Raw genomic sequence first — 125,700 nt, 5'->3', positions numbered from 1 at the left:
ATCTGATAATAATTTCTGCTTTTATGGTTTATTGCTATGATAAATGGTGCACTTTTGGTGATTTTTAAAAAAGAAAACATACCTTTTAAACCCACTGGCGGGTTCTGAGGTTCAAATGGTACATGAAATAATTCAAAACACAACTATTTAAAGTTAAATATGTCTCCCCTAAGCTAAAATAAAAACAAATATAAGCCCCTCCCCAATGCTTAAACTGCCTCCTCTGCTTTGCACCACTACCCTCCCCCCTTATAAATAACGAACAGTCCCTTACACAAAAGAAATGTACTGAGTAAATGAATGCATTAATATTTATGATTTAATATAAACTTACATGCATACTATTTGAGTATATGCAGACATCTTTTGGATGCCTTGCAAAGAGACTTTGCTTATTCAAATCAAACGCAGTGCTCCAGTAACCATAAAAACCCACCTATGAGTGAATACATATAACCTATTATCAGCAGAAAAAAAGTGTAGGAAAATTCCTCAGCTTCACCCAACTTGCTTAACCCAACAAGTGCTGCCTAGCCCTGGAGTGTGCCTCCTTAAATGAAATGTTTGCCTCCTTCATGAGAAAAGGAGGCAGTTGGGAGTTGTGTTTACTTTCATTTTGAGAGCATTAGAGGCTTATACGTAAGTGAACCCTGCAGTATAATGGAACAAACAATGGGGATGTCACCCAAATGGGTTCTCTCCCATACTTTTCCTCTCTAGAGAGGGATCCTGCACGTAAACACACATTATGGATGTGCAGCTAGCCTGCAGCCCCCGCGCTGCTGGCATTTGTTTTCACACATTGTTCTCCAGCGCTCAATGAAAAGATCTATCGTAGCTGATTGGGATTTGGATATGTATGGGTCCAAGGTTCAGACCACTGTATGGATTTCCCTCCTGTAGGATAGTATCCTCCTAATGACTATTTTCACTCCCTACTTGTCAGAGACACAGCGATCCCCTGCAGTATTAGCATACAATAACAGCTACTATTAGCTTGTGTGTAAAAACAAAAATGATCTCTGCTGATTTTTTAAAAGATGTGCTTCAACATCAACACACGACTTACAGTGGGCGACACAAAACGGTCTCATCAGCACAAAACCACAATCGACCTCAAACAGCTGGTAACGAGCGACTACTCTGCAGTTCTCAAGTGTTAACTTGCACATTTTTTGGTGACAAATGATGCAGAAATAGTGTGAAATGGCGATGTTTTCTCATTATAGCCACCATGAACAGCGGTAGATCTGCTTGCTCCTCATTTTCATGGATGATCATTAGCTGGTTAAGGGTGAACACATCTGTCTCCCCATGCCTTTGCCTAGCTTAGCATTAAGGATGTCAAACACATGAATTATTCAAACATCTTAATTAACATAAAGGATCCCTTAATGGTCAACATGCTGACTTATGAGTGTACATAAAACAGAAAATCCATATGACAAGTGTATGAAGATAAAACTTTGTTGGTGCACTGTAGGGAAACTGTCTTCTTGTTATTGATACTTGATTAATTGCAAATACTGTGCTGAAAGAAAGCTAACTAAGCTAAATACATCCCCACTGTAATGTTCGCTGTAATTCATAATATACAAACTGTTAAATTGAATGTGCTTGCAATAATCCCAGTGCTTTACATTAGTGTTTCAACAAGCTTCTCTCACAGCCTTTTTAGAGATAACAAATAATTAATTCTGTATCCCTCACAGCTATTATTGTACAAGGATTTGATCAGTGGGCTCAAGAAACTGCCAGAAACATTGCAAAAAGGCCTTGACTCGGCACCAATATGGATAAAGCATGTATTATATCTGGAATATTTCGGTTTTTTGTTTATTGTTTTCTCCCCAATCCTGTACCTTTTCAGAAACTGTGATTCTGAAATGAAAAGTATTCAGCAGAAAAAGGCTTCATGTAGCAATTCTGAAAGTGTTAGCTCTTTGACCCACACACAATCCTGCAACATTACTGTATGATAAATTGTTCCTATTTGCATGGCAGCAAGAAATATAGTCATTTTTTTCCTGCACTGTATAAAGTAAGGCAAGTGTGCATGCAAACACACACACTTCCTCTATGCCTCACACACACACACACACACACACACACACACACACACACACACAGAAGCAGAGCCCAGAACAACACATTGAAGCTTAAATGTGACCCTTAGCCACATATTCCCAATGTGCACGTGTTTTAAAGTCAGTTAACATTTCAATTTTAAAATTTTTCCCCTGGGCACCTATAGTCTGGTGAGCTGCCTGTAATACTGTTAAGTAGTGGTGATGTAACATCTCGTATTCCACTGCAACACTGATATTCCGCACATTCTCACACACCCTCACACCCCTAGGTCTTGAGTCAATAAATGAAGGCAGCTGACTTTGATTGCACTTATCAGTCAACATTTATTCCCAGTCCATGTCCGTTTAGAGCCCATCGCAACACTGTTATCTTGTTGGCAAGCAAATATAAGATAATCCTTTGCCAGTACAAGTGATATTTTGCATGAGGCGTTTGATGTTCCCAGTGTAGGCTCCACAATACAATCAGTCATTTAAAAAAAAAAAATGCATGCAGCATAAGCATTCTCCTCCGATGCAAGACACATTTTCTGTATCCTCTGAAGCATTCTGATTCGGAGAGAGCACTGCTAAACACAACATCATCTCCTTTCTTTCCACACCCCTTTCTTCCATTCTAGCGCTCTTTCATGAATCTGACACTTAAAGGTAAGGTTGGTCAGATCAGACGCTGCAAAGAACACCTGTGCTGTGCGTGGCAGGCAGATCTTAAAAAACTTTACTGAAAGGAATGCATGCAGAGAAAGATCCCTGACATCTTCAGGTCGATGCGCCCACATGCTGGCCCACAATACAAAGAAACTCAAAATTGGATAATTTCATACAGTGCGCGGTAGTTCAGCCTTGTACTATGGATAATCCTTGAAGGGCTGCTAATATTCACATTTTGAATTATATCCTTGCAACGGCAAAACAACTATCATTCAAAAGCAGACAGCAATGCAGAATTTCACTTCAAATGTTATATGGCTAAAGAAACCTCTTAAGGTGTGAATCCTATAGTCTGTGATTCTAGTTTTAATTTAATTTGTGTTTCAGCCAGATGTCTGTCATCTAGAGGATCAGTCAAAACTTGCACTCACTTTTAACATTTTTATTGCACCAATACTGATACTGATCATTTGATAAAGGTGCCTGTATCAGCCATTTACACATAGGCAACAAGAATTTTTAAAACACATACAAATGTTTTCTTAAAAGAACTGGCCTCAAATGTGTCCCTAACACTTAAAATTGAAAAGAAAAAATATTTTATTCAGTGTTTTGTCCATCCTCCCCTTTCTCTCCTTTGCAGTCAGATTTATTCACCTTCCTTAACAATTATCTGAATGTTGCCACCTCCAGGGCTGCAGATTTCTTCCATGTGCCTGAAGGTCAATGCCACAATTTGAGGAAGGTTCCAAATGAAGTACCATAATTTTTTTTCCTGTCAGGCTAAAATATTATGGAGAAAGAAACTAGAATTACTACCTCGTGGCTGTATGCCTCCGTGCACCAGTCAGGTTGCACAGTACAATTCCTAAGTTATGACATTAAGTAATGAATAGCAAAGTGTTTTTGCAGAACATTATAATGGCACAGTGAAGCTGACCTTTGACCTTTTGGATATAAAATGTCCTCACTTCATCATTATTCTGTCAGACATTTGTGTGAAATTTTGTCCTAATTACATATAAATTCTTGAGTTATGTCAAAGACATGTTTTGCGGGGTCACAGTGACCTTGACCTTTGACCACCAAATTCTAAGCATTCATTCTTGAGTCCAGTCGGATGTTTGTGTCAAATCTGAGGAAACTCCCTCAAGGACCTATATGAGGTATTGCGTTCATGAAAATGAGACAGATGCAAGGTCACAGTGACCTTTGATCTTCAACAACTAAAATCTAATCAGTTCATTGTTGAGTCCAAGTGAACGTTTGTGCCCGAGTTAAAGAAATTGAAGGTGTTCTTGAGATATCATGTTTACAATAATAAGACAGACGAGGTCACAGTGACCTTGACCTTTGACCTATGACCACCAAACTCGAATCAATTTATTGTTGAGTACAAGTGGACGTTTGTGCCAAATTTGAAGAAAAAATCTCTCAAGGTATTCTTAAAAAATCAGGTTTGAAAGAACTGGGACATATGGACGGATGGACAGATGGACAGATGGACAGACAACCCAGAAACATAATATCTCCGGCCACAACTATCGCCGGAGCGGAGACATTGAAAAGTTAATTGGGGGTCATTAAGGGTGTCACAAGTTTAATAAGATGGCATGTACAGTGAGGTCTTAGACCATTTAACAGAGGTGGGTCTATGTCATTGTTTTGCAAATCACAGGTAAGTCTCTGCACTCAAATCCCAAGTCAAGTTCCAAGTCAAGACAGAAGTCCTGAATTTTGAGTTTGGTCAATATTAGCCTTGACTTATAAGTAACTGATGAAACACCTGGAAGTTTTGTGGCTCTGGAAGGTATCAAGTATTTTCAAGTAAAAAAAAAAAAAGGCTCAAGCTTAGAGAAGTCATGAGTCATTGATGTGAAAGTCCAAGTTGAGTTGCAAATCTTTTGTGATTTTGTCAAGTTGAGTTTAAAGTCAGATTTGTGATTCGAGTCCGACTCAAGTCCAAGTCATGTGACTAGAGTCACCACCTCTGCCAATAGGTCACCAGGGAGCCACCAGTCCTTTGAACCACCTGCAACACCATGTTGAAGACTTATGTCGGATGAGCTGTGAAATTTTTCTTACCTACAAGGTCAGTAGATTTGGTGATTTGATAATCTTTTGTTGGGGGTGAAAACACTACCTGGATGGCTGAAAGAACTAAAAAGACAGCAGTATTGAAACATCAGGGAAATGGGCTCAGAAGCTCCCTCCAGTGTTTGACTCCAATAAATAAAATATATGCACAACAGACTCAGCAGCAGAAACACCAGCAGAGGATTTCTTGCTTAATCAGTTGAAAAATCCACACAGGTCTTTTTCATTCAACCAAGAACAACAACAACGAGCAGTGGGAGAAGCAGTAGTGCTGCAGCTGGTAGACATTATTATTCATGCTCAGATGCACTGAAAAAAGAAGCACTGTACATCTACTGCATGAGACTGAGACTGTGATATAGATGTTAATAGTGCACATCAAATCTGGACATAAATCATAACCTTTATGTAGATTTACCAGTGAACTCACATTGCCCAGCATCTCTAAAATCAGATGACATCAACATGTGATGCTTGAACGTGTCTAGGGTTTACTAAAATTGCAATGGAAGCTTGTTAAATTATTTCAAACTTGCTGGAGTAAGACTGTGAAAATACTTCTCCTGGATTGTGTGTATACTTCCCTGGTGTGCAAGGCCATCAGAGATGTCACTAGGGGGCATCGTTATACCACAGGAGGAGAGACCTGCCACCAAAAAAAATTATACATACATTACTATGGCAACTAGATTGTCTCCTTCCTCTGTCAAACATATTTTACATGTTTTTCTGTGTAGCTCAAAAAATACAGGGCAGAGGTCAATGTGAACTACCTTTGGGACTGTATATATTGATAAAAAAAAAAAATTTCTATGACATGCCAGGCTTAACACTTGAATAAAGAGTTTTCAGTTTTGGCAAAACACTATTTTTCTGTAGAGTTACTTCTTTTTATACGTACTGCGACTTGAACGTGTAGGGGAATCTATAGATTTCACTTATAGGCAGTGAAGTGCTTTGAGCTGGAGAGAAACACAACTTTGAGGTCAAGATTACAGGTCAGCGCAGCACAATGGCCTTATAATGGGTGAAAATGTGTGATCTTCAAGCTGTTCTCTGGTGTCTCTCTCTATAGAGGGTAATGTCAAGGTTCAGGACACAGTGTTCGCTGCCAGTTCGAGTGGTAATTGGAATGTAAGCTTCTTCTCTATAGCCTTACAATTAAGTTTGGACCTTGTGGGAGTGGAGCATGGCATGGAGAACTTCAGAGTGAAAAGCTTCATCTATGGTCTAAATGTGTTGTGATGGGAGTAAACTTGTCCGTGTTTGATTGCATCAAGGTTTTTATAAGATTGAATTGCAAACATTTCTTTGGATTAACTGATCTAAAATTGAAGCACTTGTTTTGTGGCAGTTATGCTGTACAAAAAGTACCAGTAGATTGAAGAGCCTCGCCTCAAGAGCGTTTTTAAAAGCCTAACATTAACCTTGAATGCTGATCTATGCCTGGAAATTGCTATCTCAAATTTATAGTCCAACTAAGAGCACTTGTCAACAAAAGTCTATTTTTACACTTTGGTTTACAGGAGAGGCAGCGCATCCTTGACTGTGTGATTTACATCCTTTGATTACAAAGTCAGTGTCAACTAAAACATACTGTGCATGGAATGAAGTGCTCGATCTGTGTTGTCAGGATGTCCATGAGAAAATAAGGTAAATGTACTGTGTGTGATGAATAAAGTGAAGCTGAATAATCAGGGGCACACCATGGATAAATGTCATTGAATTACTTTGCTTTTTAATAGATATACTTTACTGCAGGAGTGCAGGAGTAAATGTAGACTTAAATTTGCTTATATATGATGCCATTGCTAACAGCATTCCTAAGATCTTTACATATTTTACTGTATGGCGAGAAGAAAATAATGATAGTAAAGTAGAGAAAATAAATACATAATAGTAACAATATATAGAAATAAAAATGCAGTAGACTGGTCTGACACAAACACAAATACATATACAGCATTTATACACATACACACATGCATATACAGTACAGACATACATATCTCTATATATCTACGCGCGCGCGCGCACACACACACACACACACACACACACACACACACACACACACACACACACAAAAAGACTATATCTCACCATTTAAAAAAAAACTGTTCTTGATTTCGGATTCTACAGGTCATCCTTTACATTTCTGAAACTTTTTTTACATTTGATTTCCAGTTATCAGTTTAGTTAGTTAGGTCTTGAATTTGTCTCACCACAGAACTGTGTACTCAGTCTGCTTTATAATGCCACCCTTTTCCAAAAGGTTTTATGCAGCATCAGTCAGGTTTAGGGGGATTTAGTGGCACCTACTGGTGAAGAATGCAGATTGCAACCAGCTGAAACTTCTCCCGGTTAGAATTCCTTCAGTGTTCATTGTTCATTGGAAGGTTTTTTGCCAGGAGCTGAATTATCCACAGAGATCTCCTCCTCTCCTAAACAAACTGACACAGTGACTTAAACTGGTAAAAACACTGAATAAAGCAGTATCATGTTAAAAAAAAAAATGGTTTTCCATGCTGCTCACTGAGGGGCTGCTAACTACGGTGGCTGGCGTTAAAATGCAAAAGGCCCTGTCTAGAGCCAGTGTTTGGTTTGTCTGTTCTGGGCTACTGTAGAAATACGATGGTGAAACAAAGCAGACCTCGTGTAGATATAGACAGCTCATTCTAAGGTAAAGGAAAACACAATTATTATTTTCAGGTGATTAAACAGTAAAAAAAAAAAAAAAGAACATACTTATATAATATTCATTTTCTGTCAGTATATCCTCCTAAATCCTACACACTGGAGCTTTAACTTGTGTTAATAAGATTAGAAATTCTCATTTTAGTGCTCTCTGGGTGTCAAAACTTCCTAATCTTCCTATAGAGTGTGCCAGGGCTGACGTCAAACCCCGGAAGTTTAGCATCGCGCTGGTTCCCAGAAGAGAAAGTGAATGAGATTTTTGCATTGCGTTTTGGATTATGTCAGAAAATAAGCTCTGTGGCTAACACAAGTTTATGATACTTACAGGTTTTGTTCAGCGAGATAATCTTCACATATGAACACCTTTCATACCGCATTTGAAGCTTAAATGCGAACGCCAGAAGTAAAAAGCTAACTTTAGGCTTTAACAGACTACATGACTACTCCACGTCGCATGACTCTTGACATCACCGCCACTAAGCTTTCAACTGATTTCAGCCGCTTTATTTTAAAAACATTGTATAATGGGGAAATTGGACTGTTTGAGCTAAATAAGAAGCTGTAATGGCGGACTGCCAGAACTCTCGCCTGTTCGGGGTTGATGATGTTTAATGTCCCCGACAGGGTTTGTTTGTATTGAGCAACTTGTTAGCAACCGCCTTTTTTACGACACGTAAAAGCTTCAGCATTCACAAGTAGGGTATTTATTGATGTGTTTTATGTTGTAGAACAAAACCTGAAACTGGCTTAAGCTTTTGTTAACCACAGACCTTATTTGAGGCATTTTACCAAAATCCCATTCAAAAAACGTATTGACTTTTAGATGAGAGAACTGGAAGTGCTAAAAGCGCTAACGGAGTTCGGGTTTACTGGAACACTCTATTATATTCAATAAATGTCAGAGATAGGCGTGCAATAAATAACTACTTTCATTAGCGATTGATCGGACAATAATTTTTAAATGAATCAATTAATTATCTACAAAATGTCAAAAAATAGTGGGGGAAACAGCAATTTTCTAAAGCCCAAATACATTTCAGCTGCTTGTGCTGTCTAACAAAAACTCCTAAAGTTATTCAGTTTACTATCATAGAAGAGAAAATTCAGTGAATTCTCATATTTGAGGTGGCAGTAGCTCAGTCCATAGGGACTTGGGTTGGGAACCAAAGGGTAACCGATTCAAGTCCCCGTCTGAGCCAAGAATGGAGTGTGGACTGGTAGCTGGAGAGGTGGCAATTCACTTCCTGGACTCTGCTGAGGTTCCCTTAAGCAAGGCACTGAAGCCCCAATTGCTCAGGGTGCATGGGCAGCCCCCTGCTCTGACACCTCTCCATACAATGCATGTATATGTCCTGTTTGTGCATGTGTATGTTTTCAGTATATCTTCTTCTTCTATTTCTTCTTCTTACCTTTACAAAAAAGAATGAAATGATTTATCAATTCTTATTATTAATTCACTGTTTGTTTCATCACTACTCTTATACTGAAATCCCCTCGTCATCTGGAGGCTGGTCTCAGCTTACCCTGCTGATGTGCTCAGTTGGATCATTAATTTAAAATTTTCTTGACTTAATAGCCAAGAGCATCTGAACACGGTGCCTTATTATGTCAGCTACATGTGTAATTACTGTCAAGAATGCTCTCTCTCCACATACCTGCACTTCACATGCCTTCAGACAGGTGAAGAAGCACTTCAGATGACAGAACATTTCAATTCTAGGACAGTAAAACACACAATACATTTCTCTTTCTTACAGTATAGTCTTAATTGTTTGTGTTGACTCACTGAGCTGCAGTGAACTCAGATGGGTGTGCCAGTCTGTACAAACACTGGCAGAGTTTCAGGTATTTTCTCTTACTCTTTAAGTGCCCATGTGAGTTATCCTATTGTACAGTATTACTTGTGCATTAAATTATACTTAGCTGTAACACCTTTACATGTGGGCAGGCAAATTACAGTGGAAGATGGGAGAGGGAAAGCCCACTCAGCAGACATCCATCCTCCTTTGTAATCACGTGCATGAATGAGCAGTGAGTGACCTTTGAAATCACGAATAGCAGATGTAGCAGACATTAATAAGGAGGCTCAACTGTGCTTCTTTTATATGAGCAGCAGCACTGTGCGCAGTTATTGTGAACAGAGGGGGAAAGTGATGACGCCGCTCTCGCGCCTTCCCCTTGATTGACACTCCGCACGCGCGCGCACGTACACGCGCAGTGAAATATTTCCCCGTGTTTTGTGTACGCACATATTTGACTCAAAGCCTATGGGTGCCGGCCGGTTATAGTGCATGACAGCAGCCATTCCAGGCGCACCGTCTTCAGAGTCACTGCTTGTCCTTTGACCTCTGTCGCTTCCAAAATAGAGAGACGACCTTGTGGAGACTTGAGTCATAGTTGCAGTTGTTGACTGCGCACTTTTGGCCGTCAGTCAAAGAGTCTCTCACGTTGGGCGACTGAGGGTTAAAAACTACCTCATTAACTTGTTGCAGAGTGTTCCTCCTGCAGGAGTTGTGAGGACTGAAAGTTACCATCACTTTATTTTGGACACGACGAGCGTCTCCTGAGGGGACTGAAGAGGAAACCTCCATAGGTGGAAAAGGACTCTTGTCATCACCCCAGCTGCTCGTCTTATGGGTAAGCTGCACAACTAAATGAACTTCTAGACAATGTTGCTTTATTCAGGTTTGAGACAGAAAAGCTATTCAGCACAGACACAGAGGTAGATGGTGAGCAATTGGGATGCCAGCATACAGTCAGAACTTGTAAAGCCAGTACACTCCATCAAACCATCACTGCAAGCTGAAAGTTTATCAGTTGAAATCAGGAGCAGGTAAAGCCTTTGCTGTGGGCTGTGTGATCCCTGTGGAGCTCAGAGACAAAACAACCAGCACTCAACCTGTGCCCATGCAGGTTATTGGACAATTGTACAGTGGATTAAATATAAAAAAAGAGTGAAGCAGAAAGTCTGAACAAGTGCTGACTTTGTCTCGTCTGTGCTGGAAATGCAGTACTTCTTCACTACTCTATAAGCTTCTCCCTCCCTCTGGATATCAGGCATGTTTATGTGCAAAGTTATTCAAAGGGTTTTTTCACCCTGACTGTACCTGCAACTGTGCCAGAAACATTCTCCCATTACATTAATAATGAAGATGTTATCAATAATATAGCAAAACATATATACAGCAATATACAGATTTTGATACATGAAGTTGCGCATCTGCAGCTGTATGCTACCCTGTGTGGATGCGAAAGGATTGCTGTCATACTTGTAAAGCATAGTCAGGTGAAACCGTTAATAATACATGAACAAATAGATACAGAGAATGAACGCCACAGTATTTTCTTATATGATCTAATCTGACGTTTTGCTTATGGCTAACATTACATTATTTATTGGACAGGGTGTCTACAGGTCCATAAAAAGTCTTAAATAAAGTTTTTTTTTTAAACATAAGGCCTTAAAAAGTCTTAAATTGTCTTAAATTCATGACTGTTTACATCATTAGACAGACCGAAGAATTGCAATAATAAATAGCATTTATGACAGCGATGAGATTTTGTTTTCTTTTTACATTAAGCACATTAAACCTAAACTCACCCAATCATTTTTCCTTACTGTTCATTTTGAAATGACATCAGTGTGTTCACTGGGAAAGACTATTTACACACAGATATATGTCATGTGTATTCCATTGTAGGTTTGGTCTTATGTTTCATATAGGGAGGTATTAAAAATGTCTTAAAAAGTCCTAAATTTAACTTGGTTATATCTGTAGACACCCTGTTGGAAATCAATTCTTCTTCACTGCTCTAAAACCGTAGATGCCAGTTGATACACAGCACAATTTGCTGTGTAGGGTACTGTTTTAGAGCAGTGAAGAAGAACAGATTTTTGAGAAAATTGCCATTTTATCCTGATTTGAAACTACTTTAATATTCATTAGCAAATATTGCAGCACTGTCTTATAATAATTTGTGATCTCTTTAGTGTGCTTTATGTTTACCTTTATTCCTGTAACCACCATAATGTAGCTATTCCTGCTGCTCCCTAACCAAAATGAACTTCAAAGTTAATTCACGTTTTCACTTTTTCATTATTGGATTTTGTGGCACATGGTTTGTCAAGGGAAATGAAAGTGAGGAACATACAGAGTTTGTATCACACTCTTGCAGGCCATGCTGATTGCAATTGAGATGTTCTGTCTTTTCCCTATCCCTCCTGCTGGGCAACATTTATCACTACATTTCCTACAGCAGATTTAATTAAAGTGTTAATTAGAGTTGGGGATTTTCATTGGCAGTGTTTCGGAGTTTTGTGATTGTTAGAGATTTACATTAATGTGGGTGATATCGCTTTACAGTCATGTTAAACCCACTCGCTTGCTTGCTTTCTACCTCTTTTAAAAGTCAGACTGCCTAACATGAATGCAAATGGCTCACAGTGAGATCAGCTCTCTCTGAGTCTGTCCCTCTGTCTGGCCACTCAGAAAGTGAAGAGGAGAGGTGACGGGTGAGTTGCCCAGAGCTTTGGCGACGCTCATCCCTGTGAAGCTGGCCCATTCACTCCTGTGCAGCTTTGTCATAGCGAAATGGGTCGAGTCTCTCTCTCTTTGTGTGACCCAACTTGACTGAAATGCGGTAATTGGGGACTCCTGGGATCCTCGCTCCCTGTGGTGATGCTCGGGCCAAGCTTTCAATAAATCTGTTGTACAGTACAACATGGTGTTACATGAGAAACAGGTCAGCTTTTAATTTAAAGTTTGAAAAACTTCCAGTTGTTCGTTCAGCCGTGGTGTCATCTCGCTCAGATTCTACCCCCTTCACATGTACAGGGTCATGTGGTCTTAAATGACCCTGGCTCAGTCAGCTGTCCGTTGGCCATGCGGTAACACAAACAAGACATTTCCACAGGTCTAAGACGTCATGAGAGAATGCCTTTAAAACCTATCGCAGAATTCCCATAAGCCTCAGCTGCACTTTGAGATAAATGCTAAACTGTACATATGATAACAGTCTATGGCATCAATTGTTGATTAATTGATTGACAGGAAAGTAATAGGCAACAACTTTAATTGATAAGTTATCATTTCAGTTCAATCTTCTTAAATGTGAATCATAGTAAAAGGAATATCTTTGTATTCTGGGCGTGCTGGTTGAATAAAACAGGATATTTTAAGTATCTTTCCTGCAGTTAATCAGTTGATTAGTTAATCATGATAATAATCAATCAAGCAATCACAATTTTTGTCCGTAAAAGGTCAGAAAACTTTGGTGGCCGACAAGGAACACATGACACTGGCCCAAAACATTTTTATTCAGAGAAATGTGCTGCAGCTTTAGAAATGATATCAACACAAAAACACATATGAAAATCCAAAAGAAATACAACAATGGAAACGTGCTGCAAAAAGCCAATTGTCAACACAACACACCTTCAGGGGGAATCCTGGGATCCTTGCTCCCCCAGGCCTCTAGGGGGAGCGCTAAGCGGAAGGGCCTGATTTCTTACCTATCAAACCATGTAGTATATCTGACATGTGGGTTTTGCCACTGCCCCGCCACCTTAGAGGACTAGCAGCAGCCCTGAGTCCATTCATCCCAATGCGAAAAGTAAACATAAGTACAGATTATGGCCGTTACCTTTACCCCATAGTGACTGATGTAAATATCGTACCCATTTTTCACAAGCCCCAACCCTTCCAAACATTCTGACACTAAAATATCTTCTTTTTTTTTTTAGACAGAAAATCAGGACAAAACTAATTGTGTTCGAGATGCGTCTCTGTTGTCTGGTATCAGACATTAAGATAGCAGATAAAAAGCTGTAAAATAAAGAGCAAATATCAAACTTGTATTGTATGTAGTGTTGTATTGTTTTGGATTTGATGTCATCTATCCACACGAAGTTTACTTCACTTCCAAACAAGGTGAGGGGATGCCAAGGAGAGATGACCACACCCACTTAGGTGTCTGGAAGTCTATACCATTGCATACCACTGGCGCAGTTTGTAATGTGTTATCTTTTTCTTATAGAGTATCTTTGGTGCATTTTTTGCAGTTTTTGAAGCAGGAAGAAAAGTTGAGTTAAGAGGCGACATAAGAAGGCAGGTATTCTCGTTTTACATTTGGCATTAGTGTTTTACAGTATTATAAAGGAGAAACAGATGTGTATAGACATCGCTAGCTAAGTAAACTCCATTTTTCTTCCTGCCTCAAAAACCTAAACTGTCTCGTCTGGTCTCCCTCTCTTGGGTTGATAAATCAAGCTGTCCCACTTAGTGCTCCCCCTAAAGGCCTGGAGGACTTATGTTGATCAACTGGATATGCAGTGTTCCTTTATTTGCATGTTTGCTGTAAAAGTGTTGATCATTGCAGCTCTGCTTGGACCCATCTGTTCACTTAAACACACTGACACGTCTGGCTCTGCTTTCTTCAGTTTAAAGATTTAAATATTCTTCTTCTCTCTCTAAGAAATACTGTATTGTGCAGGTTGTTTTTACTAAAGCGTTCTATACAAATACGAATTGAACCTTCCAAATCCATGGCTCACCGACATTTTCTGGTTTATTAGAGGCAGAGAAAGGATGATAAATTCTAAATGTCAGATGGTGAGTGTTTTTTTCTGAGTGCACTTCTTAGGAAGCAAGCAATTGAATGCAAACTGACAAGGGATTCACGCTGAAAATGTCATAATGCTTTGACACCGTGAAATAGAAATCAAAACTTTCCAAGGCAAATGGCTCCCCGGTGGCAACAATGAGAGAACATAAATGTAAAAGTGTTTTTCAGTAAATCACTTCTTGCTGTTTTTTCAGAGGTTGTACACACCGTCACCCTGGGACAGGTATGTCCAGCATGTGTTGCCACATGCCAGGCATGCTGTCTCCACCTCCCTACTTTGGCTCTCAGAGAAAAAGAGAGATAATAGCCTCTCAGCAACCCCTGTAATTGCATAATTGGAGCCTGTCGGAGGAGTTTTACTGTATTGACTATATTGCAGTTCTAGGGAAAACACTGGCTTTACAGAAGTCATAAACAAACACTCCCAGAACTTGAATCTTTGTGAAATAAATATTATACTATTAATATGTGATTATGAAATGTTGTATGTAGCATATGTATGCAGCATTTTGTTGCTGCATAAGGCATTGAATGAATTTGAAATGCAGCCAAATGTGTCGTGACAGAATAGAGTATATTTAGCTGCTGTCAGCATCTGAGCAGCTCATTGTTATCCATCAGGAGCAGCTAGTGCAGTATAAGAGCATTACCAGGCAGTGGGTGAGTTTCTCAGCCACTTAATCAGGGACGCTCTGGGAAGAGTAAAACTCCATGCCAGTCACTTATGTAGTCGACAACAATGTGCTGTCAACATGCAGCCACTGCATGAAGGAATATAACCTAATAATCTAATTTAGTTGTCAGATAAGACCGTCTCGATTGCATATGACTTCCAGAGGGAATTCAGATGGTTAAATGTGTGCATTTGCGGTTATCAAATTCTGAGAGCTTCTTGGATCTCTGCGTTGGAACTTTATCGACGAGGCAGACACAGTAGGGGATTCCCTCAATTAGAAAGTATAGGAAGGGAGACGAAAACACAACACAATCATTTAGTATAAAGCAATAAAGGTTTCTCATCCCTGCAAAAGCTACAAGTTGTTAAAAAGCCATAAGATGCTAAATTATTCCACGTGTGCAAAGCACTCTAATTGCAGTAGAAACAACAACTAAGTGTAATTGAACATATTCTGACTGAGACGCTACAATTTCACCATCAAATCATTCATATATTACTGTCATCAGTTCAACAAAATTATATGTGGGGAAACAAAATGCAAAGAGTGCTTTAGATGGCAAAGTCTGCAAAATATATCTCTTATTCCCGAAGCATGAAAAAATGTGATTGTGTTTGCTTTTCTAGAGAAGCACAATAATCACATATTTTACATATCAAAAGCCTCGGAGAAAGCATTCATGTGGATTAACTGTTTAAGTACTGTTTAAGAAGATAATCTCAGAATACTGCATACATGAATAAATTCAGCAGCCTGTGTACTTGAGAAGATAGCAGCTGTCAGAAACATAGTATCATGATTAAACTTCGCATGTTGAAATGATGAAACGAAAATTGGCTTAGCTGCACCATGCGTTCCATCATCAACCAGCACTCCGATACGAAACTAATGGATAAAAAGAATCTAAAGGAGAATCTTTATGTCTGACAAAGAATGGCAGGTGGCTCTGCTGTGTCGTTCTCAAGGTCTTTTCTGCTGTGAGTATTAGTTTGTGCATCGACTCCCTACTTCTGTGCCATAAAAGGACACGCAGGAATCCCTTCCCCACTCCTTGCGCAATAATTTAATGGTGCTTGCTTTGCTTTGATCAGAAGATGACCATGAAAGAGAAACTTTAAGGGTTGTGCACCGATGTGTGTATTTGGCGCGGAAATTTATTGCTCTCCACCGAGGACGGCCAATCCACAGTTGGAATGCTTGTGAAATATTTACAGGAGTCACTGACACAGGAACTCGCCGCCATCAACGCTGCGGTTTAAAATAGAGGGGTCACTGTCAGAAACTGATTGTGTCATCAGCCTGTCTGACTTTTCACATTTGTTGACAGATTTGTTTGCATCAAAACTTTCACCCGTCAAGGGATTACACTTGTATGAAATGTCTTTAAAATTCCCAGTAAATCTTTCCGGCGTAGATAGCAGCAGTCTTGTTACCATGGTGTCTGGCTTTCTGCCTCTCAGCTCTGGCAGCTCCTAACAACCCAGAGCAAAGGTCATGACCGCTCCAGCCGACAACTGTTTGGTGAAATCAACGCCTCACACAGGGGGCACAAATAACTTTGCACCCTGTCTGAATTGGAGTAACTGAAGTTTCTCCAGCGAGCACAAGAGAAGAGGGATGATCTGGCTCCGGGGGCGGTCACGTACGCTGTCCTCAGCCTCCCTCTACCCCCTGTGCTGCACTTGCAGGAGCCTTTGTACAAGTTCAATTGACAATAGGCTGCATTCCTCCGAGCAAGTGAGGAACATGGTTTGCTGGCACTTGAAATGCTCTTCACGGCATTCATATGGAGTCCTGCTTTTGAACAGTGCCCTCACTGTTTAGACCCCTCTTTTGAGACAAACGCTCACTTTGAGATAGAAATACAGAAATAAGCTGTGACATATACAGCACATAGCCTTGTTGACAGTGACAGCATGTCCCAGTTGCCAGACTAGGAAGTAAACATCCTCCTCTGCGTGTGGTCACCACCTGCAGATTCCTGAGTGGATCATTGCAAACTTTGTTTTGTTTTGGTCCTGGAACCTGTAGAGAACCTGAACTTTAGATAGGCTTGTTCAAAATCAAGACATGTCTCTTGATCAACAAGAGACATGTCTGAAGCTGACTGTACAGCAGGCTCATGTGTGGGACCATAATAATAAGAGGTTGTCTGAGTTTGACAGGAGTGAAGAATTCGGCTATGACACATGGTTTCCATGTCCATACATGTTGCCCTGCTTTATGCCTGGGATGATCTACTTGAGCTACAACAGGTCCCTGCCACCGATGAGAGACAAATAGTAGGCTCCAAGAATGTCTCTTTTAGTTTTCTTCCGCTGTAGCATTTCCAGTGTTCCTTGATTCTCAGTAACATAACAAAAAGCCCTTTCATCTTCAAATGTCTTATTTTGTTGGACCAACAGTCAGAAAAAAAGATAGTTTTACTATAGCCCCTTTCTTACTGCACAAAAAACCCATCTGGCTTATGAAAGCAATGGGCAAGGTTACAGTCGGCATTCACACCCAGATCAAAAGACTCTGCAGTAGTCACTAGGGCTGTACCCAACTCAGACAGTCGAATCAGATTTGGCTGTTTAATTTAAATATTTGACAATTCTTTTTCATATAACATTGTAAAATTTGAGTGGGCTCAGCAGGACGGTCAGTGTGACAGTGGCATTCACTTAGTTAACAAGCTAATGATGGTTTGGAAATGTGCAACACATTTTTTTCCAATACAGGTATCAAACAAAAGCCAGAGACTGTGTCTCTCTTAAGCTACTGTGAGTTGTAAAAGCAATACTTGAAGCAAATTTAGTCAACTGAGGGCTCTCCGACTGACAGTTCGAATCTCCAACTTTCAGGTGTGGCCCTGGTAGTCACAGATATTTATTGGCTATTGGCTCTGTTAGGCAATGATAGAAATACAACAAACAGATGAGCTGGCTAATTTTAGCCAAGATGCAATGACATGCCACCACAAAACAGCGTCTGTCTCAGCCCAAGCAGTGCTTCAACATCATTGCAAATTAGTTTGCACTGATTTTGAAAGAGAGACTGAATGAGAAAGAGATATTACAACTAGAAATTACCACTGTAACATTTTCACAGGCCTCCATGCTGCTTTCTACTGTTTAATAACCTGTTTTCCAACCTGTCGTGAAGTTAAACATGATGCACCAGAAAAAAACAAACAAAACAAAACAGAAAGACATGCTACACACACTAATTTTGGTGGGAAAATTTTGGGTGCAATCAGGTGCTGTTCACTCATATGAAAGTACATGCACCCAAAACACACTAAGGCTGGACTGTGATTCACTCGGCCAGACCAGTAGAAGTCAGGGACTGATTGTGACCACATTGACCACAAGTGTGTATTCAGTCCACGTACAACAACCATGTGGTTAATACATAACAGCTCATGATTGCTCCAAACCAGCAGGGTAGTAGTGGCTCTTCTTTACCTGATGCTGTAGCTGCATTGCACATGGTTGTCTCTCTCTCATCTGATGCTAACACTACTGGGTTGTGTCCCTCATCTGCAATGTATTCTTCCTGGTGATCACTTTTTTCATGTTTTAAATATTTGTTTTATTTTCATGCCAGTTTTGTCTCTGAAAATGCAGGCAATATCCTGATTGTCACTATATATATATATGGGCAATCTGGATACAAGTCACATTTAAATCAAGGTGTTAACGTAGTCAAAGAAAATGATAAACTCATTTTAGAGGCTAGAAGTAGACATTTCTGACATATACAATGATTGCATTATCAAACTGATGAAAAAAGACAGTAGCCATGCATTAAATTAAAACATATGTTGAAAATATTAGAGGTTTTTGTTTAAATAACCACTAGAAGCAGCAGCCTTTTCAATGCTCGGTTTCCCCCCAGTGGTGAGCACGTTGCAAAGTGTTGTACACACACGTGTTTTAATTCTAAAAGTGTGTCATGGTATGTTGTTTTATCTTTATCATATTTTCCCCAGGCCTCTGAAATCCTTAGCTCTGCTTTTGTAGCACACCATGGAAGGATTAACTTTGACCCTTGCACTCAGCCCAATGATTTTGCTCATCCACTGCTGGTATTCCTAACAATGAGCTCTGAACTGAATGTCTGTCTTTTCCTGCTGCTGGAATTTGATTCATATGCTAATGAGATGAATTCCCATGGATTTCTCTCTCCTGTGCCGTAGATATAACCCCCAAAACTCTCTTCTCCCCCCTCTTGCTTTGTGTCTGTTATTGTCTCTCTTGCGCTCCCTAACTTTAATGTGTTCGTGGGGTCACAACCTTACTCACAGTACACAAGACTCTTGTATGCAGTTCTACCTTTACAGCAGGTGTTCACATACATTTGCATTGTCATCAGGCCATGTAGAGGTTCAGGCAAAACAGCATGCATTTCTCTGCTTTTCTGAAACACTCTTTGAATAGACAAAGGTGAGGCAGCTTGAAACACCTGCTTTAAGGGGATTTGAGTTTCTGACTTTCTTCTGGAATAAATCTGCACATTAAAGTGCAACAACATAGTTTATTTCTGTCACATTGAAAATGAAGGACTGGTAACTATAATAATAATCTTACCCCTAACGAGGCTTACAAAAATACAGAAATGCTTTCTGATTGGCTCATAGGGATCTGTTTAAATTCTACATGAGTACTGTGTGAACATAAGTCTAGTAAAACAGTTAAACCAGTTTAAGTTATAACTAACTTAAGAACTAGCAGCAACTGTTGCATTGCCTCACATGTCATAAGTCTCGGCAAAAATGTTGCACCTGAATACACCTCAAAGATCCTAACTGATGGCCAACTAACACATATGTTTGGCACCTGCATGAGAGGAAATAACTCCACACCAGCAGATGGTAGTAGTCTGAAGTTGTCATTCAAAAAGGGAAGCCGGTAGACTGTCTTGACGATTGTTAGCCAGTTAGGACATTAATAACACAATCTAATGTTGAAAAAAAAAAACAAATTATATTTACTGTGCACTATTAAACAACAACACAAACAATTTCTAACCATTTCTGTTAAAGAGCTCAGTGGCTAAAAAGATAATCTTACCTTATGTTACACATTTGTTTACACTCTGTTTTGATTTAAGTTTTTTGTTTACTTTCCTCACTTTCATTTCTATTCTCGTGTGGGCAATCCACAGCAGCCAGGAGCAAGTCAGAGGGACCTTGGGGTGATAAGCTAGCTAATTCTTGTCTCATTTGTGGTCTGATGAATAGAGAGACAGAAAGTGGGGCAAGAAGAGACGGAGTGAATATGCTGTGCGCAACTCTACAATAACAAAAGATTAAATTAATCAATGTATGGAAAACACTGAGTTACTTCAGGAGAGAACTTCAGAGATTAGGTTGGAAGTATACTCAAGCACACGCACTATTAGAGGCAGCAAACGTATTGAAAAGTCTTTCAACAAAGTTTGTTACGTCTCGTCTGTGTGCTCCTCTGTACTTCTGACCTAATCTCTGAAGTCGCTCCTGGTATAAGGTTGCCATACTCTGAGAGCGCCACACATGTATGCTTCACATTTAAGGGCGCTAAATTTCTTCCTTCTTCTAAACACTGGGTTACTGTATGAAGCGTGTGCATGTGCCTGTGGTCATCTGTCAGGAGGGGCTTAGCACAGGGGGAGGAGAACTGCAAGAGAAGGGGGAAATTTCAAATTCTGCCTTTAAATTAAGGCTGAAGGTCATTGTTGCTGATCTGGAAAAGGGAAAGCTTGTATCCAAGTGTACACACACCTAAGACACAGTCTCTATATGAGCTTGTTTTTGAAATGTATTTTTTTCTCTGTATTGTCAGTATTGACTCTTTAACCAACAGCTGCATGTTGGATTTTCATTAAAACAGAACACATTCAGTCTAATGTATTCCCTGCTACTAGCAGTACCCTTGTGTGTGAAAGTGCGGTATTTGGTAATTGTTAGCCAGCAGAGTTGCCAGGGGGGATGTTGCAATCTCTGACTTACAGTAAACGGGCTTCAGTTGATACTTGGATCTGAATGTGGGACCAGCCACTGTGGGTGTAATCACAACCTGCCAACAAGTTCTGTGTCTGTGTTGAAACATTTATTAACCTGATTGATGTTGTCACTTTATGTGGCCCACCTGTTCACACGCAGAAAGACGTCAAGCAGTGTATCATCTGCATACAGATTGATCCGGGCCACCATGTCCTTCAGAACATTTTTTTTCCTTTGTTCTGGCACTTTCCTCTGTACACCAGCTCCCAAACTTCCGACCCAACACAGTGGAACCCCTAAAACACTCTTTAATGGACCCTTTCAATAGGGCGCGCAGACCAGAACAAACACTTTCATTCATGGCGTTCCAGAAATGGTAATGAAGCAAGGCCCTGACACTTTCACAGGGGTACCCCTGTCATGGGCCTGTGTTAGACGGCAGTGAGGCTATCATTCACGCAGGGTGATGCAAGGTACAGCTCCTATGTTTCCTGTCCCAAGAGTAATTTAGACCTACTGAGCTGATGAGACTCCTCAAGCGCCATTGGCTCTGAGCCACAGCATTGACTCAACAGATTCAGGGTTAACTGGGTTAAAACAGGCTGAAATTGGAGTCAGTTTCCAGAACAGCATATGAAATGCCTCCTTTAGTGCTGTAATAGTTTTATCCAACATCAGTCACTCTTATATTAGAATGACCCTGATTGTGTTTTAGTTGACTTTTCTCACTGATTGAAATCATATGACTCATAAATGAAGTATCAGTGGTCTATTTTCTTCATTACATTTCAATTTAAAAAAGAGGGTTGTACTTATCGGATTGATAATGTGTTGTGAGCCCTTGTCAGAGCTTGCTTTGCATGTAATGATATTTAAGAAATGGCTTTAAGGGTACACTTGGGTGAAGTGACTCAGAGTCTCTTGACATGTTGCAGCAGATGCTTCATAACTCAATGATTGCCAGCTCATCATGAGTAAGCTGATAAGTAATTTACTTCAGATGAGTTTCTCACAAATGTGATGAGGTTGTAAATGCGGTAGATACCACGCCAGATAAATTGCCTTTGCTGATTTTTTTTCTCCCACATGTGGTTAATGTAGAGAATTTCAGCAATTAACAGCCGATGCTTCAGAAATATTTCACTTTTACTTATCTTGGTAGAATGTCATTATGCATTGACTGTGTATCATTATTGCCCCATATGCCAGGAATCATATTTTATTTTAAATCTGCACAGATTATGCATAATACTTCCTAATGTCACACACACTTATGGGATTGGAGTCTTGGCTCAGACTCTTCATCCAGACAAACAGATGTTAAGGTAAAAATATTACTCCTCATCCCTTTCTATCTTGTTTGTGAAGAAACTAAGCTACAGGTGGAGGCTGTTTGAAGAAAGATCCAAATGCGTTTTTTTCAAAGTGACAGGAAAATCGCTCCTTTCTTTTTTCCTTGTCTTTTAGTCCTACCTAAAGCTTGAGTAATGACATTCACAAACTGTGTTTTTGGTGTTGAAAAGGAAGGGTGGGAGAGGACACGTGGGAGAGTGAGAGTGCTCACAATGGGGTGTGCTTTGCTGCAAGACCAGGCAGGTCTCACCCTGAGGTGAGGCTTCAGTACTTTCTGCGTCTGAGCCCTCTGGAGATGAAGGCTAATCCTCAGGATCGAACAACAGCTGTTATTTTTAAGCATCATGAAATGGCATTTATCACAACTTGTCACTATGCGCATGGAAGTCTCTGAAGCTTCATGGGTGGCTGTTGTTAGTTCTTTCTTTTCCTCCCACCAATGAGAAGAATAGTGAGATGTGAGGAGTTAAGTGTGTCAACAGGTGTGTTCACTGTCTCAACTAGAAACAGAAAATTACGTATGGGCATAAGAATTTGTTCTGGGTGGACATGTATTGTTGATTGTATGGTTGGGCGATGTCCAGCAAATTGGCATATTACGATGTTGAAACATGTGATTGATGATGGGGCGGGGTGTGGGGGTGTTTAGAGAGTGAGTGACAGAGAGGAAGGTGAAGCCCCTCACTTCATCACTTCAGTGTGTAGATCAGGGTTATGCTCAATGTGGGTGGAGTCAACAGTGAGCGCCTCCCTGCATTAGCATTTGTGAAACGGTAGCTGCTGTTTAGCTAGCTGCTACTCACTCTTAGCCTATGAGACTACTTCTGCCATGAAGAAAACAGCTGGCACATCTGGACAGGTGGAGACGGACTTGTTGTAGCAACACTAAATCAGCCATAGCTTATCAGGTAACCCAGCGTTGGGGGTCACAGCAGGCTGGTTGCCAGCGCGAGTGTTGGGTCTGACATTTGTAATGACAGAAACAGAAGCTTGCAGATCCAGCGGGCAGTTGGCATTTGCATCGGCTGAATTTGAGTTGCTACAACCGCTAACTGAAGGTCCGTCTTCAAAGCTGCTGTTTGCTTTCTTCCCAGCTAAGTAGTCTCATATGCGGGAGTGAGGTGGAAGGACCACGGGGTGCAGTAAGGTCGGTGTCGGTGAAATATAACCACAGTAGCTTGGAAAATAGCATTAGGGAGCACTGACTTTGATGAATTTAAGCATTATTATGGATCCCGCTACTTTTCTTGTCAGGTCCCGACCTACGAATTCTCTGAAAAAATGGAGAAGAGTCCACAACTCATCATCCAGGGGTAATATTGTGTGGACACTGGCGAAGAGCCGGCATAGGGCCGTGGGCACGAACTCTACTGCCCTCCCACTCTCGCTCTGGTTCTCTGGCAGAAGACCCAAGCACAGCCTGGGTCAGAGGGGCTTGCTGAAAGTGAGAGGAGAGCCAGGGCCTGCAGAGCATGTTGGATAGCAGGAGTCAACACGCCCCTGGATGTGGAGCCTCCAACATGCTCTGCAGGCCTTGGCTCTCCTCCGACCTGCTATGACTGCCTCTCGGGCCCTGGCTTGACTCTCAGCCACCTGGCTCTATCTCACAGCCCAAATGCAGCCTCCAGCTGACACATGCTGCGCTCTGCTCTTCCGACAGAGAACCAAGAGGTCAATTTGCAATTGTATCCTTATTTCTTGACACGCAGCCAATGATTTATTACAGATTATTTTACAAATATACCAGTGTAATATGGCTGCAGTATGGCTGCAGTGTTCATGATTTTGTACTTCATCGGGGCGTCGGTGGCTTGGTGGTAGAGCAGGCGCCACATGTACAAGGCTGTTGCCGCAGCGGCCCGGGTTCAACTCCGGCTTGTGGCCCTTTGCTGCATGTCACTCACTCTCTCTCTCTCTCCCCCTTTCACACTTGTCTGTCCTATCGATTAAAGGCAAAAATGCCCCCAAAAAATATCTTTAAGATTTTGTACTTCATTAAGTATTGACGTCCACCTTCAGGTGGTGCCATTGAGTAAGTCAAATTTGCTAAACGTGGGCGGAGTTAAACATTTGACTCTACCCACATTAAGCACCGCCCCGAATTGCACATTGCAGTGAGGGGTAGCTAACAGAGAGAGGAAAGGACAGCCGAATTATTGCATGCAATGTTTCTGTAAATTATTGATAACTTACTCCATGCTGCTTTCTCACTTTATGACACGTCTGCTGTGACCTGTGATATTTATAGATCAGTGAATTAAAAAAAAACAAAAAAAAAAAAACGCAGTTAGCGCAGCGGATGTGAGTGGATCAGATATTGATCAGTCATGGTGATTGTGGCAGATATACAAAATGGTGCCAAAAACTTGGTCGCTAAAAAAGGTACCATTTTGCGTAGTTAGCAGACTTCAGTTTATCTGTCAGATAAATCACAGTTGGTACTGTTTAGGCTCACAACTAGTGCTATCACCACCACCACAGACCCACGCCCTAGTGATAGTGTGGATGGATGGATGGATGGAGGGGGCTTTTAGGTTACGACCCAACCTTAGTTGAAAGTGATATATGGTTGTATATATTTTCTTCTGATAGCCTACTAAAACACAAGCAGAGCTACATAAGAACAGTAGCCCCATCACAACTCACTTAATCCATTACATAAAAAATTTAAAGAATAAAGAGAAATGGCTAGAGACCACTTCAGCTGTGATACAGTGATCTGCAACCTAAAACGAATGTGGACCAGGGGCATACAGAGGAAGGGAACTCCTTGCTTGGACTTCAACCGTACTTTGAACCTGGCATTCATTTTGATCTTAACTACACACTTGTAAAATTTTGTGCTTGCATCTTCATTGGCTGTGACGCAGTGATAAAATCTGTCTACAACAGGCAGACATCTGGCAAAATCCTCAGATTCCCTTCTGTTGTAGTTCCTGTTACAATGGTTTCCGCAGAACCACATCTTGCCATGACCACACACACACACACACACACTCACACACTCACAAGGTGAAAACAATACCAGCTGTCATGACGTTGTCTCGGCTGGTAATAATCATGTACACAAGTTCCACCACATTTCAGGTCCTCTTGAAAGACTGCATTGTGTTTGAAAACCGAATTGTCTCTTCTAGTGTCTCGTGTCATTGGAGCTAATCCTGCACATAAACAGACACACACACGGTGACAGTGCTGTATTAATAGGTCCTCGGCCCTGAGCAACTAAGTACAGAAATGATTGTTAACAGAAATTAAAGACATAGGCTAGTTCTTCTTGTGTGGCCTATATCTGAAACAAATTGTTTTGTCACCACCAAAATTCAAATTATGGGACACCAAAAATTGATTTTTGATACATGGCCACTATAGAATAAAATTACAGTGTAATCCCATAAAAGGTTTATGTTTTAAGTCAAACTTTTGCAAATTTGTCTTTGTTCAAACTTCTGTAGGACTTGACCTACTGTAAATAAACAGCCATTTTGACACAGAATTCCTTCTGTTTTTTGGACTTCTTAAAAAAAGACTTCACCAACCCAACTAAATACCACTTTAGGCCTTCAAGATTATCCCATAAACTAATTACCAGCTTAGTTCAGGCCATAGAGCACAGCACTGCTCCCTTATCTACTGCTCTGCAACAGAGATGAACAATGTGCCAGGGTGAGGGAAGGTGTGAAGAGGTCTTCTCGTGGCCTCTGTGTTTGAAGGGAGGAAGCAGAGTGTGACTGTTTGTCTCCACACTGTCTCTCCCTGTGCTGCTTGCTGTGGCAAACTGATTAAGCTCCTGAATGCCACCCTTTGTCACTCTTCACTTCTGTGAGGGTTGTGTTTCCATAGTGATTCATGTTGTTTTCTAGCTTGTGTCACTCAACAGACTTTGACTTTTTTTTAATGGAAATTCAGTTTATGCAATAATTTGTTATCATATCCCCACGTTTTCTGTGAGGGGGAAATATTCTTTAAGAGAAGCCAAAGGAGCAGAGGAGGAGAGAATCTTTGTTTGTTTAGGAAATGCCCAACCTCATAGTCTGTGTTTAAGTATCAGGTCATTAAGGCTGTAACAGCATGCCGACTGCTTGCGTGCAAGGATGGCTCCTGTTTGGCGACACTTCACATGTCATTCGACAATTGACTGTGTGCCAGCCCAGGAACCACTTAAAGTGATAGTTAGGCTTTATTGTGGGTACGGCGGTATGAGGTACTTATCCATTGTCAGTGTATCACTTATAGTAGATGTCAGTTGGTATGTCTCCAGTTTGGAGAAGCAGACAGGAGCATCCTCCGATACACCGAACATCGCCACCAAAGCTAAGCTATGTAGTGTGTGCTGTGTACAGTGGCAGCAGCAAAACAGATTCAGCCACCTAAAAATGGCCATCTAAAAAAATCACTATGAGCTTAAGTGCACTATAGTTAGAATATTTTCACTGCTTTATCTTGCTGTCAGACAGCCGTTTCTATCTCTTCAAAGCCACCACAAGAACTCCTGGTGTACCGCTGCCTCAGTTGGCGAGTTTCGGTTATTGTGTGACTTTGGTGACACAATAACACAGACAAACTAACCGATTATGGCAAGGGTAGAACAGCAACTCCTGTGTTCTGCGAAATAAAATTACTCTTTCTGTTGAGGGAGTTTGGTGACTTTGAGGAGAGCATAGATAATTGCTTCAGTTTCCTGTCCTAAAGGGCCGTCTGACCCCAAGGTTATGTGGTGAAAATATTCTGAGTAAAGCCTATACCTAAACTGCTATTGATTTTTTAGGTGGCTAAAATACATTTTGCTTCTTCCTCTGTCCACGGCAGAACATTGCTGAGCTTCAGTGGTGGTACTTCTGCCTGTTTCTCCACACTTGGGGGCATGTTGACCTCTATCTACTGTAGGTAATACAGTGACTATGGGTAAGTACCTCATACACCTCCTCTTCAAAAGCTTTAGACTATCCCTGTAAAGCTTGGTGGCACTATATGAGCAGCAGACGTCCACAAACTTCCACACAGCACATGTGCTCTATAAAAGTAACATTTGCATTTAAAGAATGACGGGATTCTGATGTTCGTGGTGAGAGTAAAATGAGCTTGTTTAATGACCTCAAAACCTATGTGGTATTTAAATGTTCAAACCAAATCTGCTGTAGGGATTAAACACAGGCAAAGAGTATTAAACCAGTGTGGGTTCAGGTTAAAAAAGATATATACATGCCAGTAGAGGATGAAATTTCAAGTCAGAGCAGGGCAATTGTGGCGTGCTTTGTTTTTGTTTTTGAGCGTCTGAAGGTTTTGAAATATGAGCCGCTACACGCTTTAGCCTTAAACCTGTTTCGCTTGTATACAATGTAAAAGTGTAGAGCTTTACATAATACTGGAAGCACAGGTTTGATGTGGATGTGTTTGATGTGTGTCATAGAGCTGTTTGTGAGAATTCCAGGCTTACATGATTACTAGCTTGTTGAAGTGCTCGGGGGACTCAAACAGACACGGTACACGTTGCTGCTGCATTAAGTAATGACGGAGACGCGTTGACCTTCCAGGTAAGAGAAGTTGCTGTTATTTATGACCTTAACTAGCTTAAAACCTTAATGTGTTTAGAGGGAAACATGGCTGTGGGTTGTTAGGCGCACATGGTATGTCAGTCGGGCGTATATTGCATGCTTTAAGATGGTTTGAGAATTCTTTCAACTATCAAATAATCACTGGGAATGTCGTATGTTTTCCGTCCTCACTGGTCCAGACAAAAACTAAGAATTGATAACTGTCCTGAGTGAGACTGCTATTGCATCTGTGCAGATATGATTACAGTAAGTGAGACTTCTGTCATCTACAGATAAGCAGGGCAATCACAGAGTATTTTTAAAGGAGCCCAGATAATAAGCACAGATGAAGAGATTTGCCTCACAAAGCGTCATCAGTCACCATCTACAGAGATCTAACAATTTGTGTCACTCATGTAACAACATCTCGTCAAGATGGTGACCATATCAGATGTACACACGAGCCACACATTCAGAAACACGTTCCTCAAAGCCAAGTCTTTTGCTTGTGCTTTTGGGATTTTGCTCCTCTGTAGATCAACATAATAGTTTTCACTGCATATCTCAGCCGCATGCATGAGGGTTTTCCTGAGGCAGACAGGAAATTTGCTTAATTACACATTCTTTACTATCACATTTGTGGATTTTAAGACCTTAAGTCGCCTGATCCACATAGTTTAAAACTCTAGCCAACTTTGCTAAAAACAAACAGGAGGACTTTTTTTTTCTTTTTGAAAAGCACTCTAGTATTTGTTCATGACTCAAGGTTGTCTGAGGGCTGGCTTTCTCTCTGTCAGTCCCCGCAGATCTTTATGGACGTCTGAAACCTCCTCAATCATTGCTGTCATTGTCTGCGCTGACAGCAAAGCTTGTCATGATGTGTATCTTTTGTCGCATGTCTGCATGTGTGAAGTGTCTACACATGGTTTTGTGTCACTTAACACTCACTGAAATCTCTTCTATTGTGACTTCAGACGGTGTTTGAGAATGTAATAGAACTATGAATGGGCCACAACCACTGCTGCCGTTGTAAGAGATTTACAATACATATTTACAGTAGGTGCGTCCTGTTGACCTTCCGTACGTTCTTTGATTATACTAATGACATGCACACACATGTTTACAGATATTACAACCCAGTCGTCGTAGGGTGCAGTGTGTCAAGCTTTTCGTAAGTTCTTTGAAAGGTATTGTGTAATTGCTATGCATTTGTGAGCTGTGCATACAGACAAAAGCAAAAGACTTGTAATTATCAGAAAGCACCAGAGGCAAGGACTGTTAGGGAGGAAATGCACCATGACAAAGGCACGGGGCAGGGCAACCCTTTTCTGTTAGTCACCGCAGGGGGTTGAGATGTTGGTGAAGACGTGAAGTCGAAAATTCACAAATAACGTTGTCTCTCGTTTGTTTTAGTTTTCACGCTAATTTAACAAGCACAATGAAAGGGGTCATGAGTAGGGACCCTGAAAACACTCGGCAAAGTCCTGTTCATTCTCCTTTGTTGAGGCACTTGCGTGAGCGTTTGAGGCAGTCAGCTGTGAGTCATAATTAGATCGTTGATACTTTGAACCTGAAATAGGTGAATACATATATGCGTGTAGTTTTACAAACACGTGGTCCTGTCTGATGTAGTATGACCATGGCAGTATGTCGATGTCTGACAGTTGGGGATCAAGGAAGTCTGCTCCTGTTCAGAGTGCCCTGTACAGGCAGAATTGTTTGTAATGGTTCCCGTTACAATAAGATGAAACACCTAACACAAATTGAGTTGTCTTATTTGACCTACACAGAGAAAGGAGAAATTGTATTCATCAGTCTGATACGGTTATAGCTGCAGCGATTATTTTCACGCTGAATGGATTTGTTGTTTGGTTGAGGTGTGACGGATCAATGGCCTGGATCGATATATTACTTAAATGATGGATGATGTATTATTATTTCTGCAAAGTGAAAACATTGATACATATCCTCATTTGTAAGATATGCCTTTATTTGGAAATTCCCATGGCACATCTGTGTCACTATTTCTGTCCAAGAGCACCTATGCCCTGAACATTCAAAGAGTGCTAGTGGCCTAGCGCCAAGCAGTCAATGGTAGCCAGTCAAGAAAAACACAATAAGGATATTTACTAATTTTGCCTCAGGCAGGCCGTTAATTTGAATCTAATCAGAATTGTTTTGCGGCAAACTTTGTGATACCAGCAAATATCATATCGCTGTCCCAAGAATTGATATACAGTAACACAGACTATTTTGGTCTATAAAGTGAAAGGACATAGCAAAAAATGTCTGTCACAGTTATTCAGAGTACAAGATGACATGTTCCGATGTCTTGTTTTGTCCAAGCAACAGTCTAAAACCACCAAATATTGAACAAATTCTCACTCCGACCTCGTCACATATTAACATTTGGTCATGGACCTCACATGTTCACATGCAACGTGCAAGGTACCCTGGGGGCGTTGATTGTTGACGTTCTGGGACGCCATTTCAAGTTCTGCCTGTTACATGCATTGTCTCATTTGTAGATACACTTTTCACAGGAAATTAAACGTTTACATAGTCTCTTTCAAAATATATGCACTACGTCAGTCCAACACTGCAAATTGATGTTTTGTGTCCTTCATCAACAAACACATGGTTAGGTTCAAACACGTGGTTGGATTTAGGAAAAAGAACAGGGCTTGGCTTTTGAATCTTACAGGACGCGAGCACCGCTCTCTTAGGTGAAAGTTGATGTTTGCTGGACCCATCCGCCACCCCTCCCACACACCCCAGTCAGACATTCGCTGCCTTAAAGGAAATGACCACTTTAGAATGAAAATACAGATAGTACTTACTCACCCTCATGCCGACAAGAAGTCCAGTGTAGTATTTTAATCCACAAAACTCGTTCGGGGTATCGGAAGATTACAGCTAGCCGGATTTTTCCATACACTTGAAATGCATAGAACCCACGTCCAAAATCATTTTGAAAATGTAGCATGATTTCTCAACGTGGTCAGTTAGCCTGCAGGCGTGCTGTGTTTACATGGCAGCTCGCGAGACTCAAGAACAAGAACGTCTCTGAGCGTTCTCAAGTCTCGTGCGAGTTGCCATGTAAACACAGCACGCCTGCAGGCTAACTGACCACGGTGAGAAATTATGCTATAAAAGTGGAGTAAATTATGTCTTTTAAAGTTTTATTACATTTTCAAAATGATTTTGGACGTGGGTTACATGCACTTCGAGTGTATGTAAAAATCCGGCTAGCTGTTATCCTTCGATACCCCGAACGAGTTTTGTGGATTAAAAAACTACACGGGACTTCTTGTCGGCATGAGGGTGAATAAGTACTGTCTGTATTTTCATTCTAAAGTGGTCATTTCCTTTAACTTTTGGCCTTGTCTCGCCACATTTGCCTAGACACCGATGTCGCTGTTAAACTACAACGATAACGGACACGTATCATGCAGTCATTTAACTTTTTTGTTGGTTTCTGATGCTGCAAGTCACTGCCCAAGAGGTGGATTTCGACGAATTTAATGTGAGAACGATATAAAACAGAGAAAAGCATATAATTCTTAAACAGGAGAGGCTGGTACCAGTAAATGTGCAGTAGTTATGCTTTAGAATAGATTAATCAATTATCAAAAGAGCTGCAGATTAGTTTTCTAATTGAATAATCGACACACACTGTATGTTATTGTAAATTATATATTACTTTCAGTTTCAGTATGCAAAAAAAGATAGTTGAGTGTTGAGTCTCATTCCCATGTTGTCAAATAGCGATGACTTTGTGTTGGTAGCGTCAGTATTTGATGACCTGGGAATAAGACTCAACAACAAACTATCATTCTTTCGTGTATTGAACCTTTTAGCATTGATCTTCTGTGCCGTATTTTCAGTCTCCTTTTCTTTTGACGCTGACATGTTCTCACAACATACATACAGCCAGGTGACTCTGTGTATATATTTACTTAGACCAGATGATGTTTGACCATACTGCAGCTATTGTCTTTTGATTTACATTAATCCTTTGTGCACATAGCATGCCAAGCCTTGAGTGAACATGAAAGTCCGTTAGGCTTTGCCTCTAAGGTTTGTGTCTCAGTGTTTACAGAGGCCATGCTCTCTGAAATATGGGAAAGGTCCATTTGAAGTGATGACAACTATCTGAAATGGACTGCGAAATAATGTCCAGCCCTTCTGCACTGATGATGACCTCAGTCAGTGGTTTAAAAATTAAAAGAAGTAAGAAAGTATGAATAGAATTACTTCCTAGTTAATGTCAATATTTTAATCCGCACATAAAAAAACAACAAAAGCCAGATCAATTTGAAGATTTCGGAAGACATTTCTTATGTCTTTATTCGGTAAAGCAAACGCAGTTAAGATTGTTTTACCTGCAGAACTTCTTGACAAAGCTTTCTTTAGAACGTGCTTCACTTCAGAATGGTTCATCTCAGGGTAAGGAGCTTGCACTACCTAATTACGGGCTTTAATACGCTGGGCTGTGAATGTCAACTCTCTTTTCCTGCTGGTTGGATGACCCTGCAGGGCAGTGTGCACATTGCTCACTATATTGGTCCAGTCATTATGTCTCCATTAGGCTTTGAAAATGATGTTGTAGATAAAAATTTCCATTTTTCCTAGATACAATGCAGATCTGGGAACACTTTAAACTCAGAAAGGTGTCTATTGAGCCACCTGTATGGCAAATCCCTGCGTTACTCCTTGGAATATAAATGGGGCCTAGTGAGAGAATTCAGACAGATAACATCCAGAGACCTCTGCATAAAAAGGATATTTAAGTTGTTCGAATGACTGTAGGGAAAATGCAGATTCAATGGAATTGTGTCTTTACATATCTCCAGATAAGAAACCGTGCTTGCGTGATAAAAATCTATACAAGAAAGAGAATGGAAAGGAAAAGCCAAATCACAAAGATCCTCGTGGCCTGCTATCAACATCATTTCTATTTCAGGCATGTTCTGCCATGCCTCCATCTATCAATAACCCGGAGCACTGCATGGAAATGAAAATACACAAAAGCTCTTTTCCTCTGAGAGAGGATGACTCTCTTCTCCTTTCAATGGAGCTAAGACACATTGCATTAGAGTCATTGAGACCGAGCCGGGTGTAAATGGGCGTGCATAGTGTGTGGAAGGCAGGATGGAAGGATCCAGGGAAAAAGGGAGAGAGTGAGTGAGAGAAAGAGAGGGAGAGATATGCCTGTACTTCCTCTCCGCCCATTCTTTAATGCTCACTGAGTAGCCCCGCAGTGCAGGCTTTGTCCCAGTCATTGTCACAAGCTTAGAGAGCCTCTTTGCCAAGTGAGAGGCTTTGGCGACATATGTCACTTCAGTGAGTCTGCTGTCGCTCCTTTAGCCGCTTGAGTGGAGGGGCGGGCAGGGAGGCGTGCCCGCCCCTGCAGGGGAGGTACAACGTGAGGTTGAGGAGGAAGGACATGTCAGAGATGTTGGTTCAGAGAGAGTTGTTGGAATGATCCCTTGATGGTCCTGTCCCGTACTTTTTTTATGGACTTGTAGTGCAGCTGCCTTGGGCCTCAGCTAGAGGTGGACTTAAGATGTAGCATGACTCAAAAATCAGTAAGTATTGGTTACTTCATGAACAGTGTGCTATCATTAGTCCCTTTCTGTACTTGCTGTGCCATGTATTTGAGTAGAATAACGTGTGCACAGATATCTGCATTACTTTGCAGTGTTTACTTTGTAGCTGGACATTGATAGTCTATAGGGAAGCTGGTTTGTCTAAGGGAGAAGTTTGAGTTTAAAGAAAGGGAGGGGGTCAGTGTATACAGAGTTGGCAAGGATTAGTCTTGTAGTAGTCACACTCTTAGTGCCCTGGCCAACTATTGGCTTAGGAAACACAATCCCTGCGGATTTGCGGCTATGATCTGCCATGTGTTCAGGTAATAGATCCCTCGGCTCCCAAAACAAATGCTTTGTTATCTGTTTACATAGGGACTCCACCCCATTTTACACTCCAGAGATTTTGCCTTTTGAATGGACCTGTCAGCTTTGTTTGAGTTGTCATTAAAGTGGCAGGTTTACAGTTCTCCACGTGCAAATAAAATTCTGTAATCTGCCTAACCCACAAGTTCCTTGGGTGTGCATCAGGCAGTGGATTTGCTGCACATGAATGAGAGTTGCCAGTTTGGTTGTTGCCGTGTTGCCAGGATCAACACAAATCTGGATAAAAGGTCCTACCTCTCATGTCACTGGTGGGCTGTGGGCCTTCTACCTTGGCATGCTCTGCTGGGCTGATGGTTTGCTGTCTGTGATTTAAATCACAACACTGTCATTCAATCACTCAAGTTTTCACTTATGCCTGTACAGTAGTGCTGAAGGTAGGGCTGGGCAATGTATCGGCAAGATAGTGATAACTTGAAACTAGATACGGTCTTGGATTTTGAGTTTGGTTATACTGCAAGTGTTGTTATTTTGTTTGTTGCATTACAGTAAAGTTTTCATTTTCTGAACGTATTAAATATTTTTTGAAAGCACCAATATTCAACCTTACAATATGGCTGCAATTATATTAGGTATTTGGTAAATTTTTTTGTGACATATGATTTTCTCCATATCGCCCAGCCCTTGCAATAGTTGGTCTCAAATGCAAAGCTATATTTGTTGCACATGTGGGCACGTGTGTGTGCCTCTCTGTGTGAATCAAACGGTATTATACTGTACATTAGCTCCAGACTGAGAATAAGAGAGCCTCACAGCTTTATTACTACATGAAAATGTGTGTTTACTCCACTGGAACAAACATCTAGCCAGCTTTGTTTACCATTCAATCTGGTGGAAGATAATCACAAAAAGTCCTTATAGCAAATAACACTCCACCACAGTCTCTCAATTTGTTTAATTGATTCTAAATTCAAGCAGCTTAATCCTGCATCTAGTCTATAACAATTACCACATTAACCTTTCTCGCTAAGAAGGGACAACACATGCAGCTTTGCGTCCTTAGAAGAACCCTGAGTAGCACTCAGTCATTGTTAAGCAGCGTACTGTGTGACTGCCGGAGCTCCCCGCCTTCATTCTCTGATAGCAGGATTAGCTAGAGGGTGAACCCATTTGGCATCGCCAGTGCTGCCGCCACAGTCTCAGCACTGTGAGAACTAAGCCGTGAAATAGTGACGGGCTTAGACCAATTTATAGTCTGCCATCTTGGATCTAGTGATCGTAGCAGACAGCAGCTTTATGCCAGTTGGGTTTACTGTAAGCATGCCATGCGATGCCACCAGACAGGCTTTATAGTTCAAGGGGTAATCTCCAGACAAGTGCTGTGCTGTGTTGTGTTACGACACCACAACAATGAGGGACAACTAACGCTAAATAGCTTGCATCCTCAATGGGACATTTTGCATACATACACATGATTAGAATTGATGAAAGTAAAAATCAAGAAGTTTAAATATTTAATTTGAAATGATTTAGTCCATTGCTTTCTATTACTCCTTTGTGACTGCTCAGCCTTTTAGTGCTAAGACTTCAAATCCATTCAATAAATGCCCTTTAGGTAATCCACATTTACTTGCAAAACATCATGAAGAACCTTATTCTTATCCCGAGGCTCAGCATATTTGAGAGAAAATTATAAAAAACAGAACAGAGGGAATCATTAATATATTTTAATTGAGATTATCATAGGAAAAAAAACAATGCAAAGTGTATGGGTTTGACAGTGTATGGGTTTGACAGGTTTTTATGTTGTCAGAACTTTTTTTTTGTATTTGCCTTCTGGTTTTCATTACTTTCTCTTGGCAGTCAGCCATGTTATAAAGTGGGCTGTTTTCAACAATGCTACCTTAAGTCTGATTATTCACAGCCCATTTAGAGCAAAGCAACCCTCCTTCCCATTTAATGCTGCTTCTCTGTGATTAGGAGAGATGCCTGTGGCTCTTATTTTACCATTGTTAGTCAAACTGTTGTTTTTCCCCAAGTTGATATAGTCAATTTATGACCTTTATTTTTGAGGCGCTTCCGCACCGATGCTAGCCACGGTTAAAGGCATGATGTTTTCAAGTTTGTCTGTCCATCACATGCTCTTGAATGCGATATCTCATGAATGTCATCAGGGAAATTCTTCAAAATTTGGTACAAACGTCCACCTGGACTCAATGATGAACTCATTAGATTTTGGTGGTCAAAGATCAGAGGTCAAGGTCACTGTGACCTTGTCTGTCTTATTCTTGTGAAGGCCCTATCTCAAGAATACCCTGAGGGAATTTCCTTAAATTTGGTATGAACGTCCACTTTGACTCAACGAGTCTGATTAGGATAAGGTGGTGAAAGGTCAAGGTCACTGTGACCTCACAAAACAGGTTTTTGACTGTGACTCAAGAATTTATTCGTTTATTGAGACAACATTTCAAAGGAATGTCTAATTATGTGATGAAATTTTATATCGAAAAGGTCAAAGGTCAACTTCACTGTGACATCAAATGTTCTGGTCATCAGGTACAGAAGGGGAGACATTTGGTTAGGTACTGAATTGGTGACCCTTCTCTTTGGTGTCCACCTGAAACTGGGCTGAAGATATGTGTGAAGCATCCATGTTTTAGAATAGGCAGTCTCTTTGCAGGAACATCCATATTTGAAGCATTGTCTATGGTCATTGCTACATATGAATCTGGACAGACATGGGTGTAAACTGTAACTGCAACTTGACTGATTCGCAAAGTAGTAATTCTAGTTCAAGACAATCTTACTCTGACTCTTCCAGGTCCTCTGTGCCTTACAAATCCCAAGTGACACCCGCTGATCCGCATCAACACATTCTCCTGATCTCTACTGTCTCCATTAACCAGTGGAGGGTGATGAGGTTGGTGGGGAGCCTGCAGTTTGTCCTGCTTTTGGCCTTGACCTCCACAGCCACAGGCCTCAACATCCCTCTTGAAGGTAGGAGTCTTATGAGGCCAGTTAAGGTCATACTTATGTAATTAGTACTTAAACTCCAGTAAAGATAAAGTTGATGTACAAGGTTTGGTTGCTCAGTTTGTAATCTTTAATTTTCTCTGTCTGTTCTACATTTGTCAAAAATGTGTGTACATGTTTTGAGCTTTCAGTCCTGTTTGAGTATTAATGTCAGCTGCTTTTTAAAATTATGACTAACAACCAAGAATAAATTGTTTAAGTCACAAGTGTTTGTAGAAAAAGGTTTCGTGTCTCTCTCTTGTTTAGGGCTATGAATGCATTGCAGTCAGGTCCTGGTGTGATGTTTTAGTTCAGTGTCTATCTAAGGCACCTTATTTGTCCAGATTATAGTGTTGTTGGATGACAGCTTTGCCATGTTACTGACTTCTCAGCTTCATACAGGGCAGTAGGAAAGAACAGGAATAAAAACAGCTGTATTTTCTTTTTGCAGAGTGATCTTATAACAGAAATCTAATCACCAATGTCAACATTTAGCACTTTTGTGATCATTTTGTGTGTATGTGTCTTCATATTATAGTGGAGCAGCCTCCAACCATAATAAACCACACATCTGGTCCCATTATTGCTCTTCCTTTTGACAACACTGTTGCTATCAGGTGTGAAGCCAGGGGCAACCCACCACCAAAGTAAGTGACATCAACATGATCGCTGTCATAATAACTGACTGAAGATGAACAGTAACAAAATATCCTAGCTTTCATCTGTGCCACATAATACTCTGTATATCAGTGACTGACTGATGGAAACCTACTGTATATTTTGCTCCAACAGATACAGATGGTCAAAAGATGGCAAAGACTTTGTCCCTCCCTATGTCATGATAGATCGTACAGACGGCACTTTTGTGCTTCACAAGAAACACCTCGACCAGTTTCAGGGTAAATTCAGATGCTACGCCTCTAACAAGCTGGGAACTGCCATGACAGAGGAGATTGAACTAAGAGTCCCTAGTGAGTAGCCTTTACATAAGAAGCTCATCCATCACGTGACATTGCTGACTAATGCTTTTCAAAGTCACCATATAAGTGAATTTCCTTCCTTCCTAATGTCTGTTTTTTTTGACTAGGTATCCCAAAGTTCCCAAAGGAGAATAATTCCCCCCTTGTTGTTAAGGAGGGAGATCCAATCATCCTGGAGTGTAACCCTCCAGAAGGCGTGGCCCCACGTCAGATCTACTGGATGTCTCTTGGTAAGCCAAAAACAACTTTTTATGCTTTTGATTTTTATGGTGGGTATGTCTGTTGATTGATTGACCCCCCCCCCCCAACAAAAAACTGTCAGTGTCCTTTAAATATAAAGACTCTTCAAGCCTCTGTGTCACTTTCAGTTGTGCTTCACTTTTGTTGCGTTGATGGTGCAGGGGTTGAAGTGCCAAAACCAGGTCCCCAGGAAGTGCACCAGACTTTGACGCAAATTCGTAATAGTGGCCAAACCGTGTAACTATAAGTTCCACGTCCATCATGTGATGCCTTAAAGCCCCAAAAGACTTTCCCCATAGAGTTACAATGTGAAAGAGACATCCGTAAATCAGTGGATTAATTTTTTTTGAGTGTCACAACCCCCTTGAAATCGTTCATTTAACTATCAGGATTTGTTTCATTTAGTCTGATAACATTTTAGAAGTCTAGAAAAGACGCAAGACTAAATCATTTTATCCTCATTCAAGTTAGAGGAGGGCTAAACCTAAAGGTGCAAGCTCAGCTTTCTGGTTAGCTGGAGGTGGACCCAATGTGGTGAAGTTCCTGGTAATTCTACACCTGCAAAGTTGAACTTTTTTGGCTTAATTCGCCACTGAGCGACTTTTATAGGACTGAATGGGGCCCCACCTTAAAGGTAGGGTCTGGAGGATTTTCCAGTTGCTGTTTGTAAACACACATTCAAATTCGGCCCCTCCTATCAGACTCAACTCTCCCGGGTGTACGGAGCCCAGAGGTACGGAAGAAGGCTTGACAGAAGAGGTTCAGGCAAGGCTCGCGATGGTGCACGCTCGGACACGATTGGACATGCTCGGGCACGGCACCTGCGCTCTCTCATTGGCTGGGGAAATCTCCACCCAGAAGCGGGTCCCAGCTCACAAAAACATCAAAATACAGTTAAAGGGCAGGAGCTCTGCAAACAGAGTCACCACCACACATGATTAGAAGCCCACAGGTGATAATTAAGCAGGATTTCATTTGGGAACTGCCCACTGGTTCGACAGCCCATTGGTTCGACATCCCATTGTTCCGACCATATTAAACTCATTGTTCCTTAGTCCGTTCCGAAATCATCAAGATGCCCTGTGGTTAAGGTCTGGTTAGGTTTAGGCACAAAAACCACTTGGTTAGGGTCAGGAAAAGATCATGGTGTGGGTTAAAATGAAAAAGAAAGTGACAAACACATAAGCCGTGAGCCTGCTCCGCCTCAAGCCGGTCGCGGCGCACCATACGCCTGCCGCGAGCCGTTCAGCACCGCGGACAGTCGGACTAATGGGATGTCGAACCAATGGGCTGTCGAACCAATGACATGGACCCATTTCATTTGTATATGTCTATATTTTGTTTTGTTTGAAAATCCTCCAGATCCTACCTTTAAATTCTATATCCAGTTTTCTCTATGCATCCATGGGCTAAACACTCGTCCGCCATTGAAGTCTTTGCCAGTAATGGATCAGGCAGTGTTGTTGTCAAATCCATCTGAGCTCAGACCATATCATGACCAAGAATATAGACTACCAAGACAAGACCAAGACCAAGTCAGGACCAAGACCAGACCGGTGACAGTTCCACACTGCATGACAGACTTACGATGAAATATGGAACATGCATTGGCACTCCTCGAATTAATTTGAAAGATCCACATTTGCATAAAAACACACACAGAAAACAAATGAAGATTCCTCTTTATTCACCCCCTTTATTGCCATACTGTATGTATGTGTGTATGTTTCTCAAGTGACCTTGAGAAATGTGTTGATCAAAAGGTATAGCAGAGGTAAATGTTATGTGTGGGAATTTCCCTTTGCTTTCTGTGAGCAAACAAATACAAGCTCTATCAAGCTGAAAACAATGTAACCCTCTTATTCAACACTCTTTTTTTGCACAGGCAGTTTACTGATAATCCCTGTCTTGACTCAACTTGAATAAAAATCCAGAGTCCTCTTTGTCCTCTCCTGACACCCCTCCTAAGTCCAAGACCTGATCTTGAGTACTACAATACTGTGCCCATGTCATTGCCCTACCACTGTGCAGGGTTCTCAGGTGGGACAGTGTGAATAGAGTGAAGGTCTGTCAGAGTCACACCTTCCTGAAATTTCTCACAAAAGAAGTAGCTGTTGAAACCATGTGCTTTGGAAGAGGCACATGGCTGCCCTCACCCTCCGCTGGCCATCAGTAAAGTTAGCAGTGACAGTAAGAAGGACAGTCAAGGAAAAGTGCACTCTTGAGGCACACAACTTTCTTCCCACCACTGCCAAAGAAAGCGATTTACTGTGTAAGAAGTCACCTCAGTTCTGTCTGAAGTGCTTTGTCAATAGGGGCTGAGTTTTGTGTCCAACCCCTTGAGAGCTCCTCAGCCGCCTCCAACAGATCTGACTGATGTCAGAAAGAGAAACAGCTTTTTAGGTGCTGAGGTGGATGGGGCCTTGAGGCACGGAGCAGACTGAATGAAAACACTTGTGCACAGTTCTTGTTTAAAATTGTGTTTAAAATCTTTGTTTTTTATTTACTCTAAGTCACATATCTATATTTACAGGGATTGTCACATATATGTCACACTGATTTATCGCACATGACAAAAGACACTTTGATGTCTGAAAAATGCAACCACATCAAAGGAAACAGCGACGATCTCCACTCCCAGCAGAACATTGTGCTCACTGCATGCACTCCACGTGCATTAGCCGGAAAAATATCTTTCACTTTCTATTAGTGGCATGTAACACAAATCAGAACTGAACATGTTTTATAAGTTTGCCTTGAACATTGACTAAACAACCAGTGACTTAAGGCTATGCCTTAAATGAAGCTGTTAAGTACTGGGAATTGGGTGACACAGAGCGTCACTGACCCGTAACTTAAATAATGGCTCTATGTAAACCAAATACGCTGTCACAGTGCACTTATGAGTCCACCAGCTCTATAAAAGGAAACTCTTCAGGCTGTTTCCATTAAAGTGTAGTGTATATGAGGCTCCACTGTATTGGAATCTGCCAACATTTAACCTGAGCCAAAATTAATCTCAGAAACAGACACTGTCTACATTGACAGCATATCACTGATACCAATATGCTCTTTTCCAGGTCTCCAGCACATTGAGCAGGATGAGAGGGTTTCCATGGGCATTGATGGCAACCTGTACTTCTCTAATGCCTTACAGAAAGACAGTCGTCCAGACTACTGTTGCTTTGCTGCCTTCTCCAAAATACGCACCATCGTCCAGAAAACTGCCATGGCTGTCGTGGTTAAGAGCTGTAGGTTTACAAAACAGTCTGTGTGACTTTAACCAAAATATAGCCAGCTGTGCTACTGTAGCTAACTTGTCAAAGGAGCTGTATGCGACATTCAGAATGTAACTATGATTAAGAGTTTGTCTGCACACTATTAGCTTGGAGGTGGCTGAGCTGGTAATGGTGCTAACAACAGCAACAGTGCTGACAGAGCTAACAGTGTTAACCAGGGGAAACTGGAGGGTGCAGGCTACGCTGCTATGCCACTGCCACCCTAATATCAGTGGTAACCAATGTATGAGCGCAGTGCAGAGGTGCGGCATTTAGCTAGCCAGTGGGATACACACATCAGACTCACATGCACTAATATGCACTCATGGCCAAACCATTTACTGGAACAATAAACAGAGAAGCTGAGATTACAACACACACACAGAGGTGGCGAGGTGACTTCATTCTCTGCTCAGGTCTCCATCGCTACACTTTATCTTTTCATAGCAAATGATGGTGTGTTGCCACTAATGTTCTGAGTGTCGCATACAGATCCTTGTTTCATGACATCAAAGACAGATCTCTGAGAAGTGAGAAGAAAATGTCACGTATCCAGGTATTATTACTGTTAACAGCTGATACATTCCTCTTCTTCAGGGCTTGCCTTGTCATGTTTATGCTCCAGGAAACCTGCGACTCTGAATTGAGCAATACATATTAGTGAGGGCAAACCATCACTACCAGTATCATTCTCACTCTGTTTTGTTTTTTCTTCCAGTGAAAGCTGGCAATGACAGCAGCAATGCCAGTAAGTAATACTCACACATCAGAGCTTTCTTAGTGTAAATCAAAACACCTCTTCTCATGTGAACAGGCCACATAGCTGCAGATAACAGATTGATTGTCAACCTGTGTGTAGATTATTTGATGTTTGATTTAAATTGTGTATATGACTGAAGAAGACCATTCTCTATGTATTCAATGCAGCTGTAGCCCCCCCAGCGAGATTACCTGACCTGCTGCTGCCCTCTGGTGTTCAGACAGTGAAGGTGCTGTTGAAGGGGGAGAATCTGCACCTTGAGTGTCTACCACAGGGATAGTATGTATTCTTGCTGTAGCATCACATTATCACTACATTTATTATCATATTTATCTGCCGTTGCGAATCATAACATGCTGTTTCATGCCATAGTCCCACTCCGACCGTAACATGGATGAAAATGGGAGACAACCTGCCTCCACGGACAAAATATGCCAACTTTGGAAAGCTGTTGACCATATCCGCTGTGGACGGGAGGGATCAGGGGAGATACATGTGCACAGCCCAAAACTATGCTGGAAAGGCTGTCCACTACTTTGATGTGATAGTGGAAGGTAGGAGCTAATCATGCATGTATTTGTGGGTGAAAACCGTTGACACAGAGATGGCAGTGTCTTTTTTTTGACTCAGACCAACATGGGTCTTCTTAACATCTCCCAGAGCCGCCAAAGTGGCTGACAGAGCCTCCTCAGAGCCAGCTGACCGTGATTGGGTCTGATGTTCACATCAAGTGCTCGGTCAGTGGAAAACCACCTCCAGACATAACATGGAGGAGGAATGGAGAAATTTTCAGAGGTGAGTGGGAATAATGCCAGCTGTGGTTTTTATGCATCTTTTGCCAATGGGCAGGAGGACAGCGCAGCGAGCAGATACACCAAACTTCAACCACATGAGTTCAAGTTGACAAGCAGCTGTTCTGATAAGCGTTCTTGAAAGCTCGTTAGACGGGCTTGATTGCTTGACAGGGGGATAATTTGTACATTTACACAATTAAGAATACAGATTACACTAAATAAATGTGTAAAATTTGTACCTTTAAAAAGCAATAGTGGCTTTGTCTTCAATGATCATCAGTACATGTAAGAATAGTTCTGTAATGTCTTGTTGCAGAGGTGTATGGGTGAGAATTATGTGTTGTAATTAAATATCTCTGCAGGGAACAGTCATACAGGAGTGGTGTTGTAGCTTCATACTGTAAATGTTTTAAAGGATTTTACTGTATTCTTACAATTATTTTCTCAGTAGTGACTGTGTTTTTGTTTAAGTTATAATTTTAAAATAAGCAAATTTCCACTGAATTTTACTTTTCAATATTTACCATTATCTTATATTTACTGTCACACTGTCTTTATGTGAAGTGCGTGTGTAAAAAAAAAAGTTCATAACAATTTCCTGACACAGAAAAGAAGAAAATCTTTTTTTAAAACCAAAAAATGCTTAAAAAATGAGTCATACAATTGACTGATTATCCCAGTTGCTGCCAATTTCTTGTCTGACAGATCGATCATCACATTATTTCAGCTCTACTTTTATCTGATTTTTTAAACTTCTTAAGTATTAACAGCACTGTTAGCCTAGAAATTATTAGTTGTGCTTTTGTGCAGTCCCTGTGAAATATTTTTGACGTCATGTTTTCATGTCTTCACGTTGCTGTCAGACGACCCAAACAGCAACAGGCGAGTGTTTGACGACACCGTGGTCCTCCATAACGCCGTTGCAGAGGACAGCGCTGTCTATCAGTGTGAAGCCTCCAACAGTCATGGCAGCGTTCTGGCCAACATTAATATCTTGGTCATGAGTGAGTACCTTGCACAGCCAGCGCAGACATAGTTACTACCTAATAAACACTGTGGCCACTTTATCAGCTTTACACCTGGCTCTGGGAAATGATGTGTAGTGTGTGTTGGCTCTATACCATACCATTTCACAGTCCCTTCAGATTTGAGGTGGTTCATTCTCTACAAACATTATTTCATCTGATTTCAAACGTTCTCATGGCACATTATCATCCTGGAAGCATTTGTCTGAGGTTAGGTAATAAGCATGACAGACACTGCCTGTGCATTGTTCATCACCCAACTCTACTGTCCTCTATTTATTATAGTACTCTTTAGAAGTTATTTGGCTGCATTATAATTTGCTTGTTACTCACTCATTCACATTTCGCAATTTTGTCGTCCAGTATATGTGAGTCACTGTCTGGAGGAGTAGATGTTAAGTCAAATTGAAGTTTACCAGAAAAAAAAGGCTGCATACAGTACAGAGAGCGTCACCCCTCGCTGGCCTCTTTCATCTGAGACTGTGACTCACTCTCAACAATCTATCATTCAGCATTCTTTTCATCTCTTGTCTAAAAAACTGAGGGGCATTCTAACATTAATGAGTATCTACTAGTACTACAGTGCATGATGCATTTACGATCTGAACAAAGTTGATTTTTTAAACAAGATATTTTTATTGGCAATTCAATAAAGATATTCAGAGTATTAATAAACACACACAGAAGCAGAAAGGTCAGAAAGACTACCCCATCCACCCATCAACACAACAACAAACAGAGAAAGTCAGCAGTCAAAGGAAATCCAATACGGAGGAAGGAAAAAGAGAGAAAATGAAGATGACACATCAGTTAACTTGTGTGACATAAGTATGTGTTTCATTACAATTTTTCTGCTTCCATATTTACCACAAAAGGGTTGCAAGCCGGAGTCAAGCTCGCAACCGCTGCAGTGAAGCTTCACCTCTGTACATGGGATACCGGCACTATCCACTAAGCTACCGACGCCCCTAAATGAAATAGTTTATGAGAAATTTGTTTGCATACAAAAAAATCCGTACAACTCCCCGGAAAATTTGTCAACACTGCAGCGATGCTTCTGCCATCACGACACAGTTGTTTTTCATGATATCCACAAAGAATCTCCGTTCATCATTTTTCTAACATTTTAGCAGTAATCTCTACCATACAGTTCTGTCATCTCTGTCTTGCTGTTATTATTTATAGCCAATTAATGCAGTGGTTCCCAACTGGTCCAGCCACGGGGGCCAGATGTCTCCTCAGTCATTGGTTCAAGGTCCACACATTTTATTATTTTCAGCGTCATATATGCATTTGTCGCCAAGCAAATTTGCTGCCTCTATGAAGTAACTGTCACTTATTCACTCATTCTACAGCAAGAAACACTTCAAATTAAAAGCTCCGTGCTAGAAATCCACTGTACTTCAAAATAAAGTGTGTTTTTCACAAACTCGACACATTCCCTAGTCACTTGCGGCCCATTCAGAATGGACCCATGACCCACTTTTGGACCATGACCCACCAGTTGGGAACCACTGAATTAATGTATTGTTTAATTGTTATTTAGTTGTTTAAAAAAAAGCTCATCACAATTTCCCAGAGCCAACGTTTGCATATTAACATTGCTTGTATTGTCCAATCAGTGGTCCAAAGCTCAAAGATATTTACAGTCACAGAAGACTTAAAAAACAGCACTTATTCACATTTAAGTGGATTGAACTAGCCAATATTTGGCATTTTTGCGAACCAGAATTACTTCATACTGACAGACACATTTGGTCACTTGATTAATGCAAGTTAGTCTGCGAAAAACAGTAATATTAAATAAAAAATTATATATCTAGACATGAACTGAAGACACAACATACAGTTGAGCACCTTTATGTTCCTAGATTTTTAGCAATTTGCACTTTTACAAATGTCAATGGGATTTTGAAGGAGGTTTTCTTATTTTGGCACTTGAGCTCTATAAGAAATCTTACATTTCCTGAAGTGTTACAAGAGGTGTGATGCTTGTGCCTGCTTCTGAATTATATCTGTGTTTTCAGTCATCTGCTCTTCAGTTCCTATTTCTTGTGAAAAAATTCTCATGGGTAGCGACTTGACATTTGAGCAGCTATAATCTCTCCTCCCTCCCCCTCGCCCGTAGATATGGCTCCTCGGATACTGACAGGGGACTACGAAGAGTACGCTGTAGTGCTAGGAGGGAACATCACCATGAACTGCAGTGTTTTTGGCTCTCCACCACCCACCATCTTCTGGTAAGTGATTACCAGGAAGAACAGGTATATTAGTCTGGGTGACATGCGTCAGTGAGAAGTTTCACAACATTTTTACACATGATGTTAAAACAGAGGAACTTCACACCTCCATTCAGTGTGATGTTTTCCTCAGATAACAGTTCACTGAAAAATAAACCAGATCCCACAATCCCACACTGCTTCAGTTGTCTGCATGACTTAGATGTTGACATTTATGTCTGTTTAATGAGATCTTCCTCTTCCGTTCCTTGAGCTTGGGCTAATTAAACCTATTAGCTATCACTGCAGCTCTGTTACACTTCTACAGAGAGGAAATGGGATCTCAGACAGTTAATGACAAAACACTCTTAACTTTGCAAAGACACTCAGAATATTAAGATACTTCAATCTTCTTATTCTATTAGATGATGACACACTTTTTGTAAAGGAGTTAGCAAAAATTTAATTCCAATTAAATTCAAATTCAGAGGAAAAAAATAATTACAGCAAAATAATATCCTGAAGATGATTTACTATAAAATCCTTCCCTGAAATTGTGAAAATTAAACAGGCATCATTTACATGGCTCAAATTTGATACTACCATACTTGGTTGTTAAAAACTCAGACTGAAATTGTTGCACCTTAATTGGCAAGCTCAGTTTGTACTCCTGCTGTCGGATAACTTGTACACACGTGCTAAAGTAGGTGTGAAAACTTTCTCTCCCAGGGCCAGAGACGAGTCTCCAGAAACCATCGAGGGGGAGCGATTTTTTGCTCTGGGCGGATCTTTGCGAATCATCAGTGCAGAGAAAAACGACAGTGGGAAATACGTGTGTGTTGCCTCTAATGCGGAGGGCAAGTCGGCCGTCACTGCTGTGCTGGATGTGAAAGGTATCTCAGCAACACGATGAGTGCTTTCTTTAAGCAGCGGTAATACTTGTCCCTGCACACGATTATTCATTAATCATTATTCAAGGGCCAGCTTACCCAAACGACAAACAGTTTTAATATCTTTCTATCTGCTCGGCTAGACGAGGGCTGGAGGAAAAGTTGTTCTTGTTTAGTTGTTCAGTAGAAGGCTTTGGCTTCAGTTTAACAGCCGAAAGGCTGAATACTTCTATTTTTTTCAACACACTGCAGTGATTGATCACGTAGTTAAAAACCAGGTGGTCTGTCTCTGTTTGGTCCTTTGAAACATGCTCGTGCTGAACAGCCAATAAATATCTCAGCATCTAGACTTGAAATTCATCTCTCATTGATGTTGTGAAGAGATGCAGCATAAATAATAATGTGGGGGAACATATTTAGAAATCTTTTTTTCCATGGACATTTCATAAATGCAAATCACCGAGCAAATTTATTGAGCAATATCATTACATTTCCATTTTGATTACTCATTTCACAAATCAAAGAGGCAGTTACCACAAGAGAGGCTCATTTATACAGTAAATAATTTGGCTCAATTCAAATATTCACATCTTATTTGAGGCATGCAGGAATTATGAATAATTATTTTGTCTGGCCGCAGCCTAACAAGACAAATAACATCTTATCTGCTTAATGTATGTGCTTTTTTTTTTTAATCTTTAGACCCTACAAAAATAGTGTTTCCACCTCAGGACATGCAGATCGTCAGTGGGACCACAGCCCAGTTGATGTGCCAGGCAGAGTATGATAAAAGCCTGCGGGGTAGCTTTGAGGTGGTGTGGAGGAAGGATGGTGAGGAGATCCCACTTTCCTTTGAGGGAAATTCCAGGTAGGTGGCTGTGGTTTGATAGTGTTTTCCTTCCGTTTCAAGGTGTGTTTTTGTGTTAGATAGTTTTGCTCAGTGTCTTTATCTCTATGCAGTGATAAGGAAGAAATAATGCATGAAAAGTCCCAAAAGCTTTGTGCCTTATCCTGCTCAGTAGAGAGTCAAAGACAGGGGATTCTGCTGGGCTTCTGTCTGCTTAAAGGTTCTGTATGCAACATTAAAGGCGTCAATACAGTAGCAGTAACCACTGTTTGCTATGTAAAGATATAGTGGAGTAATGGCGTCCTGAACAGAGGATGAAGTCACGCTCCCTCTGTGTGTGTTGTAATCAGAGCTAATCTGTGGTTGGTTGTGGTAGCTGGTCTGGCAGCGCAGCGCATGAATGCGTCTGTCATTGATGTCATGATAAAAGGATCTGTATGCAACATTTTGAAAACTGGCAGCAGAAACTATTTGCTTTGTAAAGGCATAGTGTAGTGACAGTGTCCTGAGCAGAGAAGTCACGCAACCTCTGTGTGCGTTAGTGCATGTGAGTCTGGTTTGTGCATCCGACTGGCTAGCTCATATTCATATGGTGGTCACCGCTGATATCTACCCACCCTCTGGTTCCCACCACTTAATGCAGCTCTGTCAACACTGCTGCCATAGTTAAGTACTGTTAATGCAGGTGACACTGTTAGCTGCTGGCAGCCAGCTCAGCCACCTCCGTATTGAGAACTGTGTCCAAGCAACTCATACACTCTCAGTATCGCATAGAGCCCCTTTGATGAACTGACTGATTACTGCCAAGGATGCTATATTTTTATCTATCTCGTCATTAGTGTTTTTTTCCCATTATTAAAATCAATAACAATGGTTGCATGATGGTGCAGCTTTGGCGCACTGTATATGCTCATTTATGGTTGATTGAAATCATATTCCAGCTATGTACTAACTAATGTGCCCATGTGTTCAGATACGCTGTGGACGATGACATGCTGCAGATCATGAATGTGAACCTGAGCGATCAGGGAGTATACACATGCATTGCTAGAACCAGCCTAGATGAGGACAGCGCCACTGCACTTTTCACCGTGCTCGGTAAGATGTTATTTTTCTTTTCTTTTAAAAATATAGAACATAAATAATTATTGATTAAACATTCAGAGTGTTTAAACCCCACCAGGTGTTTTGGATATTAAATTGACAGCTGCTGTTGAGCATCTAATGTTGCAGTATGTATTTTTCTTGTTGTTGCAGATGTTCCCGATGCCCCCCAAAAAGTGAAGATATCTGACCTTGAGAGTCCGAGAAACATTAGCCTGACTTGGGTACCTGGAAGTGATCACAACAGCTCTGTAACAGGTAGACGTTAATGCAGAAAAAAATAGGACATCTGGGGCCAAGCTTAGGAGTGATTTAGGAAAGTTGTCAGAGCACCTCTGAGCAGGGAAGGGACAGAAACTTTTACCTTAGTGAGGAGGTGTGGTTGACCCTGTTTCAAGGTATGAGGCTTTGTTTTGACAGATGTGATTGGTTGTCACAGACACACCCTTTTGTGAGCCTGCAGGGTGTGGACACCCAGTGGAAATGAAATGAACTGCATCACAATATGAGACTGAAAGTGTTGTCTTTTTGTTAGTGTGATCAAGTCATTGCTGCTGCACTGTTGCATTAATTCCAGTTTTCCAAATATCTTAGTGTTGTCATTATTTTGTTTCTGGCGTTATGGCGTTATTTTGTTGGGTTGGAAATGTGTGTGTATCACTAATGAGATCAACCACAAACATTATTATTGCACCATCTAATCGGTTGCATTTCATTTACTCACAATTATCCAGTGTTTGGAGAATATTCCTCCGACTCAGTTGTGTTTTCACCATTTTCTTCTCTGCTTAAGAAACTCTTAAGCCTCTTAAAAGTTCCTCCTGCCCGCTCCTAACAGGAGGAGCTTAAGAGCTCTTTTTAGGGCTAACAGGGCTAACGTTGTGAATAACTTTTATCTTTACTAGGCTCTAATCTCAATTTTAAGGGGAAATTTTTAGAAAGCGTTACAATTTTAAGAATTTCCATCACTAGGAGCAACTCTTAGCATGAAGAAGCTTTGTGAATATGGCCCCTGAAGTCTGAAAGACATGATAGTAGTGCTAGATAACGTAACAAAGAAACATTTACTCAGAGATCATCAGCAGTTGCTTGTCTAACTGTGTACTGTTGTGACTGTTAGTTGTTGGTTGACTGTTACTTAAGTTTGCAGCCAACACAATGATGTAATTACTTTGTAATTATGATGTAGATTCAAAATAATTAGTGAGGACATTAGGCGTGTGGGCCCTTGCCAACTGTAGCCGTCCCTATGACACACCCAGGACCAAATACAATAGAATATAATAGGACAAATAGATTCCAACTTTATTGCTCAACCACAACAGGAAGTTCTTCTTCGCTTACCATGGAGACAGTAAATAACATTGTAGTATAAAAATAATAGCACATAAACAAAGTATTTACATGCACACTGCCCAGCGGCTTGGCACTTCCAGCTGATGTTGCTCAGTGACTGCTGTGTGGATAAAAGCTCTCACGCAGAAATAGGTTGAACTGTATCACTCTGCAACTGTAAAAACTTGATTCCAGTTGTTCTTTGATGCAAGTCCTAATTCAGATACTCTACAGTTGCCATGTCTCCTCTGAGAGTTAACAGAATCTGCTGCTGTGATCACTGTTGAGTGCTAACTAAAGTTCTTTAACAAGCAATGGCTGCAAATAGCTGTGAAGTGCTGAGGATCCTGGCAGGGAAGCTTGTGTCTCATTTATTCTTCAAAAAGGGACTCATTTATTTTTGGAACGTAGCGATGATAAGAATTCACATCAGTTGGTAAATGTGTCCTTGTAGTGTTTATTAGCTTTGATGTGTGTTGTCTCTGATCAGAAATTACAACAGACAGGCGCGAAGAATATCCTTTGTTAGGCTGAAATGTGCAGTCATTTTATTTGTTTAATTAAACATCCTGGAGCCACAGACATCAGTTGTGGGGCCAGCTCTCTTCTAAACGATATCTGTGGATCATTTTGGCTCAGCACCAGGTGGATGTGTGTGTGTGTGGAAATATTAATTTAATATTGTTAATTTGCCATGGAAATTGCCAAAAGCTATGGCTGTGCCTGAAACCATTCCCTTGTTTACACGTTTATTATTCCCACATGATAAACAGTCTTTTTTTTCATTTAGCAAGTAGTGAACTGAGATTTTAGACACTGAGGAATGATTGTAATTTTCATCACATTTACAGATGTAGTGAGGCATGACGAAATTACACATCTGTCATTTCAGGGACAATTGCATTACATGCTTTTGGGAATTTTTGGCAAAAATTAGAATAATGATTAATTTTTGGCCACTTGGGGGCAGCTGAAACAAGTTGTGAACATCACAGACATAGAACCTTTTACTCTGCAGTCATTTTCAGTTCAATTTTATTTACAAAGCCCAAATTCACAAATCACAGTTTGACTCAGAGGGCTTCACAGCACGCGACATTGCTCTGTAGTTGGACCCTCAGAGTAGATAGGGAAAAACTTCCCCAAAAAACACCTTTAACAGGGAAAAAAGGTAGAAACCTCAGGAAGAGCAACTGAGGAGGGATCCCTCTTCCAGGACGGAAAGACATGCAATAGATGTTGTGTGCACAGATCAGCATAATGAAATTACAGTAATCCGTATTACATGCGGTGTCGAAATAATCAGACAAATGAGTTTCCCACCAGGTAAACTAAACATCCCATCAAGTTGGAACAAGTTGGAACAACTCATTATGTAGGCGAAAATATTGGTACATGGCTTGCCAAGATCATGTCATGTTATGCAGAAACATGGTGTACAGAAGTAAATATTTGGTTGATGTTGAGAAACTTTTATTGCATTTGATTCTTTACTCACGTAATTTGTAATATGGTATTAGGTTGTAACTGTTAGTTATTGTCCTTGTAGAGTGACCCAGATTAATCAGAAAAAATATTCATTAGCATGAAATCTGATACCAAGTTGGGTAAAGCAATATTTTAGTGGTTTTAGGGATTGTAGTTACTGGTGCAGCAACAAGTCTGGGGCAAAAATACCACTGTAGCATAAAGCTTCTAACTGCTTCAGCGTACTTAGATAGCAACACAAATCTTCACTGGGATGTTAAACGCTCAGTTAAATACAACTCACCTTTTTAGTAGCATCCATGTTGCTTTCCGTTACTACTTAAAAAGCTCATGAATGCACAGAGTCAGAAAAAAATGACTTCCCAACATGTGAAATGGGACCATCCGAGGAGCGCCTGAATGCAGCATTAAGTTGAGATGGCAGATTTATTAGCCAACAGCTGCTTATTTACCCATCCAGTTACAGAGCTAAATTATCATTAATTTACAGTCGTGTTTCTGGCCACCTGTCCAATATTCAGTCTTTTAGCTCTGTTTTTGGTCTCTACCAACTCCAGAGGGAAATATCTGTATCTTTAGCTGCTAAATGCTCCGCTATGTTCACCCTCTAGTTGCTAACTGTGCTTGTCTGCTGTTTGTTGCTGAGCAGGTAGCACACTGAGTTTTTAGCTGCTTGCTGTGGCCAAAAGTGACACCATGAGAGTGGTGAGAGTGCATCAGAACATTAATATTATGGGCTGGACAGCTAAACTATGAGCTGAAACTTATTTTAAAGCTCTGTTAAACTGAGTGGAGCTGCAGATTCAGGTGATAATTGTCTGCAGAATAATGACCACGAGCCTTTCACAATGTTGTTTTCGGGAATTTTACATTTTTTCTAAACAGTTAGATGAGATCAATATCGCTCTCGTGTCTGTACATTCAGCACAAACCTGGAGACGGGAATTAGCTTTGCATGAAGATTGTAAGCAGGAGGAAACAGCCAGCCTTGTGTTCTCCAAGGTTAAAAAAATCTGCCCACCCCTTAAGGTGTATGCTAAGCTAACCTAAAAGCCCCTGACTATAGCTTTGTACTGCAAGCATGGATCTGAGAGTCCTCTCTTTACTGTTATCACAATACTGGAATTTCTAACTTTGATACAGTTCCTTGAAAAATACAATATTTGACATAATTTCTAATAGAAAAGAGAAATTAACATTGAGGGCATAGAATAAAAAATGTATTAAAAGATAAATATTGCTGGGCCATATTATGACAACAGTGACTTTTCTTTTCTTTGTTACTAGCAGAGAGCAGCAGCATGACTGCAGTAAATATTAACAACGGGAGAGAGTGAGAAAACACAGCTGTTACCGGGGTATTGACTCTGTGGAAAATGAGCATTGAAACTTTCAAATATTCAGGAACAATATGTTTCGATAAATAGATATTTTTTACAACACCACTCTCTTCTAACTCTCAGATAGAAATCATCATCAGTAGTATGCTGATGACTGAATATGTGCATCTCCTGTCTCCTCCATGAGCACAGAATTTATAGTGGAGTTCGAGGAGAGCCAGTGGGAGCCCGGCAGGTGGAAGGAACTCCAGAAAGTCCCCGGTAACCAGGCAACAGCCGAGCTGGCACTACATGGACACCTTAACTACCAGTTCAGAGTGTATGCTGTTAATGCTGTTGGACCTGGACCCCCCAGTGAGCCCACTGAGAGATACAAAACACCCCCTGCTGGTGAGGCTCGCTCCCTTTAATTAACATGTTCTGCTGTGGTTATCTGGTGACTGTGAGAGCACGCAAAGTTTTAGCATTTCTTTTGAAATGTGCACAGAGTTGCTGTGTGGAAAGAGGCCAGCCTTTGGCCACAGGACTTGGTAGCAGTAGGGGGTGTGGATATTTTTGGGTCTTAGACACCCTTAAAGTTGCCAAGTGTTCGCTTCAGCACATGTTGTTGCTTAATCTTGGCTCTCATTTGAATCTGCTTGTGCATGAAATGAGGATACTTGCAGTGCAATTGCCAAAGAGTCTGTTGTATCTGAACATATGCATTTGTATTGTATAGTATAGTATTTTATTCAGTCATCACAGAAACAGCCTTATTATTAACACGTATGACTCGTTTTCTTTGGTAGACTATTGAATTTGTAGTCATTTTTAAAGGTCGGCCCTCACAGTTCCACATAAGATATACACTGATAAGCCAAAACATTAAAATCACAGACAAGTGAAGTGATCAGCATTGATCATTTTGTTACAATGCCATGTTCTGTTGGGAAACCATTGGTCAGAGCCAAGTCCGGTCCACTGTGGGTACCTCTGGGGTACCAGCACGTCCCTCAAATGTTTGATCAGATTGGGATCTGGGGACTATGGAGGCCAGGTCAGCATCTTGAGCTCTTTGTCCCGTTCCTCGCGTCATTCCTGAGCAGTTTTCATGGTGTGGCAGCTGCAACGGTTTTCGGGTGGGTGAATGCAAGGACCCAAGGTTTCCCAATGAAATATTGCACTGTAACAAGATGATCAATGCTGTTCACTTCACCCACCAATGGTTTTAATGTTTTGGCTGATCAGGGTATGTGGAAGTATAAGTGAGCAATAAACTATATACAAGGCTTCATAGATTTGCATTTTAGAAAAAAATAGTAAGATGAATTTCTTCGTGATATTTTTTCATTAATAAATGCACGATTACACAACTTCTCTTTAAAGCTCCTGAAAGAAACCCGGAAAACATCAGAATTCAAGGCCATCTTCCTCATCAAATGGACATTAGCTGGGAGGTAAGAGAAAGAGCACATCAATCTACAAGATTGTGCGCTGGAGACCAATATAGAATGGAAGCATTCTTTTGGATTTCTTAGTCATCAGTACACTCTCCTGTTGTAGCCGCTGCTGCCTATTGAACAGAATGGCCCAGGCCTCGAGTACAAGGTGAGCTACAGGAAACTGGGGGTGGAGGATGTCTGGAGGGAGCATCTGGTCAAAAGGCACTCCTTTGTCGTGAGAAACACGTCCACGTTTGTCCCCTACGAGATCAAAATACAGAGCAAGAACAGTTACGGCTGGGGACCTGATCCTAAAGTGGTTACTGGTTACTCTGGAGAAGATGGTGAGTTACAGACGTAATACTTCTTCTACTGTATATTTGCATGTCATTAATTTATTAAATTAAAAATTATTTCAATTTTTATGCAACTCACTTCTCTGTTTCATTAAAATGTATCCTAAGGCTGAACTTGCACATGTCAGTGTTGCTTTGCCTGTGACTTACTGTGAACTTCTTGTGTTATCGTATCCCACCCTGTCTTCAGTCGTCTTTTGGCATTGTCTGCGGGAAAATGTGTCAGGTTAAGTTCTTTCCTTTTTTCCTTTTGCCCATGGTTTTTAACCCCGTGCAGGTGTGCAGTAGTGACTTTTCCTCCCCTCTGCAAAAGCTAAAAAAAAAAAGGAAAAAAAAAGAAACACCTTTGCTGAATCCAGCAGGTGGCAGATAACCTTTGTAGAGCAGAGGGATGTCAAATTTCCACTTCTGTCTCAGAAGCTGTGGGAGATTTGACAGATCACGACACACTTTTCGCTGTAGGCCTACTGAAGCACAATGACTGCTTCTCTCTCTAGTGTCTGCTGTGCTTCTATCCCTCCCTACTTCCAGTGCAGTCACATGTAGAGCAGAAAATATTGAGAGCCTTTTTATTTCATGTTTGGTGTTGTATTTGTCCTTGCTGAAAGAGGAAGAAAAAAAATTGATGCTGCATCATTTGGTGTCCAGCTGAGTGTGTATTTGTGCACATTTGTGCTGATCTACCAGCATAACTGTTTTTATTTACCACCATAACCAGCAACAGATTATTTTTCGCACAGCCTTAACCAAAAGAATGACCTGTTCTGCCTTTAACAAAACAGCTCAGACCTTCAAAGCAGGCCGTTTTTGCACAGCAGGGTCATTTTGATATTCCAATAACTGTCTCTGCAAACAGGTTTTCATTTTATTTTCTTTATACATGCTTTATGGAAGTGTCTCTGCAAAGGGAGCCTGTTGTTTGAAGCGTGTCTGTATTCCTGACCTTCCTCTATGTGTTGTTTAGTCCCAACTGCAGCACCACGGGACATAGCAGTGGAAGTAATCAACACCACTGTTCTGAGAGTAAGCTGGACCCTGGCTCCACCTGCCACAGTGCGAGGTCATCTCGGGGGCTACGATGTAAGTTTTCATGGTCCGGAAACCTGATTTCTTTCAGACTATGTTGTATAGCTGAAGACTTTTGAGGGCAGCAGGTACAAAGAGGTAATTAGAGTCCAATTAGATCGGTCTTTACCCCTTTTCACTCACCTGTCGTCAGTGTGTCATATCCAAAGACAGCTCCCCAGGAAACAGACACCACTCACTTTCACTTTTTGTCTTTTATAAGTGCTCTTTTCAACCAAATACTGTAAGTGCAATGTTTTAATGGGCAGGATAGAGCTGAGACGGAGATACAAAAAATATTCACTATGTGATTCCACAACTGTGAATATTCTCCATTTTTAGGTGCTATATATCCCAGAGGCAGCCCTGATAGAAATATCTTTAAAAGCAAAGCTTCCACAACAGCCTGACTATGTAATGCTGATTATATAGGTGAACAGGACATGCGGGTGACACACTGTCATTGCCTGTAAAGCATAAAATTCACAGTTTTCTAAAAATAAAGATATGTCTGCTCAGTATGACAAATGTATAGCTGGTAGTGATATAGTCATTTTAGTAATGAGCACACAGAGAAAGTTTATTCCCGGAAATTGTCGTACATTGTGAGGTCCACCTAAGCCGATGCGTTTCTGTATTTCAAAGTCCGTTAATGTCCCTTTTCTGAACAATACATCTTTTCTGGTGGAATGATTTTGTCATTAGTCTGCTAAGAAACAGCAGCGCACCACCTGATGAACTCAACGATGAGATCCGTGCATGTGCTCACAGCGGCATCTGAGAAAAGTAGTCGAAGGAATATGACAAGAGAGATGTTTCATTTCATTGATGTATAATTTTAGAAGCAATTTTCATGTACATAATTCAATTTAAAGGTGCACTTAAATGTGGTTATATGATATAATAGGTACCTTTAGAAATCATGGCACATTTTCCCTTAACTCCATTGTGTCACCTGTGTAGCTGTTATCATTAAATGTATGTAGGTGTGACAGTGGTTAACAGCCTGACACTGACAACGTGATCGTGCGTAGCAGCTCCTCTGAAACACGCCGTCACTTGAGGTGATTGATATACAAAGCTACACCTCAGATTCACAGTTCATATGTGATGTCTGATTTCAGATAGCTGCCTCATTAAAGGGGAGACCAGGCATTAATTGCTCCTCCTCAACATGATCTGTTTTCACTGTTCTGTCCTACTCTGTCTCTTTCTTCCCTCCATCCTCTCTGTGGTCTCTGTTCAGACTCGCTCCTCATCAGCATTTCCATTACTCCCCACTCCCAGGTTCAGTGGTTGAGGAAACGAAGTTTGCTGAATCCCAACAAGATTTTAGATGAGCGCCATTCCCTGTCTTTTCCTGGGAAGAGGACTCATGCCATCGTGCCGGGCCTGGAACCTTTCTCTGAGTACAGGCTCACTGTCAACGTTTTTAACAAGAAGGGCAACGGGCCCAACAGTGACCCGGTCACCTTCAACACGTCAGAGGGAGGTGAGGTGACACAAACATACAGCACACAACATATGGGTGCTCCTCATACATCTTTAAATACTCGTGCCAAGTAGAAAAAAAAATGCTTATGGTCTGGCATCTGGTCGCTACCTTGTCATTAAGTCCTGACCTCACCTGAGAGTTGTGTCCAGGAACGTTCTGAACAGCAAGATAAGAGAAAAAAAATTCAGGCAGAGGTCAGAGTCTCTGCAGATAAATACACCATCACACACTTCCAGTGTGCAGTAGTGTGGTGGTAGTTGATTGGCAGGGTTCCCACAGTCATGGAAAACCTGGAAAAGTTATGGAATTTGTCCTTGAAAAGTCATAGAAAAGTTTGGAAATTTTGTCAATGAAAATGTATGAGAACCCTGGATTAGGTGGGTACACTACTTAGTAGATGGGAAGGTTACCCAGGAGGATGTGTGTATGCTCTGCTCTATATTCAAATGGCTTTTTGGCTGATAGGTGGGTTCACTATAAACAGCCAGAAAAAGAGGTGGGTGTGCAGTGTAAACCTGCTGTACCCACCACTACACCACTGCTAGTGCGCCATCCCCAATGTTTTAGGAAAATGTGGCATGTTTTACCTTTAAAGTGATGCCCTCAGTGAAACAATGAATTCTAATAAAAACACATTTCATTTACAAAAATGTGTTTTGCTAATTGTTACTTCACCTGGAGGTTTGAGCATAATAAATGTGCAGAGTTTAAAACCAGAAGGATGTTTTGACTGTTTTCACATTCATCTGCTGAATGTGGAAAATGTTTCTGTGCTCACCTTAAATCTGAATTTAAAGGAAATGGCCACTTTAGAATGAAAATACAGACAGTACTTACTGACCCTCATGCCGGCAAGAAGTCCAGTGTAGTTTTTTATCGGAGGATAACAGCTATCTGGAATAACAGCTACTCTTGAAGTGCGTGGAACCCACATTTTGAAAATGGAATAAAACTCCACTAGCTGTTATCCTCCAATACCCCAAATGAGTTTTGTGGATTAAAAAAACTATACTGGACTTCTTGTCGACATGAGGCTGAGTAAGTACTGTCTGTATTTTCATTCTAAAGTGGCCATTTCCTTTAAGGTGTGTACCTACAAGCATGATTTGTGATGCCACATACTTTGGAAATCAAGTGTGGTCCAGCATGCAACTAACAGACGTGTGATGCGGACACTTGAAACCTCTGATGCACATATACTGAGAATGGACTTTTTTGTTGTGTTCAGTAGTCAAACTCTAGCAACCAGGCAATTGAACTTTATGTAGAAAAAAAAATATTGACACAAATTTTAACTAATTGATTATTAAATTAATTATTCTCTATGTGTTTTAAAGTATGTCCGAGAGTGAATTATTTGGTTTTTGGGGGAGACTGGTAGAAGATAAAGCAAGTAAACTCAGTTGAGTAATGTAAGACTATTTGCTCAGCCTGCATACTACAGGTGTATTTGTGTCACCATGGGTCTTGCATGTTAAGCAGATACTGGATGACTGGTTTGTCTCACCTCTGGTTCACACAAAAGTGCAGCAACATCAGCTGTCTGAAATAAAATGTTGAACAGAGGCTGAAGGATCAGGTCATGCAAACCATGCATGCAAACTGTACAGACAGGCTATATATAATTTTAGAAAATATAAAGGGCTGGTTAGAAACCAGAGGATCTGTAACCTCTGTAATGATAACTGCATATTTTGTTTGAATGTCAAGCTAAATAAATTACAGAGAAAGGTATTTACCAAAGAATTAAGCAGTTTAAATTGATTTTGTAATTGCAATCAGATAAACCCAAAAGTTCTTTTTAAATTAGGTGCTTTTTTTGAAGAATTTGAGACACATAAATGAATGAATGAAATAAAGTGACTGCAAGACAGCATTTAGTTTTAAGACCAGGAGACAGAGAAGAAGTTGTCAAAGATAGTTTCCAGTGAAAACACTTTTCAAAGGCTGCTCAGTGTTAAAGCTGTGAAATGACAAAGCTGCTTAAAAAAACCAAACTGTCATACACTACATCAGTGTGTGTTTTATCTCTTTAACAAATAAGATAAGAGAGCTTAAAGCAGAGATAAACATCAAACATAAAGACACTCAAAATGAGACATAGAAATCTTAACTTTGGCCAAAAACAGACTGGCACTGTGATGTAATATTTAACCACCTCATTATAAATAAATATGTCGACACAGTAGATGCATTAACATTATTGTCATTTTCATAGTTCCTGAGCAAGTGCCCATCCTGACCGCCTCCAACGCCCAGACAGACTCCATTTTGCTGGTATGGGGCCCACCGCTGCAGACAAACGGCATCCTCACTGGCTATGTCCTGCAGCACCACCTCAGTACGTACAGTGCACACACAACAGTGTTTGACTAATTACTCAGTGGCTCACACAGCGTAGACCTTTGGCCCTACGCAAGGTTTTTCATTAATAGATTTCTCTTTTGCTGCAGCTCTGCTTTGTCTGTAGTGTGAGGTGCTGTGGGCGAAGTGTAAGCAGGAGTGTAGCTGCAGTGCGAGTAGGTGAAGGAAGATCAAGTCGGAGGGGAGGAAGTGTGGAGTGGGTGGATGTGGGATACGACAGTTTATCTTTGAGTCTGAAGGTTTAATGCCCATTTAATAAACCTGAAAACATACAACATGCACATTCATCTACCCCCCATTTCCCCTCTCCTCTTTTGTGTTACCATACCAGACACTAGGTTGCACTGTTTAACATAGAACGCTCCACAATGGTCTGCAGCAGCACAACAGTACAGGCCACTTCAGATTGTAGTTTGACAGTTTCCTCAGTGTTTCTTATCTGGTATCCTCCTGGATTGCAGGCTCTCTTCCAAAAGGATCATTTCAGTCAGTGCTGTTTGTGCCTCTTATACAAATTTCTTTGGCATTTATCACCGAGAAGCATTTCGTCTTGCGAGAAATTAAAAAAAAGAACACCTTTATGCTCGAGAACAGTTAGGGTGAAAAAGTGAGTGAGGGGCTTTCATTACGCTCTCTGTGTTTTCAAAGCCTACACTCTCGTTGGCTGACATTTCTGAAATCTTTTGTGTAAAATGTGAAGGCAGAGACAGCCCTTTGCCGCCTCCACCAGCACCCACGGAGTCTGGCCGGCTCTTCAATACACTCTGTCCCCCTCTCCTCTCTGCTTTTTCCCATATCAGATGTCAGACTTTACACAGATATACCCACACAATGCAGTCCGTGGGTGTTGGAGGTTTTTTCTTTTCCCAGTTGAATTGATTCACCAAGTAACTCCAGCTTATTTCAAATTTTGTTTTCTGTTAATTCCGTGATTAAATTTTACATTCCATAATACAGTACATGCACATCCTGTTGAAATGAAACTGCTGTGTAATTAGTCAATGAATATTTCTGACGGTGTTCACAAACACATGAAATATCCTGTATGCCGCGCTGCAAACAAACATCAATTTTCCGAAGCGGCACCACAGGCTTGGCACACATTCAGTTCTCACCTGCATTTCAACATTGGCACAGTAATGACATCAATGTGGGGGGTTTCAGGAGAACTGTGTTGCTTTCTACAGTCTGCTCACATACTGTACTTTGATCTATAATGCAAGTTTGGTGATACATTATGCTGCTTGTGATTGCTACTCCTCTGATTTCCTTCTACTGCGTCTGCCTTATGTTTAATTTTTCTTTTGTTTCTGTGTCTTCACTCTGTTTTTTTCTCCCACCTGTTCTTGTGTTTTTTTCTTCCCTTTACATAAGGGTTTTTCAGCTTTTCCTTCATCACATCGCTGCAATTTCCTCCTTTCTCCTTCTCTCTCCCTATCCTCATCTTTTTATCCATTGCCACTTGTTTACACCCGCCCCCCAGCTCCTCTTGAGCTCTCTACCTCCCCCTTTCATCTCCTTTCCCCTTTCTTCATAATGTATTCCTCCTCAGCTCACCTGTCACGACACGTATCTGCTATATTCACTTTCTGCATGAGCTAGCATGACATCTCTTCATCTTCCCCCTCCCTCAACCATTGACCCTCTTTATAGTTGTGTCCCATTAACATACAACACGGGCCAACAGTGATGACTTTTTTCTCTGCGTTGGTCCGTCGGAGGCTCACTCATGCTCCGTGAACTGACCTGACATCTTTCTCCTTCCTCTATAGTTAATGAGACCACACTGGAGGTGGTTGATTCCCAGGAGATGAACATCACTGGGGCTGACACCACCCAGTGGCAGCTCCAGGGCTTAGAGGAAGACAGCCTCTACCGCTTCCACCTCAGCGCTTGCACTCGAGCAGGTTGTGGCCCTCCGATGGCCCAGGAGAGCCACACCGTTCGTCAAGAACGTGAGTAGATGGGATCTGTGTACCTGTCGTGCTCGTGCGGCCGGTACAATATCATCTGCTTTGGCTTGGATATGAAAGTAGCACCACTGTTTAAAACACAAATTAGCACACTGCAGACACGGTAGCTGCAATGCAATAATGATTTATAAAAGTGCAGATAGTTACACTAATGGTTGATAATAATACACTTTATATAGCATCTGTCATACAAGAAATGCAGCACAAAGTGCTTTACAATAAGAGCAGTATAAGCACTGGGTGCTTCACATGAAAATAGACATAATGGACATAAATCAGACAAGGCAATTTAATATAAAAGGACATTTAAAACAGTTTAAAACATGGATTCAGTGATTCATAAAATCATAGAATTGTAAAACTATAAAGTTGCAGCAGTGTGAAGCGTAAATAGACAGTAAAAGTTAAAAAGAGATAGTTTCTGCAAAGTCAGAGCTAGTTAAAGTCTACAGTGAACAGATAGTCTAGCTTTCTTATAAGAATATTTAGCGAGCTAGCTTCCCTGATATCCATAGGTAGCGTGCTCCATAGCTTTGGGGCATAATTGACAAAAGCTGCATCCCCGATCTTCTTCCAGCTGTTGCTGGGATCCTCTAATAAACCAGCAGCAGATGATCACAGTGTTCTTGGAGGCAAATAGTCAACAAGGGAGTTAGCAGTGTAGCTCAGTCCCAGCCCATGTAGGGCTTTGTGTACAAGGAGGAGCTTTAAATCAATTCTAGATGTAACAGGAAGTCAGTGCAGAGCAGCTCCGACTGGCCTGATGTGCTCTCTCCTCTTGGTTCTGGTTAATAGCTGAGCTGCAGAGTTTTGAATGAGAAGTCTCTCGTTGGTGTTTTTTCTGGAGGCCAGAAAAAAGTGCATTACAGTAGTTGAGGCAGCTTGCAATAAAGGCATATATCAATTTCTCTGCATCTTTTTCATTCAGAAATGGTCGTACCTTGGCGATATTTCTGAGGTGGAAAAATGATGTTTTCGTCACCTTGTTAATGTGGGACCTGAATCTTAGATCTGAATCAAGGATCACACCAAGACTTGTCACCTCAGATTTATTCCAGGGAGTTAAATTCCCCAGATTATTAAGCAGCATTTCTCTTTTTCTTTTTTCTTTAGGGCTGACAAGTAGAATAAATAAACAAAACAACATTATAAAGTTATGGGTCAGATTTTCACTACACTCTTATAGTGGCCAAAAGAATGTGTTTGCAAGGCATGGATGGTTAAATATAAGTCACTGTTAAGCTGCATTGTGGGAATTACAGTACAGTAGGATCCAGTGTTTTTGGAGCTCCACCTACATTAAATAAAATAGAGGATTTTTTTGTCACTTGATGCAAAAATTTTGGTCTTTGTTACATTTTAATGCCCCTGGATTTTCACTTGATAAAAATGTTCCTTTAAAATGATAATAAACTATTACAAATGCGCCCATCACACAAATAACGCTCCAAGTGCTTTACAATGAGGAGAGACAATGAGAACAGAAAAAAATGAAAAATGAAAAAATGATTAAGCCAAAACAAGCAGAAAGTTAAATCAGTAACAATGAAATCAGCAGCATAACATCAAGATTAGTTATGAGATTAAGATACTAATAGAGACGGGAGCATATCTTCATTATGTTTCAAGCTTTAAACGCTCAGTGAGATTGCTTCCCTACACTTGTAATGATGAATGCTTTCACGCAGTTTGCATATAAAAAGGTGCATTTCCGGTTTTCGCATGCCAATGGTTGTTTAACGTCCAACAAACCTGCAGCAGAGGATTCAAGTGAACCTGAAGTCACATAAAACAACAGGGAGTGTGCAGTTTAAGCCAGTCCTGAGCCATTTAGAGCTTTTAATAAAAGCTAAAGGACTTTCTCTCAGACATTTTCTAAAAGATACCGGGAGCCAGTGTAGCCCATCTAAAACTGGAGTGCTGTGTTTCCCCTTTATAGTTTTGTTTTGAAGTCTAGCAGCAGAATTGTGTATAATTTTTATCCCCTAAATACCCTTTCACAGAAGACCAGTGAAGAGTTACAATAGTCTGCCTGAGATGAAAGCATGAATTAGCTTTGTGGCATCTTGCTATCTTAGGAGTGCCTGTACATCTCTGCAGTGTTTCTCACATTGTCTGAGATGTCAGCTTATACATAAACTTGATTAGATGAAAGAATGCTATTTTGGCCGCTCTGCTGATGTGCGATTTCAAGCTTAGTTCGCATTCAAAGACACAGGCTTAAAGTATGACTTCTGAGTCGATCTGGGGAACCAGAGATAGAAAGATTCTTGGACAGTGCATCTCTTTACCCTCGGGGGCTATAGTAGGATTTTTTGTTTTTTTCTTTGAGCCTTAGAGAGATATATATTAATCTATTATTTGACAGGATGAGAGTGAGATTAAGGTATTTTGTTAACCTGGCTCTCTGAAATAATCATGTGTCATCTGCATAGCTGTGAAAATTAACATTACACACCCTGAAGACGTCGACGAACAGAGTCATGGAAAGTCAGAATATCGTGCTCGAGATCAAAGCAGCTTCTCAGTGCTGCAACAAAAGAAGTGTCAGTTTCTGGACAAAAAAAAACAAAACAAAACAAAAAAAAAGCTGTCAAGACATAAAATTTCCTGCCAGTGATGCACAAAACAAATCAGAAAAATATCTCTGATGGAAATGCAAGTGTTTTGACCAATTGTGTCAGGCATTGTGTCAGCATTTAGATCCATGTCGACTACTGTGTTTTGGTTTGTCCTGAAGTCTGACTGGAACTTCTCCAGTTTAGAAATCTGTTCAATATAACTTTCTAAGTTGCTTTTAAGAGAGAGGTTCAGGCCTGTAACTAATGAGAACCTTGTTGTTCATTTTTTTGGGACTAACAACAGCACCAAAACTCTCTCTGTTTCTCATGAAACATTTTTATGATTTTAAGGAAATAATCTTGTTGTAGCTGAATCAAGACAACACATGGACAATTTACTCTCAAACTTAAACAGCTTTGAGGCAGAAAATAGTCTCATAATATACAGAGATTGTCATATTTCACTGCAGTTCCAACTTTAATGGCAACTATATGTTTTTAACTACTTAGCAAATTTCTCTCTTACTGCAGCAAAGTCTGAAAAGTCTGAATGTCAGAGGTTAGGACAAGTTTTAACAGCCAATCTCTCTCAGAGAACAAAATACTGCTGGAGATGCCACTGTTTTCTCTGATTATCTCAGAAAAAATAGGCTCTCACTGCACGCAGCTTTATTATAAGTAGTTACGAGCTCTTAATAAATTAAACACAGACCTCCGACTTTTCAGCATTTCCTGTCAGTGGCTCGACATGATCTCTTTCGCATTCGAATAGAGCTGATAAATCATGGCCATGTTCTGTCACATAAGCCTTTAATGACCTAGAGTGTTCATCAAGTTGTTGTTCAGGGTGTCAGCCATTTCACCCACAGGGTTGGTCTCACTGAGTGGATTAATGAGCTTATAAGTTCGGGGAACAAAACCTCTGCTGTAGCATCTCTGATCCTTTCCTGAATGGTGAAAAGTTGCCAGTTTTGAGCCAATACATACAAATCCTTCTTTGTTAAAACATTAATTGATTAAATCTAATATGTGATTATAGCATTATTTCAATAATTCTTCTTTTATTTGTTCCGTTATTGCCAGAAAAAAAAAGACAATCCTGGTAAGACCTGGTGCAGTCTACTGTACCTGTTTCCTCCAACATATAAATTCCACCACTAGGGGGTGTCAAAGCCAAAAGTGTTCAAACTCCACACAGATGGTGGCTTTAATTTGTATCTTACATAAAGCAAAGCCATGCAGCTTCTGTCTATTTTAGTTTAGCTCACTGTTAACACTTAATTTAACACTTAATTCAGCCAATCTGGCTAGTATATTGACAACGTTACCTGCCACCATTCAGTGTAGCAGGATTTGGCAGGTGTTTAATTTCAGCCCTGATGGTACATGATAAAAAAGTGAGTGCTAGAATTTTCCCAACAGTTCAAAGTTTCTAGTAAACTCCTCCCTCCATTACTCGGTGTGAACGCATGAGAAAATATGTTTCCACTATCTCTGAATGTTTTAATAAATGTTATTCATTCCTCTCTGGCTTTTATATTTCCTCTGAGAGGCTCTGCATCTTGTAGGTGAATGTCCAGCCTGAGAGCCATTAGATGCATTGTTTGTAAATATGGTTGAGTAGAGGCTCGGCGGGGAGATAAAATGGTTCTGTTTTGGAGCGCTGTCCTCGGGGCATGTTAGTCACAATGCAGCAGAGCAGATTTATGGATGCCAATAGCACCGAGCAGGGGCACCATGGATTTAGAGTTGTTGATGGGGAGTGATGGAGTGACAGTGAAAAGAATTAATGCATGCGAGTTAGTGCGCCCAGGCTATGAAGTGCTCCTTTTAGATTTCACCTTTGTGACTGAATGAGCTTTTAATGCTTATCCCCATTTAGTCAGGATAAACAGTCGGCTAGCTTAAAAATCGCCTGGACAAACAGACTGACATATCAGAATAAAAAAACAGCCATAGAGGTATCAGCAGATGTGTGCCTTTGTTTGAAAAGGCTTGTAATGAAAAGAGAGTGGCTGAAGTGAGAGACGAAAAGGAAAAAAAAACAACACAGAGACGGATGGGGTGAAGCATCTGCGAGGAAGAGGAGCAGAGAAAACTGAGAGAGAACAGCTAATAGCCATAGAGTGTGGCAGAAAGAGGAAGAAAAAATATCTATTTTTCTCCATCAGGTCTCATGAGATAACAAAGCAGCAGAGATAAAGCGGACTGCAAACATGACAAAAAGCACAGAAGAGCATATACCTCTTAAGTCATACAAAAATAACCAGCTCCTCCAGAGATTAAATTATTTGCTCCCTAGCATTTGAACACCCAAGTTGTTATCGCCGACATATTTGCCAATGGCTTGAACTCAGCGTTTGAAAAAGTTTAGTTAGAAACATGATCATCAAGAGCTGGCTCCGTCTGAGCTGCAGTCAGTTCGGGATTCAGCAGTCGGAGCAGAACAGGCAGTGTCATTTTTAATATATATGTTCAGGTTCACACTCGACAATGTGAGAAATAATACAGGCAGCAACATGCAAATTTTATGATGTGTCGGTGAGTCACAGGTAATAAAATAATTATTCCTGTGATTGAAAATTCAGTCCATGTAAAATCAGTGTACCTCTCGAGAATGACCAACACGGTTCATCAACCTGACAACAGAGTGAAAACTAGAAATATCTAACTATGTGACAAATCTCCTATAAGCTAATCCAAAACTAAAATTAAAAATAGTAGTTAAATATTCAGTCTTTAAATTCAGGTTAATCTGATCCAAACAGTATTTACTTGGCGCCATGTGTTCAAGTACAAATACTTAAGTATGCTAAAAAATAATATCATGATATTTTTGTGTGGCAATACCATTATTATCACACAGACGCCAAATATTGTTTGTTTTTTATTATATAAATTAATAATATTACCTTTGGTAGCTTACTAGAATAATATAAAGAGTTGCTTTTCCAGTCCACTAGATACATTTTGCTGCAATAAAAATGGCTGAAATGAGATGAACAGACTGAAAACGTGATATTGTAAGATAAGACTGATGTTGACAAAGTTTTCCTTTGGGGACTCTTCTTGCAGTTGAAAAAGGGTAATAAATTGCACTATATCACAGTAGATTTTATTGCAATACTCACCATATTGCAACACCTTGAAAATCGCACTAATATTGTATCGTGACTTAAGTATCGTGATCATTTTGTACAGTTGGTAGCTACTAGCTGCTGTATGCAAATCATATTTTTATGCACATTGCTATAAACTACATGTTTGAACACATCTTAATGTACTATTTGGCATTCAGTATGCAAGAAATTAATTCAAAAATTATAGACATTATAGTTTAAAACAAAGGTCATTCAAGTAATACAGTTTAAATGTGTATTTTTTTTGCTTATTTTCATAATACAGTGCATTGCATCTCCACGGCTAGTGTGTCTGTTAACAGTACACCGGATTGAAGCGGATCTCACAGTCCAGCTGGCGCAGTCAGAGTCGACTCATGAAGTCAGCAGTCAGAAGATTAAAACGTTGAAACAATAAATTAAATTATTATTGTTCTCATTTTGTTTTAATGTATTTATCATTCACATTCATGATCTGACCCACAGGTTCTATTTTTTTCACCCTGAAATAAAGTTAAGACAAAATATCAGCTGCAAATCACCCTTTTGGCCGGCCACCCGCTGGGTACCCGACCTGATGCAGGTCTCTGGTCCAGTCCGCAACTTTCCTCATGCTCTCCAAGCACAACTTCCACCCAAAGCAGGCAGCTGTTTTCAATGGAAATGCTCTAAAAAAACTTACTGTACACTACCTGCTCAACACCAAATGAGAAACAGACACAGTAGCTGCCCCCAAGTGGTTAAAAAAAGAAATCAGTTGTTGCGGGTTTAGCAAATAACACGTGTGAGCCGGTTGATATCAGTTAAATGGTGATTTTGAAGCTCACAGTTACACATTTGGTAATTTGTTTAAAAAAAGATTTTTTCCTTCAATATATTCCTGGAATAATTAGTAGGAAGCTTCCCATTTTTTTTGTTTGCATTGTATTGTGGGATATTATTGTCCATCATCATGACAAACAAGCAACCAACATGTTAGATGTGCACTGAATTTGTCATTTAATACTCACTACATACTCAGTTTCTACTGAGTCAGCACACTAAGTGGAAGGACAGTATATGATCTTTCTCCTCCACAGTGCCCTCTGGTGGAGGAGCTGTCCACCAGTCACCAAATCCAAAACACCACTAACAAACAGATCACTGATGCAGGCATCTACCTGCGTGTGACTGTATTTGTGAAGATGCACCGACCGCATATTTGTGTGTGTATGGATATACATGTGTGTGTGCGTGTGTGTGTTTGTGCTGGCTCTATAAACCTTAAAGCTGGCTTTCCATATATCTGTAATCTTCTGCTGTATTTCATTTTCTTTTTATCCCTCTGAAGATTTGTCCCCGACTCCAGCTGTGGCTCTTGTTCAGAGCAGTATGTATCACTGCCTGCAGCCGCGGCACTTCGCTAACCTAGAAGTAGTGGTAGAGATAGACAAGGTTGTAGGTGTGTTGGCGTAGCGAGTAGCTGGCCGTAGCTTCAGTCAATGTTTGTCCTTTGTACAGATATAGCTCAGGTAATTGCTGACTGTCAGGCAGACGTCTCTTTGTCATAATGTGACAATTTCAGTTTGACATTGCCATTTGCTATTATGTAGGCCTCACTGCAGTTACACTGTGTTTACTATCACTTGTACTTGCGCAGATACTTCCATTAATCCAGTTTCCCCGGTTGCTCTAACAATCCTGCCTTCATGTAGTCTATAGAGCTCGCTTGTTGCACGATATAGAGTATTAGACCCGACAGCATTGCAGCAGAATTCTAACATCTGAGGCTTCTCTTTCATTTCAGGCCACAACTGCTCTCTCTCCTTTCCCAGCTCTATCCCAGGCAATTCTACTCATCCTCCTTTAGGTATATAGCTCACACTGACACATGTACAGCCAATGAGATCCCTGTGATCTCATCTTGATGTACCTTCAACTTTCAACTAACAATGGCATTGGAGACATAGTCGTTTCAATCTATTCTGATATTCGCTCATGGTGGGGGGGTGTCAGGAAATGCCAGCTTTGCTTTGCTAGACGGAGTGAAGACTAGATGTCACTCCCGCCCACGATCTCTATATCTACCCTTTATGAGCCAAAATCCAGCTCCACTCAATTAAGTCTGGGCCCCAGTGTTGCCTTTTGAACTGTCGTCTTGAAGGGTTTCTGCTAGCTGCACTGTTCTCAAGCTGCAGGGGGAAACCTATTTGCCTCTGCTAATCCTCTTTGCCTGCCTCCTTTCTCCTTTTCTCTGTGCCTGTCTGTGTTTTCCTTTCCTCCTTATTTTCCTCCCCCCTATTTCTTCTCTCTTTATCAGTTCCAGCCCTGTTGAACATAAGCTCTTATGTGAGTGACACCTTTGCCAAAATCAGCTGGACTGCCAGAGAGGAGCAGCAGGACTCGGAGCTTTATGTGGCTTATATGAATAACCGTAAGCTACTTTTCCTGTCCCCGCCTTGCTAAACATTGATAGGAATTTTTAGGTGGCATCGTGTGTAGGTGCAAGTGGGAATGTTTTATATAAACATCTAAAAATATATTATAAGCCTAGCGTCTGCATGGCTACTGTACTTCCATCATTTCCATGATTGCTTCAACTCGATGCATTTCAAGTTATATTTAGTACAACAAATATATTTAATAGTTCAAGAAATGTTAATTGCCTGGCAACAGCTCATCCTATATTTTTTGTTCTTTCGATTGCATGAATGCTAATACAGACTTGCTGCTTGTGCACTTCTTGTGCTTGGCTGTGTAGGTGATGGTAACTGGCGGATTTCAGAGGCTGTAAACGCTTCTCAAAGTTTCCACGTAATTGATGGGCTCAAACCTGGGACGGTGTACACTGTGCGCCTCATGGCCAAGAGGCTGCTCGATAACGCTAGCATTTTTGAAGACGTTATCCAGACAAGAGTCAAAGGTGAGAGGAGAGAAAGGTGTCGTAGTCAATAGAACGTAGTGATTTGAGCTCTAATCTGCCATAACAGTACAAGCATATCATTGACGAATAGATGTGGTCTGTGGTGAATGTGAGTTTATTTATTTTCCGTCCATCTTTCATTTGCTTTTTCCCTATCTAATATTCTTTCAGAGGAGATAGAGTGCTATAGCTGAAGGGAATGTGAGTCAAATACGACGTGAGAACATCCTCTCCAACTAGAATCCATCATGTTTTTCCGTTTTCAGTCAAAGATAAAGTTGTATGAGGAGTGCTTGAGGGGACTGTCATCCTCAAATAGACCACTGTGTTAAGCAGATTATTGAGCTCTTGCCCCCCCCTGCTGCTTTTGTTCCCAGGTGCGGTAGGTCAGCGGAGTGACTTTTCCACCCAGGGCTGGTTCATTGGGACCATGTGTGCTGTGGCGCTCCTCACACTTGTCGTGCTCATGGCCTGCTTTGTGAGGAGAAACAAAGGTGGCAAGTATGCAGGTACGCCACCGCCGACCCAGCGACGAGACATGTTCTCCATGGAAAAAGGTCAGTTAGTCTTTGACCGGGGTTGGGTCCCTTTGTCGTCTCGCTTCAGGAAGTGAACCAAAATTCAACTCGTGAAATGTACATGTAGGAGATATATGTAAGTCTGACTTTGTTATTAGTAGTTTAATTATCTTAAATAATCTTTAAACATCACCTGTTTAATAGGACGACACTTTGATTTGACTTTTGATATAATTTTGGTTGACCTCCCGAAAGAACGAAAATGTGCAACGGGCCTCAACCCCGACTCCCCCTCACCCCCTTTCGGAAATGAATTATGCATGCATGTTGGACAACTATGCATGCTAACTCTGCCAAGCCCAATATTATTAACCCCAAATGAACCTTCCACGAGATCTTTCCAGCAACCACAGGTTTACTGCATTGTGGAATAATTTGTGTGGCCCTGTTAGTTCTGCTCGGTACCTCTGATTACATACCTTGTCAGGCCAGACGAGCGGGCCAGTTGGCTTTGTTCCACAACTCCCAACCCCTCACCTGTGCAGACCTTCCTGCGCCTTTGTGCTGTCTTGTATCAGAGCCAAATTCAGTCTCACAGTAGCGCCTACCTGCAAAGTGTCTCCTCGCTCACACTTTCTTTCCTCTCAACCTGCTTTCTCGTCTTCTCTCCACCACTCCACCTCTTTGCCTGCAGTAGCTTTTGACATGAAGCACTGAATATTTCATCAGCTCCTTTGGATTCCCCCTTTGCCCATCTAGCTCTTTTCATGAAACCCCTCTTTTGTCTCTCTTGAAAGCAACTGGTATTTTTTAAAGCATATTTACACAAAGAGCTGCCGTGTAGCACTTTGGGCAGACAAACAGGAGAGAGGCTTTAAGTGTGCAGACTTGATAGAATGTTTACACAGTCATATTTAGTTTCTCTCAAAAGCCTTTCAGTTCAGATTTTGAAATTCAACTTTTATATACACTCAAGTGATGTAAAAGTTCAGATCACTTGTTCTTGTTCACCTGCTGAGCATGAATGTTTTGCTGTTGCTTTAGTTTCAAAGAACTATCTGACAGAAAATCACTGAGGCTGACTAAAATCAACAAAAGCTGGATCTGCTGTTTGAGTGGTGTCCCTTTTGAAAATGTTCAAGACAAATCTTTATTAATTTAAAACATTACAAATGATGTATGTAATATGTAATAACATGTATGGATGAAGGCGCTGCTTTTCATAGTGGTGCTGAAATGTCTGTTCTGCCCCCCTGCAGTGAAAGAGAAGGAGGACCTCCACCCTGATTTGGAGTCACAAGGAATGAATGATGACACTTTCTGTGAATACAGGTGAGCCTTGCTTCTGCTCTGCAGAAGAGAGCCGCAGTGCCAAAGTGTGCTGAGGAAATGACACTCTTTTTATCTCCTGGAAATGCATTGCGCTGTAGCAATATTAATCTAACAACCATATGTTAAATGTTTTCCAACTGAGAAACTCATTTGTCATGTGTCACAGTAATGTTTTTCTCTCCCATCCCAAAAGCAAACCATGCATTCATGAGCTTTACGAGGATCAGCCTAGAAGCCATTGTTCTCATCATTTATTGGGCTAGGTAATCACACGGTGTAGTTAAGAGTAGTGGGCAACAAAACCTGTGCTGTGCTCCCCTTTAGTTGCTTTTATGTTGTTGTCAGATTTTGATTTAAGTGTGTGAATCAGCTTGCTCCCATAGACATCAGTAGCTTATTTTGTGTGTTACTGTGTGCATCTGCATGTATATATGATATCAGATTTTAGTACTTGCGAGCTAACTTTTTCGGCATTAGGGTTTCGCTCTCATCTGTTATCTCCTCTGACTAAAATTAGGGAAATTAGGGTATTAGGGTTGGACCTCCTTTTGCCATCAGAACGGCCTTATTTTCTTAGTGGCATAGATTCAACAAGGTGCTGGAAACATTCCTCAGAGATTTTGGTCCATATTGACATGATAGCTGCACATCCATGATGTGAGTCTCCCGTTCCACCACATCCCAAAGGTGCTCTATTGGATTGAGATCTGGTGACTGTGGAGGCCATTGGAGTACAGTGAACTCATGTCAAGAAACCAGTTTGAGATGATTTGAGCTTTGTGACATGGTGTGTTATCCTGCTGGAAGTAGCCATCAGAAGATGGGCACACTGTGGCCATAAAGGGATGGACACAGTCAGCAGCAATACTCAGGCAGGCTGTGGTGTTTAAACCATGCTCAGTTGGTACAAAGGGGCCCAAAGCATGCCAAGAAAATATCTCCCACACCATTACACCACCACCAGCAGCCTGAACCGTTGATACAAGGCAGGATGGATCCATGCTTTCATGTTGTTTACACCAAATTCTGATCCTACCATCTGAATGTTGGAGCAGAAATTGAGACTCATCAGACCAGGCAACGTTTTTCCAATCTTCTATTGTCCAGTTTTGGTGAGCCTGTGTGAACTGTAGCCTCTGTAGGAGTGGCGCCGGGTGTGGATTAGCTTTTTGTGTTAAGGAACGGGTATAACAGGTTGAACACGTACAAATATATAAATTTATATATGTGTATATGTATCTATCTATCTATCTATCTATCTATATATATATATATATATGTATATATATGACACACAGGCATACAAGACATGACTTACATTACCTTCAGAGGCAAAAGGAAACACAAAAAAGCAAATCAATGCATGGTGCTGTATGCATGTGTCAAAAACATGATATCAGATAGAAATATAGCTAATTAAATACACAGCTCGCGTATGTTGATAAAAGTACAACATGAACTACTTCCATGAAAGCAGAATGTACAGATCTGTTTGGGCAGATACATAGACTACACACACACACACACACACACACACACACACACACACACACACACACACACACACACACACTCTCCTGTCAGGTTCTTGAAAGCAGTGAAAATGATTTTCTCTGGCTCTCAGCATTTTCAGATAATATCTGATAGTAGAATGTGTGATGTTTAGAATACATAATACGAGACAAAAAAATCATCCAATATGGTGATACTGTACAAAACAAAAACTGACCAAAGGTGAACTTTGACATGCAAGTTTAGATAGTTAGATAATTAGTTTGCAAGTAACACAAGTAAGTAAGTAAGCTACTAACTTAGTTGTCCACGTCATGTTTCCTGGAGTGCTGGAGCTCTCACCGAAACAGAAAACATGTAACTAAATTTAGCAGTTGCATTGGTTTTACTTGAAGTGAATGACAGGACAGAGCAAAAAAGATTGGTGGTAGCGTGACCACACTTTGCAAAACATTTCTCAGACAACAGCTGTAATGCTCTTAATTATTTAAGCACTTCTATCAGCTGCCTGCTGAACCTATTAAGGTTATGTTGAAGCACCTGTAATGTAGAAATGTGTTTAAGGAGCCTGGATGTTAGGGCAACATGAGATGCTGCTCTGTTGCTGAAGAGCCTCTGCGTACCTGGTGTTTTGACAGATGCAGATTTACCTTTACACCCTCCTGAGTCACCTCATGAATTAGAGGTTATGGTGTGTAATATCTTCAATACAGGCCACACTTTTAATTGCTATAGAAGCTTCCAGTGCAGACATGCAGGTTGACTCTAGATGTAGAGTAATTGCTGATGGTAAATATCTTGCACTCAGTCAAACAGGCATAGACTAAGCATGGCAAATGGGCGGAAAAACTGAGCCTTTAAGCCCGAAGCAGACAGCTGTTGTACTTTATAATAGCTGTTGAATTTCCATTGTTTGCATTGTTTAGCTGCTACGGTGACAGTTTAGGGAAATCAGCTGAATCCTATTTTGCTTGACAGCACTGCAGCAACTGTGTGACAATGGCGTGTTTGTTTGTGCACACGCAAAAGAAATCACCTAAAATAGCCTCTTCTGTCCGCTTTGATTCCGTTCGTCATCATATTATTCAGGACATGATTACTCACAACTGCGTGGTCGCTGCCAATTGCCTTCCTATGATTCTTGCCAAGACTATAATTCTGTTGAACAGGAAGGAATGCATTGTCCACATCCTTGTTTATAGATCTTACAGCTTAAAGATGTAATAAGTAAGTTTTTACTGTCCCATAGCTCCAATTGACTGTTTGTGTGGGTGAATAGCGTTGTTGATCGATACCAGTGACTCGATGATTGCTGGGCAGATGCTGAGGTGGCTTTTCAGACACACTTTAAGTACTGTTTTCTGTGAGGTAAAACAAAAATGGATATTCACACAGCGTATGAAAGAGGTGAAAAAATCCCCCGCCCAGTTAAAAACTGTCATCCATCAATGTTCAAGCTCATACATTTTAGTGTTTAAATACACTAGGTCGTTGGAGGCAGCAGTCACTGATTGTCCAAAAAGAAACAAAAGGAGATACTCCATGTGCAGGTGGGTTTACGTGTCGACCAGTGAACGTGACAGCTGTGCATCACTCACAGGTCTACCACACTGTCGCAGCATCACTGACACGTCAAATATAAACCAGTTACTGCTGCTGTTGATGAACACATCTGGTTGGTAATCGGCAGGAGGATGATCTGACATTCGCTCTGTCACGGGTCTTTAGTAACCTGTAGTTCATGTATCACTGAACTGTGTCGCTGTGAGCTGACTGGGTTATCATTATGTTGTTGGTCAAAATGCACACACGGAGTGCGTGTTGTTTGTTGCACAAGGTCCTTGCTATCCACTGTGCACCTGCTTGTTAAATTGTAGAACTGTAACTACTGAAATTGCAGAGAAATACTTACTGTTTCATGTGTCATGTGTGTGAGCATTTGGATACAAATAGCAGCAGTTTTTTTGGGAAGTTTTTGCTGTCATTTCTCTTAGATAGGGTGACATTTTGCTCACCAATGTAATTGCTGGCACTTAAATTTTGCAATACACAGACGCTGTCACAGCAAAGTCCAACAGGGCAAGAAACACAAGCACATTGTAAACAAGCCAACAGTTCAGCCTGCTTATCCAAACTACTTAATTTGGAGGTAAAACCGAAAGTGGGAGCACCAATAGTGTTGGTAATGATCCCTAATTGCACTGGAAATGTGTGTGTGTGTGTGTGTGTGTGTGTGTGTGTGTGTGCAATATAGTGACTATGTTCTGTTGAAATTGCAGGAATTCTGTCTGCAAACAGCAATGGATGTTTTTAATCGGTAGTTTGGGTAATTATTTTACTATTCGCTTATGTTTTCACTTCCAAATCAGTTTGGCTAAGATTGGGATTTGTTCAAATCATTTCACTGCTTATGTTGCTTGCCTTATTGGCTTTTTATGCCTCTGTGGCTGGAAGCATTATGTTTTCGGATTGTTTGTCTGTCTGTCTGTCTGTCTCATTCTCGAGAACATGATATCTTAACACCTTGAGGGAATTTCTTCAGATTTGGCACAAACGTTCACTTGGACTCAACAATATACTGATTAGAATTCGGTGGTCAAAGGTCACTGTGACCTTGCATCTGTCTCATTCTCGTGAACATGATATCTCAAGAATACCTTGAGGGAATTTATTCAAATTTGGCACAAACGTTCACTTGGACGCAAGAATGAACTGATTAGAATTTGGTGGTCAAAGGTCACTGTGACCTTACATCTGTCTCATTCTTGTGACCATGATATCTCAACAACACCTTAAGGAAATTTCTTCAAATTTGGCACAAACATTCACTTGGACGCAAGAATGAACTGATTAGAATTTGGTGGTCAAAGGTCACTATGACCTTACATCTGTCTCATTCTTGAGAACATGATATCTCAACACTTTGAGGGAATTTCTTCAAATTTGGCACAAACGTTCACTTGGACTCAAGTATAAACTGATTATAATTTAGTGGTCAAAGGTCAAGGTCACTGTGACTTCACAAAACACATTTTCTGGCCATAACTCAAGAATTCTCACATTAGTGATGACAAAATTTTACACAATTGTCTAACAGGATAAAATGATGAAGTGGTGACATTTTACATCCAAAAGCTCAAAGGTCAACTTCAATTTGACACCATAATGTTCTGTAAAAACACCTTTCTGCTCAATATTCAGCACCATATCTCAGAACTGAAGGGGAGACAATTGATCAGATACTGAGTTATTAACACTAATCTTAAGTCACCTTGAAACTCCGGTGTTGTATAGATCTTCTGTGCTGCTGGGTTGAAGATGTGTGTGAGGCATCTGTTTTATATGCAGCTTCTTTTCAGCAACATTTGAAGCATTAGCAACAGTCATGGGCACATATGAGTCGGGGCAGACATGGAGGTACACTGTACCTGCAAACTGACTTTAGCCTATTTCTTAGATCTCAACAATTATCTTGGTGAGCAAACTGTGTTTTACTTCATTTTTATTTTTGTATTGAGGTTCTGGCAATACTTACATATACTGGCAGTTAAGGTTGAAATTTTCAATTAGACACTGGGAAGGACCAACCCAACTATATATATATATATATATATATATATATATATATATATTGTTTGAAATAGGGGAACAAATTTGGAAAAAAAAAAAAAAACAACATAATTGGCGGGGGATTCTGGGTTTTTTTTCAGAAAAATGTCCTGTGTTTTGACATCTGAAGCACAAATTTAGATTTGTTAGATTTTGGGTGTAGAATCATGTGTAATCATTAGAATCGGGATTGGACTTCACCATTTGGCCCCCAGCTATGTTGTTACTATTCTATTTTATTCTCCTCTAAAATAACTTACAAAAGGCCCCCAAAGCTCCCTCAAAGGAAAGAAACTATATATTTGATTTGTACTTCAGAGGAAAACATTGTACCGCCACAATTACCTTTAATTACAGATAAATGTTACTGGTTATGTTAAAGTATCAGATTTCTCAAAAAATATAACAATTAAAATATGATGCATTATTATTTATTAAACTATCCAGCATTAAATAAGGATTAGAAGCTCCACCTTGAACAGACAATACCTCTCCTGACTGCAGGACTTTAACTTTTGCTGTGTGCTATTAATAGTGTTAATGAAGAAAAAAAACTACCAACATCCCCAGGTTTGGGAATGTTTCACCCAAGGATGAAAATAAAGCAAGGCACTTTGTCTGGGGCCCCAGACCCTCAGATCACTAAATCCGCCCCTGGTAATAATAGCGAAAGCTCAGCGCAGAGTCGCTGGATGAAAGAAGCGAGACGGAGAATTGTGTCTTTGTATTTATAAATAATTCCATTTAAAGTCTGACTATAACTGAAACTTAAACAAGGTAGTCTGTAGAAGTTTAAAGACACTTTGGTGCTGTGTGAAAAGCTCATAGTCAATCTGCTCTGGTTGATCAGCTGTGTGATCAGTGATCAGTGCAGCCCAAAAATGTTTTTTAATTTTTTTTTTTTTTTATTAAGCCTTCTTATTTTTGTCAGTTGCTGAAAACATTAAAATCTCTCAGGCTTAGTTTGGCTACTTGGGGTTAGACAGGACTGTGCAGCCTGAGTTGCACTCAAGTATCCAAATATGCATACACAGTCTGTATACAGGCATGTTTCTTAAAACAAAACAATAAGTATTTCTGTGCATTTTAAGTATTAACTCTTTAACCAGCAGCTGCATGTTGGATGATCAGTAAAACACAGGACACACAATGGTCAGGACTATGCACCACAGACAGCATACAGTGTGTGTGTGTGTGTGTGTGTGAGAGAGAGAATGCAGCCTCCACTCGATTGAGTGTAATTACACACATAAGCTTCAACCTGTATCGATGGATGACAATTATTTTATTTTTTATTGTTCCAACTGGATTTTGTTGGTTCCCCCCTAATGTCTGACTGAAGATTTCACCCCTGCTGCTGGAAGACCCTGGAAAGTACAAAATTACGTTGTCCTAATCAGTTCATATCATACCATCGATTTTAGCTCTGATACCTTGTTTACAGGCAGAAGAAGCTCTCCTAATATGAGTTTGTGAGTTGATGCAGATGTTTGGCTTCAACTACCTGATTAAAATGCCTCTCATGGTTGGTTTCATGAGGCTGTTCTGACTGTTGTCCCCCCAGAGTGCCCTTAGCCTTACTATGATGTTGTTTTCCTGGCTTTAGAGCTGGATTCAGGGCTCTCTTGTGCCCTTTGAATCTCTGACGGCAATAGACCACCCACTGGTATGCCACGTGTCTGGGGAGCTGACAAGTGGTAATTATGCTTCAGATGATTTCTCTTTGGAGACAGCCCTCTGCTGTCTTGCCCCTCTGTCCACCGCAAGAACAGCAGGTGTCATAGCCGGAGTCGACTTTCAGCTAACAGTGTGATGCGATATTTCCCACAGATACTTTATCTGCTATTGTGTTTTTATTTATTTTTTACCTGTGCTTCTTTTTTCTCACCTTAGCGCTCGTCTTCATTGTAATATGCAATTAAGGAGATGGCAGCAGATGCAGCAAAGGTTTCCTCCAGACACCTTTGAACTAAATAAATGCAGCTTCAGGTGTGTGAGTGGGGGGGGGGGGGGAATCCTGCTACCACCTGACGTTTCTGTGCTGCCCCCAAACCAAGTCAGCATGGGTCAATGGCAAGACAAATTTAATTACCTTCTGCGTGGTGATGTGCCTCCATCTCTCACCTGTTTGTGAGGCTGAAGGAAAGCCTTTTCACAGCAACAGCTGAGGCTGAGCTGGATCCCAACCAAGGTCCTGAATGAGAACTGGGGTTCAAAAGCCCTCAGCCCCATTTTATCACTGTATTCAAAGTCACTGTGGGCGGGCTGCGGCAGCTATGGCATTCCACTGCTCTTAGATAACAGCCACTTATCTTCAGCGCTCTAGAGTCATCAGAGAAAGAAGGTTTGATAAGAGTTGAAATGCGGACCTTGTGTGGCTTGCATGGTAAACGGCCTCATGAAATAGGATAGATAAGATTGGTTATTAAAAATCCCCGTGAAGGAGACCTGATTTGTAATCTTAGTTTGAACCATGTCTCTGCTCTAAAATGCTGCTCAAAATGCCGAGCTTGTATTTGACACAGGTGTCAACTACAGTACGCCTCAAATGGCACTATCATATACCAGCCACCTGAGCGTCGTCTCTGAACACAGACACTCTGTGTTATGAATACTAAACCAAAGGAGGGAGAGCGAGAGAGGTGTTACCAAACATGGACGGTTTAGCGAATTAGAAAGGAGGACAGGGAGGAAAAATATCCTCAGTGTTTTGAGGTGACCCTGCGTCTTGTAGTGAGACACCTGTGAGTTGGCCACTTGCCCAGCCTCAAATTGGCATCTAATCTCCTCGGTCCGCGTGTGGGCCTCTCGGGAATACCAGGAATGACAGGCTGTTTGTCTGGGATTGCATATGCCCCACCCCCCTTCTCCTTTTCTCAATCTCAGCCCCCTACCTTCCCCCAAACACACACACACACACACACACACACACACATATACACATACACACACCTCCCACTCGTCTTCTTTCTCACCGCACTCTGGCAATTTCCATCGCTGGTTCTAAAGAGATTTGAAATTGCCTTTGGTCCTGAAGCCTTGGCAATTAGCAATTAGTGAAGTGATTGTAGCAAGCCCTCCCCGCCTCCCTTGTGCTCCCTTTCCTGCTGTGCAGCCTCTGCATCCATTCCTGCCTACCACCCGTAGTGATGTATTGAAACCATAAGAACTCGCTTTGTGGCTAGGCATGTGTGTGTGTGTGTGTGTGTGTGTGTGTGTGTGATAGTTCATCCAAGCACTTACTGTAATAGTCTACATGAGCTGTGAAGGTTCTGTGTGCTGGTGTTTCTGTGTATGTGTGGTTTTATGTGATACTGAGCCTCATGCATCCACATTCTCTTAACTTTCTCCTATTTTATGTTAAGAGAAAAATAAGACAAGTCAACTCCAGATGCACCGAATGTTCTTCACCATCTAAATCTGCTTTTACTTAGATGTGCTGAATAATGAATCCCACTTGATCATAAATTGGAGGGGCGAAGCCGGTAACGCCCCCTAAATACTATATAGGGGCAAGTGTTGTGCCTTGTGCAAATTCTCTGTGGCACATGCCCAAGAATTGCAGAGATGCCACCAACACAAGGCTGTAAGAAAAGGAACATCGGCAGTAGTTTTCCTTAAATTTAAAACGTATGGTTCCTTTTATTGAGCTAACAATTTAGGGACTGTTTAAACAAGATGTCATTCTCTTTTCTTGATAAGGCCGGAGATGTGCTTGCTTGTAGTTACGTGTTGCTTGTGCATAATGGCTGCCTTGTGTAAACTGCTTCTGTTCCAAGTGTTGGTTGTACACATCCTCAGACATCAAGGCTGAGATGCAGTACGCAAGTGAGTGGCAGGGATAGTGTGAAAAACATACTCACCATTGTCACGGCAAGCTTGATTTAGGGGCCTTACATACTGTCTACAGTGGCGCCACTGTCTCTTTTTCTGCCGTCATTTCACAATTAAGAATAAAGTAACCTCCTTGGGTGTTGTCAGCGGTCACTAGTGTCGCCATATATATTGTTTACATCATGCGAACGCTTTCCCTGGATTGCCCTCCATGGAATCCTCCAGCAACATTTGTAGTACGTAAGCAATTCTGCTCATGACGCAGCCAGTTGTCTACACAAATGTGTGTTTAAACAGCAAGTATATCTTCGGCCTTAGAGAGCTCTCAACTAAAAAACCTAAGAGAAGCGCAAATAGAAAACATTGGTGAATCCCAGAAATCAAAGGATACTAACACAATAAGAACAAATAAAGGATACAAACAACAAAAATACAAGGAAATGTGTTTGCATAGGTTCCTGCATGAGGCCCGTTGTGTATGTGTGCTCGTGTGTCAGCCTCTTAGTGCCATCAGTGTTGCCTCTGAACATATGCAGTGCACCACTGACCCTGACTATCCCTCTCTGTTGTTGTTGATGGCAGTGACAGCGAAGAGAAGCCACTGAAGGGCAGTAGCTTGTGTTCCCTGACTGGTGATGGCACGCTGGGGGACAGCGTCAGCAGAGACAGCCTGGTTGACTACGCTGACGGCGGGGGAGAATTCAACGAGGACGGTTCGTTTATTGGAGAATATTCCGGACGCAAGCGTGAAGGCTCTGTTAGCGAGCCCAGTGGACCCAGACCAGTCACTGCATAAAGCCAGGCTCCAGTTGAAACGGTCTACTTCAAATCCTTTCAAGATACTTTTTAAATTCAGCTTCCCTGGCATTAAATATAGCTCCAATAGCCAAATATGGGGGAATAAAAATGACTCAGATGTGCAGAAGTGTTGCCCAGGGACTGAAAGGGAAGCATAAACCCACCATTCACATCAAATCCTGCGAGTCTTTGTACATACTGTAAGAGAATGACCTGTATCATTTGAGTTTTTCAAGATTTTAATATGATAATAAAATGTTTTTGTACCTATGAGCCAAAATCTTCAAGCTGTGTATATTGATTGTGTTCTTTCATAAAAGGCAGAAGATCAATAATTATTTCCCACAATATAAAAACACTGAAAATGTCACTGGGGCTTTTTTTGTTTACACAGTGGATGAGAACAACACATACAGTAGAAATACATATGCATCTACAGCCTGTGTTCATTCATTTATCATAAACTGGAATCAATATCTAGTCATAAATGCTTTACTGTCCACAGGGGCACCCCTAGAAATTTTCACAAGGGTGGCCAGATGGGGTCACTGAAAACCTTAGGGTGGCACACCAAAACCGTCGTAATTGAATTTCAGGAATTCGATAATTCTATTGAAGTATATAGGCTAGTGGAAAACATTGTCACTGTGAGAGTTATTTTACAGTTACTATTACTAATTATCTGCTGTGTGTAGACTAACTGTGCGTTCACACCAGAAGCTTCCAAAGAGGCAAAGTCTGTTGCGGACGCCCAAGAAGCGCGACTGCTCGCTCTTGTTGCTCATCACGTGAACCGTTGAACGTTCAATCGTGCTTGTCAATTTAAAGGAGCTGCAAAGCGGACTACTGGCTTGAAAGCAGCACAGTTGCTGCTTGCTGTTGTCCAGTCAAAAAGCTCATAGTTGGCCTACATAAAGTTATGTTTGGTCAATGAAAACAGAAAACGTATGTCATCCCATTCAAACCAAGCAAGGAAGACTTGCATGCTGAAATTCTCTCCTCTATTACTAACATTACACACTTTAAAACTCACCAGACCAACCAACTACCTCCACGACGCGGTCCCAAGCCTCATTTTTTTTATTTTGGTCTCTGTAACCGAACAGCGACACATTATGAAGGACTGAGTGGGCGTGAACGCAAGTAATAAACTTCTCGATATCCATTGTCAGAACAAGTGTGCTGTAGGATCCAAAGTTACATGGCTTGTTCTCTGGGGCCCGCTTCATCGAAGCACGTCAGCATTCCGCCGAACTGCGTCAGAGCTTATTACCACAAAGTTAAACAAGTTTTAACTCCCCTCCGGACCGCTCTGGTCGCTTTGATCGCCCAAGATGCGCAGCTGACAACCAGGTCCCCCAAGTCGCCCAAGTCGTTGGAACAAAACAATGACAGGGACCAAACCTTCTCAAGTTTAGCGGGGACTTGTGGGTAACCTAGAACCCATTTTCATTCAGTTATCTTGAGTTCTGGGGCCAAACTTTGGAGCGTTATGATAAGCCATACTTGCCAACATTGGGTTGTGAAAAATACAGAGATTTTTTTCATCGGTGTATAGGCCCAAGGAACAAGGTTCCTTCGCAGGGTGTGCATATAATTGTCGTCATTTCTTGCCTTGTATTTTAAACCTGATGAAGGAAACTTGTTCTGAAAATGTTGTTTCTTTGATATTCAATAAATGATTCTGTTTACCATTGTTGAAATGAGTACCAGAAGGCTAAATAATAAGGCAGTTACACTGCAATGCATTTAGTATGCAGTATTTATTGCACATCAAATTAGAAAGTGTGTGCCACTGACTGTGCCACCCTCGGAGGAGTGTCACGCCAAGGCCACACCGCCTGCGCTGCAAATAGCCTCGAAGTGCCGAGAAGCGAAGCCAGTTTCCTTTTGTCGCACGTGTTAACCGATTGTTGCGCTTTGCAGCACTTCCGCGGGCAGTGTGGCCCTGGCGTCAGGTGTCTCTCTTTCTCTATCCATCTTGGTCTGGGCGCTGAACTGAGCGGAAGACAGAAACCAGTGAGTTTCTTTTTCTTCTTCTTCTTCTGCTTCTGCCTCTGCTTCTGCTTGCAGTATCAACGCTACTTGGTGTATCACTGCCTCCAGCGAGTGACTGAGTCACGTCACCGACTTGCCTCATACGCACGGGCAGGCCAGGGTTGCCAGACAAATATCCCCCACAATGTTACTTGTTTCCTTCACTGTAAAATCGGGAGATTAGCGGGAGAAATTACTGACCTGGAGCATCGCGGGAGATAGGGTTAAAAATCGTGAGTCTCCCGCGTGAATCAGAAGAGTTGGCAACCTCGTCACATATTGCTGTTTGGTCATAGACTTTCTAAGTCCAGATACATGGGCAAGGTGCCACGGATGTGTTGGTTGTTGACGTTCTAGGACGATGTGTCGGTACAACACCGCAAATTTACTTATTTTTCCTTCAGCAGCAAACACACATGATTGGGTGTAGGCAACAAAAGCATGTGGTTAGGTTTAGGTTAAAAGATCAGGGTCTGGCTTTATAATCTTACGGGACACGAACACAGCTCTCGTGGGTGAAGGTCGGTGTTTGTTGTTAAACTATAACAGCAACCAGCTGCGTATCATGCTGACGTGAAAGGATGTCTTTTTTCATTGTTGTCTGATGCCACAAGTCACTGCCCAAGCGCTAGATTTCAACGACTTTGGAGTGAGACCAGGTTGGCTATGCCGATATATTACATATTATATAATATATAATATATTATATTGCCTGGTTTGTACTATCTTAAAAAAATAGTGCACCACAGCCTATTAAACAGTAATTAATGTCAGTCTTGAATTATTTCGGGGGCGCCACTGTCTGTCCATCACTGTATATGTTTCAGATTTATGTTAATATGAAAATGTGAAAGTTGATGAATTGTTTACAATCAAAATGCTGATGATATTTGCCCTTGATAACCGTTTATATCATCATATCAAACATATTTCTGAAGTTTTTTTCTTGCTGGTTACATTAAACAGGAGACGACAACTTAAACAAGATATCCATGAATCAAACTCCTCCAGCCATGGAATTACAGCAAGGATATATAAGTTGTTTAGCGAGAAGGTTAAAGTGATAAGTGTATTGCTGCATTTATCTCTTGAGTGGAATCATGATACATTTATTTAAGGAACTTGTCAAAACTCTAAATTGGGAGGCTTTCACCTTAGGGACCCAGTAATGAAGAGGAAGTTTTGAAACTAAAGCAATTTGTCATACTCCCACTTGTTTTGGACTTTTTTAATCACAAGCCTTTATTCTGCTGGATATCACGGAATGAATCACTCTACGTTCCTTTAAAATGATCAGGCAGCTGGGCTATTTATTATGTGGAAATTATTAATGTTGGGTACTTCCTCACAGTTTTTATTTAAACTTGGTGCAATGATTCATCAGTTTCTATTTGCTGCTCCTTTTCTGTAATTTGAAAAAGCACCCACTTATATGGTAAGTTCACACTTCCAAGTTAAGATGTCCCTCCACTGAACATAAAAATGTGAATATATTATATGTGGAGAAAAAAAAAATCCTGTCTCAGTGCTCAGCTATTTACAAAATTATACAGAAAAATTTGTTCACAAACTGAGCACAAAGTGAAATTGGCATGATACAAACATGGCTGAATTAAGCTTGATGTTCTCAAAGGTCAAACACATTTCAAATCCCAAAAATATTTTTCCCGTTATCTCCTCAATACATGCAGTGAATCCTCACATGCATTATGCATATTGCTAAAATATTCATCAAGGATATAACTCAAGTAAAGTTGAGATTTGTCCAATTCAACAATCTTACTTAAACAGATGTAATAACACAGCAGCGCCGGCTACAAAGTGCTAAATGTTTTATTGTCTAGAGGCTTAATTTTTTATGTTTAAGATCCAACTCCGAGACCTCTTTAAAAACAAAGATTCTTAACAATCAAATAGATCCGGAGAGATGTATAACTTTGGCAAATCAGCATACTGTACTTTTGTATTTAAGTCAGAGGACATTTGGTCTATAGAAATGCAAACCCAAGAAACTTATACAACTAAACTGCATGAGCTGCTTTGAAGACATTAAAGGCAAAAATCCTCCCACACAGTAAACAACATGAGAAAACAATAGTCGGCACTAAAGAGAGTTTTCGCTGCAAACCAAAAAGAACAAAAGTGGTCATGCGGAAGAAAAGTTCAGCTATGAAATATAGTCAACATTGTAGTCAATCTCTTTTCCATTACTTGGTTCAGATAATTGGAGCCAAGTCCCATGGCTCCAATTATCTGAAACAAAGCAGTGCTCGCTCTCCCCTTCAATTTCTGAGGGGAAAATATAGCACCTTTGATGAGGCAGAAATCCCAGCTAACAAAGATGGGAGATGATCGACTCATCCATCATTCGGTGGGAACCTCTAAAACAGCCCCTCTAATTCACTCCATTATTTTTGAGCCTTTCAATAAAAAAGCTCAGAGGTTCAGAGGGAAGAGTTTTTTCCTCTTATTTACCATATTTGTTTGTCCCAGAACTCCAAAACAAACTGAAAGTGAACGACTGTGACAGAAGCAAAACATTTAAATTGATCATGCGCTCCGTGGCAGGAAGATGCATATACGTACCCTCAGTCACAGTCTCAGCATTTCTTAAAGGACACACCATTATAGGACAACAATGCTTATTCTACTTTATTCAGCTTTGTTCAAATCCTCTCACTTCTGTCACTGGACTTCTCCCTTATCTCTAAAATACCTTGGAGGCCCTTATCATCCATTTTTAATACGTAGCCTCCTTGCAGCTGTAGTCTGTCTATAGCCGGGTGATTATAAATGGGAATTGTAGCTGTAATCAAACCAGACTTTGGATAGTGGAGTTGAAAAGCACTCCATGCCTCATGGCAAGATAAAGGTCATTTAAAGAGATAATCCCTGTATTGTCGGGGATTACGCCCTCATCCGTTTTAAAATTGCTTTCTCCGTGGAACGTTAAAACCTCTAAACAACAACAAAAGCTTTCTCTAGTCAACCCCCCCCCCCAAAGTGTCACACAAGCAGCTTTTTTTTTACTCCGCTAAATCTATTTTGAGGACATGCAGGTGACCCTTTCATAAAAGTCATAATAGCCCCGTTTTGGAGCGAGCAAAGGTCAGGACGCTTACATCACCTGAATCCATGTGAAATGGGACAGCTTTGTTTGCCGTCGCGTTTTGCTCGTGTTATCGCTACACAGCTCACACACAAACTCACAGATCCCGGCTCAAAGCGGATCACTCCCTTTCAGTCAATTTGATCGGAGCTGATATTTAGGCTAAGTACCCTGGAAATTACCAGGTGGGAGGAAATCGATAGCATGCTGACACATACTGTGAGTTCAGTCCAGTAACCAGGGGCTGTAACCACTCAGTGTTGCACCAACTTTAAAACCGAGTGCAAGGACAGGACAGTGTGCACAAACTGTAGCACGCAGGGAACATGAGCATTTTTTAAGGGTGCGAGATATAGAGTATACGCTGTAACCACCCAGTAAAGGAGAAGGTAACTCGTTGGCCATGAGGCTCTCATCAATAATGAACACTGTCGGGTTCACCGAGAGGGAAGCAGTGACAGGTGTTTCCGGAGATGCTCCTATGGAAGACCTTCTTCTCTTTGGTGGCTTTTGAAGGAAATGCAGCTGAAGCATTTGCAGAGGAATCCGCATCAAGAGTTAAACCAATGTCACGGCTCCCGCTTTCTTAAAGGGACAAACAGTCAGTCTGGCCTATTGAGAGCAAACACGCAAACGGTCTCAAGGACAGGCTTTGAGCACTTTAGCAGAGAAAGGGGTTAAGGGTGGGTGGAGAAAAGAGGGGTTGCATATTGAAGGTTATTTGACTGCAGGCTCTTTATTGAGACCTGCTTCAGCAACGCTGCAGATGAAGAAAAGCAGCTCAGAAAGACGGCTCATGACCTTGACTCGCGCGCAGAATGACAGTGTTTTATCTTGCATATTCCTCCAATGGCCTTCACTCTTTGTCTGCATATTTTGAAGTGGATGTGGGATGAATGCCCAGGCTTACCTTTTTACTGAAAGCCAAAGAAAGGAAAAAAGACAGCCGTCGAGCGACACATCAACATCTAGACGCGTATTCAAGAGGCTGCTATAAAAACAGTCTAAAATGCATTTTGTCTCTTTCACTAAATCTTCCTAACCTGTAACTTTTATCGATTCCACTTAAATGCATCGATATCTGACATTAAAGTTCTCCCAGCCAAAATAACACCGGAAGAGTTCCTATCTAATTTAGGTCTCAGGCATCTTCCTCCCCGTTTCTGCTCATTCTTTTGTCGTCTCAACATGGAGCTACACTCACCTTCTGCTAAAATTTAATTTGTCTCACTAGAATGCAAATGGAACGGGATGATTCTGCATACAGAGAATCCTTTTAGAGAGCTATTATTTCCCTGGTAAACTGCTTTAGATGCAAGCCCAGACACTCTCAAATGCCAGCCAGCAATTGAGTGGATGTGTGCGCATGTGTGTGTGTGAGTGTGTGCGTGTGTGAGTGAGGGTATGAGTAGAGCAGGATGAGGCGGGGACACTCAGCCATGGCAGAAACTAATGAGACATGCATCGGTAATATGATTACAAAGTCAGCCTGGCTGTGTCAGAGACCGGGGGGGCGCTTTGGAGACATCTGCACAGGACAAAGTGGACACTGGGATGTTTAGTTGTACTGTGTCTGCATTACATTACTGTAGGGTGGACCCCCCACTACACTAGGAGAAGCCACCCCGCTGTTACTCCCCTCCTCACTGATACATGGGGCCAAATTGAACTTCTTTTCTTGGATGGTAGTGGCCTTGCTTATCCTTTCATTGCATCAAAATCATTTACTGGTGAAAGGAAATTTAAAAACGTGGTTCTGAGGTCAGTTGAGGTGATATTTCAACAGTAAAAAATACACAAGCTTTTTCTTACTGTGAACATGAAAATCACATGGAGAATGAGCTAAAATATAACAACTATTTTTTTGTAACAGCCTATGCAGAAGTATAGAGTGGAATGAGTCCTGAAACCTGCAAACAAGTTAGCATTTTAGCACAAAATAAGTTTTTTGAATGGGTTTTTGTTTAAATGTTTGTAATAAGGTCTGGGGTTTCTGTAACACTGAGTAGGATTTTTGAGGGAAGAAGCCCTGACCCCTGAATCAATGATTTTGAATTGCCTAACCTTGCTAATGTTATATTTCCAAGACAGAATGCTACGTACACATAAGAGCTATATTGCAGGCAAGTGGACTTGCTGTCGGTGAAGATTCTCAGTCATCCAGGTCATGGTAATCATAAGTTGCCTACGATACAGCACCTGGATGACTGAGAATCTTCACCGACAAATGCTACGTACGCCATCTTCCCACAAAATAACATAACAACTAACCAACAGTAAGAAATGCATTAGCAGTCTAAAAGGCTAACTATCTGACTTTATGTTATGATATTGTGACGAGCGGCAGTTTGAAGTTAGTCAACACCGGATTTCTTAAAACTCAAAGCTCCCTTTTATTGGTCGTTCCTGAACATCAACTGAGCGTGGCATCCTGCAACTGACGTGAAGCCGTCTTAACACATACCCCGAGACTCGAGGGAACAAAACTCTTCTGCCTGAGACTCACACACAGGCAGATTGAACACTAAAAAAAAAAACATGCCTCTCAGAGCGCACGAAACAACAACAACAAACACTTCTCCTGAACACTGTGCATTCTGGGTAGAGCCCTTAATGGGACCATTCAACATTTTACAGTTCATTTATCACAGTCACATCCCCAGTCGCTACATTGCCCCCACCAGCATGTCGCCCGTCCCGGCGACTACAAGCTCACACGTAATCCTCAAAGCGACGGGGAGGCCGCCTCTGCCGCCATCGAGTCTCTCTCCGCGCAGACCCCTCCCCCCCGCTGTCCATCTCCCCTCCTGCAGTGCCGAGTGCGCTAGCGGACGGCGGTGGGAATATACCCTGTGAGCTGGGGGCATGGTCAACCTCTGCTGATTTTGCATGGGGCCGATAGGGTGCTAAACGGTCCCTGTGCAGCACCACTACCCGCCCCCGGACAGACATCCTCACCCGATACACCACGTCAGACAGCTGCTCCAGCACCTCACAGGGACCCAACCACTTGCTAGTCAGCTTAGGCGAAATGCCTTTCTTTCGGGTTGGATTGTAGACCCACACCTTCTCTCCAGGCGAGAAGGGGCGGCCCCGGCAGTGGACGTCATATGCCCGTTTCTGTTTCTCCCCAGCCTGATCCTGGCGCCGACGGGCAAAGTCATGCGCCTCCGTCAGCTGCTGCCGTAGGCTGAGCAGGTATTCCATGCCGGGTTTTCCAGGGAGATCAGGGCACGGGGGGCTGCCAAAGGCTAGGTCCACAGGAGTCCGCAACTCCCTCCCAAACATGAGAGCGGCGGGTGTGCACCCAGTACTCTCCTGCACTGCTGAGCGGTATGCCATCATTATCAGGGGCAGGTGACGATCTCAGTCACGTTGGTGTCGCTCGACCACGATGGCCAACTGTGTGGACAGCGTCTGATTGAACCTCTCCACCAGTCCATCACTCTGGGGGTGAAGGGGCGTCGTCCGGGTCTTCGTCACCCCCATGAGCTTACACACCTCGGCGAACACTTGTGCCTCAAAGTTCCGTCCCTGATCGCTGTGCAACTCCTCAGGTGCACCGAATCGGCAGAACATCTCACACACCAGTCTCTCAGCTACTGTTATGGCACTCTGGTCGGAACCGCGTACGCCTCCGGCCACTTAGTGAAATAATCCATGGCCACGAGGACGTAGCGGTTCCCACCATCAGTAAGGGGAAACGGCCCAAGGATGTCCACGCCCACACGCTCCATGGGAGCCCCCACCTGGTAACGCTGTAGCGGAGCATGGGAGCGTTGGGTGGGGCCCTTCTGGGCGGTGCAGGTGTCGCAGCAATGCACGAACAGTTCGGTGTCCTGCCTGCAGCCGGCCCAGTAGAACCTTTGGCGCAGTCTGTTTAGAGTCTTTGACACCCCAAAGTGCCCTGCCCCACTGAACCATGCACTGCCTGTAACACCTGCTGTCGCCGGTCCTTGGGCACCAACAACTGCCAAACCGCTCCTCGCCTGGCGCCTGCCAGACACGATAGAGCAGTCCATCCCATCGGGCCAGAGTGGCCCACTGAGAGTAGTAGGCCTTAGTTTCCAATGACAGTGCTGAGACAGCTGGCCAACAGGGGCGTGCTCCAGCATCGACCCACTGCCCCACCCTCGAAAGAGTAGGGTCGACTTCCTGCGCCGCCTGCCATTCCTGACGCTCGACCGCCGTCATCCCCTCCTCTGCTTCCTGGACCTGTGGCACCGCGGCCACTGGGATAGTCAGTTGATCTTGTTCTTCTTGCCGCAAACAGTGCCTGCACTCTGATGCCTCACAGGGCCGTCGGGAGAGGGCGTCGGCATTGCAGTGGAGTCGCCCTGCCTGATGTTGTACCTCAAAGTCGTAACTCTGCAGGGCCTCAATCCATCTCGCCAGTTGCCCTTCCGGTTCTCGGAAAGTGAGGAGCCACATCAGGGAAGCATGATCTGTCCGCAGGAGGAAAGACCGGCCGTAGAGGTAGGGCCGAAAGTGGTGAAGCGCCGTGATGACTGCCAGTAGCTCGTGTCGGGTGACGCAGTAGTTGCGCTCAGCTCGATGTAGGGCGCGGCTGTAGTAGGCCACCACTCTTTCTCCTTCCTCCCTCTCCTGTGACAGGACCGCCCCCAGCCCCATGTCACTGGCGTCTGTGTCGACGATGAAGCGGCACCCCGGGTCGGGGAGTGCCAGGATGGGAGCGGTGGTCAAGGCTTCGCGCAGCCGGGTGAAAGCAGCCTCGCAGCTCTCGTTCCACTCGAACTTCCGCCCCTTGTCAGTGAGGCGATGTAGCGGGCTGGCGGTGGATGCGAAGTCGCGCACAAAACGTCGGTAGTAGGAAGCAAGACCCAGAAAGCTGCGCACCTCGCCAACACTTCTGGGGACCCGCCAGTTCCGGACTGCCTCCACCTTCGATGGATTGGTGCCCACGCCGCTGGGCCCCACCACGTGTCCCAGAAACTTGGTCTCGCGTTGTAGGAGGTTGCACTTCTTGGGATGTAGGCACAAGCCCGCCCCCCGAATGGCGCTGAAAACCTGACGCAGATTTACCAGAGCCTGCTCGAAGTCAGTGGCGTGGACCAGCAGGTCATCGAGGTAGACCACACATTGGCTCCGGGGAATGTGGGCCAGCACTCTCTCCATCAGCCTCTCAAATGTGGCGGGAGCGTTGCAGAGGCCAAACGGCATCACCCTGAACTGCCAGAGTCCCTGTCCGAAGGTGAAAGCCGTTTTTGGGCGGTCCTCTGGCGCTAGCTCCACCTGCCAGTAGCCACTTCTCAAGTCTAAAGAACTGAACCATCGTGACCCTGCGATGTGGTCCAGGGCATCATCAATGCGGGGCAGGGGGTAGGAGTCTTTGCGGGTTATTGCATTCAGGCGCGGAAGTCCGCACAGGGCCTCCACGTGCCGCCTTCTTCCGCACTAGGATAGCAGGAGGCCCATGGGCTGGTGGAAGGCTCTATCACCCCTGCCGCGACATGGTCTGGACCAGCCGCTGGCGGCCTCCCGCTTAGCGGCGGGAGTCGATAGGCGTTGGCGAATGGGAGCGGCAGTTCCTGTGTTGATGGTGTGCTGCACCAGCCCCGTTCTGGTGCACTCATCGTCTCTGGCAGCAAAGATGTCCAGGAACTCTTTAAGCAGATCCCTCATTTGTGCGCTCTGCTGTGGGTCTAGCTGCTCACTGCTCCGCTGTGCGAGTTCTTGGACTGCCTGGACGGTCTCGGGGGAGGGGGGCGGCTGATCCTCTGCAGGGCACTCCGGCATGACGGAGGTCGAAACAGGGGTGGCATGATGGTGTTGCCCATGCTGTGGCTGCTGCTGCAGGGTGGCTTCAGTTGGGTTGCTGCTGCTGGGCTGCCGCTGTCGAACCACTGCTGTCGAACCACCGCTGATGTACCACTGCTGCTGGGTTGTTGCTGCCCCCGGCCGCCACTGCTGCACCGCCGCTGTCGGGCCATTGCCACCGGACTGCCGCTGTTGGCCTGCCGCTGCTGGACTGCTGCCTGTGGGCCACCACTGCTGGACTCCTGCTGGAGAGCCACTCCCGCTGCTGGACCACTGCCGCTGGATCGCTGCTGCGGACTGCTGCTGGTGGAGCCAGATCACCACTGCTGGGCTGCTGCTGCACTGCTCGCATGCGTCTCACCCTCCTCTTCTCTCGTCGGCGTTGGAGAGGTAGGGTCTCCGCTCCAATGTGGATGACTCTCGCTACATCCACCACGGCTCCCAACGCTCCAGCAGGTCGAGGCCGATAATGCAGGAGTCTATGATGTCAGCCAGCCAAAACTCTTGCTCCGCTTTCAGTTTTGCCGCCCGCACCCACAGGCTTTGCTTCCCGAGCATTTTTGAGAGTCCCCCTGTCACGGACCGGATCTTGCTGGAGGTCGGAGCCCACCCGAGCGACTGTCCATCGTCCGTCTCCGGCAGAACCCCTGGTCGCACCAGGGAGATAACTGCCCCCGAGTCTACCAGGGCTCTGCAGGCGTGTCCATTGAGGTGGCAGGACAGGTATAGGCCATGGACGTTGCCCAACCTGCCGATTTGGTTGATGTTCTCATTAGGGGATTCGGTTGGTTGACTGGGGGGCAAATTCCCCTCTGTGCCCCCCAGCTCTAGTTTCCCGAGCGGTCGGGGGTGTGGCGCCGGGGTGCAGGCGCGGGGCAGTCACGTGCCATGTGTCCCGGTTCTCCACAGCGGTAACAGACACCTGGGGTTTGACGTGCCCGCAACCTCCTCGGGGGCTGCCGTGGACCTGCTGGAGCTGGGGAGGGTTGGGCCTGGCAGACAGCCCCTCCCTCGTCATCATCGCTGATCTCTGCTTGTCGCACCTGGGGTCTTGCCTGATGGCGGGGTGTTAGGACAGTTTCAACCCGCTCTGCTTCCTCCAACGCGCCTGGAGAGTTGTGGGTGACCTGAGGCGGAGGTGTTCCCTAAGCTTCTCAGGGGTGAGCCCCCGGATGAAGGCACTCAGGGCTAGCTCGTCACGTGCAGATGGGTCGAAGGTTGGGTAGCCCTGCTCGGTATAGTAACGCACATCTGCGGCATACGCGCCCAAAGCTTCACCATCTGCTCGGCGCCTGTGAGCCAACTGGTCTCTCACCTGGTCAGTGGAGGTGCGTTTTCCAAAGCGCTGCTTTAGAGCCATGGTCAGGGATGAATAGTCACTTAGCTCCTCTGGTGCCACGTCCATTAACACCTGTAGTGCATTTCCTCCAAGGCCAGGACAATGTGGGCGGCCGTCTCAGCAGCATCCCATCGATTCATTAGCTCTGCCACCTTGACCTGAGTGAGGTAGGGTTCCAGTGGTGTGATACCTGCATATCGCGGGAGCTTGTAGACATTCCGCAGAGGTGGGTGTGACGGCGGTGTGAGGCGGCCCTCCCGTCCCAGAGGACGAGCCATGTATGGCCGATGAGCTCTCCATGCTGCGGCGGTGGACGGCGCCTCTCGTTGCGGCTGCCATGCTCGGCGCGACCGGCGAGCTCTCAGAGCGGTGGGCGGAGGCGGTGCTTCTTGTCGCGGGTGCGGGGAGACGCCGGGCACTGGAGCCTTCCTGGATGGGCGGGCGAGCTCTGCTGGGGTTGTGCTCTTTGAATTTACACTGCTCGTCGAGGCGCGTTATTAACTCCGTTATCCTTCCGTATTCTCGCTCTATTTCCTCCATGGTGGGTACGTTAGCTAGCTAGCGATCCCACTTCTGACACCAATGTGACGAGCGGCAGTTTGAAGTTAGTCAACACCGGATTTCTTAAAACTCAAAGCTCCCTTTTATTGGTCGTTCCTGAACATCAACTGAGCGTGGCATCCTGCAACTGACGTGAAGCCGTCTTAACACATACCCCGAGACTCGAGGGAACAAAACTCTTCTGCCTGAGACTCACACACAGGCAGATTGAACACTAAAAAAAAAACATGCCTCTCAGAGCGCACGAAACAACAACAACAAACACTTCTCCTGAACACTGTGCATTCTGGGTAGAGCCCTTAATGGGACCATTCAACATTTTACAGTTCATTTATCACAGTCACATCCCCAGTCGCTACAATATTAATGTTATAGCTAGCAACATTAGCTTGCTGTAGCACTTGTTAGCTTGAATCCTTCACTATAGTGTTGCTAAGTGGCTGAAAGGGACTCAAACATTCAGAATAGAAGATTTGTAAGTGACCTAGTTTGAAGTTCGAGGTATCCTGTCAACAGTTTTACAGAGATGTCTTTTACAGTCGTGGCCTGTGGGGAAAGTACTTTATGGGCTGCAGGGAATGTTTTTTTCACTAATACCACCATTGGCCACTGGGAAAACTTTGCTGGAAGGCTAACCCCCAGATTCCACCAGATGCGTGTGGGTTTTGTCTGTGCTCTGGAATGGAGCCAATATTTTTAAATTCTAGTCAATGAGTGTGTTTCCACCGGCTGCACCTGTGCTGCGTTCCGGCTCCATCACAGCTGCGGCACTCTGGAGCCCTCCGCAACAGATACACAGGACGTCTATTTTTGCCGGACGCTGGAGCACAACGCAGCAGTTCAGCTCGGAGCAGATCGTGTGGGGCAGGAAGTCGCAGAAACAAAATAAAACATCCAGTTAATTTTCAAAATAAAATACAGTGTTCACGGCGGATCATATTTTCCTGCACTACACCTTGAAAACGTCATAATGGGCGGAGGCAGGCCTGAAGTCAACAGGTCAGAGGTTTTCAGACGTCATTTCACCCTGTTGACACCATGGACGAGGAGGTGTTAAACATGGAGGTGCACCGAGATGTCTTCCTACTACTCCCCTGGTTTTGTGATTCTGTTTATAGAAACTACATCTTGTTACATCGCACGATTATGCGTGAATTTGCGAGATCTCGTGGGGCCCGTGACTCCGCACAGCAAACGCAGCCGATGGGTGCTCACGGATGGCGGAGCACGCAGCAGATAACCAGCGCAGCCGTTCCGCAACGGACATGCATCCAGTGGAATTCCGGCGTAAGGGGCCTGGGGGGGCCAATAGCTAGCAATATGAGCTCTGTGTAGCACTAGCCAGCTTAAATCCTGGAAGTCATATTTTTTTTAAAACAAACCTCTCCAATTGCGATTCGTCCTTAGTCCATCAGTTTGAAATTAATTGGCAATAATCACATTGTTCTAAAAACAATGAAAAATAATTTCTGTATGAGTTATGTAACCTTTATGCTGCAGTTAAAGTTCAAATGCCAAGTTTGTATAAATCTGAATAACTCATGAAGCAAGATGTCCCCTGGGGTTTTTATCCCCAGTAGGGGGGATATCTTCCGTGGGTCATAGGGTAAGATGCCCCTTTACAAGATTTCACATTTACTTGAGCATGCTTCTTGTGTACATATTATATTGATAGTTAGAGTATTCAGGCTATATTTTGTAAGAAAACAGATATTTTTCCTAAGGGGGGTGTCTTACCCTGGTTTACCCTACCCTCACCTGACAGTGAGTGGCAGCGAGTACAAATGTCAAAGATGATCCTCACACTGTTCTGCCATTATTCAGATAATGACAACATTTAAATCAACAAAATGGAGCCTGATGAATGATGACTTGAAACATCTCAGGTGTGGTATCATTAAGGAATGCAGTCTGGGCTCTTTTAGGTCAAACTCGTCCTGAGTTTGATCCAGCAAAGGATTTCATCGAGACTACTGCTGGAGGATTAGATAAGAGACTTGTAAGTGCTGTGTGGGTGGTGAGTAATTCTCACCTTCCTTTCTTAGCCCGGGGCTGTCAAAGCAACAACTTGGCACAAACCACAATCCACACACAATACGTAAGTCAGCTCGAAGTCTCTGCGACAGAGCCTTGTGAAAAATGGCATCCTTAACTTGCACACAGCTGAAGGAACATAATCAAAAATGACTTTCTTATTTGTTCATGTTTGAACACTCCACCTGCTCACCCGCAGTGATGCTTTTAATGTTATTTTTAGTGCATCAAAATCCTTGTTAATAACAATTCAATTGGTCTATTTTAAAAAATGTCAGAACACAAAGTGCAGCAGAGTGTGTTCCATTTTTTTCTTTTTCTTTGTAGGCAGTAATCAGGCTCTGGTGTTGTACAAACAACCCCCCCCAAAAACAGGACAAATTGAGTTTGAAACCTCGCCCTGATATTCAGTTTTAGTCTTATTAAAGTACAAAAGGCCGGTGGCAGCAAAAGAGAAGTGGACACGGAGAGAGTGCATCTCCTGTGTTTTACAAACTAATCAAATGGGTTATTTCAGTTTTGCGGACGTTTGTTAATAAGCAAGTGATGAGCCGGCCTGGATATCAAACAGAAGGGAGAGATACTTCAATGTCAATTTTTATTTCTCCAAAGCAATTCTTTTTTTCTATGAATTTGTTCCTGCGGTGTGTTTCTCGTGGAACACCACTCCTGAATAATTCATCGCGCCTTCATTAAAACACCTCCATTTGCATAACACACGGGGCCGCATAAGATGCATTAGGGCTTTTGATCCTGGTGTACATGTCAAATAATTTAACACAGAACTGGACCGCCAAATAGCCCAGCAACATGGAAGACTTTAAATGTCTGAAGCTAAACTAAGAAAGCTTAGTCGGCTTAAAGTTTGAAATGAAATATTATCATGCAGAGATGTAAGTGGGTCAGAGTGGACCCCTTTGGTGCAATAACCCACTTGAAGAAGTAAATAAAGTATGATAAAGTATCATACTGGAGGACATTAGCATTTCTCCTGAGAAGCTACGGAGTTGTGATTTATTACAATAATTATTTTGATGGAGGCAATGACAGTTGTTTGTCAAATGCGGTTTTTCAGATGTATCTGTAATGATGGAACAACTTTTGTTACATTTTCATTTCAGTCACACCAGTTTGCAATCCTACGCCAATCCAACCCCAGACACACTCATCTGAACATCCATCAAATTTTAAATGCTTCCTTGGTTGTTCCTCCCTGGTTGCAGCAGCAATCAGGCTAATGAGTACAGATTGAATGATAAAAGCTGCATTGGAAAGACAGGTGTAACCGCCCGCCTCTGTGTCCAAAGCATAGTTACAGCTGAACTTCATTAATACTGGTAGCTCCAACTGGGGACATGTCAAGTGTGAATTCAGTTGCCACCTGCTACACACACACACACACACACACACACACACACACACACACACACACACACAAACAGAAAGAGCCATGTTTATCTGTGTGTGTCTAACAGACTGTGTATAGTTTGTGTCACTGATTCCACTTGCCATGTATCCATTAGTTTATGTTTAGTGGTTCACGGGCGCTCTCTCAGCAGCTAAATGCGGCTGGTAGCTGTGAAACTTCATGCCTGCTTATGAGAGATATGCTGAGCACTCCGCACAAATGTAACAAGTCCATGTCAACATATGTGTAAACATGTTTTGAATTGTGATTCACTGAGATGCCACCGAAACAGAGTAACACGTTGATGCACTGCATTTTACAGTGCTAAGTCTGTCATACACAGTCATGGGCATCATGTCCGTTCGCTGAGCCCCGCCCCACACTGTAACTAACTGCACTCCCTGAAGAAATATTTTCATATTTTTTCCAGAGAGAAGCAGACCGAGGGGTCTACAGTCTGTGTTTGAAGGATATATCCAGGGTGTCAAACTGACTCAGCAGCAACAACAGGTTAAAAAGTCAAAGATAGTTAGAAGCTAAAGCCGGACTATAGAGTGCAGATCACAGTGCAAAAGTGAACCACCACATCACTGCTGATCGCCACAGAAGACAATGAATATAAAGGGAAACTTTGTGTATATTCAACCAGCTGTGTGTTACCACAGTGTGTGGAGATAAATGGTGTTTGGCTTTCCCTCATGCCGCTTCCAGCACCCAGACCTCCACCGCCAGACGGGCAGGAATCTCTAGAGGAAGCCAAACAACGTTAATCTGCACACATTGTGATGACACACAGCTGGTTGAATATGAGCAAACTTTCCCCGCTTTACTTCACTGGTTCATGTAGAGCAGGGTCTGTCTTTTTTCATTAAAAAACAAAAGCAGCATGTGTATACATTCAGTAGGCTATATCTTCAGTAGCTAGCTAGCTAACCCTAAATCTTTCAGGGTTTGATTTTGGTTTTGGAACAGGGAAGAAATCTTTTTCCAACCTCTCCAGGTAACGAGTATCATTAATACACGACGTGCCCCAGACACAACATTTAGCTCCAAATCCACAAAACCAGCCTGAAAATGAAGGAAATCTGCATCAGAGTCAATGGAGCACAGCTGTGTTGTTGTTGGACCCTGGTCTAAGCCCAATGCTATGTTATGATTAGCCGGTCTGCGTTCAGAGGTGGGACTTATTGAAGGGTCAATACCACAGCAAGTGAGTTCCATCATCTGGGTACCAATGATATCTGTACCAAATTTTATGGAAATCCATTTAATAGTGAGTATTGCAGTCTGGACCAAAATGACCAACCAACATTACCACCCAGCCAGTCCCTGGCTCGGCTAATACCCATTTCCCATCAAAATGATGCATATATGTGGGTTTTTTAATGTGATAGACTGCTTCCCCATTGCCAGTAGTCTAGAGCCATGCACACAGCTCTGCAGTAGATGAGCATACCTTTCTGTTTTTTATCTGTGTCACATTCTGCATCAAAGACACACTGGAAAACAGGGCCAACGCTAGAAAGCAGCATGGAGCCCAGTGAAAAAGGTTACACTGGGTACTTCTTTTTGACATCTGCTACTTGTTCAGTCTTTCCTTTAAACTTGGTGCCAAATAATTTGGAACAGAGTTCCAAAATTGTTTGGAACGAGAAAGGGTGAAAATTACTGCGCCCACCTGGGTGTCATAATTCCATCACTGCCAGTCAGAGCTGGAGCCGATAAATACCCGTGACTGCAGAGTCATTTGTCCTGGGAGTGAATGCCGATTGTAACCTTTCCCACTGAATACAAAAGCCAAATGTTAGTGGGTGTTAGTGGGTTTTTTGTCCATCGGTAAAGGGACTTGAGTTTATCACTTTCTGTCAAGCACTACAAGCAGTGGTGCTTGGGAACAATCCACCATCAGAAATACTGATTCATAACCGATGTCATAAGTTAACCCAAATACTTTAATACACCCTGAAGAAGTCAACTTGGTAAAACAAAAATGATAAGTTAATATTTTCCCATGAAAAAGTCATCAGGAGGAGCTTTAATTCTGATATCACAGCCACATTCTCTTGTGGCCCCAATTATCTCCTCTTTCAAACACACGCTGATAATGTGTTTTTGAGTTCTGCTTTGGTTAACATTATGAATAATTATGTGGTCCAACACCTCACTGTCCTTGTGCTGAACTCCCTCATGTTATATTGGAGTGACTGCATTGGCACAAATTTGCCGTTTTAGAAGCAGACATGAAAGTTGCCTGCAGTCATCACAGTCTGAGATCTGAATTATGAGAGTCTGAGTCGGACCACTCTCACCGGGGAGACCATATCTTAATGTTTCTTATCCGATACCTGTCACTGGATTTGTTTACTTATTCCTCCCCGAGCTGTCCATCTCTGGCTCTTTGCAAAACAGAAATCTTACAGTCATGGGTGCTTTTGTGAGATTTTGATGTTTTTCTCCAATTTTGTTGTCCTTTTTACATCACGATTTGTTGTGAAGAGGCGAAAGAGCGTAATGGATGAAAATGGCAAGTAGAACTGGTGCAAAAGGCATCATTTGGCCAGAGATAATCACACAATCGACTCTTAAATCCTGGTGGAACACTAACATGAAAGCCTGCATATTTGGTTCTTTCAATTCCACTCAACACAGACTGATTACTATAATGGCTTTGTCCTGCTCTACACCATGAAAATACTTGATCCTTCTGCATGCTGTGTACCATTACTGCTGAGCATTCAAACACGCACACACACACACATGCACACAATGGAGCAATAAGCACAGATGGGTATTATGTGTTTAGTGGGGTTTTCTGTCTCTCACTGTCTTTCTTTATTACTATCTTTATTATAATCATGTGACGTCCCCTGAAGGCACAGTTCACATACTTTTATCTGTTAAAAGCTCCGGCTGGTAGTGGTGGCAGTGAACAATGTTGTGTTGCAGTACCACAGCATGGATGTTGTTGTGTAGACAAACTTAATTTCACTGTGAAATGCTGCTGCACTGCTGCTACATGTGGGCAATAGTTTGCAATGTTTTGGAACAAACTGAACTAAGTGAACTCTCAGATAAATGGCAACAACTACCAAAAGTTGATTGGGAGTTAAAGCACAGACAGTGTCTGATGTCTCTGTTGATTCAGAGAGAATTTATTGCTCAGTAAAAGCACTCTGGGATCTGGGTGATGCAAGGCGGGTGTCAAAATCTGTTATAATTGTGGATTATGTATATAATTAAAATCAGCATGTTGTGCTAGTAAGTAACTGCCTGTAATTAACTAATTAGCAAAAACTTTTAATATTACACCGCAGACCAGTTGTGTCTTCTCTGCTCCCAGGATCCTCTGCTTCTCTCTGGAAGAGTTTTATATACAGTATGTTTCCAATCACTTGTTTTTATGGGCGTTTTACAGTGGCCCTGAGAGCTCAACATGCTGCAAATTAAGAGAACATCTTCACCAATTTGACAGCATACAGCTGCAGATAGAGAGAGCACAGCCAAATGCATGAACACACTGCCTATGAAAGGTGTAAGTTTTTTCTGGTGAATTTCTATGCACCAATTTGTCCCTTTTCTGTATCAATTTATAGTGGAAATATCACGATACTTTATGTCATGTCCCCTGCATCCCCCCCTAAATTTACACCTATGCAACAAATAGAGATAATACACACAAGTCGCTCCACATGACAGCGGAATCCGCTTACAGGGGGCACTGAAAAGTGACGCATGTGGCTTTGACACGCATGTTGTTGCTATGGATTTTGAGTTGTGAAGTTACTGAAGTTCACTATCCATCAGTGATTTTGGCATATGAATGAAAATACAATTATGTTTTTTCAGTTTACATTTAACATTAAAAAGTCATAAAAATAAACTGATAGAGAAGAACAGATGGCCCAAGAGAGAGAAACTTAGCAGATGCAGCAGAGAAAAAGCTGCAGGTGTGTCTGTGGCTGCAGGACGGCAGAGCTCCAAAGAGATGACACTCACCTGATGCCAGGACAGATGCGTGTAGATGGGCCTGTGGTCGCACCAAGACGGCATCATCTGCTTTAATTAATCGCAGATTTAATGCACCATCCAGCCAGAATGCTAAGTGACACAAATCAAACAGGTGCACTCTGTGTCTGCCTACCACCATAAATGCTAACATACTCATGATGGATCCTCCAGGAGAACTTATACCTTCAGTGAGGTGTGTGAGGCCTCTCTGTTGTTTGTGGCTGCAGTGCAGTGGGAGTGGTTATAATGGGGCAATGTGAGACTGGCTATTCTGGGACATGCTTTGAGAATGAAGAGCAGAGAAGTTGAAGATAAAAGATAATACAGTCATAGCCTGTTTATTGAATCATTAAAGCCATAGTTGGTAATGTTGGAGAGCTAGCAAGATTTGAAAGCGGCACCTCCTCTAAGCTTCACTCCCTGCTCCCCCTCCCGTCAGTGCTCCGTCCAAAGCCACGAGCCCAGACATGCCTGAACGCATATCCTGCAGTCAGCAGAGCAGAGGAGAGCCGAGTAAAATAACAAATCCCCCTAAAGCAAACAAATAATTACCTGTCCAACAGAAAGACAGCAACCTCTGCATCACTTTTCAGGCCCTTCAGCTCCCTCAGTTGTCTCCACCATTCGAAAGCTGGACTGCTGTTGATGTCTGGTTTGTCCTCTCGCTTTATCCAAAGCCTTTTTCGTTGCAGCCTTTTCTGCCTCTGACTTTCTCTTCTCAGCCTGTTTAGCGGGGCGAGCCGTTACAAGTAAAGCTAGAAGTGGTACTTTTGGCTGCATTTTCTCTGCCATTGTGCAGCAAACTCCTGCTAACTCAGTATTTCTGCTGAGGAGTGTGCTGAATATTTCCGGCAACGGTGACAAGTGATGAGTGCACGCAGGGAGGAGGGAGGGAGGGATGGAGGGGGGCTCAGGCAGGATGAGACATGAAGGCATCTGATCTTTCCATTCGCACCGAATGGCAGGGATTGGTCAGAGTTTTTACAGTCCTGCAGCTGCCACAGAGGTCGGATTTTTTTCATTCCTTTTTCTGAACACATAGAGTGCCAAAGTCACGCCCCATCCGGTACTTAGATTGGAAAAAATATGAATGGCAGTGAATGAGGAGAGTAATATTATCTTTTGTTCCCGTTTGAGTTGCGACATGAAATCTAAATATGTTGTTAATGAATTTAAAACATACATTTTAAGCTCAAGAAAGTCATACTTTGTGGTAAAACTATTGAGATATAAGCTTTTTAATTAGAAAGACTCAAGAGTACACAGGAGGAGGTCATGTATGTGACGTCATAGCTTTCTCTTGCTTCCTGCAGCTTGGCGTCTCCGCTGAAATTCCACTGTTTTATGATTAATCGATTTATGATTGAAGATGTCTGTGTGTTTTGTGCCAGGTTGCAGCCACTCCAAGCTGCAGGAAGCGAGCGAAAGCTATGACGTCACATACGCGACCTCATCCTGTGTAGTTTTTCTAATTATGTTTTTTTCAAAAGCTTATATCTGAACAGTTTTACCGCAAAGTATGACTTTCTTGAGCTTAAAATGTATGTTTTAAATTCATTAACGACATATTTGGATTTCATGTCACAACTCAAACGGGACCATCAGATAATATTTCTCTCCTCCGTTCATATTTTTTCCGATCTAAGGTCCCATGAGCTTCACCGGAAGGGGCGTGACTTCGGCACTCTATTATGTATTGACTACTCTCAGGGTGGAAGGACCATTTCACCCAGTATAACAAGAAGTGTTTCTGAACAGGATTACCAACTATGGCTTTAAGTTCATGATTTGTAATTTTAAAGTCTTAAATGAGGTTAAACACATAAAAATGATATAATTGGGCAAAACTGTTGAAATGGGTCACATGGTTAAAATGCTAAAATAAAATGTTACTTTGCTTACTTTATTTTTCATTGTTTAATCTAAGATGAAGAAAAAAAGAAAAAGATGATTCTGTCTCTCCTAGCACACCAGAGTGATGTTCTCACTGAGGAAATATTTCTTTCACTCTCGTGATCATTATTGCCTCTTTTTCAGGTATGTTGTCGTTGTTAAGCAGAGTTAACAGAGTAAAGTGTGACATTTGGAATAAATTAGAGTTAGATTTTGCCAAGTAAAGTCTGTGTGAGTGAAGTCCCTGCTTTGTAGCATAGGAGGAACCATAACTGTGAATTCATATGTACACTTATTATAGTATATTTTGCACTGTTATCTGTATATTAAGTTGAAAGTAGAAAAATTGTACACAGGTAGCCTACCTGTAGCTTAGGTAGCCTATATTTCCTGTAGGTGCAGTTCTTTGGAAATTGTTTTATTTTTGTAAGAAGATTAGAGTGTTGTTTATTAAATAGCGATGATGTGACAAAATGTGACAGGTGACAGAGAGACAATCTAGATGGAATCCAACCTTTCATCTTACTTATCTATCCTTGACCTGGGCCATACTAAAGTCTCGACCTGGGCCCCTAACTGATCATAACAAACCCTGTCATCACATAACATGGCACATCAGATACTACAAGAGTAAAGAGGTAACCACTATTACTCTTGTGATATTCATTCCTTCTTTTTCAGGGGTGAAACAAACGATTTTCAGACAGGTGATGAAGCCCCTTTTCCACTGCACAAAAAAACCAAACACTAACACCTGCTAACATCTGGCTTTTTAATGTAATGGGAAGGGTTATATTTGCCATTTACACCAGGTATTTATCAAACCTAGCTCTGATCAGCTTTGATGGAAACACAACACCTGGGCACAACACCCATAACTGGTGAGACGCAGTAGTCACCATCACAAAATACCATCTGTCTCTGCCTACGTAGCACTCAAACATCGATTCAAATTAGTCTGCAATAAGTTTGAAGGAGAAACTGAATAAGTAATGTTAATATTTATATTAAAAAAGTAACCACTGTTAGGTTTTCACAGGCCTCCATGCTGCTTTCTACTGTTTACTAACCTGTTTTCTGGCTTGCCCATGACATTAAATATGGCACACCAAAAAATCCACACACACACAGAAAGGCATACTTTACTGCAGAACCATGTACACAGCTCTGGCCTACTGGCAATGGAAAAGGATTCTATGGCCTGTTTTTAGCAGGTCTACACGTGTTTAAAAAACCCATGTACACATGCTTTTTCTTGTGTTTATTCATGTGTGCACTACACATGGTATGAACTGGTAAAAACTTCAATTGCTCCTTGGCCTGTGTGTTGGATTGTGGCTACTGTCATTGTGTTTATACATGTTTGTGTTTCTGCTTTGGTGATATTTCATTCTGCTTTTGATTCTATAAGAAGTGTCTGGCGATTTAAATTCTGTAGCTCAGCAATGCTTGTGACACCTGCCACAGTTTCATTAACTGACTGTTCTTTTTTTTTATTTCTAGTTTATTCTAGTGGAGCTGTGCAGAGGAAGGTGACTGTATATTCATACTTGATAATTAGTTGTATATGCAGGCTGCAATGTATGTCTGTAGACATTGAATTTTTTATTGGTTTAGATATCAGGGCCTGGTGGTGTGGGTGTTTCATTTCATTTTTGTGCCTGAATTTAACCAAACCTTCATCACAGCTCTGTAAGATCAGAAAACTGTTTAATTTTTGTAAAGGTTTTTGAAGGTACAGACAAATGATGATGATTTTGGACTCACTTAATTCTATGAACTTATTGTATTGTTTTACTCCATCGCTATATGATCTTTTCATCCTAATGCTGGATTACAATAGCATTGTACTTTGTTTTTCTCTTAATTGTCCAAACTTTCTCTTCATTTTTTTTTTTTTTTTTTTTACAATTCCCTTTTTCCCTCCTATTGCTGCCCTTGCTGTGCAAGGTGTTTAGGGAGTTTCTATCTTTGATTTTCTTTTCCCAAACTTTCCTTATTTTCCCCCTAATGTTCCAAGGTTTTTATTCTCTGAGTGTTTTTGTGGAGTTCTTGTATAGGTCAGGATCTGTTGCTGTTTAAACCTTTAAAGCCCACTGAAACATTTTAGGGCTATAGCAGTAAACTTGACTTGACTTTAATATGCACTGCACACACACACACATTCAATGACACATTTATGAGTCACACACCACTGTTGACATTGCACGAACTGGATGGAGCTGGCTCCCATGCTAACTTTACCTGTAATGTTAGATTTGACATCTCTACTGTCCATGATAAGAAGTTAGGGACACAGAGTTTGACTTGTCTGGGCTCATAATACCTAAGTTCTTATAACTTTTCACACTCCAGTGGTTGCGAGCTTCCCTAAGGAGCTGTGTCCTCTGCATCTTTCAGTCTAAATCACCTCATTTCATTTGCCTCCATTATACTCCATCACACCTTATATGTCCCATATGACTTCAAGAAACCTAATTTGCCCTCCATTGTCTTGGCGACATGCAGTGATACACAGCGGGGGCGCCTCTTCCTCAATTAGTGGTCAGTCATCCTCCTCTGGAATCCATCACATCCTGCCTACCTCGTTTATTCGTACTTCACCCTTCTTCTTAACTCCGCATTTTCTGCCTGAGAGAAATCTCCCCTGACATGCACGATTACTAGAAAGCCTCTCACTGTCCTTTCCCATCATACTTATTCAGCTGTGATGGAGCCTAATTCTGCTCTATAGAAGGCGGAGTGTGAAATCCAGTCTTTTCTATATGTCATTTGCTGTATGTGGATAGACATGTTTGCACGCCCAAGACAGCAATTTCCACTCAGTCAGTCATTTCTTCCTCTCTCTGTTTTCTTTGGCGCATAGAAAAAACACAGCTCTGCAGAATGATGAGTGTATATAAACACTTGTTTACATAATGTTTTCGTGGCTCTGCATTGGTTACACATAAACCCCCATGCTGTTAAGCCAACAGACCTTGCCAGGCCATGAAAGAAAAATCACGAGGTAGCGTAGAGTATCATTGACCCCTCGCCCCCTGAGCTCTTCTTGCTCCACTGAAGAGCTCTCCCCTCACACATCGCTGCTGTAATCATTAATTTGTAATGATTCCTGGATGGAGGGAGCACGTTCAGACACCATTCAGAGCTCCAGGAGAAGGCACTTGCTTGGCATTTATGTGTCAGTTGCTACTAGCGCCTCGGCAGGGTCACGTCTTTGGAAAGAAACTTCACTGTACTCTGCACCTTTTTTTAGTTACAGTACATTAATGCTGCTTTTGTCCTCAGAGACCAATTTTCTCCTGTCTGCTGCTGAGTACTGTAGGAGACAAGAAGGGCTACTGCGGTGGCACTGCTCTCTGGCACCGCACACCGAGACGGAGAAATAAGCTCTGTTTGCAAAATATATGGAAGTACCTACTTTTGTTTTATTGTGTACGCATGCAGTATATTTGATTTATCGTACGACAGGAATATTTGTTATACAGGAGGAGTTCCTTCAGAGATTTTGCTGTATAAGATTCACAGAGGAGCTCATAAGGAGTAGATTTTATAACTCTTATCAAAGACGGAATAAGTAGTAGCCTTGAAGCACAACTGCAGTGTAGCATCCTATTAAATGTAATGAATTACCAGCTGCCTTACATAACCAGTATTCCACTAGACCTGGTGGGCTAGTGGGGCTTGTGAGTTGGCTTATTCCCAGTATCTTGAAGATGGTAATGAAGAAGATGAATGAAGATGGTAAATCTTATTGTCATTTCTATTATCTTTTATTGAAGGACCATGTGTTTCTCTCTCCCCAGACAGTAGGTAGCTCAGCGGTATATACAGTTCTTGGAAAGCTTCCATGCCACTGAGTGGAGTATAATCAGAAAACAACACAGCAGGTCATAAAACCACAGCGCTATCACAGAGAAATTTGTTGTCTGTACTGTGGTGCTCTTTTTTTCTGTTCTGCAGAGTACAGGGAAAACTTTCCAGAGCCTTCAACACAATTACAAATCTTCATCACTACTTCGGTCACAGGGGCATCATGTCATACTGCACACAGAGTGTCAACAAAATATTTTCATTCGTGCGGTAAGAAATGTGAGTTTCCCAAAGAAAAATGTTTCTAAATTATACACTGAATAATTGGCACATTATTCAGAGTAGTTTCCCACACACTAACAGAGCACAGGTACAAGAGTTGGTTACTTTACTGGGGAGTTTTCTTTCTTTCTCTCTTGTTCCATTACTCCCCGCCATAGTTAAAAAATGATCAGCAGTAAAACATTTTCAGATGATCAGTGTCTTGTTTTGTAGATGCATATTGCTGTCAGTGCTAACCTCTGTGACAGCTTCACCTAGAAATCATGTCTGTATGTTACAAAGCCGCCGTCCTAATTATGTTGTTGTGGCAACGTAATTGCTGCCTGAATTATGTTCAGAGACTATATATATATATATATATATATATATATATACATTACATTACATTTGTGTACTGTGTGGGCTTCACAAGGTGGTTGTTAGGGAGGGGGAGGATGGTGCCAAAGGCACTTTGGCTATGGTTAGAGAAAGATAATGAGTTTGGTTAAAAAAAAATCATTCTACAGTCACTACAAGTGAACACTGTAATGCTAGATTGCCTATTTTGGTGGAAGACAACTCAAGTAAATTGTCATGTTCAGTATCAACATTTCTGCAACATGCCAGATACGTTTATGAGCAACATCTCCTTATTGTGTAAATAGAAAATGTAATTTGCTCGACATTATGTTTCCCCAAAGTGTATTTCAATCAGGAGAGACAGAAGAATGAAGTAAAGATAATATTTAATTCAGAACATGAGTGTACAGATTAACAGAATTAACAGAAGTCTTTGGTGCTTGGACACCAGAGGGAGATATTTTGTGATCAAGAGGCATCTAAGAGTCCAGACACTGGTGGTTTGGTGGTTTGGCTTTGGTGGTGGTGGTGGTGGTGGTGGCTGATGACTCTGAGGCTGCTGACTGCTGAGACGTATGGGGCTGATGAATCCACAAAGACTACGTGGGCGGTGATGGGGAGGCAGAAGGTGCACATGACGGCAGCAAGAAAGAACTACGGCAGAGACAGAAGCATATTTAGAATAAAGAGCAGTGAGGTGATGGTGTTTAGATGTGCTATTGCTTGATTGTGAATCAGCTGATGACTCAGTCGACCCACCCAGACAATGACAACCGGAGACAGTGAATGAACCCATGTGCACAGAGGGAATGACAGGATGTGAAAGAAACTTACAGCCTGAGCATGGAGAGTATTGCCCTCTGACTGAACTTTCGCTAGAGCTTCATTTGCTGTTTCAAGATAGCTGTACTGTATATAAACGTGATTTCTAGGAGAAAGTCCAAAAAAAGGATAACTATAAAGTAAAGTTTTCAGTCTGTTCTGCATTTGTAAAAATTGAATTTCATGATTGTACTAAACATCTAAAGAGGCTTTCTAGTTTTAAGCATCTTTTTCAGTTATTCTGCTTATCATTAATTATGGAGTAGGTATAACTAAAGTCAGCTGTCAACCTCCCCCTCATTTAAAGTGGTCATAATCTACCGTCAGTGGTAAATTATTGGTTTGTATATGGACCATATCCTGCAGCGAGTTTTGGAATTGCCTGTGGTTGATCAATCTATGGTAAACAAGGCAAACAGGTTGGTTAAATAGAGAGGAAATGCCCCACAGCAACAGTATGTATTTATTCTGAGTGGTTATTTCAGGCTTTTCCAAAGGCATTATTTCTAAACCTTACACTCTTGGATTGGTGGAGTGTGCAATTTCCGCTTGCAGTGCGACCACAGATAGAGGGACCTTTTTCAAAGGGTGACAAAGCAGAAATCTCTTATCAGAGTCCTCTCTGTGACATCCCACTTTTTAGACAGAGGGAATTATGGGCTGCGATCAATTGGAGAGAGAGAGGGGGAGAGAGAGAGAGAGAGAGAGGATGCCCTGATACAACAGAGGCGGCTATCAGAGCAACTGTAATTTCAAGCATGCATTATTCAACAACGCTGTAAGATCTGTGAAGCTTCAAGATTATTTACACTTTGAAAAGCATTGGCAGGGCAATTGCAGGCATGTCCTGTAGAGCCCAGAGGTAATATCTCAGCATTTGAGGAGGGAGATACAAGTTTTGTAAATTTGAGCACGCACAAAATATATTATATTCTACAGCTTTTCCATCATCATTAGCTGAAACTGCCGACCATGAATAATATACAAAATGCCAATAAGATGACAGAATTATTTGGAGGAAATCTTTGTATGCCACATTATCCACAAACCTGACTTATCCAATGTTTATTTCAAGCTGACAGCAGTCAGTATTGTTCTCCTGTGAAAGCTCATGGGCTATTTTTTTGCAGTAGTGTCTGTGTGTCCAGGCCTTTACATTCATTATGGTAATTATCCATGGCAGCTAGCGATGACTCTTGCATGCTGTGTGTCCACCGAGCTGGCATCACAAGAAGGGCATGGCCCACGCACTGTCTTGCATTAACACGCACTCTGTTGTCTGCGTGTGCGCCTGTGTTTATTTGTGTCTATGTGCCCCTGCTAGAGGCATTGCCTACAAATATAACTCAAGCTCTCCATCCTTCTATTCCTAAGTCTTCCTCTCACTCTCTTTATCTTTTCTGCCTGTGTCTGTGTCGGGGTGCTGGGTGTGATGCTGGGGCTCTGTAGCTGTAAGCGTAAACATCTCTCCATCTCCACAAGAAGACAAACAGGGGGGCATTATCAGGCACAGGGACAGACCCTGCATTCAATCTTCAACTATAAAATAACCCCCTACCACCTCCTCATTGATATTCATGAGGTGAAACAGCAGCTTGGAAAAGAACAGGCGGTCTGTTTGCAGTCTTATTCGTCTCATTTGTTTAATCAAACATCACTGCATAGAATTTATCACACTTTGTCACTCTCCCGGCTCCTGCCTCATATGAGCGTCTTGACACTGGACGATTCAAAACGCACCTGTTGATGTTAATTCTTCCCGTGCTTTTTTCGATATCAACCACATGAAGAATGTCAGCTTTAACATTTGAGAAATATGCTGATTTGAGTGCTTGCACAGAATTAGATGAGAAGCCCTGTCAATTCAGTTAATGTAGCTTAGCATAGCTTAGTTCAATGACTGGAGAGGGGGGAAACAGCTTGCCGGGTGGCTGTGGCTCAGAGGTAGCGCGGGTCATCCACCAATCAGATGATCGACAGTTCAATCCCCGGCTCCTCCAGTCCGCATGTCAAAGTATCCTTGAGGAAGATACTGAACCCCAAATTGCTCCAGATGGCTGTTTCATCTGTGTGTGAGTGTGTGTGAATGGTTATTGAGTAGCAGGGGGCACCGTGTATGGTAGCCCCAACCACCAGTGTGGGACTATGTGTGTGAATGGGTGAATGGCGCCTTGAGTGGTCTAGAAAGTCTAGCAAAGTGCTATACAAGTTCAGTCTATTTACCATTTACTTTATCCAAATGTAACAAAATCCACCTACCAGCACCTCCAAACCTCACTCATTAGCACCTTATAGCTTGTTTGATTACAAACTATTGTGTTACAAGGGGTGATGTGGCAGACTATTTCTTGAGGTGAGGCGCAAAAAATTCCTGGAGTTTCTGCCGGTTGCCAGGCAATGCATAAGTGCATAAATATGTCTCACTCTGAGCTAATAATTTGTCATTTTAGCTATTTAAAATGCATATTAGCATATAAGTGAGTCACTCTAGTTTCTTGTCATCACATCTATCTATCTATCTATCTATCTATCTATCTATCTATCTATCTATCGAAATCTTTAAAGGTCTAATGTGTAAGATTTAGTGCCATCTAGTAGTGTAGGAGAGCTACTGTGGCTATGTGAAAAAGCTAATGGCCCTATCTAGACCCGCTATGTGTGTAGATATAAATGGCTCATTCTATGGTAACAAAAATACAGCGTTTCTTATTTTCAAGTGATAATGAATGAATGAAAACAAAATTATGAATCTTATATACCATTTCTGCTAATAGACGTCCCTAAATCCTGCACAGGGGACTTTTAAGTAGCTGGCTAACTTAAAGCAAGACTATGTAACTTTTGCTGAATAGTGCATGTGGAGAAAACAAAATAAAACCTGTACTAGCAGATACACAATGGATGTAGACACAAAATATATATGGACTGTGGAACACTTAGTTTGACGGAAAGTGATCAGCACCAGATGGAAACTGGTACCTGAAGTAAAAGTGTTAATTTGTTTATTAAGTCTAGGAGCAGGTAAACAGTGAATGTGTTGTCATCGATCCATATGTTGCTTTTAAACAGCGTCTATTCATAGTCACATCCTGATGTTGACAGTTGCTGGCAGTCTTCACTCAATATATATATATTTGTGTAGTGCAAACAAAAGTGGCTGCTCATCTGCCAACATCTGGCAGCGTCACATCGGTGTATTTGCTAGTTGGTTTGTTTGTGCATGAGTATTTATGCAATACTCATGTGGCTAAACCATGAAGAAAACACAGTGTGTGCTCATTAACGGCGTAGTAGTGGTTTTATATATAGATATAGGCTATATATATATATATATATATATATACAGTACAGGCCAAAAGTTTGGACACACCTTCTCATACAATGCGTTTTCTTTATTTCCATGACTATTTACATTGTAGATTCTCACTGAAGGCATCAAAACTATGAATGAACACATGTGGAGTTATGTACTTAACAAAAAAAGGTGAAATAACTGAAAACATGTTTTATATTCTAGTTTCTTCAAAATAGCCACCCTTTGCTCTGATTACTGCTTTGCACACTCTTGGCATTCTCTCCATGAGCTTCAAGAGGTAGTCACCTGAAATGGTTTCCACTTCACAGGTGTGCCTTATCAGGGTTAATTAGTGGAATTTCTTGCTTTATCAATGGGGTTGGGACCATCAGTTGTGTTGTGCAGAAGTCAGGTTAATACACAATACGACTGGCCTATTGGACAACTGTTAAAATTCATATTATGGCAAGAACCAATCAGCTAACTAAAGAAAAACGAGTGGCCATCATTACTTTAAGAAATGAAGGTCAGTCAGTCCGAAAATTGCAAAACTTTAAATGTGTCCCCAAGTGGAGTCGCAAAAACCATCAAGCGCTACAACGAAACTGGCACACATGAGGACCGACCCAGGAAAGGAAGACCAAGAGTCACCTCTGCTTCTGAGGATAAGTTCATCCAAGTCACCAGCCTCAGAAATCGCAAGTTAACAGCAGCTCAGATCAGAGACCAGATGAATGCCACACAGAGTTCTAGCAGCAGAGCCATCTCTAGAACAACTGTTAAGAGGAGACTGCGCGAATCAGGCCTTCATGGTCAAATAGCTGCTAGGAAACCACTGCTAAGGAGAGGCAACAAGCAGAAGAGATTTGTTTGGGCCAAGAAACACAAGGAATGGACTTTAGACCAGTGGAAATCTGTGCTTTGGTCTGATGAGTTCAAATTTGAGATCTTCGGTTCCAACCGCCGTGTCTTTGTGAGACGCAGAAAAGGTGAACGGATGGATTCCACATGCCTGGTTCCCACTGTGAAGCATGGAGGAGGAGGTGTGATGGTGTGGGGGTGTTTTGCTGGTGACACTGTTGGGGATTTATTCAAAATTGAAGGCACACTGAACCAGCATGGCTACCACAGCATCCTGCAGCGACATGCCATCCCATCCGGTTTGCCTTTAGTTGGACCATCATTTATTTTTCAACAGGACAATGACCCCAAACACACCTCCAGGCTGTGTTAGGGCTATTTGACCAAGAAGGAGAGTGATGGAGCGCTGCGGCAGATGACCTGGCCTCCACAGTCACCGGACCTGAACCCAATCGAGATGGTTTGGGGTGAGCTGGACCGCAGAGTGAAGGCAAAGGGGCCAACAAGTGCTAAACACCTCTGGGAACTCCTTCAAGACTGTTGGAAAACCATTTCAGGTGACTACCTCTTGAAGCTCATGGAGAGAATGCCAAGAGTGTGCAAAGCAGTAATCAGAGCAAAGGGTGGCTATTTTGAAGAAACTAGAATATAAAACATGTTTTCAGTTATTTCACCTTTTTTTTGTTAAGTACATAACTCCACATGTGTTCATTCATAGTTTTGATGCCTTCAGTGAGAATCTACAATGTAAATAGTCATGAAAATAAAGAAAACGCATTGAATGAGAAGGTGTGTCCAAACTTTTGGCCTGTACTGTATGTATATATATACTATATAGTGTGATGATGTAAGTTGAGTCCTATTGTACAGTGTGTAGCCATAAAGCAAAATAAAACTACATAGTAACACATCCAGGAAAGCCATTTGAAGTTTGTCACTTTGTCAAATCCCACTGCAACAAAAGACATAAAGTAGTGTGATCTTTTCTCCTTTTTTTTTTTACATCACTCGCACACTCAACATTTTAAATACACCCAATCCGGTCCCCCCCCCCCACACACACACACACATAACACATACACACCCTCAAAAAGTAATATTTTCACCACAAAAATCAAAGATGTGTTGCTATGGAAACTGTGAATGTCAGTGTGTGTGACTGAAAGTCTGTCTTGCAGGCATGGTGGCTCAAACATCATTCTGGAGCTACATCTTATCACACTCCCCGCTTGTTAAAAGTTTGTGCCACTTTTGTGCCTGATCTCCATTCTGTTTCTCACTTCCAATCAATGTGCTTGACATTTCTTTTTAGCCTGAGTGGAGCTCATAGACACATGCAGCTTTAAAAGGTCTGCGGAAAATGTGTCAATTAGCACCTTCTCCGGAGTTGTAGATTGTATATAAAATTCATGCTGTCGCTTTGTTATCTCAGATGCCAGTGTTTTGCTTTTCTTTTGATGATGGATGATGCAAAACTTGCTGTTTCTTTTCTGCTTAGCCTTTTGACATAGAAGAAAATTCACTTAGTTTACTGTTGCACTTAGTGTAAGTTGCTTGAGATGAGAGTCTCTGCTGAACGTCCCAGAGGAATACTTCACCCACAAAATGACCATCTGAATATCAATTTATCATGCGGTGTTACGTGTTACCCTAAAGCTGTGAAGAAAACTTTCTGTCTCTCGCCACATGCCTCTGTGGAAAACAGTGAAAATATTGATTTACTGATTGATTGGTTACCATGTGTAACAACAGCAAAACTATATCCAAAAACATCGGGTTACAAACTCTCACATAACTCATACAGTATTACCTATAGCCCTTTTTAAACAGGAACTGTGCAAATTTGCAGGAAAGCCCAATCAGTCTTCTTTCAGCATTGGCAGTATAAAAACAAAATCGGGGAGCGCGGCAAAATGCCGCCTACCTACTTTTGTTTATACACAATGTGCCTTTTTCGGGGCAATGGGGGGCGCGAGCATGTAACAAACGTGTAGCTCAGCGTGTGACGTAAACAGTGACGTGGGAGGGAAGCCACAGCTGGTCAGCCCTTCTGCGATCCTTTTGTAAGTCGGCCCGTCATTCACCGTTCCTGTCATCTGACTGTTAATGGCCTCTTTGTTTGTGAGGGCAAGGAGGGTGTGCAATTCTTTGTCTCCCCAGTTGCTCATCTTTAAAGTGTCTGTCAGGTTTGCGTTTCCCTCTTGCTACTAGCTGCTGGCTAATTCCTGCTATCAGCTGTTTCCTGTTTATCCACCGCCAGTGGCTCGCATGTGCTGCGTCATCAACAGCTCCTCCTGCAAGTCTTCAACAGCCCCTCAGTCTTTTTAAACTAAAAGGGTTCCGCCAATTTGACTACCCTATGAGGTGGGAAATTGGGCACCTCGGATCAACTCGCCAATAGTACTTCCCAAATACATGCATTTTCACTAATAAACCTTAGTATTGAATTCTGGCTTTGAACAGTTTCACTTTCAGTTCAGTTTTAAATAGTAAGGTTTTAGTGAAAATGCACATGTTTGAGGAGTACTGAGCATACGCCTGGATAACTGAGACTTGGATTATACTGCAGGAGTCGTGTGGGGGTTTGGAAATGCATGTTTTGATACAGTTTTACAATCAATAAATCAATACGCTCGCCGTTTTCTGTAGAAGCATGAGAGTTTTCGTCAAGAATTCAATGTAACACAGCATGATTAATTGATGTACAAATGGAGAAGTGAGTGAGTTGATGCACTGTATGCTCGAGCATACTCACATAATGCAGATCAGCTATAAATCTGATGTATAACTGCCTCCCCTGCTCAAGTGAAGCTGCTGCATGTTTCATTATGTTGTGACTATTAATGGCATCTACTTCAGTAGTGATGTTGATATTTCACATATAATGGCATCTCATCTTGATATGGACTATGATGACCTTAAGTCAATTAGCTGTGGTATTAACATCTATGTATGCATCATCTCAGTGACATATACAACACGGGGACGTTTTCCGCTCACTGCAAATCTCAGTGAGGAAACCTTGACTGTCAGAGCTGTAAGATTTGTCTGACAGTGAATCAAGCTGGCTGCACCATGAAGTTCAGAGTGAAAAATCACGCAGAGGTCTGATAGATAACAACATCCCAGGATGTTGCAGCAAATCTTTTTTTTTTTCCTTCTGTATCAGCACACAGTCCTCAGTATTGGCTATATGCCTGCATAAATCACTCAATTTTCATCGGGCTTATGAATCTGTTTAGCGGATCTTTACCACTTTGAGAACACAAAGTCTGACCCCAAGACACGAGAAAGCCACTGCGTTTTATCATTATTAACCTCAGTTCACCCCAGAGGAGATCGCATCTCTTCAGAGCTATTGTGTTTCCTGCTAACTCCTGCTTGAAACACAATCTTTGCAACGATGAGCTGTGAAATTTGCTACCTGTGAATCCGTGGTCATGCAAAATTAATAGGGGAGTCGAGTATTGACCTGGGCAGCATCTGACTTTGGAACATGAAGAAATCATACAGTATGTAAGGAGGTATTTATATAAGTGTAATTAGGTAGCAACACCTGGAGTGTTTTTCTATGCACTTTTTTGTGACACGTCTCATTTCCAATGTTGCTCTGCATTTGTGGGGAAAAGGGGCTTCTTTGTTGTTTTTCTCTCACGAAAATAGCAGTTCTCATGAATAAGTCAAAAACGTACTTTTGTTGGATACATTGTATTCATTATGAGCACCCCATTTTGCTCTGCAGAAATGACTAAAAAATGTTCTAAACAGACAAAACTGGTATGAGGATATGAGCAAAACGCCTTTGCTCTGTCTGCTTTTGAATCTAAGCCACTTTGTTCGTTTGATTTTGTGAGAAGCAAGGTCAGAATTGCTGCCAGAGATTTCTGTCTCCTCTATTTATGCGTTTGTATTTTTGTCAGGTCTTTGAGAGCGGATGACTAACGACACAGAAGGATCGACAAGCCGCAGCCCCAAGCTGTGAGAGAGATATGATTTATCCCTGTTATTAACCTGTGCCATTTCCCTCCACACTTATTCAAATTCATGACCAAATTCATCTCTTTTCCCCGCACCATTTTTTCATCAGTGTGCTTTTGCATTCTCCCTGTTTTGATCTATATTCCAGGATAAAGATTTGCTGTTTATACAAAAGGAGCCATTTAGATGGCACCTGGTAGTGTGGCAAGGGAATGGATATGAATCTCATATGACGATGTATTCGATTAGAAGCAGCGTGAGGTGTGAGCTCGAGAAACGGCTGTGCTTAAAACTGCACCAACGCATGCATACAGGAGAGTCAACTCCAGTCAGGTAGCTTACTGCTGGCACCCTGTAAGCCACCACACCACACAAACATTCAATCAGCTTAAACAGAGATCTACAGTTTTTGTTTAAATTGAATTTCAAGTCTTTATGACTATGATTCTTAGCAAAAACACTTATCAGTAGAAAGAGGAGCAGTTCTGTTTTAGCAGACAGCAGGTCAAGATGTATTACAGCTTTCGCTGCGAGGCGTATCAATACCTCTAACTGTCTGTCACTCCCACCACTGTTTCCACAATATACTTAAGTCATAAAGTGTCTGTGCAGCATGGAAAAGCATGTTTATTTGTATAGCACCTTTCAAACAATTCTTTACACAAGGAGAAGAAAGGCATTATAAGAACATTTAAAGAAAAATGAAGCCAATTAAAACAAAGCACAGAAGGGCAAAAGAACAATAGACCAGACATGCAGTTATAGTGCAGTAACAGTGCAGTAATCAATTTACCCAGATTTAATTAAGGGAATAAAAGTGCAGTAGAGAAATGAATTAATCAAGGGCACTCTGGTATCAAACATGTAGAATGTTGTATTTTCGACACCAAAAAAAAAGCATTTTAATCACAAGGCATTTGATAAAGTATCATGTCATATCATCCCGTATTAGATCACATCATGATTTACAAAGCTGGAATGAAAAGAGACCAATGGCGGAGAAGGAATTCAGATCCTTTGCTTTAATAAAAAACACTAATACTATACTATTAAAACTGCAATTTACAAAAAAAATCCTGCACAAGAAGAAAATGTACCTTAAGTATTTTAATAGTACTCAATGCAGAAAAACTATGACTGTTATACTATTACATGCAACTACATGGCTTCATCTGCATATTGTATTCATGATCAGCTTATTTATTTATCAATTTAAGTATTTGTTTGTTTTGCAAATAGTGAGAAATCTTCATCACAATCACTCAGTGTGCAAAGTGACACTAAAAATAAAAAAAAAAGAAAAAAGAAGCTAAACCATTAAAAATAATTACATGGAAAAGCAACAAATTAAGCTGGAAAGCTGGAAGATTGAAATGTGTGGCAATTCTGCATGAAAATGGCAAATCAGAATAATACATACCCAGCCATCAAAGTGTCTCAAGATGTCTTAGTGACAGAAATCAAGACGTCTCAAGACATTTTTGTACATCAAGACGTCTTAAGACATCTTAAGACAAAAAATTGAAGACGCCACCCATGTCTCAAGACATGCCAGAGCAGCACATGGGATGCACCCAGACAGATTTTTGTGTCTTGAAGACACTGAGTGTCTTAAGACATCTTAAGACATATTTCCTTTGGCTTAAGACATTCCCATTTTAAGACGGCTTCAGATATTGGTATGCATGTCTCAAAGACATGGTCAAGCTATCTTGTTTCAACTGGAGTATTATGATGATAATATGATAATGGTCTATTTATATTTTACTGTAAAATCTTATATAATGTTATTGGAGTGTAAATGATAATTACTTATTTTTTCAATATTTAACTTGCATTATTTTTAATTTCCTTGAGAGCCCTGCGTAATGGGATTAATAAGGTAAAAACAAACAAACAATAACTGAATGAACAAGTTAAAAATGTAAAATACTGCTTCAAATGAAGAAGGATATGGTAATGTACTGTGATTTTTTTTTTATATAACAATTGTTTTCAACAGAAGATGAACATAAACAGGAGGTGAAATTAAGTTTATAAAAGTGTTTAATGAATAAATTATTGAATTAAATGAATATCATAGAAAAGTATCATAGAATAATCAATTTTAAATATACAATAACAATACATTTATACTGATCTATACAAAAATATGTAATAAATAAAGAATGATATAATATTTTATCATTCAATTGAATAAATATGAATTTAAATGAATTAATCTAGGGAATACAATGAACGATTCAAAAAATACATTCAAACAAATTAAAAACTTCAAAAGATTGAATTAAATTCTATTTGAAGTTTGAACACACACGCACACGCACACACACGCACACGCACACACACACACACACACACACCCTAGGCACTCTTCATGTCCTGGACTGCCTTAATGGCCTCGGCATTGGGGTCCTTTCCCCCCCTTAGGGCCTTGAGCCAAGCCTGCAGGTATGTTTTCACAGTGTCCCTGCAGGACTCATTCAGCACTCTCCCATTACCAGGAGGTGGGCAAAGGCCAGGTTTGTGCCCCTCGTCACCAAGCGGTCCACATCGGCCTCCGTGCTCTCCATTGTTATTTTCTTAACTGCCCGCCTCCAGTTCAAGAAACATGGTGTATCTGCAATTTCAAAAAATATTGCTATTTAAAATGGGAATGAATCAAGAGACATCAAAATATGTTGTCCCTGTCCCCACTTACTTATTGAAGAACCACTACTCTTCTGATAAATCTATGCATTGACAGTTCAGTAAAGTCTGTAGTCTGTTTTGTGGGTTACATACATAAGGGTACAGTAAGATGTAAATAGTGTGCACACAAAGCTGTGAAATTAGGCTACAGCACCTATGGACCAATACTACATTATTGACCTTTTATACCTGTAATTAATGAACCATTTGTTCACAGTCTTCATCTGAAGCCCCCTCACTAACAGCTCAGACTTCTCCTCAGTGGAGGGGTATCTTTTCAGAAGAAAGAGAGCCTTGCTCTTCTCTAATGCCCTCTTCTGCTCCCCTTCATTGCCTGGAAAAACAAAATAAGTTAAAACGGTTTTCAACACCATATGCTCTCCTGCATCACAAAGAGATAGCATTATAGCTGGGATAGATGGAATGACAGGCGTTGTAACAGAGGTGGACTATCAGGTCTTCATAATGGGGCTGACATGGGGTCAGTGTTTCCGCTAACTTTTTTGCTTTGGGAAGGGGGGTGCCTGGGCTGAAATGAGCGTGGTCCATCGTTCAGGATCATGTATATTAATCAGTTTGGTTGTTTGTTTGTTTATTCATTCATCTATCTGTCTATATTAATCATTTTTATTTATTCATTCATCTATCTATCTATCCAGTTGGTGTAGTCTGGTTTATTCTAGTGGGTATACTCTGACATACTCTGATGGATGTTTGTCTGCTTAGGGCCTCCATACACTAAAGACATGTTTGCCACATTTTTACCTTTACCTTTATACACCATCCAGTGAAAATAGCTCTGAGACCCACTTATGGGCCTCCACCCACAGGTTGAGAACCACTGCACTAGTAGATTGTATTTGAAGCTTGATCCTTCAAAGATTGTTCTTATATCATGGAAAATAAGTGATGCAGGATACCTCAGGATGAATTTATCATTTAGAAAACAGTGAGTGAGTGAAAACAGCGGCTCATAGCTGGATGTCTGGAGATTTTTCTTTCGATTTTTTTTTTTACCATAATGTCGGCAACACGCTCTCTCCTCCACTCTCTTGAGTGTGGGTGGGTCTGTACCGGTGTGAGTGCAGGTGAGTATGTTGTGAGAGAGGAGCGAGGGGAGAGGAGAAATGCATTTGAAGGAATGTAATGAAACGATAGCGACGCATTAGACTCTAAAATTGCGCAAATTAAAGTTAGCTTTTTATTTGATAAAAAGAATACCTGTTATACGCCCTTTGATTGAAATAAAAATCAAATAATGGATTCTTTTTTTTTTCATTCCGCACTTGAATTTCTGGGTGGGGATCCTGTTGGGATGGCGGGGGTGTCCGTTGGGGCTGGGCGCCGTCCCAAATAAACTATATGGGAAACACTGGAGATGGTGGGGCCTAGGATGAAACTAAAGCCTGGTTTATGGTTTATACTTCTGCGGTGCGTTGACGCCATTGCTATGCCTTAGCTTGGCGTAGGATTTTGTCCCACTATACTTGTGCGTCCGGGTGCTGCGCATGAGCGGGAGACTAGAGAAGTGGATATTAAGGCAATATGCGACTCTCAGCTGTTCGAGTCAACAAGCTAGCGAGTTCAGGCTCTGATAGTAGCCTCGTTACAAGGAGTCTGAACTCGCTGAAGGAGAGGAGAGAGCTGTGTTTTTCCATGGCTTTGTTTTTCCACTAAACTTCGCTTTTCTGAAAAGTTAATGCACTAAAAAAATGTCTATAGCGTCCTCTTAAACTGTGGTATTATTCTAAGATGGGAGTTCTAGTATGCAGAGAAAATAGCCTGTTTATTTGGTACAATACTTCCCTGTTTGCGGCTGGTTCTGCGTCCAAAAGTTTGAGCAATTGTGTCTTACTGAGGAGAGGAGATAGCTGTGTACTGCATCTAATTTACTAAGTAGCCATATGGAGTTCATACAACCCCACTTAAAAAAAAACTGAACTATCCCTTTAAGGTTGTGTGCCAGAGGGTTGGTAGTGATGGTGGAGCTGTCAATGGTGAGAGTCGTAGGCATATATTCTTTTCTTTTCACTTACTTGTCATCCTATTCCCAGCCATGAGGTGGCATGGGCATGAACATGCCACACAGGGACAGCATGCCCCATCTCCTCGTTCAGCTGACCCTGTGGTTCAAAATCATAGACATGAGTCTATAGCTATGACCGTATATCGATTCCATTTTCAAAATTAATGCACACCTCATAGTATCCCTTAAGCCCCCCACCTATTTTTCAACCTCCTGCGTGAAAATGACATACCCAAAATAACAAGGGTATATCTTCACAAATACAAGGGCTGTAGGAATAATTTTTGTCACCTATGACAAAAACACCTATACGTTTGTTACAGAAGTGTCAGAATCAAGATATGTATAAGTGTGTCTGAGAAAATCCATTTGGAACACATCAGAAAATGTAAATTTTGGTTCTCGCCTAAAGAAAAGTGTTTCATTTTGAGTTAAAACCACCCCTGGAAACACAGCCAAATTCAAATAGGAATTGTTAATGTAACATCTCATAGGTAACTGTGCAAAGGTGAACCTAAAAAAAAGGGTAAAAAAGGTTTTAGTAAAGGTATGCACGGGCGAAAACACAAATTTAGCCTTTTTTGGACATACATTTTTCACCCCAAAAAACGGGGGCTCTTACCTTACTGTGAGTAGGCAATATTCTATAATTCAGTTTACTAAAATATTGACCACAATAGCCCCTTAACCCTCTTCGAATGTCATCAGGGTAAGTAGATAAAGGCTAATTTTTCATTTTTGGGTGAACTATCCCTTTAAGAACATATTAGTGAATGAGGCTCAATGTGTATCATTCAACTATATTGTGTTTATGCTGTGTAGGCTCCTGTGTAAACTCCATGCATAAGTCACTTTAAATATACAGTACATTGCCCATGTTGTATAACCATTGCACATAGGGCTATTGTATAAAACCAGTTATTTACCCTTTTAACCATCCCAGTCACCAGTCTACTTAGATATAGATCTATGATTATTTGCCTTGTATTGTAGCATACATACTGCTGCAAATACGCTCCAATAAAGGATAAACTGCAATATAATTTTAGCACTTCTGGTTGGAATTGTCTTGTTCTATGTAATGATAAAGTTAATCTATGTCTATCACTCACTCACCTCGAACAACTCTCCCTCTGTTGGTGCCAAATCTTGATAGATTTGGCACCAGGATTTGTCCCCTTGTCTCCTGGTGTCCTCTCGTCTCGTCTCCTCTCCTCCTGCCTTCTCCATCTAAATTACAAAGAATTTGAAAGAGTGAAGCAGGCAGCATGATCATGCTTTACTATTTTGTATGGCATTAAAGTCTGCTCTGGCTCAAATGAAGACTGCTCTGGTTCAGTAAGAAAAGCAAGCATAAAGTACCAAAGCTAGCCAAATGTTATCCTTGATACAACCTAGTTAACGTTGGCTACATGTACGTTAACGTTAGCTAGCTAGCCAATAACCGAATAATATAACCTCATAACCAAAAAGGGTGTATCGCTCATTTTCCATCAGACACAGTACACTGGCGCTTTGGCTACATGTATTACAAACTTTGATTTTCGCCTTCACTGCTCGACGTTACGTTCCCAAGTCTCGACGGGGGCATTTTCATTAGCTTCGATAGCTCACAGTCTCTTAGGATACGGCAATTTATTCGCGGGCTTTGGCCCGTGCCAACTCAGCCCGCGTGCAACAGTGTTGCAACCAACGGCGCCTGTCAACTCAGCTCGCGACAGTCAAGCACACATCAAGCCCAACTGTACGCAGTTTGACAGCGTAGCGAGCAGACTAACGTTGCCGTGTCTATTTGGTCGTACAAATGTTGCGAATTCGCTCCGATAACGACAACCCTCATCCCCTAAGAGTCAGAGAAGATGCAGAAGGTAAGTTGTATCTATCTACCTTATTTAGTTATGAGCCAGGCGGGTTCCTTGTCTTAAGAGAAGTAAGCGTTAGCATCTTACCTTAGAACTAGTTTGTCGGACTTGCAGTCCCACACACGCACCGTCTCGTCATTTTGCTGCCAGAGTGAAAGCTTGCCCGAAGTTCCTCTTTACCGTTACTGAAAGGCGGGTTTGCAGGATGAGTGTGAGGCCAGTCGCCTGTAACGTTAGCCAACGTTAGCCTGGTGAGACTAGCTGTAGGATCACAGAAAGTCCGTTATTTGTGCTGGCCACTTTTTTCATCACTTTCGATTTCGCCCGACTTTTTCTTTACACATTTAACATATAATATATATAAGACCATATAATATTGTAACGCAGATGCATAAAGCTAATTTGCCTTTTGTTAAGCAGTAATGCAGTTCCTAGTACGTCAGTGTTTACAATGATGTGATAGGCTCCCAGGCGCAGTGATATGGTGTAACAGAATAAGAGTTAGCGTGTGTGTAGAGAGTTGTCTGCTGTCTGCCGTAATGCATAGATGTAGAGTTGAACCTCCTCCGTCTGTGCCTGGGAGACACCAAAGACAGCCTGCCTTGGCCTGATATGCTAAGAAAGATTGTACAAAGTCAAACACAGTGTTGGTGAGTGTTGTACCCATAGACATATATACATAGACGCCGCATTGACTGCCGCTGCCTATTGGAGCCGACGTCCCAGCCGGCCGCCATCTTGGATGGGTCTCGCTTCGCCTCCACAGTGCATTCACTTCTATTGAGGAAGGAGCTGTATGCACAAGTAAAATAGAATAACTCACTGAATTTTCAACTGATTTTCACGCGGTTTGGTTTGTTACAAACGGCACACATGTAGTTATGATACAGGATGCTTTCGTACATTAAAAATGCGGGATCTCATGCTTTAATACTTTCTGCAGATAGCAACTGCATGTTATTTAGGTCACAACACAGTTCTTTCTTACATGTGTGTGTGTATATATATATATATATATATATATATATATATATATATATATATATGGAGAGAGAGAGAGAGAGAGATGTATATACTGTATAAACACAATATACACAATACAAAAATACACAATACAAAACACAGTGTAGCATATTATGTATAGCACACCTTTGTGCACATATTCACTTTTCCACCAGCTGTGCTGCAAATATCCCCTGCTGCTCATCCTTCTGTATCTTTTTTCAAATTATCTTGACCACAGTCCAATTTTCATAGTTATAATACCAATACCAAAATTAATTTCAGTGTTTATGTAAATTTTGAAAACGTTTTTTTACTACTTTTGAGGGATCACAGCAGTCAGTGTAATAAGAATAAGAAGAACTTTATTAATCACCAAAGGAAATTTCAAAGAAGTCTGTAAGATCATCTTTTTAACAAAGTATTATGAAGTCTGATGGCTGTGGGTATAAAAGAGAGTGAGTGTGTGTGAGAAATAAACTCAACCAACAATCAAGCATTTTCTTTATTAAAATATATTAATAAATGTATTAATATGCTATACTATGTTTTATATTGGTATATTGTGTTTATACAGTATGTTTACACAGTATATATATATATATATATATATATATCTCACTCTGGGTTTGAGGTGAATAAAAGAACTGTGTTGTGACCTAAATAACATGCTGTTGCTATCTGCAGGAAGTATTAAAGCATGAAATCCCACATTTTTGATGTACGAAAGCATCCTGTATCATAACTACATGTGTGCCGTTTGTAACAAACCAAACCGTGAAAAT

The 125,700-nt window shown here is 41.7% G+C and overlaps 2 protein-coding genes across 7 annotated transcripts in view; both read left to right on the top strand.

Moving 5' to 3' along the window:
• Positions 1-9,817: 9,817 nt before the first annotated feature.
• On the top strand, positions 9,818-82,076 carry LOC125891701 (neural cell adhesion molecule L1-like protein). 5 transcript variants are annotated; one of them, XM_049581141.1, is made up of 26 exons: positions 9,818-10,172; positions 36,428-36,603; positions 37,157-37,265; positions 37,411-37,589; positions 37,706-37,828; positions 40,919-41,089; positions 41,835-41,864; positions 42,044-42,155; positions 42,249-42,430; positions 42,537-42,671; positions 43,534-43,674; positions 45,824-45,935; positions 46,644-46,807; positions 47,507-47,672; positions 48,625-48,749; positions 48,909-49,013; positions 53,111-53,308; positions 54,284-54,354; positions 54,461-54,683; positions 55,660-55,775; positions 57,048-57,252; positions 59,474-59,596; positions 61,392-61,574; positions 70,552-70,683; positions 71,952-72,024; positions 81,562-82,076. In XM_049581141.1, exons 2-26 carry the CDS (start codon positions 36,522-36,524, stop codon positions 81,773-81,775), a joined length of 3,474 nt encoding a protein of 1,157 aa, XP_049437098.1. In that variant the 5' UTR covers positions 9,818-10,172; positions 36,428-36,521; the 3' UTR covers positions 81,776-82,076. The 5 variants fall into 5 exon arrangements, with proteins under 5 accessions (XP_049437098.1, XP_049437094.1, XP_049437097.1 ...); XM_049581137.1 differs by having other exon boundaries at positions 70,552-70,731; XM_049581140.1 differs by lacking the exon at positions 9,818-10,172 and adding an exon at positions 27,046-27,062 and having other exon boundaries at positions 70,552-70,731.
• A 41,706-nt stretch (positions 82,077-123,782) lies between these two features.
• The window catches only part of LOC125891665 (uncharacterized), a 4,382-nt gene continuing 2,464 nt past the window's right edge, over positions 123,783-125,700 (top strand). For both annotated transcript variants that reach the window (XM_049581074.1, XM_049581073.1), the window contains exon 1: positions 123,783-123,919. In XM_049581074.1, coding sequence (XP_049437031.1) covers positions 123,856-123,919 — 64 coding nt within the window. In that variant the 5' untranslated portion in view covers positions 123,783-123,855. The remainder of the gene's footprint in view (positions 123,920-125,700) is intronic.

Source organism: Epinephelus fuscoguttatus, linkage group LG7 (genome assembly GCF_011397635.1).
Source record: "Epinephelus fuscoguttatus linkage group LG7, E.fuscoguttatus.final_Chr_v1".
Taxonomy (NCBI): domain Eukaryota; kingdom Metazoa; phylum Chordata; class Actinopteri; order Perciformes; family Serranidae; genus Epinephelus; species Epinephelus fuscoguttatus.
This window is presented reverse-complemented; position numbering and strand designations above follow the sequence as displayed.

Coding starts and splice junctions, on each gene's coding strand:
- LOC125891701 (XM_049581137.1), top strand. CDS start 36,522: ATGAGGTTGGTGGGGAGCCTGCAGTTTGTCCTGCTTTTGGCCTTGACC. Junction 49,014..53,110: donor TCACAACAGCTCTGTAACAG/GTAGACGTTAAT, acceptor CCATGAGCACAG/AATTTATAGTGGAGTTCGAG. Junction 70,732..71,951: donor CATGTTCTCCATGGAAAAAG/GTCAGTTAGTCT, acceptor GCCCCCCTGCAG/TGAAAGAGAAGGAGGACCTC.